We start from the raw sequence: 118,395 nt of genomic DNA, 5'->3' as shown, positions 1-118,395 counted from the left end.
TGCTTGCTGGTGTGGTTTGTCACCTTTTGACAGAGCCAGGCCAGCTGTCTCCCACCTGCCTCCAGTCGTTATGCTAAGCTAAGCTAACGGCGTCCTGGCTGTAGCGTCACATTTAATGAACAAATACAAGAGTGGTGTCAATCTTCTCATCCAGCACTCCGCAGGAAAGTGAATAAAAATGTAACATTTCTCACTATGTGAAACTATTTCTTTTAATGACTCTGAACTCACCAACCAGGTAAGATGTGTTTATCTACAGTCCATGAAAAGAACAACTACATGCACTCTTCTGTATGCCACTTTCTGCAAAAACAACTTTATTTCCATTTTCTTCTGGAAAAAAGTATGGTACCCCTCAAAATGTTTTCTTCAAATTCATTTACAAATGTTATCTTGTGTTACTGATATCTTACAAAATCGATTGAGACTATAGATTCTACTTTTTTTTGTAAAGACAATGTCACACATTTTGGAACTTTCTGTGTTGTATTTTTTTTACATTTTTTTGTCAATGATCTTTCATATCTGTCATGTTTTGTCATTTAAATTGTTTTGATCGGATGAATTGGAATCCTAATCATGGACAAATTTATATTAATAAGTGTAAATACTGATAAACATTCTTCTTCCTGCTCCGTGTAGTGAAATTAAAAACAATGCTCCTATTATACAGTGCAAACAGAAAAGCATTAACATTATACCTGAATGTCATGTGGTGTTTTGTGTTTAACTGTCTAACTGTATGTTCTATTCTTTTGTGTCTGTGTATATAAGGTTTTACTTATGAATAAAACACCACATATTTATCATAAAATGACTGCACATAACGGATGCAGTCATTCTGCCTTTTTTAATTCATCTAATACGTTTTGAAAGTGTCGTAGACTTGGACTATGGAATCTTTATGCACTCACTTTTTTTGTACCGCTGCAAAATCCCAAAAATATGCACAATAACAAATCTAAAGATTCATATATTATCATTATATTTAACTTTATATGGAAAGTTGTAGCCCGGAGACAGTGAGCGTAGAAACAGCCTAAACTAAACTATTGATTGATAATTGAAAATTCCCACGTCACCAAAATTAGAAGGAACCACACATGTAAAGCTGTTAATTCATGCAGCATGTGAAGGCAGCATCGTGTGTGTATGGCAGCTACAAATTGATCTAACCTGAAAAGATGCGAGCCCGCAGGGTCCTAGTGCCTACGGTTTACTTCCTCATTCACTTTGGCCTAAATGTTCAACAGGTGGAAACACAAACACTTCTTGTTCTGATATTTTACATAACTAAATAAACAAGGAAAGAAAAGATAGTGTTACTGGATGAAGATGATGCTGATGAAAGGATGCTCTTTTCTAACCTCCACATTGAAGCTGGGCTGCGGTGAGAGTTATTTTTTACAGCAAATCTGATCATCTTGTCAAAAACATCAAAGCACTGAGTACAAAGAACAGGAAATCAGTACAGTGAATTAGATGGTCAAGTATGCTGAAGTGTGATGTATGGATCCAGTACACATTATGAAAATATCAAAAGCCTTGATTAAATACATTTTTATACCGTCATGAATATAAATATGTGCGCCAAAAACCTGAGGTTTAAATGCAACTCTGTGAAAGGAGTGCAGCATATGTACACAGAAACAATGTAGGACAACAACAAAAAGATGAATTAAAAAATAATTACATTTGTGCAACATGATCCAAAGATAAATATCCAAAGACCCCTTCACTGGAAATAGGTTGCTAGGAAACAGCTACATTTCCTGTCACTGCTCGATATTAGCAGACACTGTAACTGGAAATAACCTTGGACCCATTTTGACAGGTTATATTTTGTAAAGCACACTGATGAGCAAACCAGGCATGTTTGGAGTGAATGAATGAGCTCTCATTATTATTAACCATCATGATCATGATTGTACACATCAGTAACTCAGCAGTTACTGTACATTTCCTCCACACCTGTAAAGTCCTCGGGCTGCATATAACAGCAAAATGAAAGAGCTAAAGAATAGCAGTACAATATACCACCAAGAACTTGCAGAGCATAAACTAAATGTAGCAGTTATACAAGTCAAAAGTAGCTTTTCACAAAACTATTAATACACATCAATGAGCCACACTGTCCCACTGGATGACATGTTCCTGAACACACACACACACACACACACACTGTAGTTTATTGTGACTCAATCCCACATACACCGTCCTGCTGCAGGAAATACTCATTAGAGCACCAAGTGTGTGTTAATCCACAGCTGAAAATAGTCCCCAACAAATACACCATTAACTCCTGTTGGAGTAACGTTTGCTAAAAACTACAGTGCCCAGCTGTAAAACTGAAATGAAACTATATATTTGCGACAGATTTTTGCCTTCAGTCGCAATCAATTGTCTTTTCATGGGATTTGTTGACAACAAGATAAAGTAGAATAACGCCAGCCTTGTCTTTTAAAACATGTTGCTGTGTTATTATTGTGTGTTGAGAGTGTTCCTGCTATTGACCAGTTTTTCTGTGGGAGAAGAACTGTTGCGTCAGCCTAGATGTTTCTATAATGTAGAGTGTAATATACTGTCTAATAGACTGTTTTCTTTCACAAATGTCTAATACTTTTAATTACAAACCATACCTACTTACTGGGCTCCAGTTAATCTTTCAATCAAATCTTATTGGCTGCATCTTAGTCGTCATGGATACCCGCGCCTCTGCAAACATGTGAGGTGCCAAAGTAAATGCTCTATAAACTCCTGAATACACGCACACACATATTTCTGGCAGGCGTAGTGTCTATAGTTGACATAAAGTGTATGTGTGTAGGTCTGTGCTGTACGTGTGTATTTGTGTGCAATTTTGTGAGAGAGTGTGTGTGTGTGTGTGTGTGTCTGATCAGGCATGTGCCGGTGTCAAGCCGCGTTTTACCACCACAACCTGTTGCCATGGAGACATGAGAGTGGATTCGGCATGTCATGTTTCTCCCGTCTAATTATTCAGGAAACATAGAGACTGTCGTATCAGGGCCTCGCGTTAAATCAGAATCAGAAAATGTACTGGACAATAGAAGAACTGGGAAAACTGGGAATGTAGATGACAGGAGAACAGAAAAGTAGAGAAGCAACACAACTTCTAATCCACCATTTTGTGAACAATAAGGCTGCAACTTCTGTCACGAACCCTGAATGTAACATCCAGCTTCACCTGACAGCAGCAGCAGCAGCAGCAGCGGTGCATCTTGGCGATGCACCACTTCTTAGAAACAGTTGTTCATCATTTTGGAAATAATTAATATGAAAAGAAAGACTTAATTAACTTTTAAAAATTACCCAATAACATCAAACACTAAAGTTAAAAGATTAAGTACATTTCTGGCAGGCTTCACAATGCTGTTTTTAGTGACATGTTAATATTTTGCTCGTTTACATTTTAAGTCATACAATGTCTACACAGCAAGGTTGTGCAGAGTGGCAGCGTAAGTTTCATTTAGGCTTAAGTAAGTTGCTTTATGTCATGTTAGCACCATGAAACAGCTGTAAACAAAACACTTTAAAGTAGCCCGTTTAGGATGACTGATCAGTTTCAGCAGCTTACTGATATATTACTTTTAAAAAAAATTGCTGCTAGACAAAAGTAAATAGGATTTATCATCGACAGACCATGAATGTCTACAAAATTTCATGGCAATCCATCCAATAGTTGTTGAGGTACTCCAGTACCAAAATGGTTGACCGACCGACATTGCCATACTACCAGCATTTACGTTAGCCTCCAAGTTGTGATTAAACATACGAGATATTGTCGGCTACAATATCTTCCCCTTGGTGGAAAGCCACCATCACTGGTAGTGCAAATCAAATAAATAACAATAATACAATTAAAAAGGAGCTATACAGCCTTTACAGTTTGTTTAAGTCTGATTTAGCATATCAACCATAAAAAAGCGGCAATTTAGGCAACATTTCCATTCATCTGGTGTGAATACAGTGCTAGCAATGGGGACAGCCATCTTGGAGTACTGTGTGAATACAACAAAGTCATAGGTTCATCCCATTCATCCTATGCTCCTATTCATGGATGCAGGAAAAGGTACAGGCTCGAGTAAGGCGGGCAGTAAGATAAAAGAGCACTCAGCCCCCAAAGAAATTTAAATGGTCATCATCACATTATGCTCCATTTTTTCAAGATAAAAAAATAAAGGGTTTTCGATACTGAATTTACTGTAATGAGCTTGGTGGTAACCATGACCCTGTGGGCCCTGCAGATACTGGGTCCCCAGTAGCTCAGCCCTGCTAATGTTAGTTAGACAGCCGAAAGCTGTTAGCTGATGTTGATGATGGAACGCCGGTAGTTTAGCTCTTAATGTGATGGTGATATCTTTGCATCCTGTTTGTTGATCTTTATCCAAAATGAGAATAAATAAATGAACAATTCAGTTAAACAAACAGGTCAACAGCAAGACACCAATGAAATAAACAGATTGAAGATATTAAGGAGGTGAGGACAATAACTGGCACTGAATGGAAATTATGCCAAGGGGGACACCTGGTGGTGAAACACAGACACGACAAAGAAGCCCAACCAAACTGGGGGTCCAGGAGTGGAGACAAATATTTGAAAATAGCCCTTACATTTTCTCTTTGGCCGAAAGGCCGCAAGGAACACTCAGTGGTTCTCTGATTGGTCAATCAGCATCCAACAGTCCTTCACAAGAGCCAAAACAACACAGAAACATATTAATGGACTGCTTAAAGTCTGACTGTGTTAACTAGATTTCCAGAACCCATTGAGTTATTCATATTGCATTCTGCTATAGACCTACATATAGCATAATATCTGCTCCATGGATGAACATAAAAACCACCACATCGTCTTAGCCTTAGCAGAATGGACCGAGAGGCAGGTAGAGCTCGGGGTGAGTGCGTCGGGCTAAAGACCTTCAGGGGAAGCTGCAGCAGGAGATCACCAAACTGAGGAGGAAAGACACTGAGCTGGAGCAGCTCTCACGCACAGAGGACCACACCCAGGCTCTACACAACTACCCCTCGCTGTCATGTCTTAGCGAATCTACAGACTCACCTGGCATCAAAATCCGCCCTCTGCTGTACTTTAAGGATGTGACGGCAGCTGTGTCCGAGGACGGACATTCTTAGTGAGGTATGGTGTAAGATCTCACTGACAGAGACCGGAGTGGATGATTTACTGCCACAGGCAGAGCCCAAGACCAGAGATGAATTATTGCAATGTTGTGTCAAATCACACTGGATCCAAACTCAGCAAACACACTAGTAATACAGACAAATTTACTGACATGTTCTAGGTCCTGAGCAGAGAGATTCTGAGCAGACATCACTAATGGGAGGTGGAGAGGAGCAGATGTGAAGTTTCAGTAGCGGTCGCATACAAGGATATCAGCAGAACAGGATATGAAAGTGGATTTGGAAATGATGACAAGTCTTGGGCATTGGAGAGTGCTTCAACAACAACTGGGAATTCAGACATAACCGTGTTGGCAGTTTTATCCCGGGCCCTCAGTCCTCCAAAATCGGAGTGTACCTGGATCACGTGGCAGGCATTCTGTCATTCTACAGCGTCTCTGAAACCATGACTCTCCTCCACAGAGTCCAGACCACATTCACTCAGCCGCTCTATCAGGGGATTGGCGTTTTTGGTTCACAAGGTAATGGACCTGCTGCTGAGTTCTTTAAGTAGATGGAAGTTAAGAGGCAGTGAGTGCAGGGCTGTGAGTCAATAGCTTCACAGAGAATCAACTTGCGTCATGATTCAGTGATTGGCGTTTCGATTTCAATTTAAGCTACGAACAAGCATTGCTTTTTCTTTTTATTTGATCTGACTATGCCATTTATCATTTGATTCAGGAACTATAAGCCAGACTTGTATAACCATTTTCTCAACTGTAGGGGAGTTTTGCAATGTTTGGATACAGCAGCTGCCCTTCCTCCTTTGGGAACATGCGGCAACTTTTGGATTTACAAGTAATGGGAGTGTTTAAAAAAAACCTGGTTGATGTCTTTCTCCACCATGTTTGCTTATGAAATGTGGCGTGCGTAATGTTTAGTTCCAGTACATTTTGAAAAGGAAATCAACCATTCATTTACGGATGCATTTACAGTCTGTCAAGACACACTTATTAGTACAGATGTGATTCAGTCCAATGTTTGCAGAGACTCACTATATTCCATCAATGAAGGTTCAGAGTTGCTGTCTTTCTCCACATTAAATTTTTTTTTTTTTTACTACATTCCAAAAGTATTAGCTTCTGTAAATAATTTAACATGTTTAACTATTACTTATTGTGTGCCTTTATTTTCTGTGAACATTTGCACTTTCATTTTTGATTAAGTCAATTTTTTTGTGATTTTGTTTTCATATAAATCTGGGTATATGATCATTGTGTACAAATATCATGACCTCACTCAATTTGGCATCCCTTACCATGACATTAACCATTATAAAAAAAACGTCAACAACGAAAAGCAAACTGGCTGCCTGGAAATCGTGAGTTCAAGTTTTGTTTTGCTTCAGTACAGTTTTGAGGTGCTTGTACTTCACTTGAGGACTTACATCTTATTTAGCCAACTTTATACTTCTACTTCCCTGTGTCAGAGGCAAATGGACAGCTGTAAAGTTTACATACAAAACACTATAACAATGATGCATTGTTATACAACCAAACAGAAGTTCAAATTACCACAACATAAACAGTTTTGTTGACATTCTGACACTTGGCTTTACTAATAAAAACAATAATGATAATAATAGCTGGCTCAACAACAAAAATTAACGCGACGGTTTGCATCTTTTTTTGAGTTATGACAACTTCTAATGAAATTATGTTCAACCAACAAACTACACTGATTTAGGGGAATTAGTTGCTCCTCTACAAGCAAAGGTATTTTTTATTACCACTTACTTAATAATTGCAGAAGCAATTAAGTGTTATGTACTTAATTACCATAATTATGAACACAAGTTTTGAAGCTGACAACCGTTTGATTTAGTTGCTCCATTTAGAATTTCTTCCACTTTGTCATGTTTTTGTTCATAAAAGCTACTACTTTAATTCATTCATTCATTCATTCAACAACAAAATTCTTTGGCAATAAGCGTTTTTCATTTTGAAGTGCTGTTGTGTATTTGAACACACGATATTTAAATCTTGAAAAGAAGAACACAAACTTAAATTGCCCCCCAAAAAAATGGCCAGTATTTTGATTGATTAATCTATGTATTTATTTATTTATTTATGCATTATATTGGAATGTGTGGATTCAGGGAGAATCTATTAAGATAACCTCATGATAAATGTGTTTAAATACACATAACATGGAAACATAGCAAGAATAAGGTCCTGTTACATCGATTACATTTAAAAAATAATAATAATACTCGAAAAATAAGCTGAACCTTTGTTTGTTTCTTTATTTGTTTTTGCCGTTACACACTACTTTAATATTGGTTTGTAGTCCCGCCAGAGAAGAAGCGGAACCTTTGTCGATGTAAGAGCCCGGCCGCACCAACACGGACATGTTTTGCTGCAGCACTTCAGAACACGGAAGTGAAGCGCAGCTCCGGCTGGTGTTTAATGTTTTCGTCTTCGCACCGGTTAGAGGACGTAACTCGTCGGACATTATGGCAGTGAGCGCCGTTCACCTGGAGTCAGACGCCTTTCTGGTGTGCATGAATCACGCGCTGAGCACGGAGAAAGAGGAGGTGATGGGTCTGTGCATTGGGGAGGTGGAGACCACCCGGATCGTCCACATCCACTCCGTCATCATCCTCCGCCGCTCGGACAAGAGGAAGGACCGGGTGGAGATCTCCCCGGAGCAGCTGTCGGCGGCCTCCACGGAGGCGGAGAGGCTGGCCGACATCACCGGCAGGCCGATGCGGGTGGTCGGCTGGTACCACTCCCACCCGCACATCACCGTGTGGCCCTCCCACGTCGACGTGAGGACCCAGGCCATGTACCAGATGCTGGACCAGTGCTTCGTGGGCCTCATCTTCTCCTGCTTCATCGAGGACAAAAACACCAAGACGGGCCGGGTGCTGTACACCTGCTTCCAGTCCGTGCAGGCGCAGAAGGGCTCCGAGTACGAGCGGGTGGAGATCCCCATCCACGTCGTGCCCCGCGAAGCCATCGGCAAGGTGTGCCTGGAGTCGGCCGTGGAGCTGCCGCGGATCCTGTGCCAGGAGGAGCAGGACACCTACCGCAAGATCCACAGCCTGGCGCACCTGGACCCCGTCACCAAGATCCACAACGGCTCGGTGTTCACCAAGAACCTGTGCAGCCAGATGTCGGCGGTGAGCGGACCGCTGCTGCAGTGGCTGGAGGACCGGCTGGAGCAGAACAAGCAGAGCATCGTGGAGCTGCAGCAGGAGAAGGAGATGCTGCTGCAGGAGCTGGCCGCTCTGTGAGAGGACGCGGAGGGTGGAGGGGGACAGTTTAGAGACCACTATCGGTTCTCTTCCTGCTGTCGGACAGAGCAAATGGACCTTGAGTTTTGCTCGTTTTCGCTTCTTTACTATTCTCTTACTTTCTAAGCAGGACTGGGTATCAAACCTAAACACTTTGTTTGTACCAGCTGATAAGTGTCTGATACCAAAAGATGACATTAAATGTCCGGTCTGTTAGTCTTGATTCGATTTCTCCTTCTTTAAATCCTAATTTTGTTGAATTAATACATTTAGGCAAAGCTCTTGTACAGCTGTATTGTGGTAAGACCAGAGCTGCGACAGTTCACTTCTATGAATGAATAATCTGCCAAAGAGAGACAAGTGTCCATGAGTACACCCCAAGACACTCGATTCACAAAGACACGAAACAGAAACGCTGGAGCCAGAACGTGTAGTTTATTCTGTGACGAGACAGCATCATTTTGTTCAAAAGAAAACCAGGTTTTGTTGATAGAAACTGCTCATATTCCTCTCGACTTAAGGAGTCCGTTTGTTGTGGTATCTGTGTTAGAGCCACAACCACGCGTTGTTTTCATGATCAATTCTTTTCTCGATTCATTGTTTGGTCTTTGAAGTGTCAGAAAAGAGTGGAAAAAGGCCCGTCACAATTTCCCATAACCCAAGGTGATGTCTCCAAATTGTCCAAAACCCAAATACATTCAAGACATTTAGATATTTAATTCGCTGCCGTGTACGACAAGGAAAAGCAGCTGGAAGCCGGAGCTATGCAACGGCATTTTTCCTTTTTTTAAAAAATAACTTGAACTCGATGAGGCCTTTCTTTAAGCACAGTGGTAAAATCAACTTGCAGAGACTTGAGACTGTCGCCCGTCATTTCAGTGAAGAAATAACAACAACAACAACAACAACAACACTTCAAGTTGGATGATTCATCTTTAAATTTAAATGTCCAAATGTGTTGCCGCTCTACTCCACTGTATATGGTTGTGAATTGAGTATCTTTGGCTTGTGGACAGACAAAAGGAGACATTTGAAGACGTCACCTTGGGCCCCCCGGGGAAACTGCGATGGACATTTGTCACCATTCGCCTCAGTTTGATGAAATACACTACTAAATGCTAAAAGTATATGGTCAGCCCAGTCCACATACTTCAGTGTAGTCTTGGTCAGGTCTGTTTATCCTGTTGGTTTCCAATAAAGGGAAATCTTGATAATGCACCATACAATATATCAGACAACAGCGTGCTTCCAACTTTGTAGCAGAAGTTTTGTGTTGCGTTTCAACATGGCGTGGAAGAACTTGACTGAACCTGCACAGAGCCCTCAGAGACCTCAACCCCATCCAACACCTCTGGCGTGAACTGGAACACCGACTGCGAGCCAGACCCATACCACCCAACATCAGGGTTCCGACATCTTGTAGAAAGTAAAAATGAACTTTTCTTTTTCCTGGGATTAGCATCCTGTTCGTCCATGGTAAACAGTGCTGGATCCTGTCCAGTAGGGGGCAGTAGTGGAGCGTTTGGAACTCAGGAAGGGCCACTGCCCAGAGCAACCTGTCAAACAACAAGCCGTTAATAAAACTGCGGTGTATTAGAGGTGATTATTATTGACAACAAAATATGACTAAAGTGGTGAAAGTGGGGTGTAATGTCGTACATAGAAGTTAAAAAGTCATTTTCTGTTAGTTGTGACAGCCCATTCTGAGCGCGGCGGTCAGGTTTGCTGGGTTTAAGAGAGCCCACTCATCACTTAACAAAACCTAACAAAAGACAATATGTCATTAAATGTATTTTTTTTTATTACGAGTTTGGCCTTTCCGAACACCCTCCAGTGTGTCGGAGTCATGTAACACTGTCACGGAAACTTCACACAGGGAACTGAATACTCTCTGTTGAAACATGTTGCCGGGGACTCCACCCAGAGGCACAGAGCAAACAAGCAATACGTCATTCTTTCTTGGAAGACAACTTTATTGATGGACCAGCGTTCACATATCCAATCAGTACATTTCTTTAAAAAAAAAAAAATTCACTTTATACACAAAAAACAGGAAAAGAATCCATTTTTTGAATCATGAATAATGATTGATGGTACAGCCATAAAAAAAAACCAAAAAAACAAGTGATAATAAAACTTAACTGCACTTTTCTGAACACACTGGCAAAGCGACACTCGCCGTTTCCACTCTGACTCTTGTCTACTCGACGTCGCAAAACTCGGCTGTAGATCCATAATAGTAAACGCCAAGTCCTGCAAAGAGCGGCTGAGTGAATGTGGTCTGGACTTTGTGGAGGCGGGTGGTAGTTTCGGAGACGTCGTAGAATGACAGAATGCCTGCCCTGTGATCCAGGAACACTCCTACTCTGGAGGACTGAGGGCCTGGGATGAACGTTTTTTTACGGTTGTGTATGAAATTGTAATTACCTTTTGCCAAACACTGTAATACCCAAGACTTGTCGTTGTTTCCAAATACACTGTCATCTCCCGTTCTGTCGATATCCTTATATGCGACTGCCACTGAAACTCCTAATCCACTCCACTGCACTTCCCAGTAACAACGTCCAGTCAGACCTTTTCTGCTCAGGACCTGAGACCTGGACATGAACCTGTCCGGGTGACTGGAGGGGAACAGGTGATGATTCACTGAGGCCGCTTTCCTGTTCTCTTCAGATAACACCACCTGCCCGTTTGCTGTGTTCGGATCCAGCTGGAAGTGATTCTTGTGGACTGCATATTGGGAAAGTTCCGCTTTCGTCTTGGGGTCTTGTGGCAGTAAAACATCCACTTCGGTCACCGTCATCAAGATCTTTTCCCATTCCTTTCCACAACTGTCCTTGAGTTTGTCGGCGGCCTCTGACACAGCTGCTGTCGCATCCTCAAAGTATCGCAAAGGGCCGCTGTTGATCTTGGGGAAAATGGTAGATTTAATGGGACGTGACAGCGAGACGGAATTGTTGAGAAACTGGATTTGATCGTCTGTGTGCGAGAGCTTCTCCAGATCAGCGTCCCTCCCCCTCAGCTCAGCGAGCTCCCGCTCCAACTTCCTCTGAAGCTCTGTGGCTCGACCCGCTTCACTCTCCTGCTGGGATCTGATCTTACTCTTTACACCAGAGCTTCTTTTCTCAATGAGACGGACTAGCTTGGTGGACATCTTCTCGCTGTCCCTCACTGCTTTATCAGCGGAGCGGTTGATCGCCTCCACCTCCTGCCGGAGCACCCCCACGTCTTTCTCTCTGTCCTGGATTCTCTGCTGGATCTTTTGCCGACTCACCCCGAGCTCCTTCCGCCTCTCGGTCCATTCTGCTGCAGCTGAAACCGTGTCGTGGCCTTTGTGTTCATCCATGGAGCACAGATAACAGATGCAGCGCTTATCGGTGCGGCAGAAAATCTTCATCACCTCATTGTGACGAGTGCAGATGTTCTCCTGAAGCTTCTTGGAGGGGTCGACCAGCTTGTGTTTTTTAAAGGCGGGGGATTCGTAGTGAGGCTGGAGGTGCTGCTCACAGTAAGAGACCAGACACTGCAGGCAGGACTTGGACGCTTTCCGCTTTCTGTCGGTGCAGGAATCACAGGCCACATCCCCAGGTCCGGCATAGCAGCGATCGGCTGGAGCTGAATCTCTTAACATGGTGTTTTTAGCCAGGAAAGTGCCTGCACTGAGGACAGTTGTAGTTTTTCTTCTGATCCTCCCAGTGGATTCTGATACAGAATAGTCACTGGATCCTTCAGTAGATCCAGACAGATCGAACAGCAGAGTTTTCCCCGGTCGAGCTGATCTACTTGCTGCGCTATTTCACCACTGACTGTGTTTGTGAATAACGAAGCCCTGGCCAAGAGGGAGTGGTTTTCAGGTTGTGCTTTATTCCAGAGAGAGGAGGGGTTAGAAACACCAGGTGTCGGTTGCCCATTTACACTGGAGCCTTTGTCATAGAGAGAAAAAATGGGGCAATAACCTCTATCTTCAGTCTTTAATTCCTTCCTATAAGAGGCTGTGACAGTCACTGACTCAGAAAAAGCTGTGGCTACAGTCTGTTTTGGAAAAGTGCCACTGACCAGTCTCTGAGGGACACCTCGGGTAGGAAAAGTTCGGCAGGGGTATTTCCTTCAGGATGACCTCTTACTTAGGAAGTGGGCTTCTCGTGGAGAAGCATTCCGTGGCGCTCCTACTGCGCAAATTGCGCTGCCTTCCAAATGCAGGCATCAGTGATTCAGACAGCTCACGGTAACGTTGCAGGACACGTGGGTGTAAAAACATCTGCACACGTGTTTCTGCGTGTCACGCTTGCGTCCAGTACCTGCAGCGTGTCAGCCGTCGTTAACTGGTGATTAACAAAAAGGGAAAGGTGCAGTTTGAACTTTGGTCGTAGTCATGTTTACTGCACGAGCATGAGCGCGAACACGTGACACATACAAGTGGACAAAAACAACCGGAGTCTTCCACGCTCCAGGTCGACTCTATCCTGTAAAGATGAAAGGTCAATGTGCTGACTCAGTCCTCTTAGCATTTACTACAGTTTGCAGCAGCTGTGTCATAGCTATGGGAGACCATGTCTGCCAATGTGATGGATCCTGTAAGTCATTTTGATATTATGATGAGAAACTTTCCCAAAATAATGAGTTACTCGGTTTCGTTTCCCAGATTTCTTTCACGTTGTGGCAAGAATTTCTGAAGCTCGGTCGGCCCGTGTTGTCGTCGTGTTTTCGTCCGTCTAATGGACATCAAAGTGTTGACTGACGAACGTCTCCAACGGCTGGGTGTGTGTGCCTCGCCCCAAGTTATTTATTTTATTGCCTTATGTCCCCTCCCGCCCCCTGATGTCCACGGACGCGTCGCTCCTTGTTCCAAGGGTCCAGACTGATTCCTAAAAGGTGACAGAGTCTTTGCAGTCGGGGCTCCCGGACTTTGGAGTTTTCATGGCTTTTAGTTTGTTTCTTTCTTTCTCTTTGTGGTTTTAATGTGCTCCGTTTTTTATTGTAAAGCGCTTTATTTATATAGCATACCTTTCAATACACAGCTACAAAGTTTATTATTATTATTATTATTATTATTATATATGACCGGAAAACCATTCACACTGTTCTTCAGTGTTTCCACATGTTTCTCCTTTCACGACACTTCTGCTTCCCTAGTTTGGTTTCCACGTCTGCGTTCAACATTAACACTGCACTCATCTGTGATTTAGGGGAAAGTTATACTGTCATATGCTTTAAATTTGTTTATAGAATGAATGCTCACACAATACTTTGATTACTCTTAAAAAAAACAACTTTGTTGACTGACTTTGTTCACATCTGTAAAACCTACATTACATGTGTGGTAAATCCGTACATGATTCATTTCATTGCGCAATTAATAATGTGGAGGAAAATAAATCAGTGCTCTCTATTGATTATCAGAATAATGATTATATCTTCACTACACTTTTCTGACCACATTTACAAAGTGACAGGAGCAAAATACAGATATGCCTGGTGAAAGAAGGCAAACTGCTGCTCCATTAGTGTCCATACAGTGGGGGGGGGGGGGGGGGGGGGGGGCATATTACAGCAACAATACAAAAATGTGACAAACAGAGGAACTATGCAGGATACACAAGTGCATAGGGATGAGTCACAACAATAATTCAACCTGTACCCAGTTCATTAAAAGCTTTAAAAACGGAGTATGGAGTTATGTCCCCCCCCCCCCCCCCCCCCCCTTTTGTGTTTGAGTAGGCTGGCCTATGGGTATATATACCCCTCTTTTTGTGTCATTCGTTAGGTCAGGTTTGTTCGCCTGCTTGGTCCCCGACACTACAACTGGAGTTGTAACATCTCGAGTTCTTACCGTTCCCTCCTAAGGACATATGAAACCTGAAAGTGAAAGTAAACGACCCTGGTGCTATTTAAATGTTTGGTGAAAGACAGGTCTCCATCAGCTTTAATTAGCTGAAGGGGGTCACGTGGGGGTCAAAAATCTCAAAAGGTCTCACACTCCAAAGACCAGTAGCTTTCAGTGAAGACAAAATCAAGCACGCTCATCATTTAAGACTTTGAATTATGAATAAACCCAGGAGTCAACAAACTGAAGTTTTTATTTAATCTTAAAAACAATAATAATAATAATAATAATAATAATTCATCAGTGAGCAGAGTTCTCTCCCCATCTGCTGGGTGACATTTGTGCTTTGAGCTGTTTGGACGGACGCCCGGGGAGGGCTCTTTTGCTGGCGTGGGTGCGGTTTGTGGGGGCGAGCGGGGGCAGCGGGGCCTGGCCGGGGGGCAGGACGTGGCCTCCTTTACGGGACAGGAGGTCGATCTCTCTCTCGAGGGCCTCGGCCTGCTGCGACTGTGTTTTCACCAGCTCCCGGAGCCTCCGGATCTCCTCCTGGTCCACGCGTCTCCTGTAATCCTTGAACTGTCGGCCCTGGACGCACACAAAGAGATGTCTATAAAAGGCGTGCAGTACACAGCCGGACACACAGTTTTGGAGTTTTTCTACCCCCTAGTGGCCAGGACATCAAATGTCACCGACTGTTGTGGAAGGTTGCTGGCTGCTGCGTCTCTGAATCGGCTTGAAAAAAGCTGAAGGAAGTGCAATACAACCAGGGCTATAATGTTGAACAACGATAAATGTTCTAGCTTTCTTTCTTTTCAACAAACATAACCATACGCTTGAATATATATATATATATATATATATTAACATTACGGATCCCAGCTTTGATTGATATCACATATATACGTGGATTGAATGCACAGAAATGACCATTTTCTTCTGCCTAGCGTTGAGTTTCTGCTCCAGCTCCTTCTTCTGGTCCAAGAAGCTCGTCATGCTGAGGAGACGCTCTGTGTTACTTCTGGTCACCTCCATCAGAGCCTGACGCGCCTCTTCTACCTTGGCCTGAATATCACGCACGCACACGCACACACACACACACACACACACACACACACACACACACACACACACACACACACAAATCCAGAAAAAGATCAATAATTCTTACTCCAATCTGAGTTGTTTTAAAAGAAAATGACATTTTGAGTTTAAAGAGGACCAGAGCAGAAACAGATCTCACACTTGCCAAAGAACACACACACACACACACACACACAGGTCAGCGTACATCCCACTGTTTGATTTCCTTGGCGTACGCGGCTTCTCGGAGGAGTTTTTCCTGCTTGAGCTCCTCCAGCGTCCTGTTCCCAGATAGCGTCTGCAGAGCCTCCAGATCCACCAGCCTCCCGTACTTCATCATCATCAGCTGGTTGCACTGCTTCTCCAGCTCTACACCAAAACACACACGGACACACGCCAACGCACACGTCAGTATCAAACAATGTCACTTCCGACTTTCAGGTTGAGCTGGACGGGAGCTCGAGCTCTTCTTGGCTCCCTGGGCGTCGGGGGCCCGCGTGGCTCGTACCCTGGATTCTGGCGTCCATGTCCTTGCGGTCGTTGATGAGCCTGACGTGCTGCTGGCGGGCCTGACAGTACAGATCTCTCTGCTGGCTCTTCTCCTCCTGCAGCTGCCTGATGCGCTCCTGCAGCCGGCTCAACTCCGCCCTGTCCAGCACCAACGCTGGGCTCAGGTCGGACGGCACCGAGCCGTTAGAGACAAACTCAATCTGGTAGACGAAAGATAAAATGAGGACAAGGTTCAAGTCAAAATTCTACAGTACCTAAAGAACTACACTAAAGTATTGGTATGGCAGTCCAGGGCTGCCGACATTAAAATAAAAGAATTTAACCAATCCTTTTCTGTGTGCTCCCGAGCATAATACTGCCATGATGACCACGAAACTGACTGTTGATGTTCAAATTAAAGAAAAAACAAAAACATATTTGCAATAGAGCTGCGAGGATCGACAGGAAATGAATCGGCTATTTAGTATTTTACTAACTTTTATTATTATTATTTTTAATAATCAATTAATCATTTTAGTCATTTCAACAGAAATGCCAAATATTCACCGCTTCCAGCTTCTCAGATGTGAATATTTGCAGCCTCTGTGATGTTAAAGTAAAAAACCTTTGGGTTTTGGATTGTTTGTTGGACAAAACAAGCAATTCGAATGTGTCAAACTGGGCATTTGGAACACTTTTCGGAAGAAACAATGAATCTTTTAATCGAGAAAATAATCAACAGGATTCATCGATGATGAAAATAATCGTCCCTTGCGGCCCTAAATTGTAAAGTGGACTGTTATTTTGAATTTAGCTCATTTCTATTGAAAATAAAAATGTCCTTTCTCATGGTTCATTTTCATAATGGCACGACTCTCCCAGGCCACTTCACTGAAATCACCGTCCCACTACTCTGGTTTCTGGCGTTTCTCTTCTCCTTGGAAATAAAGGTGCGGGTGGTCTGTTTGCAGGTTTTTACCTGTCCATGGTTTCTTTGGGCTTGTTTGTGTCTGGCTGGCTGACTGCTAACTGTCTTCCGAGGTCACCAAAAACGTGCCACAGAGAGACTGGGGCTTAAATCTTTCCGGCTGTTCACCTGGTTCAGTCTGAGAGGAACCACCACGTCCAGTTTGTTCATCTTCTGCTGCTTCTCCCTGTTGACCAACTCCAAGTCGTCGTCTGCTGCCTTCAGACTGCTCTTCACCAATTTCTCCTGCAGAGCCAACCGAAGTAAGCACACACACACACACACACACACACACTGGCATGTGAGTGACATGGTGAGCACACGGCAACAGAAACACATCGGAAAGATGAAAGGCAGAGTAGGACCTTCTTGACGAGGGTGTCGCACTCCTTCTTCAGAGCTTCAGCACTCTTCTTCTCCTCCGCCAGCAGCTCCTCCAGGTCCAGCCGACGCTCACGCAGCTGCAGTGTGTTCTCAAACAGCTCTGGCTCACAGCCTGAGACACACACACACACACACACACACACACATTCATACTTAAAGTTAAAGTGAATCTTGATAGCCTAGCTAGCATCAGAGAACTGCTATTTGCTTCTTGTTCTCCCATGAATCAGATTAGTTTGGCCCGCCGCACAGTTTGAGCACCATTGGGCACAACAGTGACACCCCCAGACAGAAAGACTCCAGTCTGTTGTGTTTTTTGATGACATCAGAGCAGGTGTGCGCTGTCTGGTGTTTGCAGATGGACTAAAGACACGTGCAGAACGTTGTTTCTTCCCCAGCGATGTTTGTTTGTATTTGACAGTTTTGCTCATTAGCTAGTTGCAACAGTAATGGGAACAACAGGCCTTCACGGGTTGTGAGAGAGCCACCCCGGGACCTGAGTCTGGCCTGGTCATATTCTGTTCATTCAGCTCAGGGAGTGTTTTGGTGTATTGCTGTAAAAAAAAAAAAAAAAAAAAAAAAAGCATGTGCTGTATTGTTTGGGTCTGTTCAGGTTCGTTTCTGCAGATACATCTGGATCTCATGTGTGAACGGTAAATGTGTTCGTTGCAAATGTAAAATGTTTAAAATGAGTTCACGCATGTCAGGTTCAGGAAGGGTTTCCACGTGTCTGTTTTGACCCACTGAAGTCCAGATTGGAAGGCCTGTAACAGGAACACAACACGCACAGATCAAGTAGCTGGTGGTGACAGATAATGTCTGCGACCGGATCTTAAGATCAAACTCGGTGCCTTTTTTTTTTCTTCCTTTTGTGGCCTTTTTCGGCGCAAATGTCCACGACATAAGAACAGGCCGATGGTTGGCGTCCATGTTTGTTTTGGCGAAAGAACGCGCGACAATTGGCGCTCTCGCGGGACTTCTCTGCGGTTTGTCCCGTCTTTGTAGGTTTCAGCTAGTCTTCCGGTTTGTCCCAAGCTTAAGAGGGTGATGATCTCGGGTATGGTGGAACCTAATTCAGTTCAACACCCGTACCAAAGTCAGGTAATTACCGCACAAATAGCCTACAAAGCTAGATAAGTCAAAGTATTCTTATTTCCAGTGCACCACAGTTCAGTACAGGCGGTTCTGAAGGGCCTTACATGAAGTGCTGTGATGCAACACTGGTAAGAATTCACACTTTACTGTTTTTTCCACCACAATACTGACCTGGAGGGCAAACACTGTCATCCAGAGCAGCTCCCCCCTCCTCTGTGCCGCTGTCATAATCATCATCATCATCATCATCATCATCCCAGTCATCGTCTTCATCGGAGTCTTCATCACTGGCCTCCTCCTCTTCTGCAGACACACATTTGGATCATAAAGAGCACGCTGACGCATCACACAGCGTCACGCGACCGTGGCCTTCCCCTCACCTCCGGTTCCCGCCTGCTCCTTCTTCTTAGCACGTTTGATCTTCTTCTTGAAGACTTTGGTGAGAAACTCTTCGAACTTGTTCTCTTGGCCCAGCGAGGCCTGGAAAGCGGCAGTCAGAGCCCTCTCTCTCTCCTGCAGCTTGGCTATGTCTCCCCGCTTCAGTTGCAGCCGCTCACTGCACTCCTCCAGCTTACTCTGTCGGGGGAAGAGAGGGGGAGGACGTGGCTATTAACAGTGATCCGAGGGGCTACGCAGGATGCGTTCAAACACAACAATCACTATAGTTACACGCGTAAAACGGTAGAAAGAGACGAGAGAAAGAGAAAGTGTAAAAATACACTTTGGGTCACGTTAGGTGGCCTGTGTAGACGCGCTTAGTGCCGCAGGTCTGTTCTCAAGTCTGTTTATCAAGTTTCAAATCAAACAGTGTGTGTGTGTGTGTTACTTGAACTCAAAATTTGAACTAAACACAATGTGTAAGCAGCATTTAGGTGGAGCTAGTTTTCAGCAAATGATGTACTGGTAGGTAGTTTAGAGGCGGAACTGCTAACAGCTCACAGACATCTGGAACGTGACGAGGAGCCTCATCGTTTATTATTATATGTTTTCCTGTAAGCTCTTCTCTTGCAAAGTAACCACTAACTATAAATGTAGTGGGAGTAAAACATGCTATATTTCCCTCCCTGTAGTGGAATAGACGTATGAAGTAGCAGACAATGGAAATACTCAAGTAAAGTACAAGTACCACAGAAGTGTACTTAAGTACAGCACTTGAGTAAATGTACTTTAGTTACTATCCACCGCTGAAACTGTCAGGACATTTCTAAAAGATAAACATTCTGCCCAGTATCGAATGGAAACCAAAGGCTGCCCGGAGGAAGTAAAACAAGTATCTTAAACATTACGGGACACTTTAGAGAAGGGTCACCGTCTCCCACCGTGATGCTGTTCTCCTCCTTAATGCATCCGTTGAGCTTCTCCTGCAGGCGGCCCTCCCTCTTCTCCAAGTCCTTGAGGAGCAGCAGCTCCTGGTAGAGCGTCAGCTGGCGGAGGTCGGCCAGCTTCAGCTGCCAGTCCAGGCGCAGCTTCTGGTGACGCAGCAGCAGGAGCTCGGCGTCAAACAGACGCACCGAACTCTCCATCTGAGGATTATTGACAAGATATTTTCATTACGCATTGAATCTCATGAAGCGCGATGGCCGTCGCTGAATGAAAGAAATAAGGGACCTGCTCCAGCAGAGAGTCCTGCTCGTGCAGCAGTCGGATCTCCTCCTCTCTCTGGAGCTCCTCCTCCAGCTCGCTCAGCCCTGCTCCTTCCTCCACTGCTGCCTCTTCTTCTTCTTCTTCTTCTCTGGTTACAGATGAAGCTGACAGGCCGGGAGCCCCAACCTCTCCTCTCTCCTCCTCTTCTTCGTCTTCTTCCTCCTTCCCCTCCTCTCCTTCCATCTCTTTCTCCAGCTGCTCCAGTAAGCGCGTGCCTCCCCCCTGCTCCTCCTGCTCCTCCTGCTCCACCGTCTGGAGCCTGTTTGAAGATGGAAAAAAAGAAAGGCAATATATTCCTTTAAAAACATACGATCAAACCTGGGCTTTAGTCTGAACCCGGTTGCTGCAGATGTACAGCAGTCATAAGTGATGATACATGACTGCTATAGATCTGCTGAGAATCATTTTTACATCTACTTTAGTCTGAGTCTAGACTTGGTCTTGGATCAAACTAAAACCTGGCCCAAGTACCTCTGTTCCCTCAGAACCCGGTAGCGCTCCAGGGTGGCGCGGCTGTACCGCAGCCTCTTCTCCGGGGTTTCCTCTGGCAGCACGGCGGGCAGGGCTGGTGGGCGGCGGTGGAGGTGGGCCGCCAGACGCTGCTGGACCCTCTGGACCTGCTGAGCCTGAGCGCGCAACTGAGACACCAGGCGAACCTTGGAGTCCCGCAACGCCACGACCCGTCCATTCATCTGAGTCTGCTTCTCCCGGATCTGATGGGATGGACGGAGTCATTAAATGAATCTGTTCTTTCTTGTTTGTCCGGCCAACCGTCCAATGTTTGGCACTTTTGCTTGATAAATGACACAAACAATGAATCAGTTATTGCTATTATGGACTAATTGGTTGATTACTTGTGGTTGTTAATTGATCGGTCTATAAAATGTCAGAAAAAAGTTTCACAATTTCTTAAAGGCCACGGTGACGTCATCAAATTGCTCGTTTTGCCTGACCAACTGTCCAAAACCAAAATACATATTCAATTAACTGTCACATAAGACAAAGAAAAGCAGCAGTTATCCACGAGGGAGGACTTGGAACTGGGGAGTTATTGGCACCATCACACATTATCCATAGCCATCCAGACCAGAATCATTGCTGTAAAAATAGACCGGAAGACGTTCACGCTGTAAATGAGCTAAAATGTGTATTAGAGTATGGAAGTGTCTGTGGGTACATTTTCCTCCAGGCCTATGAGCTCGGCTCTCTTCCTCTCAGAGCTCATCCTCAGGTGTTTCGGCACCGTGAAGTCTTTGGCCGACTTCAGTTTTAAGTCTCCGACGCTCTCTTTGGCTTCGCGGATGGCCTGCACGTCCTGCGGATCCTCGCAGTCCTCGTTTGGCTTCTCTGCGTAACTGGGACACCAACAATGCATCACAGTTTTGCACCAGTGTCCGGCACTGCGTTTGTTGTAAGTATGAATACAGGAAACAGCATGTGCATAAAAGAAAATGGAGAATGCCATGTAAATGTAATTTACTGAGGTGACGTTGTTGGACATGACACTCACAGCTGGGCCCATTCCTGCTTCCTCTTCTCTATCTTGGCTCGAGCTTGCTCAGCTTTCTCCGCCGCCTTTCGGAGCCTCTCGACCTGCCGATCCGCCAGCTTTATCCCAGCTGGACGAGCCACCGGGGGGCGCAGCACCGCCTCCTCTGGAGAGCGCACGCGGGTGACAGGTCAGGCATGTCTTTGACGGGTGAAACAAACACACAGAAACACTTTCCCACCTTCTAATTTACTGCTCTCTTTCGCGGGCTCGGCTCTGGATCTCCTGCGCCCTGGCGCAGCAGCTCCGTCTCTGTCGGGCCAGCCGGGTCGGCTCTGGTGTCCGAGCTGGGTTGAGGGCTCGGTGAGCGCAGGCAGACGGTAGGTGGAGACTCTGTGGTCGGTGCGGATGGCGACCACAGTGACCTCGTTGGCCTCCAGGGAGTCCCTGAACCTGAAAACAGGAGACAAGAGGTGAGGGTTTCAGGCTGGAGGCTGGATGACTTCACCTCCTAACTCTTTACCTACAGGCGCAAAAACCTTAGACAGGTAGAACATTTAAACTCAAATACAAACATTCAGTCTTTTATTATCTGTAATAACTCATGATTCCAAAGGAGGGACGAGGGTTTATCAACCTTCCACTCAGTGAACAGTGAATCCCTCTGAGCTTCTCTGTCAGAACATCTGGAAACATCTCACTTGTCTGCTCCTCTGTTCTTAGGTGTTGCAACGGCAAAAAACCTTTATGTAACCCCAACCCTAACTAAAACGTACTTACCAACGTCTTAACACTAAACACATTTCAGAACGGCGAAAAATAACATCCAAACAAACGATAATATCAATAATTATGAACTGTATTCATGCCAGTCACACAACAAGTGAGCTTTTTTCAACCTATCTTCAACTATTATGAATTGGATGTGTGTGTGTGTGAGTGTGTGTGTGTGTGCGTGTTTAGTGAGTACCAGTCCTGTAGTTTGCTGAGTGCTATGCTGCAGCGCTCCTCCTCCCAGGCCATCTGCTTTCTGACCTCCCTCACCCGCTGGGCCTTCACCCTCTCTGCCTGCTCACTAAAACGCCGATCAAGCTGCAGCTCCTACACACACACACACACACACACACACACACACACACACACCACACAAATGATGCATTCATTACGTGGAGACTCATCACCTGAAACACAAACCAGGTCTTTACCCTTCGATGGCTGCAATGGCAAACCACATGAACTGTCACACCAGATGACAGTGGAGGACCCAGTTGTGTGTGTGTGTGTGTGTGTGTGTGTGTGTGTGTGTGTGTGTGTCTGTACCACAGGTGTCAGGCGAACATGCTCTGGCAGACTCTGGTTGTCGCTCAGCAGCCGTTTGAACTTCTTCTGGAGCTCAGCCAGCTTCTTCCTCTTCGCCACAATCTTCAGCTCGGCCTCCCGGCGCAGGCGGTCCTTCTCCAGCTTCTGCTTAGCCGTCTCTATGCTGGGGGGCGGGGGGGGGGGGGGGGGGGGTATGACTTTTAGTTATAGTCATAGTTACAGTGACACCTAAATATAGATGTAGCCAAATGTAAGAAATTCCAATAAAGTATAAGGAATGAAATATAGACAATACGGTTCTCTACTGTACACATCACTTTCTTAAATGGAGACACAGAAAGGAAGAAAAAATGAGACAAGAACAGAGCGACAGAGAAAAAGAGGAGGACCAAATCGTCCCTAAACAGATTATTCACACTCACCTGTAGGCCGCTGGGTCCTCGATGTCCTGGGCTAACGCCTCATTCTCAAGACCCACCTGTTAGAATAACGCGTGAACAAGATGTCCATAAACAGTGGACTTTTTTTGCCCACCCAAAATTCTGAACCATGTGATGATTTCTATTTAAAAAAAAAAACAGATGTTGACCTCAGAGGGCCTTACAATGTATACAACATACGACATCCGGTATCCTCTGTGAGGCTGTTCTGAGGCCCAGCTGTGCTTTGAGCTCAATGCTAACGTCAGAATGCCACCCCCCCCCCCGATTTAGCCTCTTGGTTTTGTGTTTGGGGGCTTCCAGTGTAGCCAGTGGATATAAAGATAACGGACATCAGGAACAAGACTTTCTCTTCCGCGTGCCGGTCATTGTTTGCAGTCTGATCAGCAGTCTCGGAACCCATCAGCTATTGTCTGACTACAGTTTGAAAGCAGATCATTTTTTAAAAGCTAATAAAAAGCTAATCTCTCAAAATTTCAAATTTCATGGCATTCCATCCAATAGTTGTTGAGAGACCTCAGTCTGGACAGATTGACTTGTTGGCTAAAAAGACAATAGAAAATGTGAATAAAACGTGGACTAACCCTGGGTGAGGGAACCCTGGCCCTCTTCCTCTGCAGGCCTTTCTGTAGCTCTTCTGGAGGAAGCAGGCTGAAGGAGAAGATGTTCCCGTCATCTCCCGCCGTCAGCACAAAGTGGTCATCATGGCTACAGCGGATGTGCCGCAGGTGTCCGTATTGGTTGTCGTGGACGCTGAGAGCCCAGCAGGCCTGCATGGAGGCGAGGCTGTGGTCGCCAGGCTGCAGAGGGTAGACCCTGATGGCGCCTGAGTGCATGCCACAGAGCAGCAGCTGCCTGTTGGAGCTACGAAACACCAGGGAGGAAACTTTATACTGGTAATAGTGCTCTAAAGTTTAAAGAAACTAGCTAAAAAAAAAAAAAGCTAGCTGACAGGCAGACAGCCCTGCCCTTATGAAGTTATGACGGCTAACATTTAAGCACACAGTTGCCTTTTTACATCCAGCAGACACAGAGCAACATTACTATATCATCCCATTGGTGTCCAATATTCTCTCTCCTTTTAGCTCTGGTTTGGTCTCAAGCAACTCCTTTCTGCTGTTTGGTGCTGGGCAGGTAGTGTACGAGCGACATTACGCTCAGCCAACTGTCGATATATAAAAAAATACTGATTTGTGAGTTTGCCCTCTGGCTACCTGAAGGTGATGGAGCGAATGGGGTCGCTGTCCGCGTTGAGGACATGCAGGAAGTCAAAGGGCTCATCCTGCCGCCGGTCCGGATCCTGGTCCTGCTTCTCAGAGAACTTACAGTGATACAAGAAGCCTGAGTCAAAGCCTCCCTGCAGGAGAGAGAAGAGTATAAAGTCATCATTTAATTTGCTGATATACATCATATAATATCATACAGTAATGTAGCTTCACCCTCTCATGTTCTGCATCTCCCAGAAGAGGGAGTCCATGACGTTTTTTTTCCGGGTAGCGTTTGATAATAGAACCGAAACAATGCCTGTGTTTTGGCACGCCATGATTTTATATAATCGTACAATCGAACAACCAGTTGTTCCCACTGAGATTATTTTCCTCCCCCGGCTCTCTTCATGTTTCTCTCATCTCTCTGGCCACCATCTCACACGAATGTCAATATTCTCCCTCAGTTTCTTCAACTTTTTCCGTGAGAACTGCTTTTTAAATTCGCTAGCTCTCATTGATGATTGTGTATTTATGAAGGTGTCATCGCAGCCTGACTAATGCTTCCTTTGATGTACTCAGTTGTTCGATATGTGCTTATTTCATCACTTATAAGCACAGCAAGTTGACTACTTCAGCTGATTGATTGATTGATGTAATCTGACTGTTGAGATATAATTATGCATTGACAAGAAATACAAAATATGTGTGTGTGTGTACCATGGAGAGCCAGAACTGGCCAGGCTGTGAGTAGAAGCCACAGTAGAGAGGACTTGGAGGGTCTGGGATGTAGATCGGGGGCAACTCCTTCTCTTCCTCCTCCTCTTCTTCTTCCTCTTGCTCTGCGTCCGGCTGCCTCTCCTCTCTCTCTTTCTTCTTCTTCTCCTTTACGACTTGACGTCTTGCGATTTCCTCCTCTCTCTGTAATACGCAAGCACACAAATTAAAACACAAACGGTCTAAAACGGAAAAGGAAAAAATAGTTGAATGACGCTAAAGAGCGACCAAGCCCAGACCTTGATTCGAGATTTGATGCTCCTGAACCTGAAAGATCTGCCGGGCAGCTCGGGCAGCTGGAAGGTTTTGGTCGGCTTGTGGGCCTCCGGATCAGGACTCTGCACCTCGACCACGTGGCCGCTCTGACACAGGATGAGCAGCCTGTTTTCACTCTGGGTAAAATCATGAAAGAAAGCGGTCGAATCAATGACGTTCCCGCCACGGGGATATTTTGGGTGCGAGTGGGTCGCAGGCCAGACTCACGTGGGAATGAGGCGACCACTCCAGCGCCTGCACCGGCCCGGGGACGTGGACGAAGCCGATGGGGTTGTATTTCTCCCCGACAGCGAAGAAGAACACAGTGCTGTCTGAGCTCTGAGCAGGAAGGTGGCAGTGAGAGGTCAGAGAGGTGAGACGAATAAACAAAACTATGGACTAACAACACATAATCCACATCTCTGCCACTGATACAATTAAGCACGCATCCGGACTATGAGTTCTCCGCCCTGCGTCCACACATAAAGTCTGAATTTATGTGAATTCAGATGTTCAGACAAAACCAAGCAGGTTGTTAAATCCTTGGGTTTTTATTGCCTCTAATAACGTAACGTTGTGTCAAAATGTCGCTGTCAGAAACTTGCGTTTGACCAATGAAATCCACGCGCATTTTAAAGACGTTACGATGCTGAGGGCGAGGAAATCCAAAGAGTTTGTCATCGTTTCTCTGCCAAGCTAATTCCCTTCATCTTTCAAAGCTGTCAGATGAAGGTGAATGACAGGAACAGAAATTAGTCTTTACTTGTTGATAATATAATATTTGTGGTTGTTTTAATGAGTGTGTCTGCGCGTGTGATGACTGGTCTTGCTGTGATCTTGTGAATATGTCATTTGTTCTCACGTCTCTCTTGTAAAAAAAAAAAAAAAAAAAGAGATCTTATTCTTAAGCAGACTTCCTCCTGAATATATATAAAAAAAGTAAAAGATAAAAGATAAGTGGAGTATTCCTTTAGACCTTTAAGCCTATTTCAAAACCCATCTTAAACATAGTGTGTTTTTAAGTAAAACAAACATTTGGGCAAACTGCTGTTTGCTGTGGCTCTCATCGTGGAGAAACACAGTTTTCCTGGGAAACCTCTTACCCCCGTGGCTAAGATCTCCCCATTTCGCTCAAACGCAACAGCAGTCACAGGGGCATTGTGGGGTTTCAAGGCCTGTTTGAGGCGCAGCTTGGCATCTCCCTTGGGGCTGCGCCCGGTGACCACGCGCAGCCTCTGAGGGTCGTACAGCTCCAGCAAGCGGACCACCCCGTCCTCAAAGCCCGTCACCAGTAAGCCTCCACTCTGGTTCACCTAAAGACAACACACCAGGTCAGTTTTCTGTCAGTGCACATCATGCGTGGCAGCACGCTACACTCTCGCACCAACACACTTACTAAAGGTGGAGCCCAGCTGAGAGCGGATGCACCCTGATTGAAGCGACTGGTGGTCAGTTCTCTTTTTGCCAGAAAGTCAAAGACTTTGACTGAACCTGGAGATTAGGGACAGACAGAATACCTGTTATAGTGTCTTTGTGTGTGTGTGTATGTGTGTGTGTGTGTGTGTGTGTGTGTGTGTCAGTGTGTTTGCGAACATGCACAGTATGCGTGCCGATGTGGAAATGTATGGGACTCACGGTCGAGAGCGGCCGTGGCCATCAGGTGGGATTTCCTCGACACGTCCAGGCCCTGGATCGCCCCGGCGTGGAAGGAAAACAGGCACTCTGGATCCGGAGTCTGCACACACAGAACATTCATCAGCTACCTTTGTCCTAATTAATTACAATCTGTCCAGTTAAAGATGTCTGAAGTCTGGACAGTGGCTGACCATTGGCTGAGAGACTTTCTGGTGGGATATCATTGGTTGTTGAAGGTTATAAGGAAAATAGACTTGTTGATTTAAATTTAGCTTTTTGAGTAGATTTAGGTCTGCAAAGTTACTATTTATTGAGTTTCATTCAATAAATAGGTTTATTAATGTGAAGGTTGGGCAGAGAATTTAAAATAAGTACAACGTACACGACAACGTGTCAGTGTAGGAGACTCACCGTGTAGGTGAACGAAAGGTCCAGTTTCCAGATGGCTCCGCTGGAATCCTACGAGACCACAGAGTAAAGAGGTCAGGTTTGGATGGTGTATTTAAAAAAAAAAAAAAAAAAAAAAAAAAAGGTTTTAATTAGTGACCTTTGACCCTTTGCCCTCTGACCTGAGCGAACCAGATGAAGGAGTCGGGCAGGGAGCTCTTCACCACGGAGGAGAGGCAGACATTGTGCCCGACTACCATCTCGTTCATGGGCTCTATCTCAAACCGGCTGCTGTCGCTGCTGCTGTCGGCAGTGTCGATGCTCTCAAAGTCCCAGCCCTGCGGGGGGGGGGGGGGGGGGGTAAATTAACTCAATTAACTTAACATAAATGACTTAAGTTCTATACAGAGCCTCTTCGGATTGGAACTTGTTCTCTGTGTGGTGTTTGAACTTTATTTGGCAACAATTTTGAGTCCAATACTGATGCACCAAATGTGTATTAATCCGCCACTGAAAATAGCACCCAACAAATGCGCCATTTCCTCCTGTTTGCTAAAAACTAAAAACTACGGAATTATCAATATATTTTTGAGATTGAACCAATGGGCACAATGTCTTGGCCACAGAGCTCTGTGTCAGTATAATGAGACAGACAGACGCGTTCTCAAAGTGAAGCCTTTTGAGATTGTGTTATTGTTGTCAGCTGTAAGTATCTTACCCGGACCACTCCATCTGAGCCAGCCGTCATCAGCTGTCCATATTCTAGGGCAAACGGCAGGACCGTCCCGGCGTGGCAGTTCCGCCCCCCCTTGCGGCAAATCTCCACCTTGATAGCGTTCCCATCCCACAGCAGCAAGTTGCCCCAGTCTGAGCCGGACACCACCTGACAGGAGGAAGGCAACCTTACAGAGGTCCTGACGGCTCGTTTAAAGGCACAGTGTTTTGATGCTTTCACAGTATTTATACAGCACCCAGACCTGCTTTATAATCAAACAAGACATGGAGATCTCACAATATGGGACCTTTAAGTCTTACTCAGTACACTGCCAGGCCTTCCTGTCTTGCGCACAAACCCAACCTGTTTAGAACAACAGGGCACAGACCTTTCCATCAGGAAGCTCCACGTAGCCCTCAATATCAGTCGCCGCAGTTTTCCCAAAATGCCCCATAAGCCCTTGCAATTTAAGACCTGTGAATGTGCTGGCCATTCTCCAGAACCTGACAGAGAGAAGGAGAAAGTATTTTCACCTTATTTGAAAACATTAACAAATTCAACTTCTGGTGTCGGAAGTCATTTCCGTGATAATTGTGGTTTTAAGGAGGGGGTTACGTACTGGACTATTTCCTGGAGACAACAAGACAACAAGACTCCAGGAAGTCACTGGTCCTGGCCAAGAAATAGTCTGCCCCCCCCCCCCCCCCCCCACCCCCCATTATATTACAACTTGGCGTTTTTACACTTTACACATAACAGATATCAACCCTCTCCAGCAAGACAACAAATAAGCACATTTCCAAAAATGACAAATACCTGATGTTCACCTTTGTCGCATTTTACCACATTCTACCAGACTAGACATCATCTGCATTTGCAGGTAATCCACTAGGGGGGGGGGTGGTTACAGGGTTTTAGGAGGATTTACTATGTCCTTTACTTGATGTGTCCAGATCCGGATGATGTCAGCAGTCCCGGGTTGTACGGGGAGAAGCTGACCCGGTAGACCTCCTGCGAAATGGCCTTGCAGCTCAGCGTGACCTCCTCCCTCCTCCAATCCCACAGCGTCAGCATGTAGTCCGGGGCGCTCCCCACGCTGGCCAGCAGGTTCCCGTCACGGTTGAAGTCCACAAAGCTGTACGCACGCTCTGTACCGCCTACAGGCGCGAAGGTTACAACGCGTGTGTCAGTAAAACATAACATTTGAAAAAAAAAAGGTACAACTCAGTCCCGTTTACCTCTGAGGATGCGGTGCAGTCGTAACGAGGGATATTCATAGACTATGATGTTGGGCTGGTTTCCCTTCTCGGCTACAACAAAGTACTTGTTGCTAGGGTGTGCCTTCACACACACACACACACACACAAAGAAATGAAGACAACATTTTTTTAAATACATCAGTAATGTATTTTTGCTCCACATCCATGTAAATCGAGTGTATGTCATGAGTTAAGATCATCATTTGAATATTATATCACATCACATCACACATTGTGGGAGGGATCACAGAGCATACTCTGGAGGATATTCACACACAAACCAGTCAAATCAAATCTGACAACACTCTATTTTCTCCCATAAATCCAGTCATTTACATATGAAAATCTATTAGCGTGCTCTGGAGAATTGTTTGAGTTATGCAGTCTATCTCAAAATTCCACATTATTTTGTGCTGGTGCAGATTGTTCCAGTCAGCCTGCACTTAAACCAACGGCTGCCTGGAACAGTGAGGAAAAATACATCCAAAAAGCTAAAAAGAAAAAAAAAAAAGGCCACCCCATGGTTTGCAAAATGTTTAGCTGTGATGTAAAGCATGTATGATTTTGAGTAAATGGGTTAAAACAAGCAAAAACTCTGTTATGGTCTCTAAGTAAACAATAGAAATACTGTATGTTTTACATAATCAATACAAATGTATTTCTGTAATTTAGCACTTTGTTTTAATTAAGAAGAACTTTAACATCGTGGGTGATGAACTATATTCTTTTGCCTTTATAATCTAACAATACATCATAATTTATGTTCTCATTGTCATTCTGCCAATAAAACGGGCAAATGAATACTGCAGTATTTCCCTCTAAAAGTCAAAGTATAAATGCTCGAACAGCTACTTGAGTACCGCGACTTCAAAGCCGTACTCACGTAAACGTGAACTCATCTGTCTGATGGCCAATCTCATCTGTGTTTCCTGCCCTCAGTCACAGCCTGGAGCCTCAGAGTGACTCCTAACACTCAACGTGACACGTCGTTTTGTCTGCCTTCTCATCTTACCGCAACGGAGCCGATTCCTCCTCCACCGCAGGAGCGCAGGTGCCTCTGCTCCTTGGTGGACACGTCCAGCAGGACGAGCAGGTTGCCTGCCACGAAGATCAGAGTCCTGTCGTCCAGCAGCTGCAGGTTCCCCCGGCGCCCGCTGTCATAGCCGAAGGAGTGACTGAATGCAGGAGCAGTTAAGGTCCAAGATCAGATTCACTGAAGCTTTATACAAGATTTACTTTGGATAATTTCATTATGTTTTTATCTTTTATTAAGGTCCTATAATAATAATGATAATAAAAATTGCTTGTTTACAAACATATATACATGCATGTTTATATTATTTTTACCACTGTATATTTATGCTATATGACTACTATGTTGTTATTATCAGGTTTTAGCATTCTTTTCAATTTCTATTCTCCATATTTCATAGTACTGTAATACTACTGTTAGTGTGTGTATAGTGCATATACTGCACATATATTATATCTGACACTGTGCATGTATACATATATTGTATTTATTAGTCATACTTACACCTACATACCTATACTTATATCTTAAATAATATACACATAATGGCTGCAAATACTTGCACAATACTTGCACGGATTCTGATTTCTGATTCTGAATAGTCTATATCTATATATTGTGTATAGCATTTTAATGTAATCCATCTAATTTACTTAATTTCTTGGTGTGTAGTGGATTGTCCGTGTGATACATGTTTATTTGCCTCTATTTGCTGAGTTTGATGAGAGAACGGGAGAAGGACTGTGGCGTGAAATGTTTTGCATAAAACACATCTTCAGAGAAGGATACGAGAGGTGCAGGAGGTCCTCTGGGATTTCACAGTCGGGCGTGATGGACGGTCCGGAGCGAAGCTCCTCGTACTTGTAGTGCACCTCTGCAAAGAGCTGTGTGTTTGATGCCTCCTCAGCCTCCTGCTGCATCCCAGAGTTTCCTGCATCACGTCCTGTGAGGGAGGAAACATTTGACAGCAGCTTTCAGTCATCAATGAATTTACTCGTGCATTTCCCCCTGAAAAAGGTGCATACCTTATACCTCTTTATGATAAATCATTGTTTTTAGTCTGGGTCATGATGACTATAACTGTTCACATCTTATCTTACATTTAAAATTGAAACTTTAACTTAATTCAGCACTTGCAACAGGAGCTGTGTTTCCTAGTTAGTTGTACTGTAACTAGTCATATGTTCCACCTGGGTATAATGTTAAGGTTAACATGGTCTCGAGTGAATAAAAATGTGAGATCTGAATCTGAAAGCCTTTAAGCTAACGTTAGCCAACTTAGTTAGGCGTTACTAGGTGTACCTTCAGTGTTTTCCTCTGTCTGTGAGCTCTCAGCCTGTTCACCGACAGGAGCTGTGTGTTCGTCTGACATCCCCGCTGTTAAAACGTCTACTCCGTCTACTTTTTATCTGTAAAGTAAAGAGGGAAATGTATAATTCAAAGGTATTTCCAAACTGACGTTTAACTTTAAAAGGCAGGCAATGAGATAACAAAGCAAAACACAGCGTTAGCAAATAGCTTAGATTTCCGGTTATTCCGCACTAAGCTTAACTACTAAAACGTTTTTAAACTGACTTTGACTCAAATTTAATGTCTGCTAACGTTACCTTCTCGCTAAACTTGGCTCTGTAATTTTCCGACTCCCCAAGTCCGTTTTAGTTTGGAGGCGTTGCCAGGCAACAAGGACAGTCACTCCGCTGCAAAGCTAAAGAAAAAAGTTCTCAACCCTTTTTGGCTTCACTGCAGTTATCGCGATCCTTTGAGCTGCTTCACCTTGGAATCAGAAAGGCAATACATTTCAAGTAAACTGTAGAATTATATATTAATTATATAATAATCATAATAATTTATGATCCTCCAGTAGGCTAAAATAAATAAAACGTGCCAAAGCTAACTTCATATATGAATATTTTCAAAGGCTGCGAATGGTTCACTCGGCGTGATTCAACACATGCGGTTGATCCCGCATATCACTGTAACTATAGTAACGACGTCTATCCCTTTAAATGACACTCGTAAACAAACATGGCCGCTTCACAATCTCGCGGAGAACGCCAGAGTTGTCGCAACAACCTGCGTTTTACGGCAGTTAAGGTCCAGTGTGATTGGACGTTTTTGTGTCGTAAACCGTGTCGGTTACAGAACGCATGGGACCGGGGTTGCCACAGCGTGTGTGCGCCGCTAAATGTAAGTTACACCAGTAAAAATATTGTATGCCTCGTTATTGTTTGCCTTAACCGTACAGATACACTGCGGAGGCGCTTGGCGTCATCGATAGTATAATAATATTTTTTGACAACCCGTTGTTTTTGCTATTAGCATAGCTAACTAGATTTTGTTATTCCTGGGTCGTTATAGCTAGTAGACAAGTCAAGTATTTTCTTGTTGTTAAAGTTAAAAGCAGCTAAGATAAATAATGAAAACAGCTTTAGGTTTTCCGATGTTGCCTGTGTCAAATCTCCACCTGTTTATTTATATGTAATATATAGGTCCTTAAATATTAGGCCTTAAAAGTCATTACGTTGACTTTTAAAACACACGTTATCTGATTTCTGAAGCCCGACCAACCTAATATGCTCAGATTTAATATTGATCTTCTGCATTTACCTGTTCTATGTCCATCTAACTCCTTTCGCACCGACATGCAGACACAAATCAAATGAAACTTTCCTGCAAGCTCTGTCCAGATATTTAAGTTTAATATACTTTCAGCAGTTAAAGATTGCAACACTTGATCTTTAAACGTGATATATTGTAGTGTTTCATATATTCGCAGACACCAGTCACAAAACAGGCCTGAGAATATGTGGGAATTTGGTATGTAAACATTTTTGGGGCCCAGATTTCTCATTACTTGTATGTCTGTCTCTCTCTTTGACGCGTGGCGTTAGGATGGAGGCTAAATCCAAAAAACCCTTTTCTCCTAAAGGTGGAAAGAAGTTCACACAGAAAGGCAAAGGTAAGCCGTGGTCAACATTAAGCAGCTATGTGCACCATCGCTTTCAACCAGGTGTGTCATTGGCATGATGTCTCACTCTGTCCAGATTCCATAGGGACCAAACTTGGTGGAAAACCAGGCTTTAATAAGCCAGGCGGTAAAAAGCCCTTCAAACCGCACAACAACACAGAGAAGAAGAGCTGGCCAGGGAAGGGCAGAGATGGCGGCAAGAAGCAACAAAAGTTTGCTTTCTCTAAAGACAGCAAGGGGCAGCAGAAGAGGAAGTTGCCTTTTAAAGCGAAAAAGGAAGAAGAAGAAGAGGGTGAAGGTGAGAAAACATCTTGTTGTATCTTCGCTGAACCCGTCAGATTACGATGTGGTCTTTTACTTATGGCTGCTGAACATTTTGACCAGCTCTTGTTCCTCCACCGCCTCGACTGATTATTATTATTTAAGTGTCAAAAACATTGTTAGTGATTTCTGTGTGTGTGTGTGTGTGTGTGTGTTTGCATGATCAGGTCCGGTGGCTAAGAAGATGAAGAAAGGTGAGTTTAAGACAAAGGAGGAGCTGAAGGAGGAGCTGAAGAAGAACCGACAGCAGAGGAAGAAGGACCTGAAGACCAGCAGACAGCAGGCAGAGAGGAAGGACATGTTCCAGATCATCTGTCAGGCAAAACGAGTGTGGGGAGACCTCAGGAGGTACATACACGTGTACACACACACACACACACTCACACACAGAAAGTGGAACCCTTATGATGCATTCACATAGATTCCGGTAGACGGCAAACTGGATATCATTTTAGTGGATTAGAGCAGGATGGTAAAATTAGATGAGGCCGGCAGAGAGTACCGGTAATGGTAGACTGCATTGCTGTCCAAAATTAAAATATTATACATTTTTTCTGTCCTCTGCAACGTAAGTTACAACCGGATGCTATGTAGCTCCCTCACAAAAGGAGAAAACATGGGTGATCTGGACAACGAGAAGCTGAAAACCGACCTCCTTTATGCCTTTTTTCTACTTTTTTGAACTAAAACTGAAACATTCCACTACAGATCATATGTGTGTAGTAAAAGTAACCCCACATGCATGCAGACTCATAAAACACTAATAATAATTAACTAATAATAACATGTGAAAAAACATGCAGGTCAGTCTGGTGGGGAAAAAAAGAAAAGAAAAGTTGAACCAGGTTTTGCTGAACACACTGGATTGACCAGAAACCACCAAACGTGTGAAAGCCCACGTTCCTGGTAGATGGTAGCTGCTTTGTAACGTGAGTGCTGTGCTGCCGATTGCTCATTGGTTGTTTGTGTTTGTCAACAGGAAGAAATGCGACAACGACACCAAGACGAAGCTGATGAAGGAGCTTCATGACCTGATCCGCGGGAAGATCAAACAGGTGAGTCTCACTCTGCGTTTTCACCCATTTACTGAAAACCCAGCAGAGTCCCTCGAGCACGTCTGGTCAGCATATTTGGTGCAAAATGCTCAACGCTACCTGTCAATCAAACGGTGTGGGACATGTTGGACTCTCGTGGGTCAAGAAACACAAGCGGTCAGACAGGAAGAATCCTACATTGTTGTTGTTGTTGTTGCTGCACCGTCTTGTTTTTTGGCCTCATGTTCTGAAATCTCTGCCGTGTCTGACGGTGCCCCCCTGCCTCCAGATGGCGTTTGCTCACGACTCGGTGCGAGTGCTGCAGTGTTTCATCCAGTTCGGCAGCCACGAGCAGAGAAAGGACGCGTTTGAGGAGCTCAAAGGTGAGCAGACACGTGTGGCCTCGTCACCTGCTGCCTGTTTAACTGTCCCGACACTATGTCCATCTGTCTGTCTGTGTGCACCAGCCCTCTGAATATGCACAGTAGTCTTAATCCCATCATGCCTCTGACCCAGCTGGGCCACGTGAACCAACCCGAACATGCATAGCGTGCTTGTAGACAGCGGTGACGTCATGCAGGAGAAAAAAAAAAGACTTAGTGATGAAACCCCCATGACTTACAAATATACAATACAAAGAGTAATAATTGACCGTGTTTATAGCTGGAGGTGTCCTGTCAACAGTTTTACAGGTGTCTCTTTAACAATGGTGCTCTATGGGGAAAATGCAATACCGCGAGTGGCCACTGGGCTCAATTGGAAGCAACTTATCCAGTCCTTATAATACATCCGTGCGTACGAGTAGAGCAGCTGATTAACTTTGTTGTCTCGCACAGATGACATCATCGATCTGTGTAAGTCGCAGTACGGCAGACACGTGGTGAAGAAGCTGCTGATGTACGGGTGAGTCGGCTCCGATTGCTTTCTTCTTCTTCTGTATTAAAATGTGCTATATAAATATCAAAGATACAGGTCAGCTCACCGTCATGAACCACACTAACCTTAATCTCCTCCACAGGAACAAGGAGCTGATGGCGGCCGTGATGCAGACATTTAAAGGCCACGTGCGGCCGTTGCTTCGCCACGCCGCCGCCTCGTCCATCATCGAGTACGCCTACAACGACAAAGCCGTGCTCGCACAGAGACTCATGCTCACCGAGGGGCTGTACGGGAACACCTTCACCGTCTGCAAGGTACACAAACACACAGAGAGAGCTGCATGCAGTAACGTTGACGGCATCACGGTGCCTCTGCATTACTCCCTGTGGCCGGAGTCACCATGGTGAGTCCAGTTTTGCATTAACTGCGGACATTTTCTTTGTCCAGTCGTCAGTGTGCAACACCATCGAGAAAGTGGCAGAGGCGAACCCGGACAAGCTGAACAACATTATCGATGAGATGAAGCAGATTCTCACGCCCATGGCCCAGAAGTAAGACGAGAGAAGAAAAAAAAAAAAAAAAAAAACACAGCTGAACACACAAACATGGAACACAGCTGTGCAGGGAAATAGTGTAACTTAATATATTGTCACCGTTACTTTCTTAGCTACAGACTTTGGTTATTTATTTCTTGGATAAGTCAAAGTTTATAAGAAACTCCAGAAACATAAATTTGAATACATGTACGCAGCTTTATTTTTATTCCATCCCTTTTCACTTGATTGCTTTTTATTGGTAACTACAACGTGTGTTGCTGTGTTCCAGAGAACAAGTGATCAAACACTCCCTGGTCCACAAAGTCTTCCTGGACTTCTTCCTGTTCGCTCCCGACAAGCCGAGAACGGTGAGTATTTGTATGTACCCTTTGTTAAAAGCGTTACTCGAGAAATGTACTGCCAGAGTGGTGTAAAATAAAACGGAAGAAAACCAAAGAAGCGAAGACAAAACACTTCTAAATAAAAGACGGTTTAACGACGGCATTTGCCACCAACGGGTTTCCTCTCTTTTTTTTGTTGTGATGTGAGCAGGAGATGATCGAGTCCATCAGAGAGTCGGTCGTCTACATGGCTCACACACACGACGGGGCGCGAGTGGCGATGCACTGTCTGTGGCACGGGACGGCCAAGGTGTGTACACACACACACACACACACACACACAGCAAACAACACACCAGCTTTATTTTGTGTAAAAATAAACGTCTAGTGCACAGTGTCACAAGTGTCTTTTTTTCCCCCCCATGTTTCAGGACAGAAAGGTCATAATCAAAACTATGAAGACGTACATGGTGAAGTTTGCCACGGTGAGTCCTCAATGCTGCTCCATCCATTCATCCATTCATAGTAACAAGCTGTCAGAACGTTATGAGCTTACTGGCTTTTGATAATCTACCAGGAGGAAAGGTCTGAACCAAGAGCAAATGTTTTTGGGGCTCCAGGTCTCCTCTCTAAACTCCTGCAGTTCATGCGTCAGCTGTTAAACCTCCTCAGACTGACCGACTTGTTCTGCGTCCACAGGGAGAGTTTGGTCACCTGGTGCTTCTGGCCATGTTCGACTGTGTGGACGACACCAAGCTGGTCAAACAGGCCGTGCTCTCAGTAAGTCTGTTGCCATTGTGGTTTGAAGATGCTCAACAAGACTCAAAATAACCCGTCTAAAAAAAAAACTCGTCTCGCCTGTTTCCCACCTGTTCAGGAGATCCTGTCCTCTCTGGAGGAGGTCATCGGTAATAAATACGGTAAGAAGGTTTTGTTGTACCTGCTGAGCCCCAGAGACCCTGCTCACCTGCTGCCGGAGATCATCAAGGTGCTGGAGCAAGGAGATGGAAACGCACACAGGTAAGATAGACTTGATCTTCCACAGGAATCCTGTTGCATAAAAATAAAGGGGGGGGGGGGGGACAGCTGTCAGTAAAAAGGGACCATATTCAAAGTTTCTGGCTGAAAAATGATGACGCCCCAACAATCAGACAACAATGTAAACGGTGAGCTGTGACATGAATCTCAGTAATCAGGTCTGTCTTCCTCGCATCAGTAAAAAGGACATGGCAATCCGGAGGAAGGAGCTGCTGGAAGTCGTCTCCCCCCTGCTGCTGGAGTATCTCCGCGACAACGCTGCCACCATGGTGATGGACAAGGCCACCAGCGTCACCGTCAGCGACATCCTGGCGTCAGCCTGCGGGGACCTGTGGCCCGCCATGACGGCTGTGGCTCAGCTGGCCACTCATGAGTTAGTGCCAGGAGGGACCAACGGACAGGTGTGTGTGTGTGTGTGTGTGTAGGTGTGAAGAAGAAGAGTGACTTCTTGATTTTTATTGCCGATTCATGTAAAAATGTATCTAGCATTTAGCTTTAAGCACTGCTAGCATGGCCCCAACATCTTTTTTTGTTGTTGTTAGAAATGCTCAGATTTGCTTTCGTTTCATGTCACTGAAAACTTCATCAACTGCAGTTTGTGTTCAAATATGTTTGAAAATGAGCAGTTACGTCCTTTATACCTTACTTTGAGGAGTTTCAACATGTTCAACAAACTGCTCTCAAATGTTAAACACAAGCAGCTCAGTATAATCCAGTAAAAGCGAGTACCGGAAGCTACAGACACGTTTTTAGAGGGATGATTCGGAAAACAATGAAACGGTTTACTCCTGGATTTTTGGTCGGATAACCGCCAGAAGAAGCTGCCAGGGTGGTTTTCCCCTCACAGGCCGATGGAAGGGCAGTTGGCTGCTGTTCTTCGCTCTGAACTCTGTTTGTGTTTCTGCTGCAGCTTCACATGGCGGAGCATCCTGCAGGACACCTGGTGCTGAAGTGGCTCATCGAGCAGGACATGACCCTGGCAGAGGCTGGCAAGGAAGGTAAACGTCTGTTTGGAATCGATTTGATAAACGATTCAGTGGCCACCAGAGGGCGCCGACTGCATCAAAAACTGTTGACCCATTGCCCAACTTCCCACCAAATTGCATTCAAATCAACAACCTCCTTTGGGCTAAATGGAAGTCACAATATGAACAACCTGTCTCTCTCTACCTCCTTCTCCCTGTCTGCTTCACTTACCTTGTCAGAGCGGTTCAGCAGGATCCTGGTGGACACGGTGGGAACAGACAAACTGAAGAGCTGGGTCAAAGTCAACAGAGGAGCCATGGTGCTCTGCAGGTCAGTGTGCACACACGCCACATCCTCCAAGATACCGAACCAGCACAATACGTGGGTGAACTGACCCTTTTAACTAGAAATGTTTAACAATTAAATCAAACTCTTGAGCCATGTCGTCACGTAACATTGTTATGTAACATCGCTAGAATGTAGGAAAGCAGCATTTGGATCCACAGTATCTGGTCACAAGCTAACCAGCCTCTCTTGAAACCTGTGTTTTTGTGCGCAGCCTCCTGAACAGCTGTGACAAGTCCGTGGCCGCCGAGGTGAAGGCGACGCTCGAGTCCATCAAACCAGAGCTCAGCAGCATCAGCAACAACAAAGGAGCTGAAATCCTGCTGGAGAATCTGAACAAGTAGAGACTTTTTTTTTAATTTCAAACAAACGCTGGTGATGTCGAACGCGTCACTTCCTGTGCAGCAGTGGGTCCTTCTCCAGAAAACACCTACAAGACTGCAAGTGGGACCGTTTTCGGCAAGCGGATACAACCTGGGACACTTAACATTTCAGTCCCTGATGGAGGAAAAAAAGAAAACGGACGTGAAGTTGTGTGGAAATATTGAGAATTCAATCTGTTAATAGTGAAATAAAAGTGTTTGGCAGACGAGATGATGCTACGAGAAAACTGGGTAAAATACGCAGATTGCCAGTTTTACAACACATGAGCATAACATAACGTAAATCCTCAAATAGTTCTGTTCTATTTGCATCATGCAGCAACAGAGTCGCGTCACACTCTGCTGCTCTGAGATTCGTTTTCCTTCCCAGTCACCTCTACTCAACATGTCTTTCACAATAAAAGCTTACCTGGTAAAATCCTTTGCCCTTTGAGCTGCTGAAGGCTCTTAAAGTGAAATATCTGCAGAAAGTGGTGAGTTTCATTAACCATAGCTCAACACCAAATGAAAAAAAACAGCAAAGTAGATATGGACGTAATTAGTGCGTGAATAACAGTATTTCTAAACTCAAAGCAGCCTATTTGGTGAATATGACGAAAGTAAAACAGAAGCAGCAAATAAAAACTATTGTGAATTTATGGTATACAGGGGGAGCTTTATAGGGCCAGTTTGTCCAAATCACAGGAAACATCACCGTCCTCTTCTGTTTTTTTTTTTTTTTTGATCCAGGAGATTGAATTATACATTCAATTCAATCCATTTTACTGGAAAGGTGTCCCTGTTGCACCTAAAGGTGTTTTTTTTGTCATTCGAGCGAACTGGCCCTTTAACTAGAGCTGGTTCTGTCCAGTAGTCCCGACTGCTCTGTCCCTGCCATTCTCAGTTTCACATTTTCTTTTTGTAAGATTTTGTACCTTGTGAGTGATAATTGTGTCCACAGAAGAATTTGCAAATAAAGATTATTATGAGTACTCATTTGTATCTCTTTTTTTTTTTTTTTTTTTTTCCCCCACCGGCTAAAAAACAGCAGCGCAGTAGAGTTGGCCGGGGAAGTGAGGTCTGCAAGTTAATGCCAGGTGTAAAGTGTATCTCCAAAAATGTCAGTGTTAAACGGGACATTCAGGGGCGATGACCCCTAAAACACACACACACACACACACACACACACACACACACACACACACACACACACACACACACACACACACACACACACACACACACACACACACACACACACACACACACACACACACACACACAGTGAGAGAGAGCTGCAGAGATAAAGAGACATAGGTTTATTATCATTGGAGAGAGACACACAGGGCAGATAAACAGGTCTAATATCCATCGTCCAGATGTCAGGCCTCCAACTTATGGTTTATTTCAGTCCTGTTGTCGTTGGCTCCTGAATCCTGGATTACTTGTGAGCCTTAGAGACTAATGGATGGGGGGTGGATGGAGGAAGAGTCGGTGGCGACGGGTGACGCGGACAGCTTTAGCATAGATGTATGTAGATTAACAAGGCTATAAAGATGAGTATATAAATGAATGACATAAAAGAAGAAATGGAGCAGCAGTTTTTGGATTTTCAGATTCAGAGGGTGTTTCAGAGGCCCAGCAGGAATAAACAGGTGTAGAGGATGGACGGATGAAAGGATGCACAATCAAATGTCGCTCCAGGAATAATACAGTCCTGACCTTGGTGGTTGGAGATTTCTTGGCAGGTAAAGCAGCATGCCTCCTGCAGTCTAGTTCTGCCACAGTCTTAATGGTACAGTGGCCAGAACAGAATGCCACAGGTTCATTTCCAGTTCCATTACTCCATTAAATGGCGGTCTCTGCTGACCCCCATCACATTCCTCACAGTCACTCCTGCCAGATCTTACCGTGAACTTGGAAATCAACAACCTGGCTCACTGCAGGTCCTCGCAGCACCCGGCCAGCCTCTTTGCCGCCCTCCTGGCAAAGTGCACCTTCCCGCGGGCCTTGGTGACGGCGGTGTACTCGTGGGACTTGAGCTTGGTGTAATAGTCCGCGAAGTTGTTGTAGAGGACGGAGATGGGCATGCCGTTGAGGATGACGCCGAAGGAGATGCAGGCGAAGGCGAAGATGCGGCCCAGGTTGGTCTCGGGGAATATGTCGCCGTAGCCCACCGTGGAAATACTCACCTGAAGGATAAAAGAGACGCAGAGGAAGAAAGACTTAGCCCCAAAACATGAAATGTAGTCCTTATAATTGATGTTAGCCTTACTCAAACATGGACTCATGGTTCTGAGGGGATTTTCCTTGAGTTTTTTCAACTAATGTTTTTATTTGCATACATTGTTTCCCGAAGTGGTTTTTGACTCAAAGCTGTAATTTCTTGAAAACAACAGGCTAAAAACATAATTATTTATGGTCGACATTTTTTTCAGTGTATCTAAATTCTGTAATTAACTCTATGTATAGTAGTTTTCATTGTTAGTGGTGGAGTCCGCCATTCCCGCCCTGGATTCAAATTGCCTAGCTCAGCAGGAGGGATTCACAGAAGACAACGTACGCATTTGTATCAGAGAAGCGCGGGGTGGCTTTTATTGTGAAGCAGTCACAGGAAATGTGATGCATTCGTCAGCACGGCATGAAATCAGATCGTGGTCAAAACAATCAAAAACAACTTCAAATAATACGACTATGAGCGCGTTGAACTAAGGACGCATTAGCTTGGTGGCTGGCGTGACCAAGTGAAACAACAAATTTAGCTGTCTCATTAACTGATAGCTGCAATCAAAATGACCATATCACTCAAAATAAACTACATTTTTGGTCATTACAACACACTGGTGTGTTACAGCAGTTTTTCCACTGGGTGAGAGACAGTCCCAGGTGCATCCCACTGAAAAGTTTAGGGAAGCGGCTCTTTGCCAGCTTCTTATAAGCTTTTCTATGGGAAGCATCCAGACTGCCTCCCTCACAGTGGAAGAGACCGTCCCACATGGGGCTACAGAAGTTGTAGCTCACTGTGAAAATAATACTTTTATCCCTCAGAGCAATTGTCAAGATGCAACTTAGCCAGACAGTGGAGGCGCACAAGTGTGGAGGAGAGGCTAATGGAGCTTTTACCATCATTTATATGACAATATTTCTGCCGTCCTCCCCTACAGCTTCGACTTGTAAACACTGGCAGAAAGTGCTGGGTGCAGTGGCATTAGAGGGGTTTTAACATGGAGGTAACAGATAGTCAGCGGAGGACAGACAGAAAGCAGGTTGAACGTTAGCGTGTACATGTTTGTGTGTGTGTGTGTGTGTGTGTGTCGACTCACAGCGGCCCACCACCACGCGTGCGGCATGGAGGTGAAGTTGGTGTTGTAAACGTCGTGCTCCACAGTGTACACCATGGCCGAAAACATGAAGATGCCCATGCCGATGAAGAGCAGCAAGCAGCCCACCTGCACACAAACACATTTTATCATTGCGTTCCCTCGGTATGTTAACTTTTATTTTTTTTCATGCAGCGCAGTGACATAACAAAGTCAAATGTCAAATATGTTATTGAATTAGTATTTCTGCGCGAATAGCAGCGATTCGGAGCAAAACCACGAACCAAGTTAGCGCTAGCGTTTAGCTGCCTTCCCCAGTACTCCGATTGGCTGGTAAGGGCGAATATTTGTGGTTTGCGAAATACTCCCAAAAAAAACGCTTCAGCAAGCCATATTGACCCGAGTAACCCAAGGTTGAAAGCCTGTGTTGCGTTTGGTCTGAACACACCTTGAGATTCATTAGTCCAACATGTACCTGTCCATGTAAGCCATGTCTACGTCTACTGCCCTTCCTACCAATTTCCTCAAATGTCCCCTAGATTTGGTAGAATGAGCGTGAAAGTGTGATGAGTGTTTTCATTCCTTCAATTGGCTTATTTGACACGAGCTGCAGGTGCAGTCGGACCTGCTGGTAGCACTGTCTCAGTGTGAAGCCGAAAGCTCTGAGGCCTGTCGAGTGACGAGCCAGCTTCAAGATCCTGAAGATTCGCATCAGGCGCATGATCCTCAGAACCTGACCCACCTACAGAGAAGAGAAAAACGCAAAAGATAAATGCGGGTGAGAGACATGAATCAGATCATCTCGTCATCATCTCTCCCTTCAGCCCCCCCCCACACTTTTACCTTTCCAACACGTGCCACAGTCTGGATGTCCCCCACGTGCAGGTGCGTGTCCTGGTCCTCGAAGCACTCCAGGACCATCTGCAGGTAGTGCGGCAGGATGGCGATCAGGTCGACGGTGTTCAGCACGCTGCGTCCAAAGCACCTGAGGTCCGGGGTGGACACCAGGCGCAGCAAGTACTCCAGGGTGAAGAAGAGGATGCAGAACGCCTCAACGCACTCGCCGTAGAATCTGCCACTGAGCTGGCCCGACGCCGTCTGGAAGAGGAAATAATGCTTCGTAAACAGCACAGAGACTCGATAATGGCATGCTTCATTTTTTATTTTTCCGTGTCAAAGTTGTGCTTTCGTTGTGTGGTGATGCAGCCGTGAGCAGCGGCTGTTTTTGAATTCCCCACAACGTTCATGTCTACTGTTGGCTTTCATCTCAACATCTGAAGTCATAGATTTCCATAAGTTAGCAATGATTCACGGATGGTATTCTTCCTTCGTAGACACACAAACCAACGCAAACGGAAATAACCTGCTCTTACCCTTCCCACACACACACACAAGTAAAGTAAAACACACACTTTGTACTGCATCTCCTCCACAGTGTTGAGCGTCATGGCGACCAGCGAGACCAGCACAAACATGGAGGAGGCGAGCCCCATCAGCTTGGCGGTGACCGAGGAGAACGGCTTCTCCATCAGGTTCCAGATTTTCCTCCGGGCTGGCCCGAAGGCCATGCCGTGAAACAACGCCTCGTTCTCCTCCATCTCCATCTGGAGGAGGACACGGGACAGAAATGCATCCCGGTCACAGCAGAGAAACAGGAGAGGCGTTCTTTTTCAAGGCAATAAATAAATGACTATGACCAAGTATGTTTTTTTTTATAATAAATAAATATGACCAACAATAAATGAGGAATCACTTTGCTTCAAAAACATAAACAAAACGCTCATTAAGTGTAAAAATTATTCAAGTATTTAAATCAAGTATGTATGTAAGTAATACATGTGAATTAAAAGTAAAAAAAAAAACAAACATCTAATATTAAATGAGGCCAGAACCAACTAAATGTCTGGACATAACGGGGGAAGAAACTGGTCCAACAAACTGCATCAGAGTGGGACCTCTGTGATGGAAACATCTGTTTTAATCTGTGCCAAGAAAAAGCTTATTCCACTCTCCATCTGTCAAGACGGCAGAGCGGAGCGGTGACGCATAATGTAGGTCAGACAGACTCGGAGTCAGCCGGCAGATTACTGGCAAAAATCTCACAGGTAAAAATAAAAAAAACACAACACGACTGCTGAACCCACGAAGCTAGTCGGTGATGACTTCTTGACATTTGTATCTGCAGCACTTTTAAACACATGGAGCCTGGAGAGTAATACTGCCTGTGTGTGGCTTATCTGTAATAACTGGGACACTGTTTGGAAAGAGGTATTGCTGTATTTTTCAATAAGCACCACAAATGAATTTCCGTTCACCTCCACTGTATTGGGGCGGAGGCAGAAATCTCAAAACCTGGAGGAATAAAACCAAAACACTATGCATCGCTAGATAGGAGGGGGTGTCCTGATGTAGGAACAACATGCGACACGAAATGTGTTCTCACCTCCTAGTCCACTGTTTGTTATTGTAACCAAAGTAGCAACAGTAAGTTAGCTAACTTATTAGCCACTGTTAGCCCTGCCCCCGCCATGTTTCAGCAATTCCCTCGTGTTTTCTTACAAAGAGCATTTACCTAAAATTGGATATGATAAAGTGAGGAAAAGTTGACAGTGATTGATTGCTAGCTGTGCCTAATGTGTTAGCTAACGTAGCTAGCTAGCAAGCATACCCAGGCTGTCGTTATTAGCCTGTGTGTTGGCTAATACTGCACGATAAGTAACACCAAGACTGAGAGTCTACAGCCATGCTAGCTGTCCTGTGAGGCTGCACTGCACACTAACGTCAGCATGCTAACTTGCGCACAATGACATGCTAACATGCTGATGTTTAGCAGGTACAATGTTTGCCATGTTCACCATCTTAGTTTAGCGCGTTAGCATTTGCTAATTCGCACTAAGTATAAATATAACTGTCTTTAATTATGCAACTTTTTGGTCATAAACCAAAGTATTGGGCAAATTAAAATGATAACATGCTGGTAACGCTAGATGAAAAGTCAGGGGACCACCAAAATGATTCCTATTCCTGAGGGAGCCATGAATTTCATTTTAGGACGTGATGGCCGGCATTACCACCCAGAGTTTAATCCGCATTTGGGTGGCGCACAACAGCCTGCAGGTTTTCTTCTCAACCAAGGACTCCACCCACTGATTAGCACCTTTAAATTGAGGACTCGCCTGCCGAGGTGATCAGCGGGAATGAACATCGCACGTGGCGTGATCAGTGATATAGAGCAGTGACTAAACTGTTGATTGTAACTAATGCTGTGTTTAAGATGTCACAAACTTTACTCCGCCACACAAAGGCTCGGATTATCTTGGTTGTTTCCCCACCTGAACACCGCTTGAGGTTCTGCTGACAAATCTGGGCATGTCGATGGCGATTCAGAGATCCGGAAACCAGGCCATCTTCTGCAAGTCTCCAGAGCTACGCGACCCTCGGCGTCACTTGCAAAAATATAGAACACGCACACCGCCAACCTACCTCTGCTATCAGCTGCCTCTGTATTTTCAGTTGCTCATTCAGCTCGTCCTGTCTCTCTTCGAAGGAGATGCGGCAGCAGCGTTGACTGTTTTTGATTCTGACGCCCCAGTAGTTTATCTCCTCCAGAAAGTTGCGGGGACACAGCTCCTCTTTAATGCACAACACTCCAGTTCTGATGGAGAGGACAGAGAGGGGTCCAGAGTTATTCCAAGTGGTCATATGAAGAAGAGGGGAAACTCACTGTGTGTGTGTGTGTGTGTGTGTGTGTGTGTGTGTGTGTGTGTGTGTGTGTGTGTTGCTTTCAGTGAATTCACGTTTACAATGCGTCTTTATTTGACCTGTAAAAGTTGAAGATGTTGTGGAAGATTTTAGGGTCCCGGTCGAAGAAGAACTCGTTGCTCTGGACGATGTAGTCGTCACACAGGTCCACCTTCCTGCTGTGGTCTGTGTACGTGGCCAACCGGCCGATCCTCGTCTTCGGATATCTGGCAGCTAACCCGTAGGGCAGGAGGTACACCTGGAGAAGAGGAAAAGTGGAATACAGTATAGTTGAAAAAGAGGCTTAGAAGGCTTAGAAAAGGCAAATCGAGCCTGAAGAAAACACACATTTAATCACTGAACTCCAAGCGTGTCTCTTCAGATGTCATTAACCAGCTCAAACTACAGAATTACTTTCAAACTTGCCTAGATTCATAAAAATCTAGCATAGCTATTATTTTCTAGGCTATTTATTTTCTATTAATCTGTTGATCTCTGTTGATGTCTATTAATCAAGTCATTTCACACTCTACAAAATGTAGAAAAAGAGTGAAACATCACACATCACAACTTCGCAGAGCCCGTGGTTATGTCTTCACGTTGCTTGTTTTGTCCAATCACAGAAATGTATTCATTTTACAATGACATCAAAACAGAGAAAATCTGCAAATCTTCACCTTTGAGAGGCCGGAACCATAAACTGTATGTGAAGATGGACGACACGCCAGCTCCACAAAAGCAGAAGAAGCCAAAACATCTCAATGGCTGGCTACAGTATAGGTCTTAAACCCCCGCCCCCTCCTTGTTAGCGGATGGGACATGGGCCAAACTTAAAAATCAGTACACATCAGCACGGCGCAGACTCTGGCTCCAAGTGACGTCCCCAGCGCAAGACGGCAGCTGCCGTATCCAGGATATTTTATATTTATGTACGGTGGGAGGAAGTGGAGACGCGTCGGCCATCTTTAAATACAGTCCATGGCTGGAACCAGAACATATTTGATATTTTTGTTTGATAAATTGCAAAGGAAACGGCAGCTTTAAAAAGAAAAAAAATGACATCTGTGACATGCATTGCCAGCAGGTGGCACAATAGTTAAAATTACAGTAGCTATTTGTGCCTGTAGGAGGCGACATCATCATATATCTATCTGCAGCCGCTGTTACTTTTCTTTCCCACGTGTGGTGTCGGCTCACAGGCGTAAAAACTGATCTGACAATGACTGAACAGCTCCCCCTGGTGGAGAATCTGCCGCCTGCTACACGCGAATGAGGTGCTTCACGTCAAACAATAAAAAGTCTGTTCGTGGTAGAAGTTGAGTAAAGTTACCGTTCCACCAACGTTGATGTTGAGAGTGAAGTGTTTGGTCGGAGAGAGCAGCAGGCAGGAGGGAGACACCGGGAATCGGTCTTCTTCCTCCTCCTCCTCATCTTCATACTCTGCATAAACATCATAGATGTCTCTGCCCAGATCCTTCACAAGTAAAACAAAAAAACCTTAACACTGGTGAGTTCAGCAGAATATGAAAATACAGAAAACATACATGCAAATACTGGAAATATGATGAGAAATATAATCATTAAAAAATAAGAGGGCAAAAAAGACAAAAAAAGAAGAAGAAAATGAACAACAAAGAAAGATACATTGAAAATGCATCTGTGATCAAAGGTGGTCGCCTGCAGGCAGTTTCTCTTTTACTGCTGCTGATTTCTTTTCTTTTCTGTCCATTCACACAACAATAACAACACAGTCTTTAATTTGAAAAAAAAAAAATGAGGATTTAATATTGAAATTTTCCCTAGTAAACAGATTGGACTGAATGACTGAAAACAAAATCCTGTAAAGCGAAGAGCTGAGAAAGACCAGAACAAAAGGAGAAAACACACATAAAAAATGAGTAACTGGAGCGTCTGACCTGCATGGAGCTCCACGGCTTCATGCACACGTTGTTGAAGTCCAGACAGTCCGCCGGCTCTTTGGCGGCTTGAGCCCGGCTGCCGGGCTTGTAGCTGGGGAACAGACTCCTGCTGCGGGCTCTGAGGCGGGTCAGCATGGTGGTGCTCGGACCTAAAATCAATGAACCTGCATGGAGAGACATCCTGGCAACTCTAACATCATCTGCCTCTCAAACACACACACACACACAGCTGGCATCTTGCATATGTGCACAAAAGCTTGATCACACACACACACACGCTGCACAAGATGACTGTACCAGTGAGTAAACAAATGAGTAAAAGGAAACACACACACACAGTAATGTGGTAGGAAGTGACTCTCGTCGTCTAATGCAGCTGACTGAGATCATCTGGGTGCTTAAAGTTTTAAATACTATTATCCTCTTTTATCCATCTCCTGATCTCTCTCTCTCTCTCTCTCGCTCTGCTCTCTCCTCCCACTTACTGCAACATCTCATAACTTTACAAATCTGGTTGTCAAGGGCTGGACGGCATACATGACAGCAATGTCAAGTGAATATTGAAAAACAAATTAGGTTAAATCAGGGTTTTTTTTTCTCATCGCATTGCAGACAGGTGACAAAATAAAGGAACAAGACTGAAGGCTCTACAGCCATGAGTGTTTGGTTGGAGCTAAATGCTAACATGCTGATGTTTAGCGGGTAGTGTTTGCCATGGTCCACCCCCCGTCTTAGTTGGGGAGGTACTCCAGGAAAAGCCAGGGCATCACCAAGGTCATCTAGGGGCCTTGAAAACGTACAAAATGTCGAGGCGAAGTGTGCATTTTGTCAAGATATTCTAGTCCAGAATGAGGCGGACCGACCTCGCCATCGCTAGAGACAAAGGTCACACACTCAAAAGCCTCGATCAAGGGGCAAAGTTTCCCAGGACTTTGGGTTTTATTGATAAAGTATTCAGATAGCCGTCAATTCAAAAAAAAAAAAAAAAAGGGACATTTAGAAATAAGTTGTAAATAATGATTTATTAGGGGGTTTGGGGAGAGGGTGCGCTGGGTTATTTGGTTAAATGTCACGTTGACTCTGTTCAACGTACAACCCATAAAGTATGAGTACAATTTAGATATGCAGGCAGCATGGCTCCGAGTCTTTCCTCCATATGCAACTTTGACCTTCACATCTGACATCTGAGCCTTAATCCAAGTGTGTTCGACGTATTCGGTCCCACTGATATCTCAAGCAGTCGGATAGGTGGAGATTAATCCTTGCTGCAGTTCCACGGGGATAATGATGAACGGATGGAGGCCGGACGCGATCCAAATAAAACAAGTCAACGGCTCTCCCACAGCCTGAACGTCACCAGCACGAATTCGCTACCCGGCGGTGGCTTGTGTTTCAGGTCTTTCTGCCTCTACCTGCTTCGTGGTACAGATCCTCGAGGACCATGTTTGCGGTTTGAATTTTTCCTCCGACCTTTGACTTGTCCTTGCCATTCTTCAACGTGGATCCACAAGGTTGGGAACCACGGGAAAACTAGCCAACTATATATATATAAAAAGTGGATAACACTACTAATCCTAAGTTTAGTAAGCACACAGGCTCTTTACTTTAGTGCATTTTGCTGATACTTCTGTACATTTACTAGTAGGCTTTTGAATGCAGGACTTTTACTTGTGAGTATTTTTAGATTGTTGTATTGGTACTTTTCTTCCACCAACATTGAATTGTTGGAAACACTCAAGTGTCCAAAACATCACTGTATCCTATAGCATTAAGATCCCCCTACCTCTTGGCCATAGAGACTCACTCACACACACACACACACACACACAATAGAAAAGACAGGATTGCCATGTTTTGAACAACGTTGTGGATTAGGTTTTAATTCTCAAGTGATTTGCAAATCAGTTTCTTCACAGATACAGAGCTTTTACGTTTTAATCGTGTTCCCCCCCCTCACTGTACAAGGCTAGAAAAAGTTCACAGCAACAGCACACAAACATACAAAATAGTTTTACCAAATTCAGTTGTGTTTTTTTTCTTCCTCCCTCCACTTTTTTTCAGCTTTTTCTTTCTTGTTAAATACATCTGAACTCTAACCCTGGTGTGATGCCCAACCATAGCAAAAAATTGATTTCAAGTCAAATGTATACAATCTTATTTACACAAGGAACATTTGATCAAAGTGCATTGAAGAGAGTCCTGATTGACGGTCATGTCTTTGAGGGATGATGGGTAAATATATACAATGTTTACAAATGCTGTAATCATGGTGATCCTTACACAGCTTCTATAATAATAATGATAATAATAATAATAATAATAACAACACTGACTGAAAAAACAGCTTGTAAGAATGCACACCAGGAGGTACTGTTGGAAAGAAAACAACAAAATAAAAATCAACAAATAAAAGAAAACTTACATCTTAGATATTACTGCCCAAAACATGATGGTACATAAATATTCACACATCTGAGTCTGTTGGATCAGAGGAGGCCAGACATAAAGTTTGAACCAAGGTTCCCCATGAACGCCTCGCTCCTAAGGTGACCCTTGACCCCTCTCCACTCTTAAACTCTGACAGCCTCAGTTTTAAATCCCGTCCAGCAGAGTCGATCGGTTTGGCGAGAGAAGCACCGTGTCCTCTTGTCTCGTATCCCACTTCAGTTTAAAAAACACAGAAAGCCCTGTAAGAGGCGATCTAATTGTGGAAAGTCGCCGCGTTTCTCTCATCTGTTGTGAAAAGACGTCATCGGACTCCTTTAAAGAGGGCAAAAAAGGCCAAGAAGCCGTCTGAGGCCCAAAAATCAGAAGGAGAAAAAAAAAATCCTTAACAGTTCACTTTGGAGTGAAAACAGTTATGACACATAATTAATTGTAGTATTCACATAATAAATAACATTTATTCCGGTCATCCTCTCCGCAGATAATGACATAATGCACTTCAGAAGGCATGTGGTCGTACTGTAAGGGCTGCTGCTGCTACGGACAACCGTCGGCATGGAAGCGAGGAGGCGCCATCCAACGCTTACGGGTTGCCGTAGAAAAAAAAAAGAAGAAAAACCCAAAACCCAACCAAGACGATCATGATAAATCGTCATCTGTGCTCACTATCGAAATCTGGAGACAGAGAGAGGGAGGGGGAGGAGAGAGAAGGAATCGGCTTCATTAAAACTTGTATTTGTTTAGTTCTTCCGTTTTAGTTCATTAATTAATACGTTGCATCTCGTTTGTTCAGAGGGAAATGTAAAGACAGCAATCTGCTTTCAATTTTGCTTCCCCCCCCCCGTCTGAATAAAGAGATTTCTGCGGCAGCTGCGGGGGGGGGGGGGGGGACAGCAGAGGTTAGCGGCCATCTTGCAGCTCTGGCCGGGGTGAAGTTAATCTGTTTAATCTGTGTACGCAGAGACGTGCTCTGTGGACAGCCGACAATGTTCTAAGGATTACTGAAGGCCACAAGGTCAGGGCGAGAGTAGAGGCTGTAAACATGCAGTGTCCATTCTCTGAGTCGGGATGAAATGAGTTAGCAACAGATTGTTTTATCGTTAGCAAAACAATAAAGAGCTCTTTTTATTATTAAAGAGAGCCTGGCATGATTTTAGGGTTCTATAAAAGGCGCAGCATATTCTCTGCTAATAGTGAATCAATTGGGAGACGAGTGTGTGTTGGGATCCAGCCTCTAAGGTTGTTTGCCGGCCCTTCCTACCCATGATGCCCCATGCTCAGAGGTTGGTCCCGTTACTCACCGCAGGGTAGGTGTGTCCCACGTTGGCGCCGTGCCGGGTGATGTCGATGTTTAGGTCTTCTTCTGTGGTCTTCAGGTAGACAGGGTTGTCAAAGTTCATGCTCTTCTGGTTCTTCAGCTGCCAGTTTCTCCACATCAGGTAGCCACCCGCCGCCGCCATCGCCAGCAGCACTGAGCAGAGGGACAAGCGGACACAAACTGTCAGATCATCAATAATTCAGTATCAGGGCTAACGGGTGAGGGGATTGTACTATAGTCCCCACATGTGTATTATGACAGGCATACGTGTGTGTTTGGATGTAGCCCAATAAATATCTTGGGGGGGGGTTAACCCTAACCCACTCTCTTGCTTCCTTCACACAGCTGGACTGTACGCTGTCGTTTTAGCACGAAAAACTGCATTTCACGCAAGGACATTAGTGTTTAAATACAACATTTCCATGTTAGCTGCGTCTGTTCGTATGAAGGTTCCTACAGATATTACTAATATAAGTTAAACAAGCCATGGCCCATTCATCCATCAGACTTCTTATCTGTATGAGTGTGTGTGTCTGGACGTGTATTGTGTTGTGGGGCCTTTTGGGAATAAAAACACAAATCATTTTGGGTGTGTATGCGATCTCGACTCACAGACTGGCAGTATGGCCCAGGCAGCAGCAGACCCTCTAGCTGTGGAGTCCACCTGGATCGATGTGCTCACGTTGGCTTCTGAAAGACAAAACAAACCACAGGTCGAAACTTTGAACCCAGCACACACTGCCAACAACAAATAACCTTTCGAGACATTTCCGTGTTTAGTTTGAGAGAGCAGTACATGTTGAAAAGGACGAAGGTTTAGTCAGAAGTTAAGGCTGACATTCTACTGATACTGAGCAGCATGGAGGCCTGGGAGGGTCAAGAAGATGGCTACCGTGTGTGCTTGAGAATTATTACTGAAGTGCTGATCTAAATGCCTCCAGGGAAGAGCCGTCTGTATCGGGGAGATACCGGAGAAACAGCGTCACAATGATCGGAAGCCATCACAAGTCCAGCTGACTTTGGATTCACCACGAACAGTTGTTAAAACGTACTAGATAACAAAATAAAGTTGATCTGCTACACGCACATTTCTTTAGGCGTTTTCGGACCAGAGGAACGTTTTCATAGTTTTCAACAGCTGGAGGACCCCGCCCTCTTTTTATTGTGTTTGCAATGCAAGAACTTTGAATGATCGTAGTTCTTAGAGCGCCATTTTGACTTGAGCTCCTACTTCAGAGTAGCTACTGTCCCAGCACAAGAGGAACCTTGAGTGATGCAAGCGCACGTTGATCGGATCGGAGTTAGTCCAAAATCATCAGCCAACAAAACTTCAACAGCTGTAAATCTGAACTGGTATTTTCACATCCTTGAAGTTGTGGACTTGACACTTTGGCTCTAAACTTCCTAAAAGACGAAGATTTTTTTTTTCCTTGGGACAGCATTATCCAATCTCAGGGTGTTCGCGCAGCAGGCCAGAGTGTTTCGGTGTCAGCGACGAGTGAGTGGGTGACATGACTGGCAAACAGCTCAGCTGAAGGCGGCGACGGAGACTTCGGGACAAAGAGACAAAAAACGGGGCTTGTTGACTCGTGTTCGTCCTGCCAGCCAATCTGCTCTGCTGCCAAATGACTTGGTGACGTCACCGACATGCCTCGCAGCCACACAATGAATAAGAGCAGCTGACCGGCCAGACAATGTCAACATAAAATTTAACTAAAGACTAAAGTCCACCGTACATTCCACAATAATTTAGGTCATCTGCCCATAGTATTGAAATACATTTTAAATATTTCACGTTTCATGGTATGATGCTGACACTGTATTAATCCAGGGCTCTATTTTGAGTTTCCACGGAAGAAACTGCTGATAATGTCTGAAGGCTTTGAGTCACAATCTCTGTGTGTGCAGTAATACAACAATCACACTATAAGCGTAAGTGGAACCGGCACCGATTCTGAATGGTTTTGGGGATGTGGTTGTTTTGGGCCACTTCCTTGTTTCTGCCACTAGGTGCCGCTCCTGGGCTGTGCTGGCAGACAAACATCCACCAGCGTGGAGCTTAATGCTCAACTGTGGTTTAATATACAGATAATCTTCCTCAGCAGCTAATTCTCCAGTGACGGACCAGAATAGATCAAATGCTCAACACCTTGTGCGGTCGCATCCAAAGAGCAGCATCACGTGTGCAGTCGGGGGGGAAAGTGAGCGGACAGCTTTTACCAACATTACGGCTCAAACACAAAACCAAGGGTCAAACTAACCAAATAGAAGTCATGAGAACAAGTTCTGTATTTAGAGACAAACAGGAACTGATCAGCAAACTGTCTGTGCTCCTTGTGTTGCTGATTAGGGTCTCCGTTTCTGCGCGAGACGCATTCACCAGCTGCATTTTTCAGAGGATTAGGACAACGTTAGTGAGCGAACACTTAATTCTAGCACAGTTTACCAATCACATCGGAAACGTTGCGAGTCAGAAATGTTTACAGGACTGAACAATGAGGCCAAATCCACATACAGCTGAAGTCAAGCCAGACAACGCATGTGCATGGGGTTGTGCCCAAACTAAACCAAGACCAGGTACAAAATCAAATCGTGAATGAGGAAACTGGTAGCAGACTCCCTGATTCCATTCTGGTCTCACGTCAGTGGGACAACAGGTGTGAAAAAAAAGCAACGGAGCCCCAAAATGAACTGGAACTCTACAGAGGAAGACAAAGACTTGTCCTAGTGGAGAGCAATTCTTCAGAGCTGATTCTCCACACAAAGCCTATGTTTCATTATCTGTGAATAGATCCAATGAGAAATACATAGAAAGCAAGAAAGGAAACACATTTGGGCAGTGAGCTCAAGCAAAAAAACAAGTAAAATGTAAACATAATCTGGTACTGGAAATCCTACACAGCACACGAGTAAAGCAGGATTTTTAACAGTCACAGGTTGAACCAAAGGTAGAAGCAATGCTGAAGATGACATATGTGCTGAAACATTGATTTAAGACTAAAAAGTATTCAGGATTATTTATGTATATATCCTAAATAATAGCAGAAGCAAACTGCACAGACCAGAAGGCAGCTGGGATGGAATTACCCCTCGATACCTCAGGCTACTTGACCATGTGTTACAAATTAAAGTACAAACAGAATTAAATCAGCTTTCTGAAATGCACCAAGGCCTGAAACACATCTGACTGAGTCATCACCCAACAACAAAACACCGAAGCACAGACAGAAGCCACCATTACAGATACAGGGACAAAGAAAAAGTAGAATAACCTGCAATTGTGGCTATAGCCTAAAATAAGAGACACATGTTCCCCAGTTTAACAATTAAAAAGGAAAAACACCTCCTGAATCTAAGGTAAGGGAGGTGACCTGTCACTTATTTAATTTTACTTTAAAGCGAGTCACCATCCCAGCAGGGCAGGCGGCAGCTGATGGTTTTACCTGGGGGTGGCTGTTTTAGAGCTTTCCCATCATCCTTTGAGGGACCTTCGGTAGAAGGGTCTGTCACAGAGAGAGCCAAGAGTCATGCTTTTGACAACAAAAACTGAAAGTAAAAAAACATCAGGCCACAGAAGTTGTCCTATTTTTAAAACTGCACACATGCAAGTAGGCCTTCTTTGAAAATAGACCAGATCTCGGGGGACTAAACGAGTAAATAAACTCGATGGATGAAAGCGGCATCCACTTTTCTTCAGTGAGAAAGAAGCCAAGCCGAGCTAAGATACGAGACAAACAGTCATGACAACATCTGCAGTGTACAGAAACCGCAGCATCTTATGGTTTTCCTGCTTTGATGCGACAGTTAGCAGATCAAGCGAGATGCACACAAAAGCAGGAGAGCGACGATCGGAACGTCCCTATCAGCGTCTGTGCAACCAGGACAGACAGCTGCAGCAACAGTAAAATCCTTACGGGCTGATCAATGCAGCCCTGATGAGCAGAGGCAGCAGAGTGCGTACTGTAAAATCACAGGGCTGTTAAGGTCGGCTGTGTAGGAGGTGGGAATGAATGCATGTGATGCTTACTGACAAACAATACAACATTAAAACGCAGTCAAACTGTTTCCAAAGCCTTTATCTACAGCAGACTATACTTGAACCGACTGATTCATTTATTAAAAGAGGTACATCAGAGATGCGCGCGTTGCGCTGCCAGCCTCGAGCAGAGATGAGGAGCGGCCCACAGAGGTCTGGTCAATCTCACCTCTGTCTAACTCCACACCCGCGGATGTTTTTGCACTTTCAAACTTGCAGTCTTCAGCCCCAACTGATGCCGACTCAAGATCACTTGAGGACATTTAATCAGACTTCACACAGCTCCCTCTTTCACACACACATGCAGTGGTACTCCCCATGACCCGTCGACACACTTGTTAGTCTGTGGAGTTCCCCCCTCTACTAAAATTAGACGATTTGCTGCTTTTCACTCTAAATTGAATACTTTGCTGTTTGAGAAAATGTATAGAAGGTCATCTTGGCCTCTGGAAAACTGATTTCAGTATCTTCAGAACATTTAATCGTCAACTAATGGAAACAACAACATTAATTGGTGACAGAATTCTTGGGGAGGCAGCGAGATGCAGGCTTTGATTGGGCAAGAGCTTTTTGGTGAGAAACACTGTAAACAAACTTCACAGGGCACCTTTAAGACGGCTGAAGGGTAAATCTAAATAAATCCAATGAGGGATTGAAGGTTTTTCCACTTATGCTAATCAAATACAAATCCTTTCCAATCTAAGACTGTCTGTTTTATAGACTGGTCGGACTAATGGTGACTGATATCTTAGGAAACAAACTGTGGAAGTAAGTGGAGTCCCAACACAGCCAGAAAATCCCTGAAACATCCTCTATTTCAGCCTGAAGGAAAAAAACACTCCCCAGTTGCCTCTAAAGGCTGTTATATGAATCCCTCAGTGGTAGTTTCAGGTCCAACCATGAAGCCAAGAGCACTGCTTATTACTTTCTTTCACTAACAAGATTAGAGGCGGTCAAAGCTGCAACCGCACAATGCTCCACAGTTCCTATTCGTTTCAGCTGCAGCGGCTGTAAAATGGGATAAATATGTTAGCTGGAGGTTTAGTGGAGAGCAACGAGGCCTTTGGCTACAGCCCAACTAGGAGGAAGGTGGAGGAGCATTCAGCGGAGTGACAGGCACCCCTCTTTAACCCCTCCCACACTTTCAAATAGTACCAGAAACACAGACAGGCGTGTAAACAGTTATAGAAACGCACATGCACATAAAAGAGACTCACAAGACAACCCGAGCACACATTAAAACTCGCACAAGCACCCGCACTCTCAGATACACCCACTCTGCACAATTTTATGCAGCTTGTGAGTGTCTTTATTCCTGCAGGGAAGAGTGAAAAAAACATCTAAAAAGCACACACAGTCTGGGTGGTACATTCAGTCATCACGGCGGCTGTAAAGAGCCTGGGGGCAGCTCCAGATTCTCGAACAGGCCACGAAGAGGTGAGTCAGGCTGCAGGGATGTTCACTGTAGGAAGGCCATTACATTTCTGTAGACCAGGCTGTAAAAACCTGCTACAGAGAGTTCATCTTCTGGGTCCACACCTCTTTAGTGCCACCCACATCTCTGAATTTTTCAATGATTCAAAACAGACCTGGTGTGTTGATTTCACCACAGTTATAAAAGGTATGTATGCTTGAAGTGCTGAACCCCCTGCACAAAGAACTTCTGTAACTGACCATCAGAAAACGGCATACCTACATCTTAATCCTGGCTGTGGCTTGAAGTAAAAAGTATGTTAAAATAGTCGCTGAAATATTCAAATACCAGTACATACCTGGGTCTTATTCTCTAACTGTGGCCATTCTGACTATAGGTCATAATAACGTTGCCTTCACCTCCTCCGTTGTGGAGATTTGGGAAATTTGACTATGGCAAAACAACATGTATTGACGCAAACAGCACGACCCTCCGAAAGCATTCCAAATACACTTTCATTTCACATTCAAACATTTCAAACACTGGTCTGAGCACTTAACTATTTGTATATATTTTACTATAGTTTCCATATTTTTTGTCCAATTTGTTTTTACTCTGTGTGCACTGTAAGAAACTTGCATTGCTTTGTGAAGGTATTGCTAGTGAGAATGTGATTAGGATAAAAATCAGGTCAAACATCATCAGTTAATTCTGGAGCTCTACTTTATAATTCAGGTAAAACCTTGGTCACTACAGCTACTGCATGACAACAAGATGTGTTTGTATCCCCTTTTTGGACTGATTATTTGGTTCCATTTATTTGAGAGCAGCACCAATAGCAGAAAGTGTGAACAGATGAGCATTTCTACAGTGAAGTTGGTGACAAAACTTTGAATACCAGAAATGCCTGTGATGGTAAAAACTAGTAGGAAATAAGCCCCAGGTTGTAACTCACTGGAATGATCTTTTAAATAATGCCAGCACAAATCTGCTAAATCAGAATTAAAAATTCATATTCACTAATTTCACCAATATGCAACATATATACACAGACACAAATTGAATAGTACTGCAGAAAAAGGTCTCACAAAAAGAGGACAGGCTGCAAAAAAACTGTCAAGAAGCGCTGGAAACAGACGCCCAGTGTGAGTGTAAAGAAAAGTCTTAAAGAAAACTGAACAGGCTAACTAGGCAGACTTTCATTCAGGAGCACGGTGGTGCAGAGAGTTGTCAGGGAGATGTTCCAGTACTTTGTGTACACTAGTGTCTCGGTCTACAGTTTTCAGAGTCCAATTAGGAGAGTATGTGCGCTGAATTTGGCTGTCAGGGTCCTATTTGACGCCGCTTCAGTTTGAAAAGGCTAATCTGTGGGTGTGCAGAAAGGAGCAGGATGGCTCCAGACAAAAACCAACTGGAGTAGAGTGGATCGGAGAGAAAGGGAGGCAAAGAGGCTGATGGAGGGCAGGGCTGCGGTCGGCTGCGAGTTTCATTTTTAAAAAGCGTTAATTTGATCATACTAAATCCAACCAGTACTTCTTGCGACTTTTGACCCGAGCGCTCAAGTTCTTTCCTCATTATGAAAATGTTTGAACTTGAGGAAAGATTTGCACTCATCGTGGAGCTTTTTGTCAAACGCATACAGATGAGAGGAAAAGGGAGAGAGACTGGAGGGATATATACCCGGAGAACTTCCTGGTTAGAGTTAAAGAACAAATAGGACACTTGAGTTCCCCGGGGTCCATTCTCAGGTCTCTGATGTTTAACGTCCACATGCTCCAATTAGCTCAGGTTATGTAAAAACAATATATTAAGCGGTAGACAAAGATTTACATTAATACCACCAAGTGACTATGGTCCCATACAATCACAAGTGGATTACACAAACATATTGGATTGGAGGGGCCAAAATGTCACCTAGTTAATCAGGATAAAATACAAACAACTGATTTTGCTGGTTACTGTAAAAGAGACGCTTTGGACGCCTCCGTCCTCACACTTTTTTGCACTGCCGTTTTTCATAGTTCGGGCTCGTCCTCTTAGTTTCCATGATATGAAATCTGCTACAGCATGTAATTATATTTCAGACTAAAATATGTTTCCAACTTTGTGATAAACATTTGGGGAAGGCCCCTTTCCCCCCCCCCTTTTCCTTTTCTACATGCCACTGTACAGAAAGCCAGGTCCACAAAGAAATGGTTTCCCAGTTTGGTGTGGAAGAACACTTGACTGGCCTGCACAGAGCCCTGACCTCAACGCCACCCAGCACCTTTGGGATGAACGGGAACGCCGACTGTGAGCCAGGCCAGCTACAGAGGGTAAAGCTGCAGATTCAATTCCAATGCTTTTGGAAAGGTATGTTCAACAATCAAATCTGGGTGTTCTGCCTCATAAATTCAGCTGTCATGACACTAACACAATCACATCCCACTTATGAGACCCAGAGAAGGACTAAGTGGATCAGAGGGCAGCGCTGAAGGACGGACGGGAGGACGGATCAACCTCGGGAGCCGACACAATTCAGCTGTCAGGATGAGACGACACAGACACTTTCAAAACAGGGGAGGGAGGAGACAGAGCTGCAGCTGAGATATGAAGGAGGACCGTGTTGAGACTTGCCAAAGAGACACTGAAATACTGGATCACAACACCAACTGACTCAGTTGCCGCTCAGCTGTCAGACTACTAACGCAAACAGACAGCTGGCTTTGTGGCTGGTGTGGATACAGATAGATAGACTCGCAGAGGGAACACGCTCACACCACGGAAACATGCCTGAGCAGCTGAGAAGCAGGGGAAAAAAGGGAGGGAGTGACGAAAGTCTTCGTTTCGCTTCAAAAACCAGTCTAGAATTCGACTGAATTAATTCAGTTTCTTACAATTGATCCTCTGTTGATCCACGGTGGCCCAGCTCCCTTTAGCCTTTTCTCTTTATCAATTCTTTAAGAAGAGGCACATTGGAGACAAGCAGCACAGTAAAGGGAAGACGAAGCAGAGAGGAATGCACAGGATCGCCTTTGTGTGTACCGTCATTGAAAAACACATTAGCACAATGTGCAGCTACAGGTTTACCATTCATTTGGCGGTTTAACCCGCACCATTTTGTGCACCAGTGCGGATTGGACTCTCCCAGCCATACAATTACCAATGTCTTCCCATGATGCCTGGTCCCTGAAGGCATCAAGAGGAAAATTAAAATCCCTCGGCTGTCTTATTGGTAATGTTTAACCCAGGGTCCCTTTAAGTTTCAATTTAAAACATTCTTCCTTTTCTCAAGATCTTTCCAGTTTTGCTCCTATAAACTCGGTCAGAAGTTTCTGTGGATTACGACGACACAGAAGAACATAGAGTCCTCTGTATATTAAATAGAATGACTTTTCAATTCATGCATATGTATACTTTTATGTATTTCCTGTGTAATTCTGGATAAATGTATTTCCTCACCACCACTGGCAGGGTGTCCTCGATTCTGAATCATTTTGTTCCTGTTCATCTTCTGAAACGTTTTCTTTACTTCGCCAAATCTCTGACAACATGTCTTTGAAATGCAACGCGTGATTAAATGTGCAGTCTTGTCATTTGGTGATGCAACTTGGAGAAATTAGGAATGCTTGGTTTGATGCAATGGATCTCTACACTAATGAGAGTATAGAAACGTATCAAAATGAATCCGAGACAGAAATGATCTCATATTGCAAATATTGCATTTGCGTGTGTCATTTTGAGGACTGTGGTGCTGTGACTCACCCGGCCTGCAGCGTAAGCCATCAGCAGCCAGCTCCTGTCCCTCTGGACACACACAGGTGTATTTGGGGGAGTGTTTGTTGATTTGCGGCGCAGGCAGACACATGTAGCTACAGCCTCCGTTTTCGCCTTTCTCTGCGCACCAGTTCGTACCTGCACACAAGAGTCAACGCTTCGGATTACTTTGACAAACATATACAGAAGAACTGCACATGAAGCAATGTTTCTCATATTAACACCATATATATTTAACATGTCAAAGCATGAAACATCTTCACCAACCTCTTCTGCTCGGTTTGTCAAACATATATATATAAAAAAAAATTAAGTTTGAAATCTGAGTTTCAGGATTTTAAGATATGTGTTCTAGACTACCATGTGTTTTTGCAATCCAGAAAAATAAAATAAAGTGAAACAGCAGAGGAAAGAGCTAAAATTTGAAATGTATAAGAAAAAAACCAGAGCTTGAAAGTTCGCTTGACCTTGGAAACAGCAGACTGATAAAACAATCTCACCTCAAGTCCACTTACTAGCTCGTTTCCAAAAGTGTTCAGTTGTTCTGAAACTGTAGATGTTCAAACTTTCCATTTCTCAGGTGTTCAAAGTTGAACTTTCAAGCTCAACTGAGAAAAATCTCCAAACGTTGATGAGCTAGCAAGCGGACGAGATTGTTTTGTAAGAAAGCACAAAGCTGGTGTGTTGGTGTCGCTTACTGGTTCCTTCCTTCCATAAATCTTAACTACATGATGTCAGTGGCTAGTAGACCTGTGTCAATCATGGCTGTATGATTACAGTTAAAATGCTAATTATCATTAGTACTCCCTGTACCTGAATCATGTGTAATTACAATCATTTCTGATTAACTTTCTCTTCATTAACCTTTATTAACTCACAGCAGCGACTGGAGAAAAAAAAAAAGAAAAAAAAAAAAGGCTTCAACATCAGCCCTGAACTTGAGGTTGCTGTGATGTCACCGAGCCTGCAGGACTTTCCAGCTCAACAAAGATTAATGCCGTCCGTCCCTCCCGCCTCTCTCAGCTCGTTCCCCCTCCCTCCATCCCCACCCAGCAGGTTTTTACCCGACAACTGGATCAGCTCATGGTACACTATGATGTCCTGGGGGTCATTCAGGTTGCTGGCCAGCGTCACCACGTCAGAGCCGGTGAACTTGTTTGCACCGTAGATGGCTTCATTTTCACCATCCGTCCAGAAGACTCGATCCTGGAGAGAGGACAATTAACTATTAATATTAATAATGCTGAAGCTGTCTCGATATAAGATGATAACAGACAAGGCCAAAGTGCAGTGCAATGCCCCAAACCGCTGTATCAAGATACCTCAGAGGGCATTATCATGCTTTAACAAAAAGGACATGAACTTCTTTTGGCTTTAATTTGTATTTTTGGTGCAACTGACCAAAGTTAGTTTGACCATAAATCATCAGCCTCGTTGCCATGGTTACTTGCAGCAGTTATCTTGCAACACTACAATCAATTCTTTCTTCACCAATAAATTATTTTACAGAAGCTCACCAACTCTGACAGCCTGGTCCCTGCAAAGCTTATTGTCCTATCTGAACACAAAGACAATTCCTACAAACAATACCCCGAGGAGATTTAGTAGTGTCTTAAGTATTGTCTTAAAAAAAAAAAAACATGGACATATTCGATTCAGACTCACAAATGGGTGTGAGGGAGTTGTAGAGGATAAAATAAATACTGTGCAAATTAGATGGAGAGGATTCTACATCACATATTCAACCATCTGTGTGCTAAGACCATCTGCACAGTGTTCAGACATGAGCTCTACCTTAAACACAGTGCCCGCATTTGAATAAAACGTGTCATCTGTCTGAGTCAGTTAGCAGTCGTGTGAGTGGGTGTAGGTGAGAGAGACGGCGAGAGAGCCACATGTCCATGATTCTATGATTCAGAGAGACACAATACTGATACACTGATGATGATGATGAGTGCAGGTTTTAAAAGAGCAGATATCATTGTTAGCACTAAATATTAGCACACACAGACACTCTACTGAACACTAATCAGATTGAATGTGGTTTTATAGATGAAATGATGCAGAGTAAAAGTGTGGGCTTCTGAGTTTTCTTGCATCCTTAAATTTCCTTTCACTTATTTTGGAACCAGAACATTTAACAGTGTGAAACAACAATGAAGGTTCTGCACCATGTGAACGTCGTCTCTTTAAGCTGGGGTCACACTTTTAAAAAGACACAGCACGCACACCAGCATACATGGTTGGTCTCGGCATCCAGAGCGGAGCACATATTGGACAACTGAGTCAACATGGCACAATGAACGACATGTAGACTACGATTAGAGTCAAATTTGCTCGGTGACCGCAGACGATTCTTGCATGTGACTGTACCAACACGGAAACAAACAGTCATCAAAAAAAAAGTTTGCCCTCCCAATTTCTTCTCTGCAATCTCTGTAGAAAAGTCAAAGATGCAGAGGAAAAATGCTTCTTTTTTTTTTAAATGAAGAGATGTGGGCAACAAGGACTGTAAACCTGAGTGTAAGATGAACTTAAGGTGACGCTGCACAAAACACTGATGGACTAGATGATAGAATACCACTCACGGCACATCACACTGTTCCAGGACAGCCCTGATCCACGACTGTCAAGACAGACCCTCATACTAGATCCATAGTATGATGGTCCTGGATCAGGGCTACTCTTTGCCCGTTTTGTTTACCATTCTCACATCGGTGGCGCTGAATGTCTCGATTCCAGTCGTAAAAATCAAACCTAATTAATATAATTTTAATGATAACGACGGACCGGATCAGAAGACAAACAATCCCGGAAACACCACACGTGTATGATTTTATCTCCAGACTGTCAACACCAACTGACCCAGAATGGAACAGATTCTGTCCAACCTTTCAAAATGTGTGAGCCATCTTTATTGAGTGAATGAATGAATGAATGAATGAATGAAAGAGAGAATATAAAACAGCAGCAGTACCTCAAAAACAGTGAGTGCGAAGGGATGAGCCAGGTAGTCTGGAGACTGGAGGACTTTCTTCCTGTTGTCTCCGTTCAGGTCGACGCTACAGAGCATGTGCAGTTTAGAGTCGACCCAGTACAACCTGCCTTTGATCAGATCTGGGAGGAACAGGAGGAGAGGGTGAGAAATCAAAGAGGGAGATGGAAGAAATTACAGAAGAATGGATAAAGGGGGGTAGAGCGATGCAAGGGACGAGCCATGATGAACATTGAATAAAAGCGTGGTGACAGAGGAAATGAAGAAAGAATAGGAGGGGTGAAAGAATAAAGAGGAGCACAGAGAGAAGATGACAGATGGTGGGCAGAGGTAAGGAGAAAAGAAGAGGGGAAAAAAAATTTAATCAATACAACATTTCATTAACAAGGACAAATCGATGGCTTTTCCACAGAGTGGGGGATGCAATTATAGGAGGAGAAAGAGCGCGAACAAAGAGAACGTCTGACTGTATGATGTGGTCACGTATTCAGCCAGTAATGTTCAATGTTATTTTAATAACATACGGTTTTACTGATCACCTGTTAGTTAACGTATCCCATGAAGTGGACAGGCGAAAATGCTACTTCAAGATGTAAATAAAAACTAGAAATGGTCTCCACATTTTGCCCTTCCTTTGAGCCAGGTCGTGACAATATAGAGACAAAACATGTCCAGGGTGCGAACAATAACCATTTAAACATAAAATGGACTGTTCATACTCACCATAATTTTTTATTTAATAAACCTGCTCTCCTGCTTCAGTGATAACCTCTATTATCCCAGAATTAGTCTTTGGGAATCTTCTATGGGGGATTTCTCCATGTATGATTTTGTGATATTGTGGTAAATCCCTCTTCAGAGGGACTGACACCAAAACTTGACATTCACTATTCACTCTTACTAAAGACTAAAAACACGTCGAAGAATCAAAGCAACCCAGGAATGCAGAGGACGTCACCAGCAGCTGTTTAACAGTGTTAATTGTTTTAGGGTGGATTTTCTTTCTCATTTGATGGATAAGCAGTGAAGAAAAACGTGTCATTGGTTCTTCAGAGTGTGTGTGTGTCTGAGTGTGTGTTTTCCTACCCAGGGTGATTCCATTAGGCCACTGGATGTCCGTTGCCACCAGAACCTGCCTGTCCACTCCGTTCATACCAGATTTCTCAATCTTGGCTGGCTCGCCCCAGTCAGACCAGTACAGAAACCTACAGGACACACACACACACACAAGATCTGTAAACGTACATTGTCAATTGGAGATAAGGTTTTCATCTAAACATCAAAACACAAGCTTTCCACCCACCCAGACAGTGGATCCACAGCAATGGACGCCGGTTCTTTGAGGCTTCTGTTGAACAGAACTTTCTGCTTGGTTCCATTGAAGTTGGCTACAGAAATGGTTTTGGTGCCGAGATCAGACCAGTACAAGTTCTTATAGATCCAGTCCACGGCGATTCCCACAGGACTCTGGACATTGTCTATCACTTTGTTGTGGGTGCTGACGTCCCCTCGTTTGTCCAGCACAGTGCTGCAAGGAAAAAAAAGACAATGTAACTCAAATTACAAGATTCAAATCATCTACCAAGAGTCAATCAGTTAAATGGTCACATAGCCACATTAGTTGAAATTCCTCCAGTTTTATTTTCCACAAAACAAAGTTATAACCAGTCTCCTTAACCAGTCTTAAAGTCTAAAAGTGTGATATATCCAACTTTGCGATTAACAACACTGAAGTCCCTGAAAATTTCAGACAAATATGGACGTCTCACTTCACCCAAAGTCTGTCGTTGTTGAGCTTCATGTGAACACATCTTAGTTTAGCATATTGGCATGCTAACATTGGTAATTAGCACTACACACAAAGTACATCTGAGGCATGATGCATATCTGTACCAAGTTTCTTGGCATGAAATCTGTACTTTTTTAGATATTTCCGTAAAAAGCCAAAAGCATCAACCTCATGGTGGCGCTAGACACTCTGAACTGAAGTGGGGACTCTCCGTTTTGTTCCTTTACATGCTTCTGTGTGGCTGTTTGGTGTGTGTGTGTGTGTGTGTGTGTGTGTGTGTGTGTGTGTGTGTGTGTGTGTGTGTGTGTGTGTGTGTGTGTGTGTGTGTAAACTACCTGTAAATGGCCTTCTGGCCCAGGTCAGCCCAGAAGATCATCTGCTGGTTAAAATCTGCATCCAGAGCCACCGTGTTCCTCTGCTGCTCCACAATCTGAGTGTACTCCTTCCTCTCCAGACCCAGACGACGGATGTCACGGCGGTTCGTGAAGATCAGGCAGGGCTCTTTGCCTGAGGACAGGAAAGACTTTGTTAAATGAGAGACAGAAACACGAGGAAGATCATCTCTTCAAAATGTATCTCGGGTTGCTCCGTTTCACTTGCTGATGCTGGAGACTGTCACACCTTTCAATCCTGATGAGTCTCTGATTGAATGGTCTTATTAAATGGTGTGTGGGCTCTTTCTTTTCTATTCTATTCATATCACCCAGCATCTGTCTGAACAGAGAAACCACAAGACCAATTTGTAAGTAGTTGAAGTAGAAGAAGAGGAGTTATATCATAAATAAGGGTTTTTAGGATCTGATGACAAATCATTTGAAAAACACCATTAGGCTGAAGGACACAGTGATGGTCTTTGTCAGCAAGCAGCACAATAAAGTCTTTTTACTGCATGTGATCATCAGACTAGGGGATGACCTCCGCGCCTCCGGCTGGACCTTTCTGATGATAGCTGAAGAGTTATCATTTAACAATTACCACTTTACCATATTTGAGGTTCATTTCTACAACTTGAGATTCTTCGGGCATCTTTTGTTTTCACTTAATCAGCTCTTCTCACTGGAGGAAGAGTGTTTTTGTTCACTTCACTCATCAACTTACCCACGTTTTATTTATGTATTTATTTACTTACACGTTTATCAGACAGGGTCTACGTATAAGGACATTTGATGAATAAAACAAACAAAATGCTAATGATTTTGCCTTTGCAGGTCTCCTTCTGCGTCTAATTCATATTTTTACAACCTAGAAGCACTGTGTTATTTAAAAAGAGACATGAATTAGGTCAGTCTATGCTCACAGTGAGACTAGTGGAGTATCCAAGAAAAGAGATTCAGAAAATCTGGTCTAGCTGAGGCTTATGCTGAAGATAATTCATCACAATTGAAACTTTCTGACCAATGCTGTAATTTAACCTTACAGACAGAAATAGCCTTCGGGAGCTTGTGATCCCTGTGACAGTGCACTGTGAGACAGTAAATGAAGGCGCATTGAGAGCTATTCTAGAACTACCCATCATTTTCCAGGACATCTGGGTTAATTTGGTCATTTTCCATTTTCCTTGTTCATGACTGGAAAGCTGCATTATACACTCAGTTGCCAGTTCACTTCATTATGGAAACAGTTTTATGTTTTGTCTCCCCACATCGACAAATGGGTGGACAAAATACTCCAAGCACCTCTCAGTAGAACGCAATGAAACAGTGCCACAAACTACAGCCTACAAAATGACCATGCAGTTGAATCACCACCTCTTTAAAACTGTGTCAGATAGACCGTAGTCTGGTGTGACTCCCTGCAGCAAATATATATATATGTACCATATAATTCTCTATATTTTGTTGAGCAGAAATCAAGCATAAAAACCTGCCTTAGATTAAAAAAAAAAAAGACAGTAAAAATCTGGTGTCATAGCTCCTCACTGTGCATCTTTAAAGGTTGAGGGGAGTTATACTGCAATCCCAGCTGTTGACTCACCAACAGCCTTGCAGACTCCGGTGGTGGGATCCATCTGGTAGCCGTTGTGGCATTCGCACTTGTACCCTCCCTTCAGGTTGATGCAGATCTGGCTGCAGATGCCGGGGTTCAGACACTCATTGATGTCTGCGCACAGAGAGGGAGATGAAGAAGAAGGGGGGAGGAATGAGGGAGAGAAGACAGAGGGAGTGCAGCTGCTATCTGACATGTTTAATTAATCAAGTCTGATGAACGCTTCAATTTGGGCAATCAGACGTTTGCACACGGCTCTGCTGCAAACAAAAACTATTGAGAACCTAAAATTACACTTTGCTTTGTTTTTGAAACCACTACTTTTCTGAAACACTCCCATGATTGTACACTGATGTGGGCTCTGGATTCACAAAAGGAAAATGAAACCGAACTATAATTGCTGTTGAAGTTGTGCAAGAGCGCTCTTCAGCAACAAGCTGCTCTCATCAGAATTAAATGTAAACACACAAATGTTTATGAGTTTAGTGGTTATTTTACACTTGGGAGTAGATTAAGCGCCTCTGTGCAACCAGTGGGGTTCATTCCAGATGGGATTATACACATTTCTCAATACCCATGGCAGCGTTTGAGGCCAAGATTGGCTCAATAACAGAGCTGTGTCGGATCGGCGCCTCCTGAACATAGAAAACCAAAATTACAACACAGCAAATCGCATTACACACTGAACCCTTCGGAGGCCAGGAGTGCACAATAAGAACATGTACCAGCCATAAGTCACAGCACCAGCGTACAGTACATCTGACCCAGCCTGTTGGATTAGGGATTTCTGAGACAGACAGAAATAGTAACACATCTTCAGCACGACAGTCTCTCCCGTCTTGATGTTTTCTTCAAACCATGCAGAAAAATAACCTGCCATTCGGATTCATTTCGGGTGCTGTGATGTTTGAAGCCAACAGTTCTGTCCAATCTACTTTTCAAAACAACTGAGCATTGCTGCAAAGAAACGACGAGAAAGACGAGCGGTGGCATTTTTTTTTTTCCTAGAAGAAAAATGTAATGTGTCAGAATCTTAAATATATGGTAATGTTGACGATGTTCAGCTTACACTATGCTGACTTCACTAAATCACACGCCAATAATCAAATAAACTGACAACCTGCAGGAAACAGGGGAAACATGTCAAAGAAACAATGCATGAATATAATTTGAATATATTCAAATGAACATAAAAGACACTGCAGGTTCATTTCAGGTCCAAAATGATGGTCCATTGGTGAGGCTGACAGAAAGTTATGAAGTAATGTTGACTTTTGTGCATTTACAACTGATGCTACCTCAAACCACAGTGCTAACTAGGAAAATGATGCACAATTTTAAAAACCCATTTGCAAATATTAAATATTTACAGCAGTGATCTAAAATGGCTCTAATGTGAAGGTCACCTACCGCCGCAGGTCTTGTGGTCTATGAGCTGAAGTCCGGGTGTGCAGTCGCACTCAAAGCCAATCACCATGTCCTTGCAGATGTGAGAGCAGCCGCCGTTGTTCAGGAGACACTCGTTTAGATCTGAAGCACATGAAGGGAAACGGGGCTTTGTTGTAAAAAAGACTGTTATAATGCAGGCAAGACACAAACTGCAGGTGCCATTTTAAATGGTAATCCTGTCGCACTCATGGTCAGTTACAAAGAGAGAGATGATACGAAGGTCACGGCCTGGATTCAAACTGATGCTGTTGAGGTTGTCGTGGTTACGCCCCAATATACATACTTAACCCTGTTAACATGTCGATCAGCAGGTGTTAGCAATCCTGATCGTATGTAGTTTGAAGCTACACAGAAAAGATTCAAGAGCATTTGTTGTTGCATTAGTCAGGTTTGTTTCACCAAAAATGTCATCAACCCACAAAGTGACATAATCGCTATATCATTCAGTGTAGTTAACTGGCAACCATTTTACTCCAATTGGCATTAACAAAGTCTAGCTCACTGATGGCCTCCAGATGTCTGAGCTCCTCAGCGAGGACGTCCGACAATGAGCCCAGACACCCTGTGAAAGGAAACTCTTTAGTTATCTTCATTCTGCCGGTCATTACAAAAAGCTCAAGGCCGTAAGCGAGGGTTTGAAAGTAATCTAAAAATAATAAAAATCAAATCTGTCCCTGGGATGTATGTAAAAAAGAAAGTCAGCTTGGAGGACAGGCCAATACTGCCAATACATTAAATATGATGAGCTACATAAACAAACTTTAGAATTCAACTCCGTGTACTCTAATAAAAAGAGTACAGACCTTTCACTTTTCTCAAGGTAGCAGCGAGTTCTTCTGCCATTTACTGGGAAATATACAAAGATGTACTGTTTCGCTGCATGCTAAAAACTTCTGCTCCAAGTTCTGATAAAAACCGAAATCCCTTCTCTCACACTTCAACAAAGCAGGCAGTGCGCGTCGACACTTAAAACAGAGTTATTTAGCTCATCACCAACTGTTCATCACACTTGGAAATAAAAAGAATAATGTCCAGATTCTCAGTTCTTTGATTCATCGATCCTTAAATCATTTATAGCATGTGCCAAACTTTTTCTGTGACTGAGCTGTGGTACAATCCAGATTCAGACGTTTAATATTCAGATCGTGGAAGGCGTGATCACTTTTGGCCGAGTCCTTTGATCCATGAAAGAGAATTATTTAGAAGCACAATTCGCTCTCTCGTGCTGAATGCATTAAAGCTGCACGAGGTGGGATTTACGTAAAAACACACACACGTCATGTAGTTTTACCCTGTTTGCCCAAATTAAACCCTCTTCTTTCAGGTGTGGACACTTTCCAGCCCACAGGAAAAGACATCTGAACTTGCTGAAAAGCAATTTGTCTCCCGAGTGACCCGTCCAGAGAAATCGGATCGTCTGAGCTTCTTTCTTCTTTGCTTTGGTGTAAAAGCATCAACGTGCAGAGATCAGCACTCTGGAAACTGAAGTTCAAATATTTCTAGTTCAAAATGTTTGATGTCGCTGACATTTAGAGCTGCCAGCTGGGGAAGCGCTACAAGACTTTTTAACAAGTGACATTTGCAGATTACAGTAGACAAACACACTGAGGGCTGATCGCAGCCCAAACTACAAGATCTTTCACATTTACACAGACTCTAGTGCAAATATGCAGATGTAATATACAAAAACCAAACCTGTTGATTAATGTTCATGCGTTCTGCCACTCAGTAAGGGGGGCTGGCAATGTTTTAATAATCATCTGTTTTAAGACAAACACTTACAAGTTTTCCTGTGAAGGCACACCAGTCATTTCCTCATTTATGCAGGAAATATCCCAATTCATTTACTGGACTCAGAAAATCGCCACCAGTTGGGATGTCAGGCAAATGTGTGTGTGTGGGGGGGGGGCTGTATTATAATCAATACCGATAGAGTGCTGTAGGGATGAAGTATTTTTGAAGGCCAACCCTGAAGTTAGCATCGCCCTGGTTCCCTCGACAAAAAGCAAATGGGATTTTTCCCATGTGATGCAAATGCAAATTGCCAGAGGTAAAAAGCAGTTAGACTATAAACGCACTACACCACAGTTGCATGACTTCTAAACGTTGAAATCTCTTAACCTTGTGTTAACCACAAACCTTATGTCAGGCATCTAACCAAAAACCCATTCCAGCTCGACTTCCAGATGAGGGAACTGGAAGTGTACAAATTCAACCTTTTTCCGGGTTTTAGGACTCATTCCTGCAGCACTCCATATACAGGGTGGGATGTCTTCCCCAGGAGGACAATCTTTGGTTAAAGTTAAACACTAATATGCACACGACATCACATCATTGAGCTGCAGACAGAGGAAACATAAGCTGAACATGTAACATCTAGAAAAACAGCTAAAAATTACTGCATTTTGTCAAGTTCAGATTTGGGGAGACAGACAGAAAAATCTTTAGAGTCTTGAGGTCTTCATGGACATCATTTAGTGTTTCTGGCTTTAGATGAGCATTAACTAGATTCTTGAGGATGCAGATTGTTTTTGTGTTACTCACTGCATTCCTTGATGGGCTCGTCACTCCAGTCGGGACAGTCTCGGGCCTTGTTGCACACTTTGTTCATCTCGATGCACTCCCCGCTGCGACACTTGAACTTCTCTGGCCCGTTACACTGAGTCACTGTGGAGAGATCCATTGACTTATTTTACGCGTCAAGAGCAGTCGCTGCTTACACGCAACATTCTTTAATATTTACAGACTTACTTTACTTCCTTTGAAAATCCAAAAGACAACCAAGGATATCACTTTTCTTTTACAGTTGGCTCTGTCTTTGTACAGGTTACAGGCTAGCCCTGCAGCCAGTCTTTATGCTAAGCTAAGCGCCTCCCAAATCTACCTCCGCACTTTATGCAAAGACATGAAAGGAGATTTGACTGACATTGATCTTCTCATCTCACGCAAAGAAATGATTTGCTTTCTTGAAAATAACTGCATTTCCAAAAACGGCCCAACTATTCCTTCACGGCTGACAGATTCATTAAAGCGTCAACTCCATATGAACTTCTGTGAGACAGCAGACTATCAACAGGCTTGAATATTGGAACTAAGAAAAACATCATCGGGTTTTGAGCTTCACCAACTTGTGTTCAGTTTTGGAGAGGTATTAACAAACCCGACAGCAGAAGCTCGTCAGTCCTTCAAGGATCAGTTTGGGTTAAAAACTGAACTTTAAAAACCAAACAGTGACAACAATCTCTCTTTCAGCAAGATGAGAATCTGCCACAAACTTGTCACTCTTTAAAGTCTGTCTTCAAAGCCATGTTTTATATTACGAGAGCAAAAAAAAACCCAACAAGTCATGGAAACAAGATAACCAGGAGGGTTTTTTTTGTATTTTATCTTCCTTTTCCTTCTAGATAAGCACACAAAAATACAACAACGCTTTAGGACACCGTGAAGTGGATTGTGACAGCATTAGATTGCCTTCTAAAACACATCAGGCAAACACTCGAGTGCAACCTGAGGATTGTGATGGGTTTTTTTATGATGGTGTTAAAACACAGCCTCGACTCTGATACACACACACAGCTTCTGAACTTCAGGACAGTCTGAGGTAGACACACCTTTTTCACCTGACAATGCCCTGAAGGTAATGGTCCTTTGTAAAGCTGAAGACACACACACACACACAGCACGTACTGTTTTTGCAGTTGACTTCGTCTGATCCGTCACCACAGTCTCTGAGGCCGTTACACTGTCTGCTGCCCAGGATACAGTTTCCATCGTCACATTTGAACTGATCCGGTCCACAGGTGCGTACAGCTGACACACAAAACACACACCCCCGAGTTACACATGAAAGCAGTGCTGAAACAATCAATTTATCAACTGATCAACAACAATATTTTTGTAGTCATTTCAGTCATTTATCGATTAAAAAAGCCAAACATTCTCTGATTCCAGCTTCTCAAATGTGACGATCTGCTTATTCCAAAGTAAACATTACTTCAATTCAATTCTGTTTTTTTTTTTACATGTTTCATCAGAGTTATAAACACAACAGTGGAAACTTGCTTGTGAATGATACAGAATTGAATCTGCTTTTATTTATTTATGTCAATTCTACACATATGCAATTTCAGGCCAAACACATCTTAAGTATTATCCCTCAATGGAGGATCACCACATTCTACCACAATCATAATAAAGAACTGAACTACAATCAGTCTGCCGTGGTAATGAAAACACGTGTGCGGTCATGATCTTAAAATGCTCCGTCTGTAATGCGAAGCAGACAGCTGCTCTGTACATACGACAGTTGGCTTCGTCGCTGCCGTCCTTGCAGTCTGAGTCTCCATCACACCTCCACTTCTTGTGAATACACTCTCCTGAGCGGCACTGCATCTCACTGGACGAACACTTGGCCGGCGGCGTCGGGTGACGGCCGCAACGAGACGGAGACTCATCCGACTGGTCCTGCAGGGGACGGAAAGACAAGACCAGTCAGAATGAATGAAAAATAATGTGTGTGCTGTTTTGATCTGGTATGACCTTCTGACTGAGGAGAAATTTGTGGGACAGCGCACATACACTCACACGTAAATATCTCATTTTATTCACACCTCCTTGTGAAGAATGAGTTTGATTAGGGCAGAGTAGAAGCCCCCTATGGCGATGTTATATGTAAATGTTATTATGACCAATAGTCATTAAGGACAAAAGTGTGAGGTTGACAAGTAAGACTATTCAAGTAATTCATTATACAATATCAGTCATTTCAAGAGTTTTCCAGGCTTTGCATAGACATCAGCTACTGAAGGAAAAGGCAAGCGTCATTAACAGAATCCCAACAAAGACACACCACTGCCCCCCCCCACTGACATTCGACCGACAGGTGATCTGGGGGACATGCAGTGCAGAAACAACAGAGAGCTTTTAGGACCCAGATCTCAGAGATGATTACCACTTTAATTAGAGTTGAAAATGGGCAATCAGTCAGAATGGGATCAACAGGAGCGGCAGGAAGACTTTCTCACACTTTCATCATCTCAGAAAGTCACTGACTCATGTGGGAGCAGATTAATGGAGTGTGAGAATGTGTGTGTGCGCCTGAAGCTCCATAACCGTTAACACTGACGCAGGACTGGCTGGGCGTGAGAGAGCAGAGAGAGAGAGAATAACAATGACCTTCCCATTGAACACAGCGGTTTAAATATTTGTGGGTGTGAGCGCTGGCATCATTTTTTTTTTTTAAATGTTCCTGCGAGGCCGTCACGGTGATAACCACACAGCCAATTAACAGGTACGCAGCAAATCGCCGACTCAGTGGAACTTGTTCTACCGTTTGTGAAAAACGTGTTAGGAGTGGCAAAGTGTGTGCGTGTGTGTTCGTGTGTATTTTTATGAGGCAGGTCAATAACCATAGGGTGTTGTGAAAATTGAACTTGCAGAACCGGTGTGTGTTTCCCCAGGAATATCATACTGGGCAGTTCATTATAGTGAGATAAAATCTTTTGAGAAAATGAGAGGGGGAGTGTGTGTGTTGCCTGCATGAAGTATTTTGTGATAAAATTGGCAAAAATCCTGAGCAAAAAGATTGTTCTGTAATGTATAAGCTCTGTTGGGCACATTGCTTTCCATTTGTATTTTTTTACGCAATTAGATTTGAAATGATAATAGATCACACTCAAAAACCTAAAACACTGATTACATGAAAGAGGAAAGAAGCAGCAGGTGGATTCTAAACCAGTGTAGAACAAAGTAGAGATGTGAAGCTCAAGAGGGGGCAGATGATTAGAGGAATTTAGCTTCAACTCCGATAAACAGAGAATATTGTAAACTGTGGTAACAACAACAAGTTTTGATGTGGAGAACAGTAGCCAGTGCAAGTGGCGCACACACACACACACACACACACACACACACACACACACACACACACACACACACACACACACACACACACACACACACACACACACACACACACACACACACACACACCTGTGTCCACAGATTCAGCCTTAACCTTAAAGTGAACCTTCAGCAAAACTAGAACACCTCCATAACAACTGTATCCTCTTGCAGTCTTGTAAGTCCAGGCTTAAGACTAGAGGGGACAGATGCCAATATCTCACTGTGTATATATCCTCCCTTACCTGGCAGTCGACGTCGTCGTCACACACCCAGCTGGCCGGGATGCACGAGTTCCCACACTGGAACTCGCTGGGACCGCAGGAGGACGGAGTGCACTCCACCTCATCAGAGCCGTCGCCACAGTCGTCCTCGCCGTTGCACACAAAGTTGCGGGAGATGCAGCGGCCGCTGGCGCACGTGAACTCGTTTGGAGCGCAGGTGATGTTACCTGGAGGCATTTGGGAGGAGAGCAAGAGAACGAGAGGTCGCTGTGAGAGGGCTAACAGCTAAGTTGCTAATTTATTTATTTATTTTTTCACTTACAAGTACAAGGTCACACAAGTAATTTTACAGGATAAATTTAGTCTGATCCGTATTAGCAATTTCAAAAAGTCTAAAATCTAGAGCATTCACCCTGTACACAGGTTACAATTTATACATTTCTAAGCTGTGGTGTTACATGACTTAGTGTCCCTTTGATTGAGACATTTGGGCTGCATCTACAGCATAGGCCTCCAATTGTTGCTGCTTATATGACGTTCGTCCCTGTGTGTCCTAATGTAGAAGAGCTTTTTGCTGCTGCAAGAAGCAGGAGACATACGGTTGGTATCACGGTTCACTTCTAATTCGTAGGTACAGCTGAGCTCAGCCATACTCTTCGCAAACGGGTGCATAAAGTAAACTGCCAAGCAATCTTCACGGACAAACATTTGCAGTAGAACGAGTCGCACCGAAGCTCGGACGCCATTCAAATAAGTCAGTTTGTCAGATTTCTGCCAGGTCAAGTAGAAGTGCTGTTATAGTGAAGTGGGAACGTCAACAGCTCAGCCATTTCCTTTCACACACGCAAAACAAAATGGAACTGCTGAGTGAATGCGAGTAAAAATCCCTCGTCTCGGTTGCAACACTAACTACAGACTTCCAAACGGCCTGGGAACCAATGTGGCTGGCTGATTTACATGGGCCCGTGGCAGCTCCCTTTAAGAGGTATGTAGGGTTTAAGGTCACTGCCTGAAAACGTGCATCGCACTACACTGTGTACCAGGATGTTTTACCACAGAGTTCAAGGGCAACACGGGCGCAGATTTAGTGTGAACAAACAAGACAACAATTAGCAAACGTCTCCCTCTACTAAGCAGCTCATTTCTCTGATTAGTATCTTCAGCCAGACAGGGCGGTACAAACTAGTGTGATCTGCTGCTGCAGTGCTGGTTACAATATACACAGTGACAGCACAAATACCATCTACAGTAGCTGATACAGCTCCCACAGTGGTACTCACTCAACGATTATAGATGAAACGACTGTTCCTTTTTTTCTTTTAAATAATTTTCCTTCATTTAAAATGTATATATATCTATCTCATCTGGCTTGGGAACGTTGGGAGCTGGAAAAACGTTGCTGGGGAGAGGGACGTCCGGACTACTCCGCTTAGCTTGCTGCCGCCTCTCCACGGCCACAGATGAGCGGCAGAAAATAAACGGATGGATGTATAAAATGTACCAGCATGCTACATGCTGCCTCAGCGTTTTCTGTCAGATCCAATTATTTTAGTTTGCCCAAGCAGAGCTTCATGCTCTGCGTAAAAAGGCTGTTAGTGTGTTTATGCTGCACAGTGTTTGGGATAAACAGCTGGAGGATGCGCAGTAACTGATACACACACCCATGAAACGGTTTCTGTGCTTGGATAAGTAAAGGACACCAGCCGTTATACCTAATAAGAAGTGATTGGATCACTTCTGACAAATTGTATCATCGCACCACAACAGTCCTTTGTCTGCCCATGCACAATATGAATCAGGCAGAAGGGTATACAGCACAGCTGGCAGGAGGTTATAGTGGGAGTGCAGAGTGATTTCATCTCAAATTCATGCAGTGAATCAGGTGCTACAGGGAAGTTCAGAGATTCCAAATGCAGCCAAGAAATGTGGCCTTGTTTTTGCAGGACAGAATTTTGCAGCTCTCAGTATCCCATAATACATGGGGCTAACAGGAAGGTCAATTGTCGAAAATGGTGCCTTCAGGCGATCCTTGTCAACTCAAGGTCAGAAAGAATCTTGTGACCACATCTTAGGTCTTCATAGTTATGCATTTGCCAGTGATTTATGAGCACTTGAAGGCGAAGACCTACGATGTGAATAAGACTGAGCCAGGCACAAACTCCACGGGTTTTTCTGGACGGCAACTTCGACATGTTAATCACACAGTAATGCAGATAGGCCACTCAGCCACGCCTCAAAAGGTTACCTTTGTTGTCCTTGTTTTTAAGCTGTATTACTATTTCTGTTAAAGGACATTGAGAACAACAAAAAAACGGGAGTTAAATTCATTGTATGTGTACACATGCTTGGCCAATAAAGCCGATTCTGACGTCCACCTACCACAGTTGACCTCGTCCTCTCCGTTGTCACAGTCCTTCTCTCCGTCACATTTCCAGAAGATGGGGATGCACTGAGTGGAGCCCGCTCCGCAGCTAAACTCGTTCACACGACACGTCCTCATGTCTGCATGGACAAAGAAACACACACACACACACACTGTCAACAATGTATCGTTTAATTTTTTTTATCCATTTAGTTCATCTGCATTTTTGGCCTTTAGCTCTCATTCCAATTCTGATTTACTGCCAAGATCAAGCTCGGGGTTTTCTGCTAACATGTGCTTAAGAAACAGACTTAAGGGGTTAAATGTGTGACGCTTACGCAGAAATATACAAATAAAGAAAATGAAGCAACATGTTCAAGTGTCATCATGTGTGGTGTCATCACATAGCTGCAGGGGTTGTTGCTTGTTGCCTTATGGGTGAATGACAGCAGGGCCACCAACAACAACAACAACAACGACAAGGACAGAACAAGGACGCAGCATAACTGACTTTTTTGTGTGCTAGAAATCGTGAACAGCTTTTGGAAGATTAATGGTGATGTTGAGCTACAAGTTACCTGTCAAAAGACAGGCGTTTTACTGTGGTGTGACGGCGAGCACAAAGTCCTCACTGCTGTTAACGCGACGCCCAGACAACCAGAAAACGGCAAGCTGTCAAATAATCCAGTTTGCTGGAACATCAAGAGCTCAAGTCTGGAAAATCTGATTTATATAACAATGTGGTGGTTTCTTTCAAGTAAATAGTGGAAATATTTTCTCCTGGTATTTAAGCACCAACTGAATATTAATGACTATTTTTTCTGTGTGATTTTGCATCTGGCCTGTCATAATGTATATCACTATTAGATAGGTTTTCTTGTTCACATTTGATTTTAGCTATATTTGTTTTCTAGTAGTAGTATTTTATTATGTCATTTTTTAATAGTTTTAATATATTTTCTTGTCTCATTTGTTTGTTGGGTCACCTGGTACCTCCACCTTCAAGAACTTCCTGCATCATTAGGAACCACTTTCTTACTCAGCATACATATTCACCCCACAGTACTTATCGTATCCATAATATTTCAGCTTCAGGACCTGGTTTGCTTCTTATCCCTGCGATCTTCCACTGTCGAGGGAGATCACAAGCAGCGGTGCACATAAAAACTTACTGCGCTGTGATAAGAGCCGCTCAGTGGAGCGGTAGATGAAGGTGAATTGAAGAGTGGCTCCAACAGATGTGTGAATTATTGACTACCAGGATGTAGTTTTGTTGATAAGCCAGACGACAATATGCTGCCATATTTCTGAATCTTGTTTGGTGTGTTAAGCGTCTCAACCACAGCACTACACTACACTCAACGTATGACAATAACACACCGCTTTCTGTGCATAAGACTTATCCTGTCTCGAATTGTAATAGTTTATTGATCACGTAATGATCCATTCTCCATACATGCTCCTTGATGTAATCGGGGTTGTATTGTAGTGAACACATTGCGGTCTGTATGTGGTAGAAGAAGAAGTAGGGGCTGCCAACCGGAAACAAAACGAGTCTCCTTGATTGAGGAAAATGGAGAGAGAGGTCATCGGGAATTTGTTTCTATTGAGCAGCTTTGTGCTTTCATGTCAGCTAGTGTTGGCCGTGTTTCATGCTGTCCGGACACGAAGACATATTAATGCGGAATGGTTCAGCAGAAACAGCTGATTAGTCATGTGAGTCAAATGTTCACTGTGGTCAGAACTTATTCGGCAAAGGCATTTACACATCCTATTTAGCGCATCAACTCTTTTTCGGCAAAAAGGCAAAAACCACGTCAAGCAAGCATAAAATGGATGTAAAACAGCGCAGCTTTCAAAATACTAAAAACAGGAATTTTTCTACTAAGCAAAAATACACACACATTTGTTGTTATGGCTCATGGAACCCTCCAACATTATTAATTAAACACTGTGGTCTATTTGAAACCACAGCTGGTTCTCAGTCCCATTAAACATTGACACTGAAGACCTGTGTAAACAAAACACAGACGGTCAACTAAAACCCAGGATTAATGGAGGACTCGGACATCCTGGGTGTCTTTTCATCAACGACTAAGAAACCGCAGCTCACTTCCTTAATTCAACACTGACGCCAGAAACACTGACGTAAACACAACCACAGCACGAGCCCTTCACACAGGACCTGTCAGGACACACACACACACTTTAGATTCCATTCCCTGTTGCCAAGTCATGTGTAACAGCTGGTCAAACAGTACAGTGATATAACAGCTATAGTAGCTGGGTTGACCTGCACGTACACCACTGCAGCTATGACTGGAACTTAACACAACCTTAAACACACACACATACACACACACACATATCTGGAATGCTGTTCAAGACCTTCAGGTTGACCGACACACTGTTCCAAGTGCAAGTGGAAACATGCACACGTTGTACCATTTAATCTGCACAAGAACAGCCTGATGTCAGAAAGTTGCCAAGTCTAAAGAGGAAAAGATCAAATGGACAGCAGTCATTCAAGTTCTCAGCAGGAAACTTCTCTAATGTAGAATTTCAAAAATGTCGATTCAAAAAAAGAAGAAAAAAAAAAGGTATGAAGGAGTGATGACCAAACGGTTAATCAGTCATCAAAATTAGAATAGGGTTTGGCATGGCCCCCTCCGACAGATGAAGGTGTGCATGCGAGTGTGGAAGTGACTCGGTCTAAAAACACTAGTGTGGTCATGACGCAGGTTTTGGGAAACAGCGTGCAGCCTCTACAGTCCGAATGTAAAAGTTCAATGTCGTAATTAATCCCTAACTGGCACTCAGTTATGATTATAGATCAACAAACTATCCAATAATCAATTAATTAATCAATCATCACAATTTCTTGGAATCAGATGAAATCCATGACCAAATGAATTATGGTCAATTATTTTCTACACTAGATTGAACGGAACAAAAGGATTTAATGGCAGTGAAACAAAATTAAATTGACTATACGGAGCGGAGGCTTTTGAATTTCTCTGTCTCTTCACATTTTTTTTTAGATTTCATCAGATTTATCTATAGACAGATTACTTTTTTATGCAAAATTCAAACTCACACAGCCATGTCGTAGTGAACCGAGTCAACAGTATTGGTGTGTAGTATTGGTAAAAAAGGTCCAGCTGAGTCTTGTGTGACAGAGGGGGGATCAAATCAAGATGAGAGAAGACAGGACAGACACGGAAGAGAGGTTTTCAAGGATGAGACAAATTCCTACACAAGGTTTTGAGCTGATGCGTATAGGGACGAACCAAAGCTCCATCCATCGCCTGGGACATAATGTAACATTAGAATAGAAATACTGTTCTGTAACTTTTTTCCCCACATTGTCTCGGCTTATCCAGCAGCTGCTTACCTACTTGCCTTGGCAACGCCACACAGCCGACGGCTTTGAATAACTTTAACGACTCCCCATACTGCAACGCTCCGGTTTTGGCAGAGCGCACCACAGATCCCCATCCGAGAGTGCAGCAGGGATTTGCCCCGACTGCAAGATGTGGTGTTGTTTTCACTTCTGCCAGAGGTAAAGAATTTATTTTTGTATTGTTTTCAAGTTTGTGCACTCAGTCTGCTGTGTTGACACACTGCAGCAAAAAAATAAAACAAAAACAGAAAGGACTGCTCGGTGAAACCTCAGAACTGGAGTATAACCCCGTCACACACACACACACCTGAAACCCTCCGCTGCCCCAGCAAATATCACTTTGCAAACACTGAAATGAAGCGAGGATAACTCTCAGGTTCTACTTTATATTCAGTGTTGGTTGTGTTATTTTTGCATTTGTTCTTATTCGTCTTTTCAATCCACTCTCTCGAAACTGAAAAGACGCGTTTATTCCAGGGAAGGCACCAGGAGGAGTTTTGTTGTGTTAAATCTAACCCAAGACCTCCAATATATTAGGAAATATTCCGTGACAGTATTTTTTGGAAAGAAGCAGTTATCTCTAGTAGCGTGCATCATTTGGTACCTCGATTAACAAAGTCAAACTGTCAGCTAAGGGTTGGGAAAACACTGTTTTATCATTTGTCCAAGTGACCATGAATAAAAAAGGATATCCAATTACAACAAATACATGTTATTCTCTAAATAGATCTATAGCGTAACCTTCTCCTTGCTCCATTGTGCCCGGGCCTCTGCTTGTCCTTTGTCAGTATTTTGAGGAGCGTTGTGGTCTTATTGTAGAGACTTTTACTGTATTGCTGACCTATTTGTTGTCATGACGACATCAGGAATTATTACTTTTTCTACAGATAGTGTATACTCCGTTAATTTACACAGTCCATCTTGTAGTTTTCTGTTGGTGCTTTGCACTTATGAGGATACTGTTAAGTCAAGGTCATTTACAGTATATGGCCCAAAATCACATTCATGCAGATCACTGCCCATAGATTATTACCCTTCAACTTTGATTGGGTAAGATAACCATAGGTGACCAGTTGATCTCCTGTTGAAGTACGTGTAGCCGTGTTTTCACTTGTGAAATAAAATGTCTGATGAAAGTACATTTACTATGTTTTCTTTTCGGGCAAAGATTACTTTTCTTTGATCACTTTGTACAAAACAGCAAGCGTTCACTGTTTAGCTGCAGATTGCTGTGAACTCATTCAGATGATTTATATGTTGCATTGGCACACAGCAAAGATCAGCACCACAGAGAAAAAACACTGCTGACAGTCTTTTCTATTGCCAAGATATCAAAATATCAACCCTGTAGCAAGTCTTTCTTCTTTGTCCTCCACAGTTTCATCCTGGTACTTTGCAGTCTTGAAGCTGGGAACAGACCTGAGGTTCAGTATTTACTCACAGTAGCATGGATGAAAGAGACACTTTCTATCTCTTTAGTTACAGAAACTGCTTTAAGCATTCAGGAAGATTCCAGGAAGCACAGTGAATATCAAGCCAACAAGCGTTTGATTAAGTGTCTTCGTCTTTCCTCTGATGTTCATCTCTGTACCTGAGGAGATGCCAAATTCCATTTGTCTTCTCAACAGCACAGACAAGAGATTCTCATTAAAAGGCAACTTCAGTATAAACACTCACATCATCACTCCTCTACAACGAGTACCTCTGTGAGACCTCACATCACAGTTATACCATTTGAAGCTCAGCAGCTCTCCTTACTTCCATTTAAACAACTTATTTATTTGACAGGGCTGCTCACAGCCCCCCCCCCCCCCACACACACACACATACTGCTTTTAAGTGCCTCACTGAATTTCTGCAAAAGTGAGACGCTGCTAGAAACCACAGGCAGTCTCTACTATGCACACTGATGGTCAAAAATGCCGTTTGTAAAACTCTGCAGCTAATTGCTAAGCCAACTCGAAGAGTAATCGGCCGTATTTCTTACACTGTTTCCAGCCTCAAGGAAACAGTTTTCACAATATATTATCTCAGTGGTGGAAGTAGTATTCAGAAACTACTTACTTACAAGTATACTGCAATACAAAAGTCCTGCCATCAAAACTGCAGCAAATAAGGATAATCAGCAAAATATACTTAACAAAAGTACCATGTAGAATCACCCCTTTCATACATTATTCTGTATATTACCATTTTGTCATTACTGATGCCTAGCTGGACGAGGAGATCATTTTAGCTACTTCGTATACCGGTTGGTAATTTCATTTATTAACAATACATCATATTTCAAAAGATGACCATGTGTTCCGAGTCTGTAACTAGTAACTACAGCTGTCAGATAAATGTACAATATTTCCCTGTGGACTGTAGTGGAGTAAAAGAATAACGAAGCATAAAATGGAAATACTCAAGTAACTAAATAGATAAAACATATATATACCTAAAAACTAGGGGTGGGCGACACCATTTTAACATGGTAGCTATCCCTTTAAGATCTCTGTATTACCATTGACGGCAATGTTGCAGATCCCAGAGCAGGTTTGCTTCAACATTAGATTTTTAACTTATGTAGTTCCTTGATCCGTCAGGTATTCAACTTGCTTAGATTAGACATGTCCTACTCAAAACTGAGCTTAAGTGCTGTACTAAAATGTACTTTACTTTCCAAAGATATTTTCTATTTTAATATGGGATGGAACCCTTACAGTATAGTCACTTCTTTGGAACCATTTTTACGTGAACATTGCGGTTTCTTATAAATCTTTATGTGACTCTGAATATTTCAAACGTTCCCTTGTTATCAAAGGGTTTCACAGTCACATGTGGCAAAGTGTTTTGCCGGACAACTTTGTAAATGATAATATTCTGTGGTTTTTCCTTTGATATCTGTGTACACATAGTAATAGAGCAACTACGTTTTGGAACCTATAACGTTGTCAAGCACTTAACGTTGGCACCAAAAGTTTGACCTGATTCTTAGTCTTAGTTATTCTCCGATTAGATATTGTCTGATATTTTACTGATGCATTTTAAAATGGTTGCGTATTTTCATACCATAAAAGACAACTGAACTTGCTTTTTCGTCATATTGTTCCTGTTTTTTTGCCCAATTATTGTTAAGTGATCTTATTGTGATATTTTTCTTTATGTTTGATCAAATCAAAGCCAGAGCACAGAGCTGCACTCATAGCTTTACTTTAGTTACGGTGTGTGTGTAAAAAAAAAAAAAAAAAAGGTCTTGAAAGTGTACAAAGTAATTAACTTTTCAGTAGCTTGCCACTATATTTCTCTGTTTTCGTCAGTGAAAGGAAGGCTCAGGTGTAATGACGTGACCTGAAAAGCTCCAGATAAAGCTACTGTAGTAAGTGGACCTTTGTGTTAAGATATTCTGTTCCAAAGGTTCATCCGAGACAAACAATATGAGCAAATCTAAACCCGAGATTCCTGACAGTGTATTTATATATATGCCCACCACTAGTAAAAGTGTAATAAAAGCTCCTTGTGTCAGGTGTATCTTTGCCATCCCATAGCAACAGCAAACAAGCCTAAATAGGTTGGATAAGCTGTTTTTAGGCAAGTTTGTCCTTACTGTTTGATGCTTTAGCCCGAACCTGTGCTCTTCACTGCATTCACAGAGACTGCAGTAATTAAGGCTGCTCACATAGTCTGACCTCCTGCGGGACGCATGTGTACAAGCCCCCGGTTTCATACTTTAATGTTCATTATGTTCAGCCTTGTTGTTAATCTGCATTTATGTGCTTTGCTGCTCTGCAAACCCCTGAATGAACTCATTTGCTCAAAGTAATCTATAAATAACTGAAGGAGTAGCTGACCTGTGTACAGCAGTGTACTCTCAGAGGGCAGATACAGCAGGAATAATAATCAATCATGCAAGGCATTTACTGAACACTAAAAAGACACTTGAGCTCTGACCGTGTCATGTCTACAAAACTGGGTTACAAATCCTTTAAAAACACATACCCACACAATGTCGATTTTAGTGGTCAATTGGACCACGTTTGATGCCAACCTCTTCCTTGTTGGTTCATTCATAAAGCATAAATTAAGTAGCTGGGGAAAAAATGTCTTCAAAAGACAATTAAGGCTGAAGGATAGTAAGAATTTAATAGCTTCACATATTTAAAAAAAGGTTCCTCTTTGTTACTGTGTTTCTGTCAGCTGTCAGAGTATCTGATCGCACCAGTTACTGCTGAGCAATAACTTAAATTCAACCAAGATGAAATATATAAACATACAAATGTCCTAAAAATGACCTTTCAAGCTAGTTTCAAGTCAGTTTCCAGTTATAGCGTACTGAAAAGGAATAACACTCAGCTGGCTGAAAGGTAGGAAATTAATGTAAAACTAAGATCCCAAGTTTGCCTTGTGAAGCAATAATGTAAACTTTGTAATTTTGTGTAATTGGATTAAAACTAACATCAGCACGGTCCTTCAAAATGATCTGAGCATTGAAATGTATCTCAATTCTGTTGTGGTAAACAAGTCTCCATTATCACAAACTGAAGAAAATCTGAGGTTCGGCAGAGAGGAAAAACCATCTACTCACGGCAGATTTCTACGCTCTCGTCAGACCCGTCCTCGCAGTCCGGCTCCCCATCGCAGTGCCATCGCTTCGGTACGCATTGGCCGTTGCGACACACAAAGTCCACCTCCGCACAAGTCTTTCTAACTGGAGTGGGAGAGAAAAGAGAGATTCATTACACTTGGAAGAGGAGAGAGACACACAGGCTTCATGTTTGTTAATGTGACATTTCACATTAAAAATAGAGAACACATAAATAATAGGAAGGGGAGAAAGACCAAAGCCATACTCGCACACCTCATTAATATGAACTGCAGTATATCTATTTCTATATCAGGTGAAAAGGTCATGAGTTTACAATTTGTTGCCTTCTGATTAAGCAAAGCCCGAACTCATTTGCATTGACAATGCACATAAAACATTCTCTGGACATTTGATTTCTGCATTTATTTTCTATCAAACGAGGAAAATGGAAAACACATCTAAAAAGAGAAGTTAAATCCCAAGTGGAAAAAGGAAGAGTCCATTCTTGAACATGAGAATATTTGCTGGGAATTCTTGCTTTACAAATGATGGACACGGCTGATGAACACAGGATTAAGACCGACACCGATGACCTCCACAAGCTGGACGTCTGCGGGTACTGCCATTTTTCTCACCAATATAGCGACTGAAAGTGATCTTGTTTCTACATAAATACTATCACATAAGACAATGCAGTTGTATACATAAACATCACTGAGTAATAGTCAGATATACTGCAATCATGGCATTATATTTATTGAAAACACCTACATCGCTACTTCGATGTTTTAACAAATAGACAGGAGGGCTGTGTCTTTCTGTTCTTCATAAAACACCAAAGTTACACAAATTGATGACTCTTCAACAAAACCAGCATCATCTTTGGTTCATTTTCTCTGCATGCTGGTATTAAGTTGGTCCAGACAACAGCCGGGAGTTTTTGTTGTTGTTCTGCCAACTCGCAAAATTAACTACAGCTGAGTAAACGTCCCTGAGACAGGCAGCAGAATTAACGGCGTCCAACTAAACCGTTCTAATTGGAATTGAAATTGCCATTTGAATTATAACTTGCAGCCGCAATTTTCCTTCCATTCAGGCCTAACCCTAACCCTCCAGGTTATGTTCGTCTTGTGCAAATTAAGGGAGCAAGGAAAAGACAAACCAAAAAGAAGACATGGAGCGATTACGCAGACTCTGGTAAAAAACAAATAAAATTGTTTAATGCAAACTTGCCCACTCCAGGCTTGAATGTCTCCTTGAAGCCTTCCCTCAGTCTCGCTGACCAGAATACAAATACATAGCCAAGAAACAAGCAACTCGAATTTGAGGCACGGCAGCAGAAAGTCGCAGCGGGCCTCATTATCAACCTTCTTTTTTTCTTTTATGAATTAATTTGGGATTCTCATCTTTCACATGTCTGTGAGCCTCAGTTCTGTCTGGCTTGAAAGTTAAAGCACCTCTAATCTCCCAGCGACAGAATAACAGATGGAGACTCAAATGCAACAAAATGTCAGTGGCTGGGAGAGAGTGTGAAAGAGTGAAACCTATTACTGACAGAGAAGGCCACAGTCTGTTTCAGTCCACAATCGCTTCACGGTCACCAACTGTAAAGTTGCTCATCTGCTCTGGTTTTGATTGGCTGTTGATGCAAACTCCAGGTTTACCTGTTGTCTGGATACATTCAGTATAATGTACATTTCCACAGCACCAATTCCATCAGTACAACACCAGGTCGTACCCACCAGTTCCTCTAACCACCAACTATTTTCAGTTGCCTCAATTTTGATAAGCAATGAATCATCAATAAAACATAACACTTCCTGCAGATGTTTCACTTTAAACGTCTTCCAGCAGCTCAAAGAGCATAATCCCTCCCACTGCTGGTAGGCTTTTATTTTGAAACATACAGAGTTGCTGTGGAAATATACATTATACTGAATTTAATACTGTTGTATCCACATTTAGCTCTGCTCTATCTGCTACCTTCCCATCACCAGGTCATTCTGTCCCAAGGGATGCTGGGAGGGCTCCTGGTGGGGCCAAGCTGACATGGTGGATTCTGAATGTCATGTGACATCTGTGAGTGTAAATGTGAAGTAGTGAGGACATGTGCCATCTATTCTATACTGTCTGTGGGCACTTAGTGAATTAAGCTTTAATGTATAGTATGTTGTGTATCTGCTAGTCTGTAAAAGTACAGTATGTGTGTGTTGAAGGTGTGAGCAGCACACTGATTTATGACTTCTTGAAGTGTGTATTTGTGGATTCTAAAACACACTAAATCTACAATCCGCGTTTTTGAGAGAATGTGTGAGAACAAGCATTTCAAAGTTCTCTGAAGGTTTGTAAGGGATGTAATACACAGGAAGTCATACTCAAAGTCCCCCAGATGATATTCAGTGCAGCTAAAAACAAATCTAGATAGAAGCTACAGTTAGAATGTTACCATTTGCATTAATAAGTAAACCCAATGTGCTTTACATGAACTTGAATATGACTGAATATATTTAGATTCTTGACTATTGGTCATACAAAATAAGCCACTTAAAAACACATCATTTTGCTGTTTTAGCTCGTGATAACCTAACTGACAATTCATAGAGAAAATTGAATCAGAGCCAGAGGTAAAGAGCAGTCACAGCCAACTGCAGCAGTATTTATCGTAATGTTTCTGACTAACACCGAAGCTTTGAGTAACATTGTGAGTCCTATAGCATCAATACTGACCTCAAGTTGAAGTTGGGTCAAGGCGTGAAGCAGATTATCTCATGAAAATGACTTGAATTGGTCATTCATACTTTTTGCTGCAACTCATTGCTGCTCAGATATTTGCATCCGTTTTGGCTAAAAAGCAAAAAGTTTAAAATACACTCTTCTGTGTACTGTGCACTTCTGGGGTGCAAACCAAATGTAGCGACAGAGCTAGTAAGTATAGCGTAACGGGGGGAAAAAAGTCCTACCAATGTAAAAAGTTATCTGGCACCCTGTGAGGCGACCTTTCGAGATGTGACTCAAACTCCATTTCCAACTTAATTTACATACTGTTCTCTTTGGCAGAAAAGCATGCTTAATTTTAACCAAGATGGAATGTCATCTATTCGCCCACACTCCATCACAGGCCACATTAACAGTGTTAATACATTTCCAGCCCACATAAAGTGCAGGTTACAACCCATTAACATCCTTACAAACATGGATCGTCACAACTTTTAGGAGGTTAGCAAAAGAGAAAAAGCACTTACAATGAGTATTAAAAGGCAAAAAATCCCATGAAATTGCCAAAACCAACAATGTGTTAGTCCCTCTCAGTCATTTCTGACTTCCCCGTCTGTGGCTCTCAGCCAGTTGGTTCCTACTGAAGACGCAACTCAACACAGCTCACAAATAGTGTTTCATTTTTAAAAAGGCTCCATCGTGTGCTCAAACAGCTGGGCATGGTAGTTTTTAAATCAAACAGGTGTAAATAGTGTGTTTAATTGTGGATTAATACACATTTGGTGGTCTAGCAAGTACAGTATCTACAGCAGCAGGATGGTGTATGTGGGATTGAGCCTGATGCAGTTCTGAGCTTAGAGTATGTGTGCGCTTGTGTGACAGCAGTGTGTGTTTAGCGCCTCACCGCAGGAGTTCTCGTCGCTGCCGTCGGTGCAGTCCTCGTCTCCGTCACACTGCCAGACGGACGGAATGCAGCGACCGTTTCCACACTGAAACTGGCTGGCTTCACATTCTGTCTTAGTACCTGCAGAGGAAGACAGACACAGAGGGGGTATGAGGGAAAATTGATGCGATTATAGTCCCAACCGTTTTCATAATCATCATTTACTGTTTGTTTGGATATAATTTGCTCTTTGTTTAGTCCTAGCAGGGTTCCCTGTAGTGCTGCAATTTTAAAACAAATTGTTTTAAGCAGAACTAGCTGGCACAGATCTCAGCCACCACTGAGCCACTGTGGAGATACGCCAGCTCCACATGTTGGATTTCCACAGAAAGTCGGCTTCTTCTTGCCTCCTGACCAACTTGTTTCACATTTTCACAACTGAGGCAACTGTACCTCTGCTAACACCAACACAATTGGGATTTGCGGTGAAATAACTGCCATCCAGCTCCACTCGTGCAAGACACCACTGATACTGGCTCTTGATCTGAAACCGTGTCATCAACACAGCTCTATGAACACAATGAAGAGGAGAGAAAACCCTTCCTTGAATGATATCGTGTTTGAGCACTTAGAAACACTTGCTGATGTCTGAACTCGCATCCCTGCACTCGCTTCTGCAACTGAAGATGAAGGGACATCAATCTTAGTGGAGAACTAGACCTCAGTGTCCTAAAAATGTCTACTGGGTAACATCTGTTCAACTGTCGTCTGAAGGACATCAGATGTACAAAAACTGACCTATCCAAAACCCTGTACAACCACGTTTCTGACTTTTGATTTGATGAAATGATTAGGCTGATAGCTTTCTGACTTCGTAACTTTAACTTTTCAAACACAAGGAAGAACAATAAACAGGCAGATTTATTCAGCGTTGTAGATCAACCACATTTAGGTCATGACAGGAAAGGCCACTCACCCACACACTGACAAATAGATCCAGATATTTTTCAAGCAGGAATGCCAATATTTCCTTCTGTAGTTGGCTAAATGACTATACTGAGTCGCTTTCAAAACAAGACGGGCTCTTGGACCTTTAAATGGGCAGTTTGCACCATTTTCTGCTGTTTTATAGACCAAGAAATTTACTGATTGATCAGCTAAGTATTTGGCAGGTTGATTACTAATCAAAAGCAGTCTAATATTGACTCGTTATAGCTTTTTGTACAACAAAAGGGGAGAAAAGTGCCATCAACAAAATTCCAAAAATTAAGAAACAAATGACCCTTTCAAGTCAAGTCACATTCATTTATACAGCCCAATATCACGAATGTGCGTCAAGGTGCTTTTCAATCTCTACAACATCTGACACCCTCTGTCTTTAGACCCTTGACTCGGATAATCGAATAGGGGGAAAACAAAAACTGGTGGAAAGCTCAGGAAGAGCAAAAGAGGAGGGATCCCTCTTCCAGGACTGACAGACATGCAACAGATGTGTGTACAGAATAAACCAATATAGCAAAATTACAGAATGGACAATCAGGATGACACGAATGTAGATGGATTATAGACATGTGAAGAATATGCATCCGGGAGGACGTCGAGCAACTTCAGGTGTCGCCACACAACCTCCTCTCCACCATGGAGGCCTGGAGGAGGACGAACAAATACACAAGAGGCAAAGCTCAAGCACACCATTCACACGGATAGGAGAAAGGAAACAAACGCAGGATAAAACAAAAGGTCAACATGTACACATGGGAGGGAGAGACAAAACACTTCTCACAGACAGCCTGGTCTCAGAGTCAGACTGTCTGATATCAGCAGTCATGTTATTCCAGAGTAAAAGGCCCTGCAGCCTGCTGACTTCTTCTTAAGAAGTCTACTACGAGGGAGCGTGCCCATTTAGAATTTAGAAAAAAAGTCATCAGAAGCTTGAAGTCTGATCTGATATGGATAGGGAGCCAGGGTGTAGACACCTTTGATTGTCTCGTCTTGGTAGAAAGAGGTGCAACTGAATCCAGGAGACTAGAAAGGGCGGCGTTTAAGTCACTGGTATCATTCTCGAAAGGAGCCAGGACCACAGGAAACTGCTCACCAAGTGCAGTTAATGTTGACGGGGCTGCTATCCCATGTGACAGACTCAAGTAAAGGGTGTTACCGCTGCAGTGAGTAGGTCCATGCACAAACAGTGAAACAAAAAGTATGTGCCAGAGAGGCTCCACTTAGAGGACCGGAGGCCTTATAGACTGGGCTATGAGTCCGATAGTCCCCATTGGGAGGTTTTCCCTGGTTGGACATATTAACTCATTTACTGGACTCCAAATCCACAACAGCTATAAACCTAGCTGGCTCTCCAATCGCCTGTGACCTGCCAGTCCTTTATGTCAAACTTGACGTAAACATCCTCTGTTACATTCCTAGATAAGATAGCAGTGCCTATTTTGGTAGGGCGAAGGCCGTCCGCTTTCAGCAGGTCTGGGCGGCCCCAGAAAGACTGCCAGTTAACAAAACCAAATCCCTGCTCACTACAAGAACGCCTAATTACCCCCCATAGGAGCTCTGGCCCGGGGTAGACCGTTACCTGCATCGTAAGATTAGCATCACCACCCATGTCTACGGAGTCCCCCATTAGTAGAGTGTATTGTTTAATATGGACAGAGGCGTGCAGGCCAGCAGGACTATAGGGTCGAAAACTGGTTTGCGGGCAGGAGGGGTGCCACACCACCGCCTGCATCATCTGCCGACGAAGCTGACAAACACGAAAATAGTTTCAAAAAAAAAAAAAAAAGTTGCAAGTCTAATATGATTTGGACTTAGTAGAGGTAGAGCAACAGATTAGTAGAGTGAAGATTAAGGATTAAAGCAGAAAATCAAGGACGGAGAAAGACAAGACGACGGCCGTCAATGTCACGCAAATCACAACATGAGTCACGGGAAGCAGCCTCAAGTGTATCTGCATTCTATTGTCAGTTTGCTGAACACTGCAACACTGTTCTGCTGAAAGAAGTGAAACTACAGTAGAAACCAAAACTGTCCTAGGATCTATTTCCCCTTTCCACAAGAAAAACAGGATTTCAAGGACTCCGTACTCGAAAGAAGCTTTTGCAGTGCAGCGTGCAGTCTGTCGCACCGGAGGTAGTGACAAGTCCAGGTCTTAAAATAAGTCTGACCTTGACGCTCACTTTAGTCTGGACTGTGTCTGTCCAGGTGGGTAAATGGAGCACACAGTGAACATAGAAACCCAAGAGAGGTCGCAGATCCAGCTGAATCACTGAGAGGTCAAGTGTCCCTGTTAAAACTTTTTGAGAAAACGTTCAGGCTAAAAGATTGTTGTTATTGACACCAGAATGTGATTCTTGTCAGGATGGAAAAAGCCTCTAAAAACTGCTTTTTGTCACTGAAACGCCATTATGAGGGAAACGGTTTTAAGTGGGTCAGCAGCTCCTTAAGGGAGAGACCCCCCCCAACTGATTTGATCCTGAGGAGCTTCAGGCCTTTAACTGAAGCAGCAAGACACAACTGAAGACGTTGTGATGAACTCTATGGTTCTACACACTATGTAAGCTGTGGCCAGTTAGGAACCATGACCGGCTGATATCTGATATCCCATATAAGGCTAATGATTTATGATTGGTCTTCAATTGACAAAATTAATCACCAATTTTAATCTGTTAATTTAAATTTTTTCAAGCTGAAATGCCAAAAGCTTCTCAATGTGAGGGTGAGTAGGAGAGCCTCAAGCACCCAGCGACTGCTTCGTCCTGGCATTTGCTGCAAGGAATAGCACCGCTGCTCTATCTCCCTGAAAGAATGTTTTCTTTCATAAAAGTGAATACATTTTTTTAGTATGTCTGTGGAGGTGATCTTTGCTTAAGGCAAGGTGGTCCACCTCTGCTATAAAACACGGCAGTATTTGAAAATCATAAAAGTGCAGCAGGATTCACAAATGAAAAAGTCAGTCAGATTTACTGCCAGTTCACGTTGCTGAATTCCCAACCCCTCCATCTTTGTTCACCCATGTTGGTTTTGTCGATGGGAAGAGAATTAAACCAACAATTTTGATAATTGATTGATGCATTGTTTAAAATCATTCAAACAAATGCCATACATTACCTGGTGAGGATCTGAGGATTTGCTGGGTTTTGGACTGTTGGTCGGACAAAACAATTGAAGACGTCAGCTTGGGTTGTGGGAAATTGTGTGAGTATTGAGTAAAAAAAAAACCCAGCAAAACAACTCAAAAGCTGCCAAACAATCTAAAGAGAAAGACAGGTCCAGGAAAGGTCCTTGAAAGTATTTTCTTTTTTGGCAACGCCTGATACGAGTCCAAAAACTCAACAGCACAGGGAGGAGGTAAATATACAGCAAACAGTGCCAACAGCCTGCAGACTTCCATTCAACCAAGATTACACCAGCTGTACTTACACCACAGTCATGTCACAGAATACAGAGTACGCTGACCTTTCATCCACATTACCATTTCAATCACCACAATCAAAGCGTAATGGGTCACAGCGAACCGACCTGCATTTTAAATCAGAACAAATGGAGCCCATCAACCCATCTAACAAATAACCCCCGACATACAGACAGATAATAGGAAGAGGGACACTAAACAGTCACACAAACACCTCCGCAGCAGTAGGAACGTTCACCATGCTCACCATGTTACCTCCTGACCAGTGAGATCCAGCCGGCTGTTGGCTTGCATCAACAGCTAACAACGGCTGACTGTCTGCTCAACTATTGATTGCAGTTTCTATTATATATATACACATACATACACACACACACACATATATACACACGTCTAAAAAAGGCTAGAAAATAAAAAGGATAAAAAGGACAGCTGCCCATAAAATCCTCGAGCGGAGGGTGACATCCTCCAACTGCTTATTCAACCATTACAACCCCATCATCTCAACTCTCAACTTAAACTGTGATTGTGTACACACACAAAAACAGAACATTCTACTCAAAAAATAAACATTTAAAATGGGAAACACATTTCAGTGGAGCCGTCGCAATACAATAATTGTAACAATATAAGAGCCCAGTTTCCACCAGAAAATGAAACCGAGCAGTCAGCCATTACCAAGGACCATAACGTTGGAGGGCTACGCGGAAGATTACAGGGCCAAACAAGGTTAAATATAGAGCCAAAGAGGGCACGAAAGGTTTCGTTTCTTCCTCATTTTTCTGCAAGTACAAGACAATGTTTAGTAATCTGTTTTTTGTTGAAATCTGAGAAGAAAAAAAGAAACAGGAAACCCGTTCTTAACACTTTCTACTTAAGAATGTCATATATTAAGTCTGTGTCCACACAGCATCCTTTACTAGAATCAATAGTCACACGTGGACTTGGACACAGTCCAGGAACCTTGGTATTAATGTGAGAAACTGGCTAATTCTAAATACATTTTAGAGACAGGGACATAAAGCAACTAACACTGCACGTCACTCTCTTCTTATTAAGCGTCAGCAGCCATATTCTACAGATACAATTACCCTGTTTACGATATGAGCCACAAATACGGACTCCTCCAACGACAAGGTCCCCATCTAAACTTGATTTACGTCAAGATATTTCTTTAGTTGAGCAGAGAGAAAAGAAATTCTGTCAATGACCAAGACATTTCCTGGGAGAACACACAAATGAGTCAAGGAAAGATTTGCTTTTTTGTTTAAGATTATCTTCTCTATCATTACATGAAGTGCTTCGAGAGGCTCATGGCCATGTCTGCAGTGGGTTGAGCTCAGAGACGCTCTGGAAATTCATTGAAATGCTTAGAAATCGTGGCCAAACAAAAATGTTATATTAATTGAATTGAAGTAGAGTATTGCGAGCTTTTGATCAGAGTATCCCACTGTTAATGAAGGTTGGGCCTTCTCCAGCACCTTGTTATGATTGTGCAGTGATCTAGACTTTCCAGACACGCTGGGCCCCATTTAAAAATGTGGAATTTGAGGAAGTTGGTCATGGTGCCAGAAACATTGGGTACCACGTCAATGATCTACAGAAGCAATCTATATTTCATTTATATGCCAAAATTCATCCTATAGAACCCAGAGGATAAAAAAGATTTATCCTACAAAAACCTGGAAGAAAAACATTTGATGTAACAAGAGAGATTTATCAGTCAAATCTTGACAAATGTCTTGCTTTCAGGTGTGTCTACTCTGGTAGCCATGTGGGTGGGTGGGTGGCCAACCTTTAACTGGGTCCTAATCTGCTGATCAAGTAGTGAAAGTGACCGATTATTAAAGTCTCAGATAGACCTGCTTCAGCTCTGTGTTTGCCTGTGCATGATGGCCCCACCATGTAGCCTATCATGTGTTCTTGTGGAGCATTGGTTGTGCAAGTTCTCAGAAACTGGTACATATCCACAAGATATTAATCAAGTCAGGAACAAACCACAACAACAATGCAGGAAAGTACTGAAGAGAAACTAATCTACAGTGGCGGCACTGCTGCTTTTTCTGCCATCACCTCAACATCATAAATACAGCAAGCTCCTTGAGTGTCATTCTGATTAGTTATTTTTATATGGTGGAAAACTGCAAGTTCTCAAGGAAGATATTCTGGTGGAATTTGGGGTTGATCTGGTCCTGATCTGTCCCCAAGTGGATATATTGGTGGTGGAATTTGCTCAAACCAGCCAGTTGAGACATATGACATGTCCCTCTGATTACTGTAGTCAGTCCTTCCTGTATTCTACATTTATGATTGTCCATTATTGATTGGTCTGTTCACTATTCTTTTGATTAACGGACGGATCATTTAGGCTACTAAATGTCAGAAAATAATGAAAAAAAGAGGTCCAAGGTGATGTCTAAAAGTTATTTAGTATGTCTGACAGTCAAACTCAAATATGTTAAATTTACAGTGACATAAAACCAGCAAGTTTTAGGCAGTTTTGCTTCATTAATGATCACTTTTCTGTCAACTCGCTAATCCATTGTGTCAGATATTATTTTCTTAAACATTAAATTAAAGCTGTATGTATAAACATGTGTTAAGGGGTTACGCTGTCGCTATGGCATAACTGACTAAATTTAACTAGTTGCTAAAGGGCTTACTTGTTTTGTCCGACACATGGTTCAAAACTCAAAAGATATTCAATTTACAATCATCTAAAATAGATAAAACCAGCAGATTTTGAATATAATGGACAGCAACGTACTGCCTGACCAAGTACGATACAACCATCTAGCGTGGCATGTGGTGCTGAAAGGCTGAAAGCCAGGAGTGCCGTTAACCACTTGTGTCAACAATAAACCCATCTTTAAATGAGTAACAGTCAACAGATCAACAATGAAACAGTTGTCACCTTATTTAACCAACCTTTACTCTCAGCCAATGACTTGCATCCAAGCCTTTAAAAGAAATAGCGCAACTTGCCCAAATTGTGTTATGAATGTAAAAATGTCATTATAATGCAGTAGGATAATACATATGTTCATCTTGGTATATGTTCTGTAAAAAAATAAAATAAAATCTTTGTAGTCCAGAAGTGCAGTTTTGCAGACACAACAGTCAGAAGTAACATGGCCATGAGCACCACTTAACCCCCATCCCTCATTCGTCCAGTTCTAGTATACTGATGACTGACAAATGTCGAATCAAATCACACTGACAAGACCAGTCTCTCATCCAAAAGAAATTCTAAGTACTTGACCATGTGAGGTTTGCTTTACGGTTGGTGGTGAGGACTTGATGTGTTAGAAAAACACTGGCCTTTATCAAGCAATGGCTTCATTTTTTTGGCCCCAAGTGAAAGAAATGGAATGATACACGAGGAAATCCCACTAGGAGCACCAATTCAAGACCCCCAGCGAAAGCTCTGTGGGAAGAACATAATTCAATATTTTGCAACTCTAAAATTGAAATTTATGCAAATGGCAGAGTGGCAAAAAGCCAGTCTGGGCTTGTCCTTCGATTTCATCACACTGGAAAGAGATCACTAATGAGATAATGACAATGTTTGGAATAGAGGTTGATTGCTCCTTTGTCACATCATACCTGGGCAAAATCCAAAATTAATTTACGAAACAAATATTTCTATAAAACCTTTCTGGCAACAAGCAAGAAAGAAAGCCAATAAAAAATAAAAAAAAGTCAAAAACACCTTGAAAACGAGCATGCAAAGCTGAAATGTCTTTTTGGAGAATCAGATTCATCCCTGCACAATAATGCAACAACCTGCATAAATACATAATTCCACAATAAGACTGTATTCTCTTCCATATCATTTCATTATAAAATGACCAAGTCTCCGTGGCGTGACCTTTCGCAGTATTTAGCATCTTGGGCTTTTAAAAACTACACACTCCCATTGTGCTGCAAAAGCAGAAACTGTAAAGTATTAGAAAAGCCTGAAGTACACACACAAACCATCATCATGGAGTTGTTCCATGAGGGAAATGTTTCACATCGAGAGTAATGGTCCTGACTCATCACATCAGCCTGACCTGCTGCTCACTGCTGACGTACGTTTAATGCTGACGCAGCTGGAGAAAGAGAAAGAGAGGGCGATCATATGATGAGAGAGCCTTGGGCGCCCAGTGAATGCTTAGTCCTGTGTTGACCAAAGACAAATCGCCACGCGAAGCAGAGACGAATCATAAAAAGGTGCAGCAGGGTTCTCACATTAAACAATTATCAGTCAGCTTTTGTAGCAGTTCATTTTGCTGAGTCCTCAGTCTGTCCATCATTGTTCACCCATGTTTGTTTTTGTAATTTACAGCTACAGCTTACCTGCAATACCTGAGTTTCAATACCATTGCCAAGCTATACTTTTACTTTCCATGTAACTACACAAGCCAGACGTCAAATGTTGTCTAAACACAGGCAATTTTGATTGATTTTAAAACTTTGATTTAACTTTGGTCAAAGAATAAGTAAACACTGACCAGACTGTACTTTACAGTTTGTTACTCGGTACAACAGACACATTTCAGTCAGTACCAAAGTAGTCTTGAGGTTTGATACCAAGCCCTAGTGGTGAAACTATTAGTTGATTATTCAATTAGTTGATCATCAAAATTACCAATTTTAATTCAAATCAGTTTTATTAATTTATCAAAAATGCAAACAAGAACAAATTTTGACCTCCAACTGCAAACTGTTAGCGGTTTGAACAACCAAGTCTCCATTACAAATTCCATTACAAAACTGCAGGATTTTAGTGATGGTATTTCTTTCAAAAAAAAAAAAAAACACACTAGTGGAATAAACACCTGTTGTTCACTGATATACATCCAAATGAAAAAAAAGGCGCAGATTTAAAATTCCTGGAGAGGTATGTTTAATTACTAATATTTCCCTTAACAGAGCTGCTACGAGTAACATGCAAACAGCCATTCATTTAACAGGTGTGTTGTTCAGTTGCACCATGGACATGTGACACAATGACAGAAACAACGTAGCATGAGAAAATTGCTAATAAAAAGGACAGGTCAGCTCGCGACTATGGAAATTTGGGGGTTACGTTTAAAATAAAGCGGTTAAATTCAACCTTTTTTCCTCCTGGTCTTTATTAAAAATGATCATCATCAATAGACTGAAATGAAACATTTCATCGTGATAAAATCTTCATTTATATCACCCAGTCCTATTATGTAGTATAGTCCATCACATTTAACATTCTGCGTCATCGTTTGCCAAAGTTACATTATTGTTGGGTGGTAGTGCAGCTTAAGTGTAGACTTGATTTGAAACGTCTATTCAGTATTACATAATCATGTTAATGTAACTTTGGCACTTTGAGAGCACTTGCCACCTCCGCTAACCAATTTCTCAGGGGACAGCCTTTATTGAATTGAACAGAAACCAACAGATGCCTGGAACAGTAAGAAAAATACATCTAGAAATCTAAAAACAGCCGCATGGTTTGCAAAATGGATTGCTGTAGCTTAAAGTAAATGTGAGATCTAGTAAATAGGGTGCAGCATGCAAAGCCACTGGAACAAAGAGCCCATGTTGCAGGGAATGATATACAGTATTCCTGTGTTTGGTTTCTTTAAAAAGATTGTATTCTCTTGGGTTTGTGTCTCTACAGAAACCCATTGACTTGCTGTCTGGAAAACTGCACACCCTGCGCTTTGATCCAATCAGCACAACAACAGACTTCAATAGTGACCTGAAGTGCACAAACCTGGACGAGAGTATTCTCTGTTTCCCTGCAGTGTCAAGAGTTGTTGAGCTGACATTTAAAGTCTAAACTCTCCAAACTGTACACCGCTGCCACATAACGAGGACTGAGGAAGCTTTCACCACTTTGTCTTGTTAAAGTAATGAAAAATGTCACTGCTGAAATGACTAAATAAGAACGCACAGCTATGGATTTTTAAGAGCTAGAGGCAGCAACATTTCTGTGGCAGCAAAATACTGAAAAAAAAAAAAAAGTGATGTAATGTTAGGACTTCTCAAAGCTACTACATTTACTACATCTCATTATGACTCAAAGTGTTTTCAACTTCATTACTGCAATTTTTTATTCCCTGTGCACATCTTAATTTCTTTGATCAAAAGGTCTACATTGACTTAAAGAGCCAACTATCTTGCTATTAACTGAAGGCATCAGCAAATTACAGATTATTTCACATGATAATCATTCAACTGCTAGTATTCCCTTTTCAGTTTAAAGCCGCAGATTTTGTAAGTGGAGCTGCAATGAACCGTCTACCTCCCAAAAGAGTAGATCAATGTGGGCTCTATAAACGCTGTCACACTGGAGGTCATGGTAATGCAATTTTCCCCAGTAACAGAAATGGTTGCAGTGTACTCCTCCTCCTTCTCCTCCTCCTCCCTCTGTCCACCACCCCGCCCACTTCAAGAACCAAGCGCACCCTTACACAGCCCCCCCTCTCCCTCATATAGCTGAGGATCTGGGTCTAGCATGGTATCAGAGTAACCATGGAGGGAAAATACATCCATTTTAATCAGGCCAGTGTTGCTGCTGCTGCTGCTCTTGCTGCCATCTAATTTGCGTGACGTCTTGTTCAAATAGGCTCACACAATCTCGATCTGTGTGTGCGTGCATGGTGTGTTTGGGTTTGAGCTGAGAATGAGGAGGAGGAGGAGGTGGTGGTGGTGGTGGTGGTGGTGGTAGTCGTAGTGGTGGGTGTAGGCTATAGGGAGTGTGTGTGCACATTACAAGCACTCGTTTTGATTCACTGTTTCCCACCAAAGGACCATTTTCAACGATGGATAGGAATTCAAGAGACTGATAACCGTGCAAGACACAAGCAGCCAAAACACATCTCACTGTGCCTCTCTGAGCCCTTTCATAATTTAGCCTGCATGCAATCTAGTGCTGAAATAATTAGTAACCACATTAATAAGGTTATGCCAAAATTGTGTGAATATTTTATGTACCTGGGGCCAGAAAGGAACCTCAATGACTGTCACACTACATATCACAGTCCATTTAAATCATCTTCTTAACCCATAAACAAAGGTTGGTGGGTGCAAAGTAACTAAGATTACAATTTAACCTGACCTAGAAAGGCTAAATTCAAGAATCAGTACAAGGATTTCTTTTCCCCCACTTCATGCTCCAGTCCTGGATCAGGGCTAGTCGGCAACATGGCTGGCTGATATCTGATATTTAATATGAAAAGGCAAAAACATTGTGTTTAGTAGGCAGTGGGATTAAAAAAAAAAAAAAAAAAAAAAAAAAAGTACCAGATGACTAGATTAGCGGATAATAGGAATTCTCGATAGTTGCAGCACTACTGCAAACTGCTCTACAAGTACGATCAGTTGGTAATAATAACTTAACCTTGGCCAGCTCGCTCATTATTTAGCCCTCATTGGGATCACCTGCGGTCGGTAATTGGCCTCCTCTCCCTCCGTGCCCTCGGCTGCTGCTGCTGCTGCTACCCTGGTGGGACGATGTCAATTGCGTCGCTCCACATCAATCCAGTGTAACCCCCCCCCCTCTCTCTCTTTCTCCCTGCCATCTCTCTCCCTCTTGTCGGCTTCCACTTCAGGAATAAATAAATAAATTACCGACCTGGCTGGGGGGCGGTGATGGCAGGGGAGAGCCCCACAGTGGAAGTGAATGAGAAATCAGGACACGCATAGACGCCGGCACAGTAACACGGAGCAGGGGCTGATTCGTGAAGGGCTGCGTGTTTTCAGGGCGAAATGAATTGACCGCAGGGCTAATTGGCCATGAATGAGCAGCGACATGCAGTAGCTGTACAGCAGGCAACACAAACTAAACGGGGCCTCTCCACCCCCCCACCCCCATTTTCCCCCTTTTATTTCCAGAAACAGAGACACTGAGCTAAAAACACCTAAGCTGAATCAATTACTTATGAGCAGGCTTGCCATAAATACATACAACGCACACAAAAAGACAGTAAATGTCTCGTTCTAGCCCCCCCCCACCACCACCAAAAAACGACGTTATTTCAGTTTCTTTGCAAAGAAGAAAGCGCAAGGTTGACTAGCCCAAGGTGTAGCCAAACACGGTCGCTCCTTTAAAGGAGCAGCCAAGACAGGTGTACAGCCCGGTAATGTTAGCTAACCTCACCGTACACAGTGCGTGTTTCCCAGAGCCGTGATACACACACACACACACACACACACAAATAACACATAAGCGAACTAATACAAACACACACATACAAAGCGGACTTACCGTTGACGTTAATGCAGTGCTGGAGACATATTAGCATCGGCAGCAGAAGGATCCCCGGTGTGGACGTGACCATCTCTCGCAGCGTAACGTACGGTTGCTAGCTGAGCGCTCGCGGGCTGCCTCTCTGCCCTGCCTGCCTGCCTGCCTGCCTTTCTTGCTGGCTCGCGCTGGCCTGCTTGGTCCTTAATTTTGCCAGTTCACGCGCAAAACACACACATACACACGCAACAAACACGCGGGCACGCAACGCAACGCAACGCAGAGCAGAGCAGAGCAGAGCAGAACAGAACGGCCGCTCCTGCCGACGCCACCGACCGATCAAGCAGCACGCACAGCAGAGGACTGTGCCCAGAGAGCGAGCCGTGAGAATAAAAAAAAAAAAACCGGAGGCTGCCGCCGCCGCCGCCGCCGACCACGCGCCTTTTGATCTCGCTCTACAACCACGCGCCGTGGGGGCCGTTCGAGCCGAAATCCATTTCCTCAAATGTGACGGTAACGTTAACGAGCGGCCCCGGTGACCGGTTTTGTCAGTGCTGCTTCTACACAGAGCCCGTCACAGCTGAGGAGGATTCTTTTTCTTTTTTTTTTCCCCCTCCTTCAGTACGTCTTTGGCACATTGTTAACCCTTCACCACCCGCATCATTTATCGATACTATTTATAGATAGGTAGATAGATCATCAGTAAGGTATGAAGAGGTCTTTTACTGGATTGGAAATCAATTAATCAATGATCAGAACTCATCACTTTCTGATAACTTGCGAGTTGCAATATCCACGTGTCCAAACATATAGCTTACACTTACTGATTAACTTACAATGCATCTCTTTATTTTTCTGTTCCAGATTTTCATTTTAGCCAATCACAGCAGTCTGATTTCAGTTTAAATCTAAACATGCTAAACAAAGGCTGCTGTGACCCCAAGTGGAAATGACAGGGTAATGGCACATGACAGGACCTTGCAAATGGGGGGGGGGAGCGGCCTTTTGGTCTGATATATGTTTTGAGATGCGTTATGTATTTTATCCAAGTCACAGTTACCTGAAGCTGAATCATTCAATATGTCAGAATTATAGAGGCTCAAATGTGTTATCATGTTGGCCGCTAAAGACTTAAAGTACCCACCGCCTCGCAAGCACCATATGTTTAGTTTTGGTTTTTATTGCCGATCATTTTGTAAGAGCAGATGTCTCCTTTTTTTTTTTCAAAGGGCAAATGCCAAATCTTGGAACTAAACTCAGCTCGTACATTTTCTCCCCCCTTGTCTGTCTGATGCTATTTCTCCCCATTTTGATCACCAGGCCTTTGGATTTTCCAGAGAGCTGCGTGCTGCCAGGTTTCATAGGCTCTCGGAGTTCTTATCAGAGGATTGAACCTCGTCTTCAGTGATGGCTGATGGCTGCTGATACACCCCAAGGCTCATTCTGTCCCAGATTTTTACATTCCCTGAAAAAAAGCACACACACACACACACACACACACACACACACACACACACACACACACACACAAACCACTGTACAATTCTGTATGATGAAGTGTCTCCGTCTCTCTCTCTCTCTCTCTCTCTGACTGTCGTAATCTCTTTCTTGCAGTCACCTCTAAACACACACTAACACACACAGACACACACAGACACACACACACACATTGCTTATGAAATACAACTGGGGAAAAAAACATTATTTGCCGGCTCACCAGCAGGGTCCTGAACAGTGAAGATGACTTCCATCAGCGTATTTCACTTGATAATCAGCTGTACAACTGGTGTGAAAGAATTAGAGGAGCAATAAGTCGAGTTTTTATTTTCCCAGGGCAGCTGTTGGTCAGTACCAATCAGTAAAAGATTCTTTTTCACATTATTATTAACCAGGATTTAGTGAAATCAACAAACATTTCATCCTTAATGGGGGTTTAACATCATTAGCAGTTGGTTTGTGTGTGTGTGTTGCTGCAGGTAACCATGAGGTAGTGGAATCCAATACAGCAATACCAGTTTGAGTAATAAACCCATGAGTTTGAAGGCTTATCTTATCTGACACCAAAACACTGCATAGTGGTTTATAATCCTATGAAACAGGATTTTACAGCTCTCGTAGTTATAACAGTGAGAATCATTTTGTACCTCCGTTGTGGTGATGGTGGCTGGTCAAACAGTCAAATTACAGTTGACAAAGTAATCTGCCAGGAATGTGTGTTTGCCCATGTCTGACTGGCCATCGGAGTGCGTTGATGGATGATGCTGCATTGCGCGGCAGCAAAACACAGCGGAGTCAATAATACAAATGCCTTGCGTTGGAATGCACATTTTATAAAAGTTTGTACGTAGCCAGGCTGGCTATTTCCTCCCCATCTCCCAGTCTTTATGCTAAGCTAAGCTCACCTGCTGGCTCTGGCTTGATGTTTAGTGCACAAAGATGAGAGTGGTCAGAAAGCAAATAAGCACATTTCACAAAATGTCAAACTATTCCTTTAATATACATATAATTAATCAATTTCAGAACTTGCAACCAAGATCTTGTGACTTGAAGTCATGTGACTGGAAATTAATTGTAAATAACATAATATGAATATACTACTGAGCGTTCACTACACCCACGTTTTTAAATGCGTGGTTTGGGAGTTAAAACTCTCCAGAGAGCCTCCTGTCTTGTAGGTTGAAGAATGAAAATGTATATAATTGAAGCTTGTTAAGATGAGTCATGGTTGTTCCCTCTGAAAAGAATGAAAAGGTGTTTTAATGTTTATCTGTATAGGGGCAATACAGGAGCAAGAGTTATTGAGTTTTACAGTCCACAAACTCATGAGCCCACTTTGAACAAATGATTTGTTTGGCTCACTTAACTCACATTTTTAAACCAATGTCTTGCAGTGCAGCGACTCCATGTTTACAGGTGCTGAGAGATATGAAGGGACATCTCTATTACACACACAGGTTTAGATTTATTTTGCACCAAGACCAACGAAAATGGAGTGTGGAAAGAGAAAAATACTTTCAAATAAACCACCATGTGACTAACCCGTCTGCGGTGGCTGCAAGCTGATTGGCTGCTTCTGGAAAGCTGATGATTTTGTGTGCTGTCAATAATCTCTAATTAAACATGGCAGGTAGATGTCACTGCACATCATCCACCGGCATAAAACCCAAGGTGAACATTGACAGTACCAGATGGCTCTATTTAAGCCACCCCCCAATCAAAAGTTGGTTTTCCATATAAGATCCAGTTGGCTATGTAGAAGCAAATCTATCAAAAACAACTGAGATTCAGAACAAAAAATGGGAGAAAAACAAAGGGACTCAGCTACAGGTGGCTTTATAAAACCAGGTTTAGTTTTTCCTTTTCATCCCGTCATGGAAAAATGTGTGTATGTTAAAATCCAGCAGAGAAGCGTCATTCACGAGGCGGAGAACTGCACACAGCCTACAGATATCGACTCTTCCCGCAAACGGCTTTATCCTCGTCTCACCAGGAAGCTGCGGGGACTCTCACCGCTGGCTGAAAGCAGATATGTAATCATGCCCAGATCTGGGGCAGGTTTCTGAAGATGTTTGTAGCCAAAGGGGGAGCTTCTTTATCTCTCTGTGAAGGAGAGCTGTGAGCACGCTCTCTTTAGGATCTTTCTTTTCTCTGCTTAGCCCTCAGAGAAGGGAGAGGAGGTTCTGCTGCGATTTCATGCCGCACCAGAATGATTCCAAAATGAGCTGTAACTTTGTGTGAAACGACTGAAACCACAACACTGAAATGCATTAAAGTAATATATTTCACCTGAAACAGTGAGAAAGCAACCGCAAACTTGTCATCCCTCCTTCCATGTGGACTAAAACCAGAAGGAAGGTGTGTCTGGTTCGACCTTCCACACTGTGAAATTCTAAAAAGTTTCCCATTTTACCTTGAAACTAAATGACTGGAATAAAGCAGAAACAGTGAGGATTTCCGTGAAGATGAATCCATGGACGGGTGGATCAAAATTCCGTTTCCTAATCCGGTCAGTGATCGGTTTGGAAACATGCTGCGATCTCTGCGTGCTCTCTTTGGACCACGAGTGCTGTTCAGCACCACAGACAGCGACACTCAAAGCCGATTACACTCATCTGGAAATCTTCTTGCTGTTGGCACATGTGCAACACAGAGCATTTACCTCACTGGGACGTCCTAGTTCTTAAAGAAGCATTTGCGGTACAAACCTCCCTTGAACAGTGGTCCAAAAGCTCCAGAGGAACTGACGTTGTTCACAGGACGCTGAGAGCATTAGGGGTTGACATGCGATGGTATTCAGTCTCACAAACAGTTCAGCCCTGTGGCCTCAACAGCCCTAACTGATACCTGCTTTCACTGTAGGGTTGCACCTTCTTCTTGCCTCATACCAATTCCGACACCTCACCTCAGATGTATCTGCTGATTAATTTCTGGGAAGCTTGCTGTCGTTGTTTTTGGTCCTACGTCCCGGTACTCAAACTAATAGAATAAAGAAAATAGCCACTTTAAGATCTGGGAAAGGTTTGCAAATACGAAAACCCTCATGGATTAAAAATTCACAATACAAAGAGCTCAAATTGACATTTGTTGCAGTTTACGGCGTCCTGTCAGTAGCTTTACAGACATCTCTTTTATAATGGATGTTTATAGGGAACATTATTATTTTAAATTGCAGTACTGTGGTTGGCAAATTGGCAGCAAAGGGCTCACTTGTAGCCCCTTTTTGGACTGTCTTTTCCACTGCGTGGGAGACAGCGCCGGATGCTTCCCATAGAAGAAGCAGACGTGCATTTGCCAAACCAGCCAGTTAGTTCTTTATCCTTTAAGCCTTTTCTCTTTTTAAACCAAAACATACGGTTTGAAAACACTTCAGATGAGGCATAAATGTGACGTTTTTTTCTTTGGTTGCTTTCGAGTTGGGAAAGGGCTCATTGCTACTCCTTGTGGCCAATTGAGGGGAAAAAAAACAACCACTACAACTGTGGTTCTCACCAAACTGTATCTGCAGTGGTTGCTTTCTGCTCTTCGGCCACTGGGAAGAGTGATGAGCCCATTATGGCTGTAACACGCTGTTGCAAGCGGAGACTGAAAACTTAAAGCTGCAGTGAGGAAGATTATTTCATTTTAATTTTGCCCATTGCATGTCACTAACAATATTTAATTGAAGGATTCCTTTAAAAAAAAAAAAAAAAGAAAAGAAAAAAAGTGTGTCTGTGAGCACCCACCCCTTTGGATTTCATTTTTTTTTTTTTTTTTTTAAACTGGACGCGGTCTGAATCAAACAACCAATCAGGGTCAGCTAGCACGTAACTAGCCAATCACAGCGACTCTGTACAAACAAGGGTCATCTGGGTTTTATGTGTCTTGGTTTTCAGTATTTTCTGACGTTTTAGAGACAAAATGAATAATTGATAATCAAAATAATCATCTATCTATCTAACCCTTTTACATTGGGTGACAGCTGTTAAAGTGCGGTCACGATGCTCAAACCTGAGTTGAGATACAGAGATGAAAAAAGGAGATAGGTAACAGGTGGCTCTGTGTAATCCTTTATACACTCTCAACATATATATCTTTAGAAAATAATATATTTACATTTTTACAGGCACGGTTTTTACAGTACATACAGCATTTACATATAAATATAGAGTGATTTACAGCATTCAAGTCAGTGCTGTACAAACTGTATTTGCAGAATACAACAACAACAACAACAACAACAACAAAAGAAAAAAAAATCAGACTTCTTCATGTTCAGTCTGACCTGTTGCACCAGTTGCGGTCTGGTGGAACGCTCCTTTTAGAATTTCTATTTTACTAAATTAGAAAAAGTAAAACATTTGAGCCTAAATTGGCTCTTGTGCTGCACTTTTTCTAATGTAGTGAAATAACAAAATTAAAAAGGGAGCGACATACAGTGTTGCGAGTCCTTGGGAGTCAGAAATCACCACTCAATACAGTTTTTGGACTCGGCACAGTACACGTGAGGGGTGTTAGAGGGTCAAAGTCTGGACAAGAGGCTGAAGGTTTGTGAAATATATAATATACAGGTGCTGCCCCCTCATTCGTGGACTTTGCCGCTTGAGGTTCAGCGTATCTGCGTCTGTTTGGGATGACACGACTTTAGTGTCATTCGGTCCTGAAACTGGCCAGATTTGAATGGTCACGGGGCACATGGTGAGTAAGTGTTCCATGTCTGAAAAACGTCAACGCGCAGGTCAGTATGGCTTCTCACAATTCACCACTGTCTCACACCAGTCCAGGCGTTGGCACCCACGAGTTAGTTTTTAGGACTGACAACATTCTACAGACACGAAAAAGTTGACTATGAACTATACGCAGTTCCGGCCGAACCCCCAGAGACGGTTATCTATTAATCACAAACCTGTTCATCTTGATCAGACTTGGAACAATAGCACATATCTGACATTGCAAAGAGAAATATTAAATCTATCCTTTTGTGATTTGGAGAAATCCTTTACCGAGTATGAACCTTTCAAAATAATAGTCTGTCTGACATACAGCAGGCTGACGTGCTTCTACAGCAGTTTGTTTCTTGCCGTCATCTGAATGGAACTGTAATGCTGTAAGGTTGATGAGACTTAATTGTCCTTTATGTGAACCCCCCCCCCCCCGGCCATCTGAGCTTGCAGTCTTATTTCGGTACTTGGAATGCATCACACAACAAGGGACTACTTCTGCATCAGGACGGACCCAAAGGAAAACACACCCTGGATCCCACATGAACCTGGATCTAAAGCTGGACCTTTTTTTTTTTTTCGCTGTCATTTGGTGGCACAGTCCCTCCTAGCACGAAAAACATCTGGCTTCGTCACTTTGGCACTTATCGGTTCACGCGGATTCTCCATTTTGCATAAAGCAGCAGGAATGTGTCAAAAACAGAGCAGGTGTCTGCTTAATTAGAGAGTTTGCTAGATTCCCTAAGGTTCATCTTTGTCATGAACTAAAACCTCCTTCTAAATTTACAGTAACTGATGTTTTCAGTGCACAAAAGAGGATGAGGACGCTGTATTGAGATAAGAGTCTAGTCTTAAATAATGTTCCATTGACTCTTGATCGCTAATGGTTTCTTTTCAATACCTGGTGTGCAAGCAGCCCCGGATTTTAGAGGAGTTACAGCCCCTGGTGTTTAACATGAAGGTTTATGGTGCAATTCTGGTGCAGCAGCAGGCGAAAATGATCTGCTTTCTTTTCCACTGAACAGTGAGAGGTACGACCTGTTGACCGAGATGGATTTCAGCTGCAGAGGCGCCCCTACTCTCCGTTCTTCTTTGGTTTCAGCGGCATTTTTTGGCAAGTTGGCTGCGTTGATCAGGTGCTCAGGGTCTTCGTGTAGGGCTTCTGCAGGCACAGCGAGCCGTGGTGGGGGAGAGGATGGGTGAAGTAGTGTTCGATCAGAACGGGCAGATTGGGGAAGGTCACTTCGCTGTCCAGAAAAATCCGGTCCTCCTGTCGAAAAAAAAACAACACACAGTTATTACTGTGAATGTTACATTTTCATTACGCCCAATTTACTTCATATGCAGTCAAAGCATGACATTTCTTACCTCTGCAAACAGTCGGTAGTTTCTGGCTTTACTTATGCCAACATCCCACACCACCAGCACCTGGACAACACACCGACATTGCTTCATTAGGACTCGTCGGGATCAGGCGATGTTGATGACTTTCACATCAGTATCACAGAGGCCATCAGAACAAGAGATAGGACTGTTACCTGCTTCTGCCTACCTGCGCTGACCTTTTGTGAGTATTTACTATTAAAGTATAGGACATTATTGGGTAATTCATTCTAAAAAAGGTATTTTAGGTTTGTTTTCAGAAAGCGGCATCATTCAAAAAAAAACCCTAATGTGGACGTCAAAGAGCTGGGAGCACGAGACAAGGCATTGACAAGGATTTTAGTTTTTTATAACACTGCTTGAACTGTTAGTTTGTCTCTCCATAAGGCTGCATTATAGCTGAGCGATATTCTCATTTGAGCTACTATAAAGTTATTGTATAATGCTATGTTCACTGTCTGAGTTTAGCCTGCTGCCATTTGCTAAACACAGGGAGCAGTTGAGGCTGATGGGAATTGTAGTTTGGCAGGTGTTTGGTCATGAATTGGGTACTACACACTAGCATGGCTATAGATTTAACTGACTGACTGAGCTAAATGTAACTTCTGTTCTGTTGATTATACGATTACAAGAGAACTCTGTAGAGACACTAGTTTCAGCAGAGGAGGGCAGGAAACTTTTTAACTATCATTTTTAAGCGGCTTTTTCATTTTGTACCTTTGCCGTTTTGGTTCCTGAGTTTCGGATGCCGTACAGTCCGTCCTGTGGAGGGCCGGGGCTCTCTCTGAACAACCTGCAGGTACAAACATCATCACGGGTTATCAACAGAGACACATGAACACATGTCACCACCGTTAAGCTAAATGCTGTGTCTCTTATTTCAAACTACTTGGTGCGAACTGTAGCAAACTACTGCAGCAAATAAGAGAGACTGAACAAGAACACATGTGGCAGATGTATTACGTGTCCTATTTACATTTAAACTGGTGTGAATGGAGCACATGAGAGAAACGACTTAAGAAATTAAAGGAAACAAAATGTCAAAACAAATTGTCAAACAAATAATGGCATGAAATAAAGCAGAGAGAGAAAGCGGTTTTCTTTTTTGGCCACAAGAGGGCAGAAATACTCTGCAAAGCAACACAGCTGAGACCTGCGGAGGCAATACGTGTGTGTGTGTGTGTGTGTGTGTGTGTGTGTGTGTGTGTGTGTGTCATACTTTTCTACGAAGCTGGTTTCCGTTGTGTCAATGAACACGGAGTCTGGCAGCTGCACCTGCAAGATAAAAAAAGAAACACACACACACACACACACACACCACATGTTTATTGGAGCGCTGAGATTGGCTCAAATAAGGCTCATTAAGAATTTGGGGATTGGGTAATGCACTTGGAATTAATAGTAGAAAACAACAACAACATCATCATCATACACAAAAATCTGAATCTTACATTCTCATAGTCATCGTCGGACTCGTCTCCTCCGCTGTGTTTGGCCGGGTCTCGTTTCCTCCTGAACTCTGAGGGCGTCTCGCCTCCCAGTGAACGGAAGCTTTGGCCTTCTGGAGATGCTCTTCTGGGGGGAAAACACGACTTAGTGTGGCGGCTTCAACCAGACTGACTTTTTGTGCTTCTAAGTATTCTGCGTTGAATGTTTTGTGTGTTTCTGAGTCCAACTTACTGAAGCGGTGTTCCTGGCTGCTTGGACTTGCCTGCAGGCAGTGGGGGTTTGACTGTAGGTGGTGGGGGTTTGGGTGTCCCTGGCTTATTGTGGAGTCCGGTTTTAAGCAGAGGCGAGAGCGGAGGGTGGCCAGGCAGCGGTGGGTGACTGGAGGACGGGGAGTCTGACATCACAGGTCTGAGGGTGGACCCTCCAGTATTTGTGGAATGAGGAGGCGGTAGGCTCGGCTTGCTGCGGTGGTTGCTCATCACCCCGTGGTGGTTGTTGCCCAGCGACTGGCTCCCTCCAGCACCGAGGGGGCAGTAGGCGGGACCCTTTAGGACCATCCTGGTCTCCAATTGGTCGCAAATGGGCAGAGTGGCGGGGGATAGGATGGACAAGGCTGGCGGAGGCCTCCAGTCTCTCTTGTCGTTCCCGGGCCCCCCCACAGATTGCACCCGGCTCTGAAGAGTTCTCTTTGCGTTGGGGGGAGGAGGAGGCGGGGCGGCGGGAGAGAAGGACTTGTGCAGGTGGGGAGCAAAGGGGAGTGGAGGAGGCGGGCCTTTGTTGGGGTCTTTTAGTATGGAGGGAGGGGGGACAGAGGGCGGGGGCTTTTTGGGGAGCGGGCTGGTTGGGATTCTGTGTGGCGATGGGATGGGAGGAGGTGGTCCTTTGTGAAAACCCAAATTGGAGTCTTGACGGAGCTGGAAGGCTGCCGGTACTGGGGGAGGAGGGTAGGAGGGAGGCGGCCCCGTGGGTCGACCTGAAGAGGTAAAAAAAAGAAAAAGAAGAATGAAATCAGACTCGCTTCTTGTTTTGGTCAAAGTTTCTTGTGTTAATTTGTGTTTTCCTCCATGTTTACTGCACGTTGTGCTTGTAAAAATGTGAATATTACAAACAACAGGACACATAACTGCAAGTTTATGCAACTGAATACAAATAAGTTTCCAGTTTGGACCCATTATCACTGAAAAACGTTCAGATCGGTGTCAACAGTTTTCCCAGAAGTGGCTTTGCTTCCTGTTTCACAGTGTGTGAGGTCCTCAGAATACAGAATACACTATGACTGATATCAACTAGTGCGCCAGAGTCCCAAAAGTAGAAAGACTAAAAACATGAATGTTAAAACCACAAGGTTTTTGCATTCACACAGTATTCACATTTTCTAATATTCAAATAAACCCCAATCAATTCTTGGAGTTGTTTGTAAAAAAAATTAATCAAAAAGTTCTATTAAAATATCAAAAACATGTAGTGTGTGTGTGTGTGTGTGTGTGTGTGTGTTTGTGCACTTCTAGTTGCCCGAAACGACCTTTTGCCCCGCCTTTATTATCTCTGGCTTCCTTCAACTAAGTGATTTTCCTCTATCTGACGCTTTCTCCTCAGCTCGTATTTCAGTTCATTCGCAATGACAGACAAAGACATCTCTGGATGTGACCTTTGACCTCAATACTATCAGTTTTGATGTCAGCGATGTAACAGTTGAAGTTTATTGTGCTGTTACTGTCACTGTAACACTACTGTATACAAGTCAGCTAAAATGGTGTGTGTGTGTGTGTGTGGTGGGTGGCGTCACCTGTAGATGTCGGGGAACAGTCACTGTCTGGCTTCAGGTAGTCCTCCTCATCGTCGTCATCGTCATCCTCACCATAATCTACACACACACACACACACACACAGAGAGAGAGAGAGAGAAGGCAGTTTAATAACACACAAGTATAACGCCTGTGTGTGTGTGTGTGTGTGTGTGTGTTCATCAAGGCGGTCTTACCATCTTCTGCGTTATCCACGGGGTGTTTAATATCCATGGGCTTCTCAATCGTGCCGTAGAAACTGTCGGCATCTGAATCGGAGTCACTGCGGCGGCAAAGAAAACGTCGTCATGAAAAGACAGCCCCCTCTGAAACCCGGGCATTGATTTTTATAAATGTAGGTTTTTTTTCCCCCTCCTTTGTAAACTTACTGTTTTTAACAAGCCTCTGATCGAGAAAATAATTTGTTTTTGGGTTTTTTCCCCCCACATTTTTTGGGTTTCTGGAGGGATTTTGTGAAAATGATTCAGCGATATCAAAATATGCATCTTAAAATAACTGTTACCGACGTGAAACTGTTTGATACGGCACAACAAACGGCACAGGAACGTGACTTGTCGGAATTGTAACCGTAATCCAAATCCTCCTGCGTGTTTACGGTCAGCGCCGCGTAAACAAACCAACTGGCCAACAGGCTGCGAGGCTCGGGTAGAGATGCTCATTTTCAACAGCCATCTAAACGGCTTAGCAGGAGTATGGTCTTAATAAGGGCAACAACTGGAATATCTTTTGCATGTGAACACAGTCAGTTGGGTGGGATGGGGCCTTTTGTGTGAATAAGCGAAGCCCAGTGTTGCATTCTTGAAACAACAACATTGAAACATAACCCTCCAAATACCATATTTATTATATTATATATATAATATATAGTATTTTTATGTTTATAGCAACCATAGAGACTCTCTCTGCCACTGCCAAATTTGTATTTTTGCCAAAAGACTTGCGCTGAACTGAATAAAATGATTTCAGATGAGAACAGGGAAAGAAACATGACCTTGTTAGCACATAAGTGAATACATTTCCAGCGAGATCAGGCTCCCCGAGCAGCGCAGACACTCACTATAATGAAAAAGCTATTAAATGAGCTGCTAATGTCCCCAGTCCCTATAATGGTATGTGTTCTGAAAAAAAAAAAAAAAAAAAAATCCAGGCTGGTAGCGTCGTAATCAAAAAAAACAAGAGGCCATTTTAATTGCCTACATAAATTATAAATTAGCCTGCAGAATTAGTTTTCTGATGCTATTAGTCTGCTGGGGGGGAAAAAAAAGAACTCGCACCGCGCTGTTGCAAACCTGCAATAATTAGTTTGCAAAGTTGAAAACGTTGAGAGGTGACCGAGGTCACGGCTGTCTGTGAGAGGGGAGAAGTGTGTGCTGTTGAGTCCAACAGTAGAAGGTTGCGGAGCTTTTTGGGACGTCTAGTATGTAAAGCATTACATACGCATTTTTCTTTTCAGTTAATCTGGGTTTTGTGTATACAGTTCTGTATATATATCTTCACGTTTTTTTTTTATAGTATCAACACAACTATAATTTATATATTACAGATATTTTGTATCACAAATGATATGAGACTTGGAGTCTACACTGTGTTGTAAAATATGACGTGATTTGCTGAAGTTACCTTGGAATGTGGCACTCTTTTCTGTCGTTATAGTGGTCTATCTCCCTCCGCAGGTATCGCATCCATTTCTGTAAAAGCAAAAAACGATTATGTATGCAACAGAGTGTGTGTGTATATACACAGTCTGTATATATATATATATATATATATATATAGAGAGTGCATGTGTGTGGCTGCTCTCACCCTCCTCTCGTCTTCGCTAGCTGCAGAGAAAAACCACGTCCGGTGTTTCTTACTGAAGTGGACGATCTTAAAAGGAAACACGTTACTGGACGTCGTCTCCTCCGCGGCTCTCATCACTCTGTCGGAAAAAGGGAAATATACTAATTTCAACTCTGCTCGACGGCCTCTACCGGCGACTTTCTGTCCCGTGTGGAGCTACTGTCACCTGTAGTTGACATGATTACATCCATAGTGTAGTGATAGGCTGACTGAATAGTTCATATGCCACCATTACAAACATAGTGGCACTTTGCCATTCGCTATGTTGGTCTGAGGAGGCTCTGCTGCTGAGTTCAATTGTTTAACGGGTTCTTTTTTAAGCCAGAATGAGTCTTGGAAGCCAGAAATCTCATCACTGAGTCATTGGTTCTTATCCTTGGGTGTGTCCTCGGGCGTGTCCTCAGGTGTGTGAGTGGGTGTGAATGGGAGGCACACTGTGTCGCGCTTAAGATAATAGCGCTGTATAAATGCAGCACTTTGAGTCTTCGGGTTTGTGAGACGAGCGTGCTAATGTACTCTTGAGTCAAGTCAATTTAATGTATGTACAGTCACAAACATAAAAACAACTAAAAAAAGGAACATTTGATTGTTCTACGGGTAGCTGGCAAACTGTGACTCTGGACGTCTGCTAAAAACATTACTGATTGACTCTCAGCAGATGAAGAGGTTTCACTGACCTGTTGTAGCCGTTGAGAGAGAACGCCCCCTGTGGTGTAGGAGAGGTACTGCTCTTAAAGTAGTACACACAGCCCTTGTGGATGATGGTGTACCTCAGAGGCCCTGTGAGACAGTTAATGAAACTTAACGTGGACACAAATGCGGCCGAGTGCAAACACTTGGCTTCGACTTCTTCTGTCCTCCCACACTTCACCTTTTTCAGCATGAACTCACATTTCATGAGGCTGAACTGGCTGCCCCCCTTCTTGTGGAGGTATCCCGCTGTGGACACCCCTCCCGGCATGGTGAGGAGGTTCTGAGCCCCGATGGCTCGCATCGGCACCGGCCAGCACACCTCGAGAGACGACATGGTCCTGCCAGAGAGGAGAGGAGAGGAGCGGGTGTCGTTATCATTGCATCACTGTGTGACAGATCTGCCGGTGAAGGCCGTCAGGAGTCGCACGAGATCATGGAAATATGGGACTGAGTCCCAGCAGAAACAAAGAAACAAAAAAAAAAACCCTGCTCTTGGTTGTACCTTAAGGATAAAAGAAGACAACTGAGATATTTCAAGATCCACAAAGGATTTAAACCCACAACCTTTCTGTCACCAAACCTGCATCCTAACCAGCTTTAAGCTTTCAGGGCTTTCCCAGCTACATCAGCTCTCACACGGAGCACTAAAAAAGCCTTCAGAGAGGCTGGTTCCTTATAGTGATAGTAGTAGTAGTAGGAGGAGGTCTCATTTTAGACTGTCACACATGGAAGTTACTGCGATTGAAACTTGGTGAAATCTTTAGTTGTCTCAGTTTCAGTTGACTGTGAGAAACACACACACACACACACACACACACCGACGGCTGAAACACAAACACAACCTGTGCCAAAATCCTGCTGCCAGCCACAGCTGCTACGACCGTGCCCACACAATCTCTCTCTCTCTCAAAAAACACAAAAACACACACACACACACACACACACACACACACACACACACACACACACACACACACACACACCACAGATCTGAACTGACTTGGGTGAAGCAGGAGCTTGTCCATCATCTCTCCCAGCAGTTCTTTCTCATGGGCCTGTGAAATTTCCACTGGCGCGAGAATACAACAACAACAACAGGTGCCATTATTAATGTTGAAAGTTCATGGACCGATGGACAGTTAGTTCATATCCAGAACAACTGTACCCTCTTAAAAAGTGGGATACTACTGAATCCGTTTTCCTTCAGCGCATGACTGAGGTGAGAGCTGCTCAGGCCTTGCCTACCTCCTGTTGAGCCTCTTGTTGATGCTCTGAACGGCAGCGCTCTCCCTCAGCAGGCCGACCGCGGAGGCCAACACCGTGGACGCTAACGGCGGCAACAGGTCCATGGCGGGGATGTGGGACAGGCGGACTGCCGACTGGACTCAAACTTGTCCTTCTCTTTCTGTCCTCTGCGTCTCATCCGGTCCAAACTGAGAGGGATTTGTTTGTCTGCTTTTTCTGCCTCCTCTGATCACACGCTCGTTTCATTTCACTCTGATGCTTTTTCACTTTCTGCTGATCTCTCTCTCTCTCTGGCTGCCTTTGTTGATTTATCTCTCTCTCTCTCTCTGTCTCTCTCTCTCTCTCTCTCCCCGTGCACATAAACACACTCAAACTGAGATAGTGTACTTACGCAAACGCATCCACACACATTTCTGCACGAACAGACGTGTTTGGTTCAGACAGGAAACTCATAATGTCCCGAGTCCTTTTTTCCATGTAATAGGTGTGTGTGTGTGTGTGTGTGTGTGTGTGTGTGTGTGTGCGTGAGAGAGAGAGAGAGCACTTGTCAAAATAAACATCCCAAGTGAAGTTCTTCATCGTCTAATGGGTTTATGTGTAACTTCCAGTCTATCAACAGCATCTACTGACTTCAGAGGGAGGGAGAGGGTGTGTGTGTGTGTGTGTGTGTGTGTGTGTGTGTGTGTGTGTGTGTGTGTGTGTGTGTGTGTGTGTGTGTGTGTGTGTGTTTGAAGCCCAGGAATGAAGAACTCCATATTTACCAGGATTTCTTGCCAGAATCCACTCCCTTTCACTGAGATAAAAACCTAGCAGCACTGGCTGTTTGTCTACTCAGTGTACTGAAGCAAGGCTGCCTCCTGCACACCTGTTTTATGTGTGAACTGACCTTGACATGCAGTGACTGGCAGGCTGCCATTAGATGTGATTGTATTAAAAAGGCCTCATCCCAAAGCCAGTTTTACTGTCGATGGTTAAAGGGTCATTTTTAAACCTGGGCACTATGTTTAGTAACTATTAGTAATTTATCCCCCAAAATGTGGAAACAAAATAGTGCCCAGGTTTATGAACTTTACAGTGCTGGTCTAATGTGACCAGACTCGATACCACACTGCTGCAGTACACCTTTAAACGCAGCTGAATGCCGATCTGTCCATTAGCTTATCATACTCAGAATCACTGACGTTCACAACAGATTTAATGAAATGAATCTGGCCAGTAACCAGGTGACGTCACCGTTCTTACACCCTGCTCAAAAAAAAAAAAAAAAAAAAGGCAACCAAAACACTCTTTTTGAGTTGTACCTGCAGTTAAAGTTGTGTGAAGACTTCAAGAATTAAAAAATGAAAAGAGAGAGAATAAATTAGAGATATGGGAGTCTGGACTGCGGGAGGGAGTGAGAGCTGATAAAAGAAATAAAAAAAAACCCCTGCCCGACACAATAAATCACCAGGGTGGAGCTCTCTGACCGCTGAGTGCCTTGCTGTTTGTGTGTGTGTGTGTGTGTGTGTGTGTGTGTGTGTGTGTGAGGACTTCAAGAGGACCTACAAAGGCTATCATGTGGTTTGTTTCTCAGATTGTCCAGCGTAATGTTTACTGATAACCAGCGGACACAGGCCACAACACACACACACACACACACACACACACGCGATCCAGATAAAAAAAAAACAAAAATCCACAGATAAACCATTCGAGTCCATT

The 118,395-nt window shown here is 43.5% G+C and overlaps 6 protein-coding genes across 9 annotated transcripts; 2 read left to right on the top strand and 4 right to left on the bottom strand.

Moving 5' to 3' along the window:
- The first annotated feature begins 7,586 nt into the window (after positions 1-7,586).
- brcc3 (BRCA1/BRCA2-containing complex, subunit 3) lies at positions 7,587-8,653 on the top strand. Its single transcript, XM_070925000.1, has one exon. The coding sequence runs from the start codon at positions 7,655-7,657 to the stop codon at positions 8,435-8,437; it is 783 nt and encodes a 260-aa protein (XP_070781101.1). The 5' UTR covers positions 7,587-7,654; the 3' UTR covers positions 8,438-8,653.
- A 1,889-nt stretch (positions 8,654-10,542) lies between these two features.
- On the bottom strand, positions 10,543-31,807 carry LOC139301675 (cilia- and flagella-associated protein 44). The gene is given in 38 exon segments (XM_070925117.1): positions 10,543-12,090; positions 12,092-12,148; positions 12,150-12,266; positions 14,571-14,638; positions 14,640-14,846; positions 15,189-15,323; positions 15,550-15,710; positions 15,850-16,051; positions 16,927-17,043; positions 17,163-17,293; positions 18,448-18,579; positions 18,657-18,852; positions 19,596-19,799; positions 19,885-20,179; positions 20,392-20,633; positions 21,098-21,275; positions 21,431-21,575; positions 21,651-21,862; positions 22,380-22,510; positions 22,730-22,892; positions 23,152-23,207; positions 23,754-24,033; positions 24,384-24,526; positions 25,095-25,295; positions 25,391-25,543; positions 25,635-25,745; positions 26,510-26,719; positions 26,803-26,897; positions 27,042-27,141; positions 27,453-27,500; positions 27,611-27,766; positions 28,147-28,311; positions 28,532-28,646; positions 29,084-29,300; positions 29,382-29,484; positions 30,415-30,577; positions 31,225-31,378; positions 31,738-31,807. Coding segments are annotated over 38 exon segments (7,086 nt in total). The 3' UTR covers positions 10,543-10,637.
- A 766-nt stretch (positions 31,808-32,573) lies between these two features.
- pum3 (pumilio RNA-binding family member 3) lies at positions 32,574-40,217 on the top strand. The gene is made up of 18 exons (XM_070924752.1): positions 32,574-32,622; positions 33,327-33,394; positions 33,480-33,701; positions 33,892-34,072; positions 34,704-34,779; positions 35,048-35,141; positions 35,595-35,661; positions 35,777-35,951; positions 36,085-36,188; positions 36,463-36,541; positions 36,726-36,824; positions 36,946-36,999; positions 37,214-37,294; positions 37,392-37,534; positions 37,731-37,953; positions 38,463-38,550; positions 38,758-38,848; positions 39,078-40,217. Coding segments are annotated over exons 1-18 (1,977 nt in total). The 5' UTR covers positions 32,574-32,620; the 3' UTR covers positions 39,208-40,217.
- A 945-nt stretch (positions 40,218-41,162) lies between these two features.
- On the bottom strand, positions 41,163-48,340 carry kcnv2a (potassium channel, subfamily V, member 2a). Its single transcript, XM_070925116.1, has 9 exons — positions 48,203-48,340; positions 47,617-47,760; positions 46,367-46,545; positions 46,029-46,200; positions 43,958-44,149; positions 43,389-43,643; positions 43,171-43,287; positions 42,549-42,674; positions 41,163-41,417 (listed from the first exon to the last, which is right to left on the bottom strand). The coding sequence occupies exons 1-9, from the start codon at positions 48,338-48,340 to the stop codon at positions 41,163-41,165; spliced, it is 1,578 nt and encodes a 525-aa protein (XP_070781217.1).
- A 2,792-nt stretch (positions 48,341-51,132) lies between these two features.
- Positions 51,133-102,174, bottom strand: vldlr (very low density lipoprotein receptor). Of its 2 annotated transcripts, XM_070925006.1 has the most exons (20): positions 102,102-102,174; positions 89,470-89,589; positions 85,851-85,973; positions 77,898-78,020; positions 75,540-75,745; positions 73,695-73,857; positions 73,081-73,203; positions 71,938-72,060; positions 69,355-69,474; positions 67,933-68,058; positions 66,294-66,465; positions 65,473-65,697; positions 65,256-65,374; positions 64,152-64,291; positions 62,239-62,380; positions 61,163-61,312; positions 55,412-55,471; positions 52,581-52,658; positions 51,952-52,121; positions 51,133-51,325 (listed from the first exon to the last, which is right to left on the bottom strand). In XM_070925006.1, the coding sequence occupies exons 1-20, from the start codon at positions 102,172-102,174 to the stop codon at positions 51,290-51,292; spliced, it is 2,592 nt and encodes an 863-aa protein (XP_070781107.1). In that variant the 3' UTR covers positions 51,133-51,289. The 2 variants fall into 2 exon arrangements, with proteins under 2 accessions (XP_070781107.1, XP_070781108.1); XM_070925007.1 differs by lacking the exon at positions 55,412-55,471.
- A 5,439-nt stretch (positions 102,175-107,613) lies between these two features.
- Positions 107,614-117,001, bottom strand: sh3bp2 (SH3-domain binding protein 2). Of its 3 annotated transcripts, none has more exons than XM_070924443.1 (13): positions 116,695-117,001; positions 115,648-115,787; positions 115,434-115,536; positions 114,718-114,835; positions 114,535-114,602; positions 113,091-113,176; positions 112,896-112,973; positions 111,341-112,082; positions 111,112-111,235; positions 110,880-110,935; positions 110,378-110,453; positions 109,646-109,705; positions 107,614-109,547 (listed from the first exon to the last, which is right to left on the bottom strand). In XM_070924443.1, the coding sequence occupies exons 1-13, from the start codon at positions 116,796-116,798 to the stop codon at positions 109,410-109,412; spliced, it is 1,893 nt and encodes a 630-aa protein (XP_070780544.1). In that variant the 5' UTR covers positions 116,799-117,001; the 3' UTR covers positions 107,614-109,409. The 3 variants fall into 3 exon arrangements, with proteins under 3 accessions (XP_070780544.1, XP_070780545.1, XP_070780543.1); XM_070924444.1 differs by having other exon boundaries at positions 111,112-111,232; XM_070924442.1 differs by lacking the exon at positions 116,695-117,001 and having other exon boundaries at positions 112,896-113,176.
- Positions 117,002-118,395: the final 1,394 nt, after the last annotated feature.

Source organism: Enoplosus armatus, chromosome 18 (genome assembly GCF_043641665.1).
Source record: "Enoplosus armatus isolate fEnoArm2 chromosome 18, fEnoArm2.hap1, whole genome shotgun sequence".
In the NCBI taxonomy this organism is placed as follows: Eukaryota; Metazoa; Chordata; class Actinopteri; order Centrarchiformes; family Enoplosidae; genus Enoplosus; species Enoplosus armatus.
The sequence above is the reverse complement of the archived record's forward strand: the minus strand, read 5'-3'. Positions and strand labels throughout refer to the sequence as shown.

Excerpts from the sequence above, each read along its gene's own strand:
- sh3bp2 (XM_070924442.1), bottom strand. The coding sequence starts at position 115,783 with ATGTCGTCTCTCGAGGTGTGCTGGCCGGTGCCGATGCGAGCCATCGGG. Across the intron at positions 112,083-112,895 it reads CTGTTCCCCGACATCTACAG|GTCGACCCACGGGGCCGCCT; the intron begins GTGACGCCACCC and ends TTACCTCTTCAG. Across the intron at positions 109,706-110,377 it reads CAGGAACCAAAACGGCAAAG|GTGCTGGTGGTGTGGGATGT; the intron begins GTACAAAATGAA and ends TGTGTTGTCCAG.
- pum3 (XM_070924752.1), top strand. Across the intron at positions 35,952-36,084 it reads ACACCTTCACCGTCTGCAAG|TCGTCAGTGTGCAACACCAT; the intron begins GTACACAAACAC and ends TTCTTTGTCCAG. Across the intron at positions 37,295-37,391 it reads TCAAACAGGCCGTGCTCTCA|GAGATCCTGTCCTCTCTGGA; the intron begins GTAAGTCTGTTG and ends CCACCTGTTCAG.
- kcnv2a (XM_070925116.1), bottom strand. The coding sequence starts at position 48,340 with ATGCTGACCCGCCTCAGAGCCCGCAGCAGGAGTCTGTTCCCCAGCTAC. Across the intron at positions 47,761-48,202 it reads AGCCGTGGAGCTCCATGCAG|GATCTGGGCAGAGACATCTA; the intron begins GTCAGACGCTCC and ends TTACTTGTGAAG. Across the intron at positions 43,644-43,957 it reads TGGAGGAGATGCAGTACAAA|ACGGCGTCGGGCCAGCTCAG; the intron begins GTGTGTGTTTTA and ends TTCCTCTTCCAG.
- brcc3 (XM_070925000.1), top strand. The coding sequence starts at position 7,655 with ATGGCAGTGAGCGCCGTTCACCTGGAGTCAGACGCCTTTCTGGTGTGC.
- vldlr (XM_070925006.1), bottom strand. The coding sequence starts at position 102,174 with ATGGTCACGTCCACACCGGGGATCCTTCTGCTGCCGATGCTAATATGT. Across the intron at positions 75,746-77,897 it reads AGAGGACGAGGTCAACTGTG|GTAACATCACCTGCGCTCCA; the intron begins GTAGGTGGACGT and ends AAATGCCTCCAG. Across the intron at positions 72,061-73,080 it reads CGAAGTCAACTGCAAAAACA|TGACTCAGTGTAACGGGCCA; the intron begins GTACGTGCTGTG and ends ATCTCTCCACAG.